This window comes from Engystomops pustulosus, chromosome 7 (assembly GCF_040894005.1).
Source record: "Engystomops pustulosus chromosome 7, aEngPut4.maternal, whole genome shotgun sequence".
NCBI classification, from domain to species: domain Eukaryota; kingdom Metazoa; phylum Chordata; class Amphibia; order Anura; family Leptodactylidae; genus Engystomops; species Engystomops pustulosus.
Genome location: NC_092417.1, coordinates 115,024,176 through 115,168,354, shown reverse-complemented (window position 1 = coordinate 115,168,354; position 144,179 = coordinate 115,024,176). Strand labels below are relative to the sequence as shown.

Below are 144,179 nucleotides of genomic sequence, written 5' to 3'. Positions count from 1 at the left end.
TGCACTGCTCTGGAAGTGTGCACCAACTTGCCCCTTTAGGTGCACATTTTTTCTGTCTTGTCAGACACAGTACAGCCGCGACACAAAACTGGTGCAGACACTTTATTAATACATTTACAAGCAGTTTGCACTTTCTTTTCAGTGCAAAGTCAGACAGAAAACTGGTGTAAACACTAAATGTGGGTAATTACATGCTGGAAATTCTGCTTGGCTATCTTTATCTCTATATCATGACACAGAAGGATAACCGTTTGAAATAGAAGGAAACAAGATGTTCTGTAACAGATTCTAAAGATGTTCCACCATTTAGAAAAACTAGCATGGTAATAGCAGATCCACATCTTAAAGGGATAGCAGAAAATGGACCTCTTATTACTTTACAGTGCAATAGAGTGGATAAGGATCATATAGTATGGAGTTTACATCCTCTTAGTGACAAAAACTGGTTAGATTAAGCATTAGACATACAGTAAGACAAATAATGCCTTGTACATCTAGTTACCTCGTGGTCTTTTGCCCATGCAAAAGATTTTATATTGGCAAGAAGCTGTGCATTATGTTTGTCCGCTATCAAGAGCAAAGAAATTCTATATAAAATGGCAGCAACTATGTTAGGAGTATGCACAAGGGTGATCACAATGTTCTTACCTTCACAGGCTTAGAACTAGTTTCTGTACCTCTGAATGGCTGGGACAGACACAAGAGAATATTAAGAAGATAAGTTTGGTGGATAATCAAGACGGAGGCTCTGGGTCCATTAGGACATAATTAGAATGACAGGGTCCCTTGTTTGTCTTCCATCTTCCCTTCTCTGTCATGATTTTAATGTTATAGATCTTCTTCTGTTTGTTAGGTTCTTTGCACCCTCATTTAAATCGCAGGTCTGCTCCCTCTCTCCTGTTTGTGTTGTTTTAAAAAGATGGAATTAAGGAAATTTTTAACGATTGTTGAGCGCAAACTATTTCTTTTTTCTGCAATTTTAAAACACACAGTAATGTCACGGTAAATGGATAATACACACAGTGAGGTCACTGTATAGGGATAATACTCTCAGTAATGTCACGGTAAATGGATAATACACACAGTGAGGTCACTGTATAGGGATAATACTCTCAGTAATGTCACGGTAAATGGATAATACACACAGTGAGGTCACTGTATAGGGATAATACTCTCAGTGATGTCACTGTAAATGGATAATACACACAGTGAGGTCACTGTATAGGGATAATACTCTCAGTGATGTCACTGTAAATGGATAATACACACAGTGAGGTCAGAATATATGAGTAAAAGACACAGTGACATCATAGTATGGAAATAATACATACATTGGTGTTACAGTACCAACAACACAGGCGCCATGCCCCTGTACTCATGTAGCTACGCCCCTTCACAACATGGATGTGCGCTTTCAATGGTTGGTTGCAAGACTAGGAGCTAGTATATTAAAGAGAATATATGACTCCTTGTAATCTTTGGGACTCAGCAGTCCTATGCTAGAAGCTTTCATCACATGGAAAAGCCTGAAGCATGGAATAAGTAGTAGAAACTAGCAGTAAAACAGTTAAATTAAGTAAATATTAGCGCTAAGTGTTGAGCTTCCCTGCTGTGAAGAAAGAGAGAAGAAGGTGGGAGAGAGGGTTGCAAAGTAGTGTATGACACAGCTTAAAGTACAGAGACACACAGAGAAAGTTCTGCAGAACCACTGACTTGGATGGAGGGACTGATAGGGAACAAGGGAGCCCTCGTACCTCACTATTCTATGCAGAAGACTTCTGCAAAGAACTCCATTGAACTGAACAAACTCAGCTCCCTTACTACATACACACATAGGTGGAGATTTATCACTGCTTCTACTCCAGTTTCATACCCTGTGTCTGCATTCTTTTGAAAAACCAGAGAACTTTCAATTTGCGGGAAAAAAATATCAGAATTACACAGAGGCGGCTTGTAGTTTAGTGAGGTGTACTGTTTTGACAGTGGTCCACATTTATCAAAAGAGGGAAAACTGCACTATGTGCAGATTCATGAATTGTGGCACAAGTTCTTTAGAAATTTGGTGCTCCCTGCACTGTTCTGACAGAGTGCCACAACTTTTTTTTGGTGTACTTTTAAAATAGAGTGTGCAACACAATTCTGTCTGACATTGCATGATAAATGTGGCGCACGGTCAGACTGTGCATCGGAACACCCCTTTCAGTGCAGACTCTTGTGTCGTGTTGGGTATCGTCCAGTCGCACAAATGTGTCGTGAACACTTTTTAGCAAATGTTAATAGAGAATTTAGCTTAACCGCTATTATTTTCATCTGTATTATGCATTCAACATTGGTGTACATGTCTATGGCTATTTAGAGAAGTGTATCATAATAATTAAAAATGGAAATTATTACCAAAAATTTGTTATAATTTAAATTAGTTTTTAATTTGCTTAATTTTCTATTAAAGCTTTTTCTTAGTTTTCATTTATTACTTACATAGTTAATATGGTTGAATAAAGACAATGTCCAAAGTTCAACCAAGAGAGGGAAGGAATTAGATGAGGAAGGGATGTAAGGGAAACAATTCTATATTATAACATAACCATCAATGTTATTTTGATGTAAAAAGGTGTCTAGGCTAGAGATGAGTGAGCACTAAAATGCTCGGGTACTCGTTATTCGAGACGAACTTTTCCCGATGCTCGAGTGCTCGTCTCGAATAACGAGCCCCATTGAAGTCAATGGGAGACTCGAGCATTTTTCAAGGGGACCAAGGCTCTGCACAGGGAAGCTTGGCCAAACACCTGGGAACCTCAGAAAAGGATGGAAACACCACGGAAATGGACAGGAAACAGCAGGGGCAGCATGCATGGATGCCTCTGAGGCTGCTTAATCACACCATTATGCCAAAACTATGGGCAACAGCATGGCCATGACAGAGTGACAGAATGAAGCTAGATAGCATCTAAAACATCCAATAATTGACCCTGACACTATAGGGGACGGCATGCAGAGGCAGCGGCAGCAGCGGCAGGCTAGAGAGTGGCATGGCGACATACTCTAAATGGACTCAGGCTTCAAACCAATGGGTGGCAGAGAGGAACCAAAGGAGGTGAGCAAGAAGCGCTCAAATAATATCGGTACATGATAAAAGTTTGCCAGTATATTTTGTGGATTACACAGCAGGGTGGCGACAAAGTTAACATGGAAGCCATGAAAACAACCCAAAATTCTGCCTGACACAGCTCGTTTGATAAGGGGACCATGTATGGAGGCAGTGAACTAGTAGTAGATTAAAGGTGCTGCAGTTAAAACTATGTTAGTTGGATCTTGGCATGGAGCTGGCGCTCCGCTGCCAGGCAAGCTTTCGCCAATCCAAGCCCCTGTCTCTAGGCTACTCCCCAAACAGCACTTCTAAGAACCTTTTTTATAAGATCAAGTGTAGTAGCGTTCTTATAAGTTTGGGATATGGCGGGTGAGGGGAATGTAAACAGATGCGCAAGAAGCGCATGATGCGCATGGAGCTGGCGCTCCGCTGCCAGGTGAGCTTTCGCCAATCCAATCCCCTGTCTCTAGGCTACTCCCCAAACAGCACTTCTAAGAACCTTTTGTATAAGATCAAGTGTAGTAGCGTTCTTATAAGTTTAGGATATGGCGGGTGAGGGGAATGTAAACATATGCGCAAGAAGCGCTGAAATAATATCGGTAAATGATAAAAGTTTGCAAGTATATTTTGTGGATTACACAGCAGGGTGGCGACAAAGTTAACAAGTTTGATGTGGAATGCCCTGTAATAGCTCTTGGGCGGTGTGCCTTTTATCGCCTAGGCTCAGCAGTTTGAGCACCGCCTGCTGTCGCTTAGCGACGGCACTGCTGCTGTGCCTAGAGCTACCGACTGATGGCGCCATGGCCACGGATGGTAATTCGGAGGAGGTGGAGGAGGGGTGGGAGGAGGAGGAGGTATACTAGACCTTTGAGACCTGGACCGAGGTAGGCCCCGCAATTCTCTGCGTCGGCAGTATATGACCAGCCCCAGGGTCAGACTCGGTCCCAGCCTGCACCAAGTTAAGTGTAGTAGCGTTCTTATAAGTTTGGGATATGGCGGGTGAGGGGAATGTAAACAGATGCGCAAGAAGCGCATGATGCGCATGGAGCTGGCGCTCCGCTGCCAGGCGAGCTTTCGCCAATCCAAGCCCCTGTCTCTAGGCTACTCCCCAAACAGCACTTCTAAGAACCTTTTGTATAAGATCAAGTGTAGTAGCGTTCTTATAAGTTTAGGATATGGCGGGTGAGGGGAATGTAAACAGATGCGCAAGAAGCGCTGAAATAATATCGGTAAATGATAAAAGTTTGCCAGTATATTTTGTGGATAATACAGCAGGGTGGCGACAAAGTTAACAACTTTGATGTGGAATCCATGAAAACAACCCAAATTTCTGCCTGACACACCTCGTTTGATAAGGGGACGATGTATGGAGGCAGCTATATGGACGACTTTTGGAGGTAGCAATGGAGACAACGTGTGGAGGCTGCTATGGAGACAATTTAATTTGGATAGTGCCTGTATGTGGCAGTCCAAAAAAGTTTTCAAACCAGAGGAGCAGGTAGGTGGCCCTCCAGAAAAATGAAATAGATTGAGTGCCTGTATGTGGCAGTCCAAAAAAGTTTTCAAACCAGAGGAGCAGGTAGGTGGCCCTCCAGAAAAATGAAATAGATTGAGTGCCTGTATGTGGCAGTCCAAAAAACTTTTCAAACCAGAGGAGCAGGTAGGTGGCCCTCCAGTAAAATGGAATAGATTGAGTGCCTGTATGTGGCAGTCCAAAAAAGTTTTCAAACCAGAGGAGCGGGTAGGTGGCCCTCCAGAAAAATTGAATAGATTGAGTGCCTGTATGTGGCAGTCCAAAAAACTTTTCAAACCAGAGGAGCAGGTAGGTGGCCCTCCAGTAAAATGGAATAGATTGAGTGCCTGTATGTGGCAGTCCAAAAAAGTTTTCAAACCAGAGGAGCAGGTAGGTGGCCCTCCAGAAAAATTGAATAGATTGAGTGCCTGTATGTGGCACTCCCAAAAATTGTTTAAAACAGAGGACCGGGTAGGTGGCCCTCCAGAAAAATTGAATAGATTGAGTGCCTGTATGTGGCACTCCCAAAAATTGTTTAAAACAGAGGACCGGGTAGGTGGCCCTCCAGAAAAATTAAATGCATAAAGTACTATAGCTAGAGCCAGTGGGCCCTGTCAAAAAATAGCCAGTTTCCTCTGCTTTACTGTACAAAGAGGAGGAGAAGGAGGAAAATGAGGAGGAGGAGGAGTGGATAAATTATTCAGGTTGAGCTTCCTTCACCTGGTGGAGATTGGAAATTATGAGAAATCCAGGCTTTATTCATCTTAATAAGCGTCAGCCTGTCAGCGCTGTCAGTCGACAGGCGTGTACGCTTATTGGTGATGATGCCACCAGCTGCACTGAAAACCCGCTTGGACAAGACGCTAGCGGCAGGGCAGGCAAGAACCTCCAAGGCGTACAGCGCCAGTTCGTGCCACATGTCCAGCTTTGAAACCCAGTAGTTGTAGGGAGCTGTGTGATCATTTAGGACGATGGTATGGTCAGCTACGTACTCCCTCACCATCTTTCTGTAAAGATCAGCCCTACTCTGCCGAGACTGGGGACAGGTGACAGTGTCTTGCTGGGGTGACATAAAGCTGGCAAAAGCCTTGTAAAGCGTACCCTTGCCAGTGCTGGACAAGCTGCCTGCTCCCCTACTCTCCCTCGCTACTTGTCCCGCAGAACTACGCACTCTGCCGCTAGCGCTGTCAGAAGGGAAATACTGTTTCAGCTTGTGAACCAGGGCCTGCTGGTATTCATGCATTCTCACACTCCTTTCCTCTCCAGGGATGAGAGTGGAAAGATTTTGCTTGTACCGTGGGTCCAGGAGAGTGAACACCCAGTAATCGGTGCTGGAATAAATTCTTTGAACGCGAGGGTCACGGGATAGGCAGCCTAGCATGAAATCTGCCATATGCGCCAGAGCACCAACGCGTAAGAATTCACTCCCCTCACTGGCCTGACTGTCCATTTCCTCCTCCTCCAACTCCTCCAACTCCTCTTCTTCTGCCCATACACGCTGAACAGTGAAGGACTCAACAATGGTCCCTTCTTGTGTCTCGCCAACATTCTCCTCCTCTTCCTCCTCATCCTCCTCCACCTCCTCCGATATGCGCTGAGAAACAGACCTAAGGGTGCTTTGGCTATCAACAAGGGAATCTTCTTCCCCCGTCTCTTGTGACGAGCGCAAAGCTTCCGACTTCATGCTGATCAGAGAGTTTTTCAACAGGCCAAGCAGCGGGATGGTGAGGCTGATGATGGCGGCATCGCCACTGACCATCTGTGTTGACTCCTCAAAGTTACTCAGCACCTGACAGATATCAGACATCCACGTCCACTCCTCATTGTAGACTTGAGGAAGCTGACTGACCTGACTACCAGTTCTGGTGGAAGTTGACATCTGGCAGTCTACAATCGCTCGGCGCTGCTGGTAAACTCTGGATAACATGGTCAGTGTTGAATTCCACCTCGTGGGCACGTCGCACAACAGTCGGTGAGCGGGCAGTTGGAGGCGGCGCTGCGCTGCCCTGAGAGTGGCAGCATCTGTGCTGGACTTCCTGAAATGCGCACAGATGCGGCGCACCTTCGTGAGCAAATCAGACAGATTGGGGTATGTCTTGAGGAAACGCTGAACTATCAGATTTAACACATGGGCCAGGCATGGCACATGTGTCAGTCTGCCGAGTTGCAGAGCCGCCACCAGGTTACGGCCGTTGTCACACACAACCATGCCTGGCTTCAGGTTCAGCGGTGCCAGCCACAGATCAGTCTGCGCCGTGATGCCCTGTAATAGCTCTTGGGCGGTGTGCCTTTTATCGCCTAGGCTCAGCAGTTTGAGCACCGCCTGCTGTCGCTTAGCGACGGCACTGCTGCTGTGCCTAGAGCTACCGACTGATGGCGCCATGCCCACGGATGGTAATTCGGAGGAGGAGGAGGTGGAGGAGGGGTGGGAGGAGGAGGAGGCATAGTAGGCCTGAAACACCTGGACCGAGGTAGGCCCCGCAATCCTCGGCGTCGGCAGTATATGACCAGCCGCAGGGTCAGACTCGGTCCCAGCCTCCACCAAGTTAACCCAATGTGTTAACCCAATATATAGTGGCCCTGCCCGGCAGCACTCGTCCACGTGTCCGTGGTCAGGTGGACCTTGTCAGAAACGGCGTTGGTCAGGGCACGGATGATGTTGTCTGCTGGTGCAGGGCTGGGACGGCACATCGGGAAAAGTAGTGGCGGCTGGGGACCGAATACCGAGGGGCGGCCGCCGCCATGAGGTTGCGAAAGGCCTCGGTCTCTACTAGCCTATAGGGCAGCATCTCCAAGCTAAGCAATCTGGAGATGTGGACATTAAGGGCTTGGGCGTGCGGGTGGGTTGCACTATATTTGCGTTTCCGCTCCAGCGTCTGGGGTATGGAGAGCTGAACGCTGGTGGATGCTGTGGAGGATCGTGGAGGCGACAATTGGGTTTTTGTGGCAGGGTCCTGGGCAGGGGGCTGACTATCAGCTGACACAGGGGAAGGAGCAGTGGTGTGCACGGCCGGAGGTGAACGGGCTTGTTGCCACTGAGTGGGGTGTTTAGCATTCATATGCCTGCGCATACTGGTGGTAGTTAAGCTAGTAGTGGTGGAACCCCTGCTGATCCTGGTTTGGCAAATGTTGCACACCACAGTCCGTCGGTCATCCGGTGTTTCCTTAAAGAACCTCCAGACTTCTGAAAATCTAGCCCTCGCCGCAGGAGCCCTCGCCACGGGAGCTTCACTAGTTGACACATTTGGCGCTGATGCACCAGCTCTGGCCCTGCCTCTCCGTCTGGCCCCACCACTGCCTCTTCCAACCTGTTCTGGTAGAGGACTCTCCTCTGTCTCAGAAGCACTGTGTTCACCCGGCCTATCAACCCAGCTTGGGTCTGTCACCTCATCATCCTCCGATCCCTCAGTCTGCTCCCCCCTCGGACTTCCTGCCCTGACAACAACTTCCCCACTGTCTGACAACCGTGTCTCCTCATCGTCGGACACCTCTTTAGACACTTCTTCCACTACGTCAAGAAGGTCATCATCACCCACAGACTGCGACTGTTGGAAAACCTGGGCATCGGAAAATTGCTCAGCAGCAACCGGACAAGTGGTTTGTGACTGTGGGAAGGGTCCAGAAAACAGTTCCTCAGAGTATGCCGGATCAAATGCCAAATTTTCCTTGGAGGGGGCAGACTGGGGGGGAGGAGGCTGAGGTGCAGGAGCTGGAGGAGTGCCGATTTCGGTGACATGGGTGGACTGCGTGGAAGACTGACTGGTGGACAAATTGCTCGAAGCATTGTCGGCAATCCACGACATCACCTGTTCGCACTGTTCTGGCCTCAACAGTGCTCTACCACGAGTCCCAGTAACTTCAGACATGAACCTAGGGAGTGTAGCTCTGCGGCGTTCCCCTGCTCCCTCATCAGCAGGTGGTGTCTCACCCCGCCCAGGACCACGGCCTCTGACCTTTGCTGTAGTTGGACGCCCACGTCCCCGCCCTCGTCCTCTACCCCTAGCCCTCAGGTTAAACATTTTTAAAATGAGAGTTATAACTTTAATTTTTTTTTAACTTTTTTTTGTGTTTTTTTGTTTTTTTTTGTGTTTTTTAGTTTTTAAAACCAAACGATGCTATCCTATTGCTATGGCTATTTTCTAGCCAAGTATGAAAGCACACTACTATGCCAGATGAGATGACGCTGAGTTATTAAACAAAATAAACGTAAAATAAAAAAGGAAATGGCAGACTGTGCCTAATTGAAATCCAACCCCTAATAAATTTTCCCACTTCGGTCTTTGCAATGGATATGTGCGTCACTAAGCGCAAAACACAGCGGTCGCAAGTCTCACTACAAATTGCTCACAATTTGCTAGTAGATGCACTGCAGCAAGTACAGCCACCAGCAGATCAACCAGAAATCAAATATATATAACGCTACTGTAGGCGTAAGTAAGCCGTTTGGATTCTCCTATGGCTATTTTCTAGCCAAGTATGAAAGTACACTACTATGCAAGATGAGATGACACTGAGTTATTAAAAAAATAAACGTAAAATAAAAAAGGAAATGGCAGACTGTGCCTAATTGAAATCCAACCCCTAATAAATTTTCCCACTTCGGTCTTTGCAATGGATATGTGCGTCACTAAGCGCAAAACACAGCGGTCGCAAGTCTCACTACAAATTGCTCACAATTTGCTAGTAGATGCACTGCAGCAAGTACAGCCACCAGCAGATCAACCAGAAATCAAATATATATAACGCTACTGTAGGCGTAAGTAAGCCGTTTGGATTCTCCTATGGCTATTTTCTAGCCAAGTATGAAAGCACACTACTATGCCAGATGAGATGACGCTGAGTTATTAAACAAAATAAACGTAAAATAAAAAAGGAAATGGCAGACTGTGCCTAATTGAAATCCAACCCCTAATAAATTTTCCCACTTCGGTCTTTGCAATGGATATGTGCGTCACTAAGCGCAAAACACAGCGGTCGCAAGTCTCACTACAAATTGCTCACAATTTGCTAGTAGATGCACTGCAGCAAGTACAGCCACCAGCAGATCAACCAGAAATCAAATATATATAACGCTACTGTAGGCGTAAGTAAGCCGTTTGGATTCTCCTATGGCTATTTTCTAGCCAAGTATGAAAGCACACTACTATGCCAGATGAGATGACGCTGAGTTATTAAACAAAATAAACGTAAAATAAAAAAGGAAATGGCAGACTGTGCCTAATTGAAATCCAACCCCTAATAAATTTTCCCACTTCGGTCTTTGCAATGGATATGTGCGTCACTAAGCGCAAAACACAGCGGTCGCAAGTCTCACTACAAATTGCTCACAATTTGCTAGTAGATGCACTGCAGCAAGTACAGCCACCAGCAGATCAACCAGAAATCAAATATATATAACGCTACTGTAGGCGTAAGTAAGCCGTTTGGATTCTCCTATGGCTATTTTCTAGCCAAGTATGAAAGCACACTACTATGCAAGATGAGATGACACTGAGTTATTAAAAAAATAAACGTAAAATAAAAAAGGAAATGGCAGACTGTGCCTAATTGAAATCCAACCCCTAATAAATTTTCCCACTTCGGTCTTTGCAATGGATATGTGCGTCACTAAGCGCAAAACACAGCGGTCGCAAGTCTCACTACAAATTGCTCACAATTTGCTAGTAGATGCACTGCAGCAAGTACAGCCACCAGCAGATCAACCAGAAATCAAATATATATAACGCTACTGTAGGCGTAAGTAAGCCGTTTGGATTCTCCTATGGCTATTTTCTAGCCAAGTATGAAAGTACACTACTATGCAAGATGAGATGACACTGAGTTATTAAAAAAATAAACGTAAAATAAAAAGTAAATGGCAGACTGTGCCTAATTGAAATCAAACCCCTAATAAATTTTCCCACTTTGGTGTTTGAGGTGGATATGTGTGTCACTAAGAGCTAAACACAACGGTAGCAAGTCCCCCTGCAAATTCCTCACAATATGGTACTAGCTGCAAATAAAAAAAAAAAGTATAACGTTATTGTAGCCCTAAAAAGGGCTGTTGGGTTCTTGGAGAATCACTCCTGCCTAACAGTAAGCTAATAGAACACCCTAACGCTTTCCCTGACCAGCAGCAGCTCTCTCCCTAGCGGCATCCAGACACAGAATGAACCGAGCAGCGCGGGCAGCGGCTAGTCTATCCCAGGGTCACCTGATCTGGCCAGCCAACCACTGCTATCGACGTGTAAGGGTACCACGTCATGCTGGGTGGAGTGCAGAGTCTCCTGGCTTGTGATTGGCTCTGTTTCTGGCCGCCAAAAAGCAAAACGGCGGGAGCTGCCATTTTCTCGAGCGGGCGAAGTATTCGTCCGAGCAACGAGCAGTTTCGAGTACGCTAATGCTCGACCGAGCATCAAGCTCGGACGAGCATGTTCGCTCATCTCTAGTCTAGGCCCCTCTTGAAGCTCTCTGCTGTCCCTGCTGTGAACAGCACCAGAGATAGGCTATTACACAGATTTGCAATTTTGACAGAAGCCTTGTCTGTTCAAGTGAAAATACTTTAAAGGGATATTCCCACAAAGACAAGTTTCTTAAATGTACTCAGGATAACAAAATAACACATTCTCTAATTCACTGCATTTCACTAATACACTAATACAGCATTTCACAGATATAATTCCAACCTGTTTCTATCAGTCCTGGTTTACACAATTTGCCCCTAGACCCGACCCTGGATCTACTGAGTTTAGAGTTTGGAGGACATATTGTTCTCCTGTCTGATGTTGCACTGAGCTGCTCTCTGCCTCTAACCACCACCCTTGAATTCCAAGATGAACTCACACAGACACACAGAGATTTCCTGCCAGCAAACAACAGCAGCATTGTGAAAAGAGTAAAGCTACAAGCTATAGGCAGATAAGATCTTTATCCAAGGGAGGGGAGGGAGGCATATAGCAGAGCTGACAGTATGTAATGGCTGTGATAGTAGAGCTGAGAATGTCATTTGTAATATGCTTCTCATGGATCTCATCATCTCTCATCTCTGATCTGTCTCATCTCTCTTTCTATGTGTCAGATACAGATGAATGTTCAGAAGCTAAATAACAGTGTAAACAAACCTGTACCCTGATAATCTAACCACATTGTCCAACTGTTTTGTTGGAATTAAGAGACTCCTTCCATCATGAATCACTATGATGCTGGGACTCCTCTCCTTCCGGCCAGTGCACTTTCCAGGATTCATTCACTCAGCACCGTTATGTGTCTCTAGCCTTTATATTAGACAGCAAAAAAAAAATGATTGCAGGTTCTAATACTTCATTTGCATCCTAAGGTTAAAAAAAATCGTAAGGATGTTATCCGTCTGTTGTCCATGTGCTATGTGTATTTTTTTACAATTGTAAAATAAAGGGGAAGTATCCTTCTTTTTGGTGAATGCAATTAATGGACATTGTCCTGAATCGAGAGTGTAATTTCAGCTGCCCCTAGCTTGGGCACCAAAAATGAGTAGCTCCGTACCGGGGTTGACTTATATTATAGACATCTCTCTGAACAACTCTACCGCAACACCAGGGCTGATCCTAGCCTTTTTGATGCCTTGAAAATGCTGTCCCCTGCACCAGATGATGCTACCTTACACACTAGTAGTCAGTTAGTGACACAGACATTAGTGATATCTAGTACCTCACAGGTGATGATCTGCTCCATCAGGAAGAGAACTTCTTTACGATTACCCCCGGCCATGGTTTTTCTCTGCTGAATTCATAGTCAAACGCCTTCAGCTCAATGCAGCACAACTCCACACTGCACCCCTAAAAATACCACAGTCACTTACAGTATAATGGAGCATGTTCCTAATATATATTATCCTCACAACATGACTGAACACAGTATTGCCCACATAAAACATATATATAGTTACCCAAATACATTATAGTATACACAGCCTCCCCCTGTATACATAGCCCACTCTGTATACACATCTGCACTGTATACACCCCCCTTGTATACATAGCCCCCTATATACAGAGCCTCCCCTGTATACACAGCCCACCTTGTATACACAGCCTCCCCTATATACAAAGCCCCAATGGTATACACAGTCCCCCCTTTATATAAAGCCTCCCCTCTATACACAGCCTCCCCTATATACACAGCCATGACACCCAACAAATAATAATAAACCTTTGGGCTCCAGCCCAGCGCTCCCCCGCAGCTCCTCTCCCACCAGCAGCTGTGTCTCTTGTATAGTGCCACAGGTCGGCAGAGTGGTGTGCCTATCAATTACATTTACTTTATTGTGCCAATGTAATTGATTTTTTCGGGTTGTACAGTCCACCTGGTGGCGAAATGCCACCTATAAAAGGGTCCACAATCTGTCGCTTGAGGCGGGTACTTCACCCTGATGGTGGCATTGCACTGCTGGTTTGTTATGTTATATATGTGTTTTGGCTGTTATATAGCTGTTTGATTGTAGCTTTTGTGCATACGCTCTGTCTGGTTTTACTGTTATATATGCAATCTGCCTGGTGCTATCATTATGTATCCATTCTGCCTGGTTATATCTTTGTACATGCGCCCATCCTGGTGGTATTGGTATACATGCATTCTGGCAGTTTGTAACATTATACATACACTCTGACTGGTTGTACTATTAGATATGTATTTTGCCTACATGTACTGCAATTTGCCTGGTTGTATGCAGTCTTGTGGGTTGTACCTTTTTAAGTACACCATTCCTGGTAGCTGGACACTATATATGTGCCATGCACAAAAAGTAATAATAGTCTTTATTTATGTAGCGCCATCATGTTCCGTAGTGCTTTACAGATTTTGGGAAACATACAAATAAAATAAGATATGACAGAGTAACAACAGTCATGTAAAACAATAGGAGTGAGGGCCCTGCTCACAGGAGCTTACAGTCTATAAGGATGGGTGGGTGACACAAGAGGTATAAGAGCTTGTATATCACTCATGTGTACATTATGAAGCGGGTCAGCATAGGAAGCCCACCAGAACTTCATAATACAGCCCTCACCTGCTACAGAACATCACAACATCCATCACATTATCAATGCCTTGCTTACTTGCACATTAGGAGCACCTAAGTTAAAAGGACCGTCACAGTTTTCCACTTGATATGGCTCTACCTTCTGAGAATTGGGACCCAGCTACATCAGGCTGCTACATTAAGATTCTTTTCCAGGACCCCATTAATTTTCTAATCTGCTCCTGAAGTATGCTGAACATTTATAAAGTAATCACCACAATCACTGTGTCCATGGAGGTGGTTGTAAATGTAGTTTTTGTGCTTTTTTGTATACACTGTTATTCTAAAGTCACAATGACTGATACACGGTATAATCCATTACCATAGTCTGTACAGGGTAAATATGGAAGTATTGCTATATTGCAGTGTAGTGACAAGCAAGTCCCAGCTGTCCTCTGACACATCCTTCCCGGCCCTGACCTTCATTTCTCAGCTGATGTGAAAATAACTTCTCATTACTCACACATGGATAACAGATTCCTTACAGCTCCGAAAAATAAAATGGACCCCTGTTAAAGTATGGGTCTGCTGACCATAGGAAGATGTTACTTGTAGAGGGTGGAAGTCTCAGACGTGGTTAAACCCACAGCTGTTGGCACTGAGTGTTTGGACAAGGAAACACGGAAACTTGAAGTCAATAGGTGTCAGTCTGTGCAGGCTGCTCCTGTTCCTTGGGTGGGCCTTGGTGGCTACCGCTAACACGTTCCAGATGATGGTTAAGTACAGTGTTAAGCTAACAGGATATTATCACATGGTAATTTGGGCGAGAGGGACTCTTATTGGTATTTATGTACTGTCATCTCATTGCCCAAAACAGAAACCTTGTCATTGCATTTTTCCTCCACAAGCCAATAGTCTTTATTATGAACAACTCTGCAATCACCGTCTTTTCTGTATCTGTCCTTTCATCAAGGAGAGACCTGTAACCATCAGTCTCATGTCATCTGTATATTTTGCTCAGAAAAAAATAACCACAGTGCTCCTAAAGCTACATTTCCAGTCAATGCTTCATGGGAAGAAATGTATGAATATTGTTTGGGTTTTCCAGACCAACAAAACAGATTTAATAGACTTACCATGGGGACATGAACCCAAAGTTTTACTCACCATTCACTAATCTGGTGCCATTTAATTTAAGGAAGTTTTGACTATATAAAGCAGTATGACTATCAAAAATGCATTTATATTCCGGGATTGTAACTGCAGATTTAGTGTGAGAGGTCATCACTGAACACAGCCCCTCCTCTCAGTATCAGGCTTCTGGTTAGATATTACAGGAGAGGTGAGGGCTACAGGGAATGGGAGGTGAACGCGTGACTTTCTAGTTTGTAGACCTTTTTAGTTTCCATTACACCCTCCTTTGGAATTGTTCATACAGTCATGTCCATTTTGATTATTTTTTTTTAAATAAAACAACTGATTGTTTACAAAAATAAGGCTCAGTTCACACCACTTTTGATTGTGTTTGTTGCTAAATAGAGATGAGCGAACATGCTCGTCCGAGCTTGATGCTCGGTCGAGCATTAGGGTACTCGAAACTGCTCGTTGCTCGGACGAATACTTCGCCCGCTCGAGAAAATGGCAGCTCCCACCGTTTTGCTTTTTGGCGGCCAGAAACAGAGCCAATCACAAGCCAGGAGACTCTGCACTCCACCCAGCATGACGTGGTACCCTTACACGTCGATAGCAGTGGTTGGCTGGCCAGATCAGGTGACCCTGGGATAGACTAGCCGCTGCCCGCACTGCTCGGATCATTCTGTGTCTGGATGCCGCTAGGGAGAGAGCTGCTGCTGGTCAGGGAAAGCGTTAGGGTGTTCTATTAGCTTACTGTTAGGCAGGAGTGATTCTCAAAGAACCCAACAGCCCTTCTTAGGGCTACAATAACGTTCTACTTTTTTTATTTTAATTTGCATCTAGTACCATTTTGTGAGGAATTAGCAGGGGGACTTGCTACCGTTGTGTTTAGCTCTTAGTGGCACACATATCCATAGCAAAGACCGAAGTGGGAAAATTTAGTAGGGGTTGGATTTCAATTAGGCACTAACTCAGTGTCATCTCATCTGGCATATTAGTGTGCTTTGATACTTGGCTAGAAAATAGCCATAGGAGAATACAAACAGCTTACTTACGCCTACAGTAGCGTTCTATATATTTGATTTCTGGTTGATCTGCTGGTGGCTGTACTTTCTGCAGTGCATGTACTAGCCAATTCTGAGCAATTTGTAGTGAGACTTGCGACCGCTGTGTTCTGCGCTTAGTGACGCACATATCCATAGCAAAGACCGAAGTGGGAAAATTTAGTAGGGGTTGGATTTCAATTAGGCACTAACTCAGTGTCATCTCATCTGGCATAGTAGTGTGCTTTGATACTTGGCTAGAAAATAGCCATAGGAGAATACAAACAGCTTACTTACGCCTACAGTAGCGTTCTATATATTTGATTTCTGGTTGATCTGCTGGTGGCTGTACTTTCTGCAGTGCATGTACTAGCCAATTCTGAGCAATTTGTAGTGAGACTTGCGACCGCTGTGTTCTGCGCTTAGTGACGCACATATCCATAGCAAAGACCGAAGTGGGAAAATTTAGTAGGGGTTGGATTTCAATTAGGCACTAACTCAGTGTCATCTCATCTGGCATAGTAGTGTGCTTTGATACTTGGCTAGAAAATAGCCATAGGAGAATACAAACAGCTTACTTACGCCTACAGTAGCGTTCTATATATTTGATTTCTGGTTGATCTGCTGGTGGCTGTACTTTCTGCAGTGCATGTACTAGCCAATTCTGAGCAATTTGTAGTGAGACTTGCGACCGCTGTGTTCTGCGCTTAGTGACGCACATATCCATAGCAAAGACCGAAGTGGGAAAATTTAGTAGGGGTTGGATTTCAATTAGGCACTAACTCAGTGTCATCTCATCTGGCATAGTAGTGTGCTTTGATACTTGGCTAGAAAATAGCCATAGGAGAATACAAACAGCTTACTTACGCCTACAGTAGCGTTCTATATATTTGATTTCTGGTTGATCTGCTGGTGGCTGTACTTTCTGCAGTGCATGTACTAGCCAATTCTGAGCAATTTGTAGTGAGACTTGCGACCGCTGTGTTCTGCGCTTAGTGACGCACATATCCATAGCAAAGACCGAAGTGGGAAAATTTAGTAGGGGTTGGATTTCAATTAGGCACTAACTCAGTGTCATCTCATCTGGCATAGCAGTGTGCTTTGATACTTGGCTAGAAAATAGCCATAGGAGAATACAAACAGCTTACTTACGCCTACAGTAGCGTTCTATATATTTGATTTCTGGTTGATCTGCTGGTGGCTGTACTTTCTGCAGTGCATGTACTAGCCAATTCTGAGCAATTTGTAGTGAGACTTGCGACCGCTGTGTTCTGCGCTTAGTGACGCACATATCCATAGCAAAGACCGAAGTGGGAAAATTTAGTAGGGGTTGGATTTCAATTAGGCACTAACTCAGTGTCATCTCATCTGGCATAGTAGTGTGCTTTGATACTTGGCTAGAAAATAGCCATAGGAGAATACAAACAGCTTACTTACGCCTACAGTAGCGTTCTATATATTTGATTTCTGGTTGATCTGCTGGTGGCTGTACTTTCTGCAGTGCATGTACTAGCCAATTCTGAGCAATTTGTAGTGAGACTTGCGACCGCTGTGTTCTGCGCTTAGTGACGCACATATCCATAGCAAAGACCGAAGTGGGAAAATTTAGTAGGGGTTGGATTTCAATTAGGCACTAACTCAGTGTCATCTCATCTGGCATAGTAGTGTGCTTTGATACTTGGCTAGAAAATAGCCATAGGAGAATACAAACAGCTTACTTACGCCTACAGTAGCGTTCTATATATTTGATTTCTGGTTGATCTGCTGGTGGCTGTACTTTCTGCAGTGCATGTACTAGCCAATTCTGAGCAATTTGTAGTGAGACTTGCGACCGCTGTGTTCTGCGCTTAGTGACGCACATATCCATAGCAAAGACCGAAGTGGGAAAATTTAGTAGGGGTTGGATTTCAATTAGGCACTAACTCAGTGTCATCTCATCTGGCATAGTAGTGTGCTTTGATACTTGGCTAGAAAATAGCCATAGGAGAATACAAACAGCTTACTTACGCCTACAGTAGCGTTCTATATATTTGATTTCTGGTTGATCTGCTGGTGGCTGTACTTTCTGCAGTGCATGTACTAGCCAATTCTGAGCAATTTGTAGTGAGACTTGCGACCGCTGTGTTCTGCGCTTAGTGACGCACATATCCATAGCAAAGACCGAAGTGGGAAAATTTAGTAGGGGTTGGATTTCAATTAGGCACTAACTCAGTGTCATCTCATCTGGCATAGTAGTGTGCTTTGATACTTGGCTAGAAAATAGCCATAGGAGAATACAAACAGCTTACTTACGCCTACAGTAGCGTTCTATATATTTGATTTCTGGTTGATCTGCTGGTGGCTGTACTTTCTGCAGTGCATGTACTAGCCAATTCTGAGCAATTTGTAGTGAGACTTGCGACCGCTGTGTTCTGCGCTTAGTGACGCACATATCCATAGCAAAGACCGAAGTGGGAAAATTTAGTAGGGGTTGGATTTCAATTAGGCACTAACTCAGTGTCATCTCATCTGGCATAGTAGTGTGCTTTGATACTTGGCTAGAAAATAGCCATAGGAGAATACAAACAGCTTACTTACGCCTACAGTAGCGTTCTATATATTTGATTTCTGGTTGATCTGCTGGTGGCTGTACTTTCTGCAGTGCATGTACTAGCCAATTCTGAGCAATTTGTAGTGAGACTTGCGACCGCTGTGTTCTGCGCTTAGTGACGCACATATCCATAGCAAAGACCGAAGTGGGAAAATTTAGTAGGGGTTGGATTTCAATTAGGCACTAACTCAGTGTCATCTCATCTGGCATAGCAGTGTGCTTTGATACTTGGCTAGAAAATAGCCATAGGAGAATACAAACAGCTTACTTACGCCTACAGTAGCGTTCTATATATTTGATTTCTGGTTGATCTGCTGGTGGCTGTACTTTCTGCAGTGCATGTACTAGCCAATTCTGAGCAATTTGTAGTGAGACTTGCGACCGCTGTGTTCTGCGCTTAGTGACGCACATATCCATAGCAAAGACCGAAGTGGGAAAATTTAGTAGGGGTTGGATTTCAATTAGGCACTAACTCAGTGTCATCTCATCTGGCATAGTAGTGTGCTTTGATACTTGGCTAGAAAATAGCCATAGGAGAATACAAACAGCTTACTTACGCCTACAGTAGCGTTCTATATATTTGATTTCTGGTTGATCTGCTGGTGGCTGTACTTTCTGCAGTGCATGTACTAGCCAATTCTGAGCAATTTGTAGTGAGACTTGCGACCGCTGTGTTCTGCGCTTAGTGACGCACATATCCATAGCAAAGACCGAAGTGGGAAAATTTAGTAGGGGTTGGATTTCAATTAGGCACTAACTCAGTGTCATCTCATCTGGCATAGTAGTGTGCTTTGATACTTGGCTAGAAAATAGCCATAGGAGAATACAAACAGCTTACTTACGCCTACAGTAGCGTTCTATATATTTGATTTCTGGTTGATCTGCTGGTGGCTGTACTTTCTGCAGTGCATGTAGTAGCCAATTCTGAGCAATTTGTAGTGAGACTTGCGACCGCTGTGTTCTGCGCTTAGTGACGCACATATCCATAGCAAAGACCGAAGTGGGAAAATTTAGTAGGGGTTGGATTTCAATTAGGCACTAACTCAGTGTCATCTCATCTGGCATAGTAGTGTGCTTTGATACTTGGCTAGAAAATAGCCATAGGAGAATACAAACAGCTTACTTACGCCTACAGTAGCGTTCTATATATTTGATTTCTGGTTGATCTGCTGGTGGCTGTACTTTCTGCAGTGCATGTACTAGCCAATTCTGAGCAATTTGTAGTGAGACTTGCGACCGCTGTGTTCTGCGCTTAGTGACGCACATATCCATAGCAAAGACCGAAGTGGGAAAATTTAGTAGGGGTTGGATTTCAATTAGGCACTAACTCAGTGTCATCTCATCTGGCATAGTAGTGTGCTTTGATACTTGGCTAGAAAATAGCCATAGGAGAATACAAACAGCTTACTTACGCCTACAGTAGCGTTCTATATATTTGATTTCTGGTTGATCTGCTGGTGGCTGTACTTTCTGCAGTGCATGTACTAGCCAATTCTGAGCAATTTGTAGTGAGACTTGCGACCGCTGTGTTCTGCGCTTAGTGACGCACATATCCATAGCAAAGACCGAAGTGGGAAAATTTAGTAGGGGTTGGATTTCAATTAGGCACTAACTCAGTGTCATCTCATCTGGCATAGTAGTGTGCTTTGATACTTGGCTAGAAAATAGCCATAGGAGAATACAAACAGCTTACTTACGCCTACAGTAGCGTTCTATATATTTGATTTCTGGTTGATCTGCTGGTGGCTGTACTTTCTGCAGTGCATGTACTAGCCAATTCTGAGCAATTTGTAGTGAGACTTGCGACCGCTGTGTTCTGCGCTTAGTGACGCACATATCCATAGCAAAGACCGAAGTGGGAAAATTTAGTAGGGGTTGGATTTCAATTAGGCACTAACTCAGTGTCATCTCATCTGGCATAGCAGTGTGCTTTGATACTTGGCTAGAAAATAGCCATAGGAGAATACAAACAGCTTACTTACGCCTACAGTAGCGTTCTATATATTTGATTTCTGGTTGATCTGCTGGTGGCTGTACTTTCTGCAGTGCATGTACTAGCCAATTCTGAGCAATTTGTAGTGAGACTTGCGACCGCTGTGTTCTGCGCTTAGTGACGCACATATCCATAGCAAAGACCGAAGTGGGAAAATTTAGTAGGGGTTGGATTTCAATTAGGCACTAACTCAGTGTCATCTCATCTGGCATAGTAGTGTGCTTTGATACTTGGCTAGAAAATAGCCATAGGAGAATACAAACAGCTTACTTACGCCTACAGTAGCGTTCTATATATTTGATTTCTGGTTGATCTGCTGGTGGCTGTACTTTCTGCAGTGCATGTACTAGCCAATTCTGAGCAATTTGTAGTGAGACTTGCGACCGCTGTGTTCTGCGCTTAGTGACGCACATATCCATAGCAAAGACCGAAGTGGGAAAATTTAGTAGGGGTTGGATTTCAATTAGGCACTAACTCAGTGTCATCTCATCTGGCATAGTAGTGTGCTTTGATACTTGGCTAGAAAATAGCCATAGGAGAATACAAACAGCTTACTTACGCCTACAGTAGCGTTCTATATATTTGATTTCTGGTTGATCTGCTGGTGGCTGTACTTTCTGCAGTGCATGTACTAGCCAATTCTGAGCAATTTGTAGTGAGACTTGCGACCGCTGTGTTCTGCGCTTAGTGACGCACATATCCATAGCAAAGACCGAAGTGGGAAAATTTAGTAGGGGTTGGATTTCAATTAGGCACTAACTCAGTGTCATCTCATCTGGCATAGTAGTGTGCTTTGATACTTGGCTAGAAAATAGCCATAGGAGAATACAAACAGCTTACTTACGCCTACAGTAGCGTTCTATATATTTGATTTCTGGTTGATCTGCTGGTGGCTGTACTTTCTGCAGTGCATGTACTAGCCAATTCTGAGCAATTTGTAGTGAGACTTGCGACCGCTGTGTTCTGCGCTTAGGGACGCACATATCCATAGCAAAGACCGAAGTGGGAAAATTTAGTAGGGGTTGGATTTCAATTAGGCACTAACTCAGTGTCATCTCATCTGGCATAGTAGTGTGCTTTGATACTTGGCTAGAAAATAGCCATAGGAGAATACAAACAGCTTACTTACGCCTACAGTAGCGTTCTATATATTTGATTTCTGGTTGATCTGCTGGTGGCTGTACTTTCTGCAGTGCATGTACTAGCCAATTCTGAGCAATTTGTAGTGAGACTTGCGACCGCTGTGTTCTGCGCTTAGTGACGCACATATCCATAGCAAAGACCGAAGTGGGAAAATTTAGTAGGGGTTGGATTTCAATTAGGCACTAACTCAGTGTCATCTCATCTGGCATAGTAGTGTGCTTTGATACTTGGCTAGAAAATAGCCATAGGAGAATACAAACAGCTTACTTACGCCTACAGTAGCGTTCTATATATTTGATTTCTGGTTGATCTGCTGGTGGCTGTACTTTCTGCAGTGCATGTACTAGCCAATTCTGAGCAATTTGTAGTGAGACTTGCGACCGCTGTGTTCTGCGCTTAGTGACGCACATATCCATAGCAAAGACCGAAGTGGGAAAATTTAGTAGGGGTTGGATTTCAATTAGGCACTAACTCAGTGTCATCTCATCTGGCATAGTAGTGTGCTTTGATACTTGGCTAGAAAATAGCCATAGGAGAATACAAACAGCTTACTTACGCCTACAGTAGCGTTCTATATATTTGATTTCTGGTTGATCTGCTGGTGGCTGTACTTTCTGCAGTGCATGTAGTAGCCAATTCTGAGCAATTTGTAGTGAGACTTGCGACCGCTGTGTTCTGCGCTTAGTGACGCACATATCCATAGCAAAGACCGAAGTGGGAAAATTTAGTAGGGGTTGGATTTCAATTAGGCACTAACTCAGTGTCATCTCATCTGGCATAGTAGTGTGCTTTGATACTTGGCTAGAAAATAGCCATAGGAGAATACAAACAGCTTACTTACGCCTACAGTAGCGTTCTATATATTTGATTTCTGGTTGATCTGCTGGTGGCTGTACTTTCTGCAGTGCATGTACTAGCCAATTCTGAGCAATTTGTAGTGAGACTTGCGACCGCTGTGTTCTGCGCTTAGTGACGCACATATCCATAGCAAAGACCGAAGTGGGAAAATTTAGTAGGGGTTGGATTTCAATTAGGCACTAACTCAGTGTTATCTCATCTGGCATAGTAGTGTGCTTTGATACTTGGCTAGAAAATAGCCATAGGAGAATACAAACAGCTTACTTACGCCTACAGTAGCGTTCTATATATTTGATTTCTGGTTGATCTGCTGGTGGCTGTACTTTCTGCAGTGCATGTACTAGCCAATTCTGAGCAATTTGTAGTGAGACTTGCGACCGCTGTGTTCTGCGCTTAGTGACGCACATATCCATAGCAAAGACCGAAGTGGGAAAATTTAGTAGGGGTTGGATTTCAATTAGGCACTAACTCAGTGTCATCTCATCTGGCATAGTAGTGTGCTTTGATACTTGGCTAGAAAATAGCCATAGGAGAATACAAACAGCTTACTTACGCCTACAGTAGCGTTCTATATATTTGATTTCTGGTTGATCTGCTGGTGGCTGTACTTTCTGCAGTGCATGTACTAGCCAATTCTGAGCAATTTGTAGTGAGACTTGCGACCGCTGTGTTCTGCGCTTAGTGACGCACATATCCATAGCAAAGACCGAAGTGGGAAAATTTTGTAGGGGTTGGATTTCAATTAGGCACTAACTCAGTGTCATCTCATCTGGCATAGTAGTGTGCTTTGATACTTGGCTAGAAAATAGCCATAGCAATAGGATAGCATTGTTTGGTTTTAAAAACTCAAAAAAAAACAAAAAACACAAAAAAAAAACAAAAAACACAAAAAAAAACAAAAAAAAGTTAAAAAAAAAATAAAGTTATAACTCTCATTTTAAAAATGTTTAACCCGAGGGCTAGGGGTAGAGGACGAGGGCGGGGACGTGGGCGTCCAACTACTGCAGGGGTCAGAGGCCGTGGTCCTGGGCGGGGTGAGACACCACCTGCTGATGAGGGAGCAGGGGAACGCCGCAGAGCTACACTCCCTAGGTTCATGTCTGAAGTTACTGGGACTCGTGGTAGAGGACTGTTGAGGCCAGAACAGTGCGAACAGGTGATGTCGTGGATTGCTGACAATGCTTCGAGCAATTTGTCCACCACCAGTCAGTCTTCCACGCAGTCCACCCATGTCACCGAAATCGCCACTCCTCCAGCTCCTGCACCTCAGCCTCCTCCCCCCCAGTCTGCCCCCTCCCAGGAAAATTTGGCATTTGAACCGGCATACTCTGAGGAACTGTTTTCTGGACCCTTCCCACAGTCACAAACCACTTGTCCGGTTGCTGCTGAGCAATTTTCCGATGCCCAGGTTTTCCACCAGTCACAGTCTGTGGGTGATGATGACCTTCTTGACGTAGTGGAAGTGTGTAAAGAGGTGTCCGACGATGAGGAGACACGGTTGTCAGACAGTGGGGAAGTTGTTGTCAGGGCAGGAAGTCCGAGGGGGGAGCAGACTGAGGGATCGGAGGATGATGAGGTGACAGACCCAAGCTGGGTTGAGAGGCCGGGTGAACACAGTGCTTCTGAGACGGAGGAGAGTCCTCGACCAGAACAGGTTGGAAGAGGCAGTGGTGGGGCCAGACGGAGAGGCAGGGCCAGAGCTGGTGCATCAGCGCCAAATGTGTCAACTAGTGAAGCTCCCGTGGCGAGGGCTCTTGCGGCGAGGGCTAGATCTTCAGAAGTCTGGAGGTTCTTTAAGGAAACACCGGATGACCGACGGACTGTGGTGTGCAACATTTGCCAAACCAGGCTCAGCAGGGGTTCCACCACTACTAGCTTAACTACCACCAGTATGCGCAGGCATATGAATGCTAAACACCCCACTCAGTGGCAACAAGCCCGTTCACCTCCGGCCGTGCACACCACTGCTCCTTCCCCTGTGTCAGCTGATAGTCAGCCCCCTGCCCAGGACCCTGCCACAAAAACCCCATCGTCGCCTCCACGATCCTCCACAGCATCCACCTGTGTTCAGCTCTCCATACCCCAGACGCTGGAGCGGAAACGCAAATATAGTGCAACCCACCCGCACGCCCAAGCCCTTAATGTGCACATCTCCAGACTGCTTAGCCTGGAGATGCTGCCCTATAGGCTAGTAGAGACCGAGGCCTTTCGCAACCTCATGGCGGCGGCCGCCCCTCGGTATTCGGTCCCCAGCCGCCACTACTTTTCCCGATGTGCCGTCCCAGCCCTGCACCAGCACGTGTCAGACAACATCATCCGTGCCCTGACCAACGCCGTTTCTGACAAGGTCCACCTGACCACGGACACGTAGACGAGTGCTGCCGGGCAGGGCCACTATATATCGCTGACGGCACATTGGGTTAACTTGGTGGAGGCTGGGACCGAGTCTGACCCTGGGGCTGCTCATATACTGCCGACGCCGAGGATTGCGGGGCCTACCTCGGTCCAGGTGTTTCAGGCCTACTATGCCTCCTCCTCCTCCCACCCCTCCTCCACCTCCTCCTCCGAACTACCATCCGTGGGCACGGCGCCATCAGTCGGTAGCTCTAGGCACAGCAGCAGTGCCGTCGCTAAGCGACAGCAGGCGGTGCTCAAACTGCTGAGCCTAGGCGACAAAAGGCACACCGCCCAAGAGCTATTACAGGGCATCACGGCGCAGACTGATCTGTGGCTGGCACCGCTGAACCTCAAGCCGGGAATGGTTGTGTGTGACAACGGCCGTAACCTGGTGGCGGCTCTGCAACTCGGCAGACTGACACATGTGCCATGCCTGGCCCATGTGTTAAATCTGATAGTTCAGCGTTTCCTCAAGACATACCCCAATCTGTCTGATTTGCTCACGAAGGTGCGCCGCATCTGTGCGCATTTCAGGAAGTCCAGCCCAGATGCTGCCACTCTCAGGGCAGCGCAGCGCCGCCTCCAACTGCCCGCTCACCGACTGTTGTGCGACGTGCCCACGAGGTGGAATTCAACACTGACCATGTTATCCAGAGTTTACCAGCAGCGCAGAGCGATTGTAGACTGCCAGATGTCAACTTCCACCAGAACTGGTAGTCAGGTCAGTCAGCTTCCTCAAGTCTACAATGAGGAGTGGACGTGGATGTCTGATATCTGTCAGGTGCTGAGTAACTTTGAGGAGTCAACACAGATGGTCAGTGGCGATGCCGCCATCATCAGCCTCACCATCCCGCTGCTTGGCCTGTTGAAAAACTCTCTGGTCAGCATGAAGTCGGAAGCTTTGCGCTCGTCACAAGAGACAGGGGAAGAATATTCCCTTGTTGATAGCCAAAGCACCCTCAGGTCTGTTTCTCAGCGCATATCGGAGGAGGTGGAGGTGGAGGAGGATGAGGAGGAAGAGGAGGAGATTGTTGGCGAGACACAAGAGGGGACCATTGTTGAGTCCTTCACTGTTCAGCGTGTATGGGCAGAAGAAGAGGAGTTGGAGGAGTTGGAGGAGGAGGAAATGGACAGTCAGGCCAGTGAGGGGAGTGAATTCTTACGCGTTGGTACTCTGGCGCATATGGCAGATTTCATGCTAGGCTGCCTATCCCGTGACCCTCGCGTTCAAAGAATTTATTCCAGCACCGATTACTGGGTGTTCACTCTCCTGGACCCACGGTACAAGCAAAATCTTTCCACTCTCATCCCTGCAGAGGAAAGGAGTGTGAGAATGCATGAATACCAGCAGGCCCTGGTGCACAAGCTGAAACAGTATTTCCCTTCTGACAGCGCTAGCGGCAGAGTGCGTAGTTCTGCGGGACAAGTAGCGAGGGAGAGTAGGCGAGCAGGCAGCTTGTCCAGCACTGGCAAGGGTACGCTTTACAAGGCTTTTGCCAGCTTTATGTCACCCCAGCAAGACACTGTCACCTGTCCCCAGTCTCGGCAGAGTAGGGCTGATCTTTACAGAAAGATGGTGAGGGAGTACGTAGCTGACCATACCATCGTACTAAATGATCACACAGCTCCCTACAACTACTGGGTTTCAAAGCTGGACATGTGGCACGAACTGGCGCTGTACGCCTTGGAGGTTCTTGCCTGCCCTGCCGCTAGCGTCTTGTCCGAGCGGGTTTTCAGTGCAGCTGGTGGCATCATCACCGATAAGCGTACACGCCTGTCGACTGACAGCGCTGACAGGCTGACGCTTATTAAAATGAATAAAGGCTGGATTTCTCAGAATTTCCAATCTCCACCAGGTGAAGGAAGCTCAACCTGAATAATTGATCCACTCCTCCTCCTCCTCATTTTCCTCCTTCTCCTCCTCTTTGTACAGTAAAGCAGAGGAAAATGGCTATTTTTTGACAGGGCCCACTGGCTCTTGCTATAGTACTTCATGCATTTAATTTTTCTGGAGGGCCACCTACCCGGTCCTCTGTTTGAAACAATTTTTGTGAGTGCCACATACAGGCACTCAATCTATTCCATTTTTCTGGAGGGCCACCTACCCGGTCCTCTGTTTTAAAAAATTTTTGGGACTGCCACATACAGGCACTCAATCTATTCCATTTTACTGCAGGGCCACCTACCTGCTCCTCTGGTTTGAAACATTTTTGGGACTGCCACATACAGGCACTCAATCTATTCCATTTTACTGGAGGGCCACCTACCTGCTCCTCTGGTTTGAAAAATGTTTGGGACTGCCACATACAGGCACTATCCAAATTAAATTGTCTCCATAGCAGCCTCCACACGTTGTCTCCATTGCTACCTCCAAAAGTCGTCCATATAGCTGCCTCCATACATCGTCCCTTTATCAAACGAGGTGTGTCAGGCAGAAATTTGGGTTGTTTTCATGGATTCCACATCAAAGTTGTTAACTTTGTCGCCACCCTGCTGTGTTATCCACAAAATATACTGGCAAACTTTTACCATTTAGGGATATTATTTCAGCGCTTCTTGCGCATCTGTTTACATTCCCCTCACCCGGCATATCCTAAACTTATAAGAACGCTACTACACTTGATCTTATACAAAAGGTTCTTAGAAGTGCTGTTTGGGGAGTAGCCTAGAGACAGGGGCATGGATTGGCGAAAGCTCGCCTGGCAGCGGAGCGCCAGCTCCATGCGCATCATGCGCTTCTTGCGCATCTGTTTACATTCCCCTCACCCGCCATATCCCAAACTTATAAGAACGCTACTACACTTAACTTGGTGCAGGCTGGGACCGAGTCTGACCCTGGGGCTGGTCATATACTGGCGACGCAGAGAATTGCGGGGCCTACCTCGGTCCAGGTCTCAAAGGCCTACTATACCTCCTCCCACCCCTCCTCCACCTCCTCCTCCTCCGAATTACCATCCGTGGGCATGGCGCCATCAGTCGGTAGCTCTAGGCACAGCAGCAGTGCCGTCGCTAAGCGACAGCAGGCGGTGCTGAAACTGCTGAGCCTAGGCGATAAAAGGCACACCGCCCAAGAGCTATTACAGGGCATTCCACATCAAAGTTGTTAACTTTGTCGCCACCCTGCTGTGTAATCCACAAAATATACTTGCAAACTTTTACCATTTAGGGATATTATTTCAGCGCTTCTTGCGCATCTGTTTACATTCCCCTCACCCGCCATATCCTAAACTTATAAGAACGCTACTATACTTGATCTTATACAAAAGGTTCTTAGAAGTGCTGTTTGGGGAGTAGCCTAGAGACAGGGGCTTGGATTGGCGAAAGCTCGCCTGGCTGCAGAGCGCCAGCTCCATCCCAAGATCCAACTAACATAGTTGCAGCACCTTTAATCTACTACTAGTTCACTGCCTCCATAATAATAATAATAATAATCTTTATTTATATAGCGTCATCATATTCTGTAGCGCTTTACAAATCATAGGAAACAAATACAAATGTAATGTAACAGAGCACAACATTTGTATGGAACAACAGGAGTGAGGTCCCTGCTCGCCAGAGCTTACGGTTTATGAAGATGATGGGGTAACACGAGGTAAAAGAATATTTAATGGTCAAGCCATTCTTCTTAGGAAATAGAAAAAAATATAATAAATGGAATTGCTGTCGCTTGAACCACTCAGCCGTCATCTTATATACCAGGTCCAGGGTGAATGGGACTGCAGAGAAGTCTGGTGCCTGTTGGTTGCTGGATAACAGATGGGAGGACGACACAGGACGGGTTAGTAGAAGAGTTAAAACTTCATGCAGTTAATGAGGGTTATAGGCTTGCCTAAAGAAATGGGTTTTAAGAGCACGTTTGAAACTTTGGAGGTTAGGTATTAGTCTGATAGTCCGGGGCAGAGCATTCCATAGAATTGGTGCAGCTCTAGAGAAGTCTTGGAGACGCGAGTGGGAGGTCCGCACTAGGGTAGAGGTTAATCTAAGATCACTGGCGGATCTAAGAGCACGGGTTGGGCGATAGACTGAGATAAGAGAGGAGAGGTAGGGGGGTGCAGCATTATACAGAGCTTTATGGATGAGGGTTATTATTATTTTAAACTGTATTCGAAAGGAGACTGGCAGCCAGTGCAGCGACTGGCATGAACTGTAAGCATACATGGTCCCCTTATCAAACGAGCTGTGTCAGGCAGAATTTTGGGTTGTTTTCATGGCTTCCATGTTAACTTTGTCGCCACCCTGCTGTGTAATCCACAAAATATACTGGCAAACTTTTATCATGTACCGATATTATTTGAGCGCTTCTTGCTTACCTCCTTTGGTTCCTCTCTGACACCCATTGGTTTGAAGCCTGAGTCCAATTAGGGTATGTCGCCATGCCACTCTCTAGCCTGCTGCCGCTGCCTCTGCATGCCGTCCCCTATAGTGTCAGGGTCAATTATTGGATGTTTTAGATGCTATCTAGCTTCATTCTGTCACTCTGTCATGGCCATGCTGTTGCCCATAATTTTGGCATAATGGTGCGATTAAGCAGCCTCAGAGGCATCCATGCATGCTGCCCCTGCTGTTTCCTGTCCATTTCCGTGGTGTTTCCATCCTTTTCTGAGGTTCCCAGGTGTTTGGCCAAGCTTCCCTGTGCAGAGCCTTGGTCCCCTTGAAAAATGCTCGAGTCTCCCATTGACTTCAATGGGGTTCGTTATTCGAGACGAGCACTCGAGCATCGGGAAAAGTTCGTCTCGAATAACGAGTACCCGAGCATTTTAGTGTTCGCTCATCTCTATTGCTAAATTCATTTATTTTGCAGCAGTATTTTTGTAAGATGTGTAGTAGTAGTGAAACTTGATTGCATACAATTTAATGGGAATGGATGTTAAAAAGAAGATCTTCCCTGTACTATCAGCTTTGGGTGTCTTATTTTATTCCACAATAAAAGAAATAGTAACAGACACCACGAGCGGAGCTGTGAACTAAGCTTTAGATGGCAGAACTGTTGGTTCCCCGGCCTCATCTGAGAAAAAAGAGAACAGACTGCACATAAATGTCATCAGTTTGTTTTGCGGATCCATTGTCCACAAGTATACAAAAAAGTTAAAATTTATGCTCGAAAGGTGGTTTAAACAGATCCGACCTCCTATCAAATAAGAGGTCGGATCCTCATATCTCATGCGCTGCAGTCGACGTTATTCATAAGGTGGCCGGCCGACAATTCCTCAGCACGCCCCTTGTCAGCGGGGACCTATAGGAAAAGCTGGCAGCATCACATATATTGCGTAATCGCTGCCGGTTCTCCTCTTATTCACATGGCCGGCCGCTCTGTACTGACAGCGGCTGCGGCCTCGCCGGGCTTATTAACAGTGCTGGTCGAATGTTATATACATATGCCCGGTTAATAAGCCCGGCGCAGCCGCTGTCAGTTCTGTCTGTATTACTTTCTAGTATAATAATAAAAATCTTTATTTATAAAGCGCCATGAAATTCCTTAGCGCTTTACAAATCATAGGGGACATATACAAATATAATATTACATTACACAGAGCAAACAATCATATGGAACAATAGGAGTGAGGGCCCTGCTCACAAGAGTTTACAGACTGTGGCACAAGAGCTAAAAAGCTTGTATAATGGTAAAAAAATTCTTTATAAGGGAACAATATAAAATAATTTAATAAATAAAAATTCTGCTGCTTGAACCGGCCATCAGCCGCCATCTTATTTACAGGGTCCTAGGTGAAAGAGAATGCAGAGAAGCCTGGAGCTTTGTATATATCTGCTGTTTGCCAGATAACAGACGGGAGGAGGACATAGGATGGAGTAGTAAAGGGAGAGCTGACGTTTCATGCAGTTAGCAAGTGTGATAGACTTGCCTAAAGAGATGGGTTTTAAGAGCACGTTTGAAGCTTTGGAGGGTGGATATTAGTCTGAGAGTCCGGGAAATTGGAGCAACTCGGGAGAAGTCCTGGAGACGTGCATGAGAGGTTCGAATTAAGGTAGAGATTAATCCAATGTCACTGGCAGATCGAAGAGCACGGGAAGGACGATAGACTGAGATGAGAGAAGAGAGGTAGGGAGGTGCAGCATTATGCAGAGCTTTGTGGATTAGGGTTATTATTTTAAAGTGAATACGGAAAGAGACAGGCAGCCAGTATAATGATTGGCACAAACTGGAGGCATCCGTGTAGTGTTTGGTGTGAAAGACGAGCCTGGCTGCTTCATTAAGAATAGATTGTAGAGGAGCGAGTTTAGTGAGTGGAAGACCCATTAGTAGCGAGTTACAGTAGTCTAGTCAAGAGTGAATAAGCGCAACAATTAGCATTTTAGAAGTTTATAACTTCAGACTTGTTATAGTGAAAAAGAAAGCGTTGCTGCTATGGAAAGTTATTCACTAAGAGACACGCATTCAGTTTCTTTGTCTTCAATAAACCCTCCATTGCTGAATCCAGTCCTGCTTGTGTCTACCTTGGTGCCAGCCATTACATCACATACAATTACAGTACACTATTATATAAATATACTGCATAGTAAATCTACACTGTATGGAAATATGATACTGCAAGCAGTGCACACAGCGACATATCTAGTGTTCTATAAGAGAGAGCTACACTCACGTGATCACATGGAATCATCATTTTACAGCATTTAACATCTGTCCAATCAAGATAAATGCCAAGCAGATGTTAACCAGCACTGGCAGTATGTTTAGTTAATACATGTTACAATTTGTGGATAGTTATATCTAAATTGGCCTAAATGGCCATCAAAGACACCGCACATATGGACACATTAAGGCATAACTCCCAACAAACTTTGAGAAGGTACCTCTAGTTGAATTGATGCATGGTATCACTTATCGTTAAATGAAACTCTGTCTCTCCTTCTTTTGCCTTACAAGCATATTATTTTTCAACAGACATAAGAAGGATGTGCAGCTCGGGAGTTCAGAATAGAGACTGAATATCAGAATGTCTGTACTTACTATACATTAAAGACAGAGTTATAGAAATAGGGGTTGCAAAATTACAATTGTGAGCCTGTGCTCTATTCATGTCTGTTAGTAAAGTTAATATAGAAACCAGAAAACTTAAACTACATGAGCCCAGTTCATCACATACATACTTATCCACCATGCTCACCGGTCTGCACCGCTATATTGGCTTCTGACATTTTTCTATACTGTATATGATAACAGTCAGGACCCAGTGCGGTAATGCTCAGAGCTTAAGAGGACCCAATCCTGGGTATATATAGTCTTGGGGGATCTGAATTTATAAAAAAAAGTATGTTATTCCACCTCTTCCAACTGATAAAAGTATCCACTCTAACCCCTTAAAGAGGTTGTCTGGCTATTAGAAATAAATCAAATGAAGGGCTGGGGAGGGATTTTTAAAAAAAAATAAAATTGTACTTACCGCCTCCATCGAACCGTGCCGTTCACAGGGGCACTGCAGCTCCACTCCAACAACTTCCGGGCGCCTGCTGAGGCCACCCGTCTCCTGTCCCAGTGCCTATTAAGGATGTATAAAGAGTGCTCATGGGCTGAACCCTCTTTATACATGGTAGGTGTCATCTGCATTATGGAGCCAATGCTCGCAGCTCACTTTGATTGGGATTGTAGTTCCCGGTGACGTCATCAAGGAGTAAGGATCTGTTCCAATTGCAGTCTGGAGTCTCTATAAAACTACATGAACTGTCATTTGGATGTGTGATGCTGTCACTAGGAAGTACAATCTGAAAATTACAAAAAACAAGCCCTCCTCCATTTCTGTAAACAGAAGTAAAAAAGTTAGGGATTTTGAAAGATGGGGAGTGAAAAAATGGAACTGCAAAAGTGTGTACCATTTCTGATCCATTACTGGATCCATGGACATTTTTATATATTCTGCTGAGGAATTTGAGACATTCATTCTATGAACTCCTAATTCTTAAGGATCTTAATTTATGTTAGATTTTAAATTAATTTTGGTGTCCTGAGATGAGTTGCTTTTTAAAACATTGGGGGAGATTTATCAGAAGTGTCTGAGAGCAGAAATGTTCTAGTTGCCCAGAGCTCACCTTTAATTTAACAGCTGTGGGAAAGTGAAAGCTGAGCTCTTATTGGTTGCTGTGGGCAGCTAGAACAGTTCTGCTCTTTTGATAAATCTCCCCGATTGTGTATAATATAGTCCAAGTCTCTTCCATGTTTCAGCTTTAAACCTTTTTTATGGGGAAGTCACTCCAAACAGGTTGCAGGAAATTCTCATAATGGATGAAGACATATGCAAACTAACCAGTCGCTTAGCATTTTTTTCCCCTTTTATCTCCAAAGTCAGGCCAACTCTATCTGTTTCTACAAAATAGAGTGATCATTTATTGTTGCACCCACACAAAGTAAAAGAAGAAAAGGACTTTCATAAAAATTTCTCAACACAAACCTCTGCCCAACCTTGGAGTTCGTCTTCCATCAGTTTCTTCCAGACTAGGCCTGTCTAGTCTGCATGGGTCTACAAACTACGCTGATAAGAATTTCCTGAAACCTGTTGGGAGAAACTTCTCTTTTGTGTCAGAATCATTTACATAAAAGAGCTTTACAATCTAAAAAAAGAGAAGAACTTTGGACTACTGTATACACAATTGCTGAAGATTCCAACAACTGGACTGGTTGGTATGTAACAATTTCTCTCTGTGAAGAGAATAGTGCTCTTAACACTATTTATGGTATAATTTTTCTGGTGTTTAAATAAAGTTCCTGTGCTGTACTGAGACCTTAATTTATTTTGGCATTTATATTAGGGGCTAATAAAATTTTGGGACCTGGATCCATTTGGGGTTCTAAAATGGATTATGATTTCTTTTTGCAATCAGATATTTTCAGCAAGAAAAATGATGCCAGAATTTTGCTTTGTCTTCTGATTTAGGCTGTTTTTATGAATGTTTTTGAATGTACGCTCATTTCTTTATTAAACCCCCACCCCACATACACACACTCAAATGCTCTTTGTGTTTAGATGTTAAATGGTTACAAAAAGAAGGGGGTCTTTAAAGGGATTTAGAAATATCTACAATAGCTTCAAAGGAGATGTTGATGACACAATGATCTTCAGGTCTATGGACGTGGGTCGTTGAGAACCAAGAGCTTTGTCTGTGGGAAGTCACTTCACAAAAAAGAAAGTGACAGAATACTTGGGAACCTTTATGACATTACCCCACAAGAACGGACAGCAGCTATTGTGGATTAATGAAAGCCACACGTTTTGGTAAGTCACTTTGAAACACTCATCATCCATTTGAAGGATGATTGTTCCATCTTTACATCATGTTTGAATGATCAATAGCTGTCTTTAGAAGGTGACCTGTTTTGTGTATGCGGCCTACATTTTTGTAAAGTTGTGTAATTTTAGACATATTAAATAAAGCTACTTTTTTACATGATTTGTGCTCTATTTTGATAACTCAAAATAGAGCACAGATAACCATAAATGTGGTTATCCTACAACAAAAAAAATACATTTAAATTAACTTTAGAAATCTTCTAGATAGATGTATTTCTAAAAATCTATACTTTCTTCTGGACCTACCCTGTCTCTGGTTGTCACTGAAGAGCTGTACCTACCTAGCAAGGTTGTCACAGATGAGCTTCACCTACTCATCATGGTTGCAACTGATGGGATGAACCTACCCAGCCTTGTAGTCACAGATGAGCTGTGGCTGTAGAGTGAGTTTGTCCTTTTCAGACTGCTATAACTTTGAATCTCTGACAAATTACATCCTTTGAAATGATGACAAAACATAACTAGGTGGACATACAACTGCTTTGTACAAGTGATGAATGGGTCCATTCTCTATATTACACTAGATTTGGCCTTTTCAGATATTGAGACATCTGCTTGCCCATTGCTTGTGTATCATAAGTGAAATATACAAAATTATAAGATATGCAACAACTTTATCAGAATCAGAACAGTGGTTGAGGTTTGAATGGGCCTAGGAACCATTTTATTTCTTTACATTGCTAGCTTTTCTTTTCTTCAATGGCTTTTACCACTTTAGTTACTGGTGTACCCTAATTTTCCATATTAGTGGGCATTTCTTTTTTATCCTTGTCAACTTGTTGTGAGGCCTGGGACAGAGTCCACAATTTATAGTACTAAAAGCTGAAAGTGCTGAAAGTATTGTAATGCTGGAGGCTTAGGTTAAGCACAATTCCAGTTATAAGTTATAACCAATATGCACACTGGCCATTCTTTGTTCATTAAAAAAAATGTTTCTCCCATTTACTTGAAATTGGTATATAGTACTATACACTCACAGGCAGATTTGTCGGCTGGACATCCATGATGCGAATCTCCCGTTCCACCACATCCCAAAGATGCTCTATTGGATTGAGATCTGGTGACTGTGGAGGCCATTTGAGTACAGTGAACTCATTGTCATGTTCAAGAAACCAGTCTGAGATGATTCCAGCTTTATGACATGGCGCATTATCCTGCTGAAAGTAGCCATCAGATGTTGGGTATATTGTGGTCATAAAGGGATGGACATGGTCAGCAACAATACTCAGGTAGGCTGTGGTGTTGCAACGATGCTCAATTGGTACCAAGGGGCCCAAAGAGTGCCAAGAAAATAATCCCCACACCATGACACCACCACCACCAGCCTGAACCGTTGATACAAGGCAGGATGGATCCATGCTTTCATGTTGTTGACGCCAAATTCTGACCCTACCATCTGAATGTCGCAGCAGAAATCGAGACTCATCAGACCAGGCAACGTTTTTCCAATCTTTACTGTCCAATTTCGATGAGCTTGTGCAAATTGTAGCCTCAGTTTCCTGTTCTTAGCTGAAAGGAGTGGCACCCGGTGTGGTCTTCTGCTGCTGTAGCCCATCTGCCTCAAAGTTCGACGTACTGTGTGTTCAGAGATGCTCTTCTGCCTACCTTGGTTGTAACGGGTGGCGATTTGAGTCACTGTTACCTTTCTATCAGCTCGAACCAGTCTGCTCATTCTCCTCTGACCTCTGGCATCAACAAGGCATTTCCGCCCACAGAACTGCCGCTCACTGGATGTTTTTTCTTTTTCGGACCATTGTCTGTAAACCCTAGAGATGGTTGTGTGTGAAAATCCCAGTAGATCAGTTTCTGAAATACTCAGACCAGCCCTTCTGGCACCAACAACCATGCCACGTTCAAAGGCACTCAAATCACCTTTCTTCCCCATACTGATGCTCGGTTTGAACTGCAGGAGATTGTCTGGACCATGTCTACATGCCTAAATGCACTGAGTTGCCGCCATGTGATTGGCTGATTAGAAATGAAGTGTTAACGAGCAGTTGGACAGGTGTACCTAATAAAGTGGCCGGTGAGTGTATATATATATGTACATATATATTTTCTTTAAGCTTAGCATTAGTGTTAAGATTAACCCTAATGAAACATTTGTAGAAAATGTATGAAAAAAATAAAATATAAAATATGTTTTAGAGGACTCCATTGTGTTATACCAATTTTCAGTACTATTGGATTAACATTGGCTAGTCCAAAGCAAATCAGGAAAAATTTAGATTTGATGCGGTGCCAGAGAAGACGGCAGATTCGTAGCAAATCTATGAATTGAAAAATATATTTATAATAGTTCTGAATCAAATTAAGATGCCTGGGAGCCACCAGTAAAATCCATCCTTGGGGCTCACTACAGTATAGCTACACACAAATATTACCAGACCATTCACAAATTCCAATTTTTTTCAGTAGTAACCTCCTGTTACATGTCTCAGACTCTTGTTGTCAGTAACCAGCTAAGCGTTGCAGACATACATGCCCATACAGCAGTAGGCCTCTGGAAGCTGCAGGATCCTGCAAGCCTCAGTGGGGTCCGTCACCCTGACCAAGAAGGTGGGACATGGGAAATAGTAATATACACTGGAGATCAGATTTCAATTTCCTAAATAAACAAATGAGTAAATAGCAGTGCTTTAAGCCTATTTCATAAATTGTATATACAGGCGGTCCTCTACTTAAGAACACCCAACTTACATATGACTCCTAGTTACAAACGGACCTCTGGATATTGGTAATTTATTGTACTTTAGTCTCAGGCTAAAATGATCAGCTATAACAGTTATCAAAGGTGTCTACAATTATTTTTAATCCTGGTTCTTATGACAATTTAACATTTTTTAAATCCAATTGTCACAGATACCAAAAGCATTCTGGCTGGGGTTACAATTATAAAGTATTCAGTTCCGACTTACATACAAATTCAATTTAAGAACAAACCTACAGAACCTATCTTGTACATAACCCGGGGACTGCCTGTATTCTAAAGCACTGAATAAAAATGAACACTTTAAGATATTTGCAAATTATTGGTGTTAATATGGCACTTGGTGCTACCGTATATACTCGTGTATAAGCCGAGTTTTTCAGCACAAAAAATGTGCTGAAAAACCTCACCTCGGCTTATACACGAGTCAATTAAAAAAATTAATACTCATCCTCCGGTGCCCGGATCCACCGGCGGCGGCTCCCGATACCCGGCAGCGTCTCCCAAAGTTCAGGACATTAAATAAATAAACGTAGTTCTCACCTTCCGGCGATACTCACCCCTGGTCCTCGGCGCCGGCTTCTGATCCTCGGCGGTGGCTCTCGATCCCCGGTGGCGGCTGTCTTCTTTCTTTATTTGCTGGCAGAGTCGCGTCCATGCGATCTCCCCGCTGGTGCTCACTATGATGCGGTTGTGTGAAGTCATCAGCGGCGACACCGCCGCATCATAGTGAGCGCCAGCGGGGAGATCGCATGGACGGCAAAAGAAGAAAGAAGGCAGAAGCCGCTGCCGGGGATCGAGAATTAAGTTTATTTTTTTTTAATGTGCTCAACATACAGGGGGGCAGGCTGCCTGTATACATGAGGGGGCTGGCTGTATACATTAGGGGGCAGGCTGGTTGTATACCACTTGGGGCTGGCTCTATACTACACCCTCGGCTTATACTCGAGTCAATAGGTTTTCCCAGTTTTTGGTGGTAAAATCAGGGGTCTCGGCTTATACTCGGGTCGGCTTATACTTGAGTATATAAGGTAATTTCCTGAATTATCTGACAAACCTATTTAACTGGCAGCCATAGCAAGAGAAGTTGGTCATTCCAAGTCTGTGATTTCTAGAATATTGCAATATTGCAAGATCACAAACTCATTCAAATCCCACAAGAACGTTGGTCTCTCTCATAAGAAAAATGCAAGACAGAACAGGATAATGTGGATGATCTCCATGGGTAATGGTTTCAACACTGCAGCTGTAATTGTTCTCCAGTTCAGCATAAAGTATCTGTCTTAGCTTTTGGACTCAAAGCCCATTCTGCAGTGATTAATCCTCTCAATCGAAAGGCTACACTTACCTTTGCTGACTAGCATGTGTGTGGACAGAGGGAAAAGTGGTTAAAATACTAAAACCATATTTTTTTTCAGTCAGTTAAAGGAAATCTACCATCAACCATGATAATAAGGGACACTTACTCATAGATCCTCAGTTATTGTGGTAATCTATTTACACTGTTTGTTATCCATGGCCTAAATCAACTTTGAACATTATTCTAATGAGCCAGAAGTGCTAAGGGGGGCATTACCAGGGCTTTTACATTTACATACTTTTACATTGTGCAGGAGCACTTCCGCCCATCCGACTGTGTACTGCTGGCGTGATATTACAGCAGGCAGGGGTGGGGGGGGAGTGCTGAGTTGTGCTCGGAGGAGGATAAGTGTAACAACCTGGGGCTAATGCCCCCATAGCACTTTTGGCTCGTTAACATAATTTTCAAAGTTTATTTTAGAAGGAAGGAGGGCATGGATAACAAATATTCTGTAAATAGATTACCAGAATAACTGAGGATCTATGGCTAAGTGTCCCGGATTATCATGCTTAAAAGTTGATTTTAGAAGGAAGGAGCCAAATTTAAGAAGATCACAGTGACAGGGCATGGACCTATGAGTATGTCTGCTTTATAATGCTTGATTTTAATGCTAGATTTACTTTAATTATAAATTCGACAAATGAAACAAGAAATACAATATTTACCAGGTATCAATGGCTCTGAAAAAATAATGTATTCCATAAAAACGGTCCATTTCCTTTATTGCCTCTCCCTAATAAAAAACTTGAAATCCACAAAGTGTAAACATTTCTTCCTCTAATATTCAGGGTTCAGTCCTTGCTGTGAATAAAGTATGCATGGTATGAGTGTATTGACATTTCCATATGTACACAGCCGGAAACTCGACCCAGTGTTTCCAATTACCAGCTATGGCACCAGGATAAACCTGTTTTTTAAAAAATGGGTCATCTTGTTTTCCATGGAGATCATGCATCTGTTCTGATCAGTTCTTGGGAGGAAATCATTTGTGAGATCAGCTGTTCAGAAGGAACAATAGATATTCTGTAATAACAATTATCTCTATCATTATCTATAACACGTATTAATGAGTTGTCAGTGCCAGTGAGGGATACGCTATGTTTTGATTTGTAAAGCAATGATTATATAGGTGATAATATCTCTGTCTGTGCCCTACATTCTCCTGCTAAAAATACAGCGCATGGTGTTTGCATGCAGCTAATGGTCCTCTCTGCTCCCGCGCACCTTGATGATATTTGCTGCTTATCTGCCGTTTTGCATAACTCGCTCAGACAGCAACCCACTTCCACAAGGGCTGATTGACACATTTTAGCACCAAGAGGATTTTCAATACTAAACTGGGCCAGTTTATTTTTAAGTCTGTCAGTTAACCTCTTATTTGTCATAGAGAATTCATCACCGGATATATTAGTCAGTGCGGACAGTTCTATATGAGATAAGAATAAGTATGAAATAATTGAAATGCCAAAATCTAACATTCCTCTGTATGACTGTATAAAGTAATAGAAACAAGAATTTTTTCCCGCTGGAGTATGATTACACTCATTGTACCTGCTCCACAACTGAAAAATAGGTCCTATTCTATATGTGATAGCTATCTGATATTGATAAACTATCCATAAGTAAGTCGTTAATGTAATTTCAGTGTCTGTCTGACATCAGCTCTGTTCTCTATTTATTGGCTGGCCAAGGTAATTGCAGCTCAGCTCAGGTGAGCTGCAGTGACACAGTTTGGTCAGTAGCTGATACATGAGGGCAAAATATCTATCCTACCGACAAGTAGGAAAAACATAGCTGCCAGTTTCCTGTGCCGCCGTCTGTAGGAGTCATGCCCCTTTATAGAGACATGGCCCTACCACTCCAACAGCTTCCGGTGTCATCTATCTCCAGTCTAGATGCAGTTCTCAAAGTACACTTTATCCAGTTGGATCCTTACCTAAACATTGATATAAAGCTAGTGGATCCTATTAGTAGCAAATAGTAATGGTTGTCACAAACTGGAGAAAGTGGAATTGTCTGGAATCCAATGTATAGGGTTACATATGTGTAATGGGGGCCACTGGGTGTTTTTCATGAATTGCTCTTCTGAGTCCTTTATTTCTGAGTCCAGGCTTATTTACTAAGGGATTGCGCTGGAGATTGTGTTGCACGCGATTGGATTGTGTAGAAATTGCGCCGGCTTTCACACGACACAAATAAGGGAGGCGGGCCGTGGCATGATCCGGCGGATTCGGACAAAACGCTGGATTTAACATTCAAATTTGTGTCGTAAGCCAAGCACCTATATGCACCGCAAACAAGAAGGTGAATTCCGGTGGACCTGAGCAGGGAGCGACACATGCAGGATATCGGGCACAGGATCTACGTGGATCGTGGCACAGTGCATCATCATCGGGGATCGCGACTCGGACAGGTAAGTAAATGTGCCCCTTTGTTTTATTTTTTGGTTTCAACAAAACTTTATTGATCAGGAAGCATAAAGATGCCTTACAATAGAATAGGCAAAACAAATGCCCCTCGCAGGTGGAAGTATAACAAAGTCTCATTAGATACATAGCCAGCTACTGTATCAATTGAGCAATAAAGTGTAAGGGTGGGGAAGGGACACACCAGATATGGGCTATGTTGCTCAGGGCACTACAGCCCCAGAAATAAGTGTTGGGCAAGTGATAGTGAAACCTGTTGGCTACCTTTAGCTAGGGTTGTACAGCAGTGTCTCCATCTTGACAAAGAGAACTGGCATCCCAGGTGACTTGACGCCCGAGGGAGGAGCATTAAAGATATAAGAATATAAGAGGGAGATTCTCCCTCTACCAAACGGATCATTTATACAAATATTTTCGAAAAGCTGTACAGGAGTCCAAGGATGTACCTCGAGGTATAGAATGTACAAAATGTGATAATTTACTTCAAAGGGAGGGACCTTATATTTTGCACTAATTTCATTTCTAGGTAGAAATTTGCCCCCAGACATCAGGTGCTGCAACATGCACAATGCTTTTTGCTGCCCACCATCTGAAATTCCCTTGATATAGTCTCGGAGGAAAGGCAGGATTTTGGAATAAGAGTAACAATAAGGAAAGATTGGATTGAAGTTTATGTTGGAATCTAAAATAGGGCCCAGTTAAAAAAAAAATTAAAAGGGTCAGAATGTTGGTGCAGAGGGCGGCAATGTGCCTGTCATCCAAAACAGGCTTGGTAAAGGTACCAGTTGGAGTAATTGGGATTCCAGTGCAATCCATCTGGGTGTGTTTTGGAATGTGGCTATAGGGGCAGATAGGGTTATTTGTGCTGCTTTGTAATAAAGGGCAAAGTTGGGCAGGGTCAGGCCTCCCAAGTGCTTTTGTTTAAACATAGTGGAGAGTGTAATGCGTGGGTGTTTATTATTCCATACAAATTTAGATACAAGGGAGTGTATAAGTTTGAATGTTCTTGTGGGTACTGGAATGGGCACGGATCAAAAGAGATATAAAAACCTTGGTTAGGTCACCATTTTAATGGTGTGGATATGGCCCAGCCGGTAGAGGGTAGGTTTAGACCCGTTATTTATATTGGTTTGGAATTGCTGTAGTAGCAGGGAGTAGTTCTAGCGGAATAGCGCAGATCTATGAGTCATGAGTCGTATTCCCAAATATGTGATATAGTGTGCCTGTAGTTTAAAGCCAAAAGAGTCTACCAGGGCTTCCTGTGTCCTAGGTGGGATATGTAGACAGAGGGCTTCTGACTTATCCAACAACTTTAAAGTTGTTTAGGAGATGCAATAGGTTTGGTAGGGATGTGTGAGGACTAGTGATTGACAGAAGCAGGTCATCTGTGAAAGGCTAACTTTATAAGTGTTGCTGGTATTTTTTAACCCCAAAGCCACTTTCTTGACACAGCCCATTTTTTCAAATCTGACATGTGTCATTATAAGAGGTTATAACTTTGAAACACTTTAAAGGAAACCTACCACTTTCCAACACTGCTTCTAAGCAGCAAATACCGTTTACCAGCTCAGGGTGAACTGGTGCCTGAGCATATCTTCGTTATGTTCATAAACCGATGTAAAGAGTTTAAACACCTCAGTAATCTTTATATACAAAGCAGCTTCGGTGAACGGTGGTACGCGCTCGGCGTACCATGCGCGCAACCGTGTGTGCACCTGAATAGGAAGTGGTCTCGCACATGGTGCGCCGAGCGCGTACCACCATGCGCCAAAGCTGCTTTGTATATAAAGATTAATGAAGTGTTTAAACGCTTTACAATGGTTTAAGAACATAACGAAGATATGCTCCGGCACCAGTTCACCCTGAGCTGGTACACGGTATTTGCTGCTTAGAAGCACTGTTGGAATGTGGTAGGTTTCTTTAACATATCCAGGTGATTTTGAGTGTCTTATGACACTTTGTACTTCATGTTAGTTGAAACATTTTGGTGATATATTTTGCATTTATTTATGAAAATAAATTTGAGAAAATTCTTGAATGTATGGAGGAAAAGAAAATCATCAATTCTGGTTGCATATTGTTTGCATCCTTCTTTAGGCCATTCACCATACTATGAAAAAATTATGTTATCTTTATTCTAAGGATCACTACAATTACAATGATACCTCATTTATGTGGTTTTTTTACTGAATTTTACTGAAGAAAACCTAAATGGAGAAAACTTCATTTGTTTTCGTATCACCATCTTTTCGGACATATAACTTTAGTATTTTTCATTTGACAGAGCAGATTTATGGCTTATTTTTTATGTGTTGAGTTGTTCTTTTCAGTGGTACAGTTTGGGCACACATAACCTTTTTTAAATCTTTTTTTGGAACATTTTAGAAAAAAAAAATTCAAATTAATTGTTCAGATGCGGCGATACCAAATATGTGTTGTTTTTTTTGTGATTCTATGGATATTGTACTTTATGTATGTGTATAGGGGATATTGGTGTTTAGAGGACTATTATTTGTTTAATTTTTATTTTAAAAATTTTATTAATTGTTTTAAACTTTTTTTCCTTACCGGTTGGCTTGAAAAAGCAATCTTCTGATCGCTTAGTCAAGCTCTTTTTCATTTAACAGGGCGATCATAATGGTATAAATCAACAAAGACCTGGATGTTAAGGGGTTAAGCTGGTTATTTATCCTCATAAACACTCGATATTGTAATATATCTTTCCTCTTATTTTGGTTTCTTCTATGTAAACACTTAGGCATGCTGTAGAGATAAGTATGTGAACCTGCGTTGCCTGAGCTGTCAGCATCCTGTTCCATCGCACTGTTTGTATTGAGATGAACTGACCAACTGCAAGACAAAAATAATTAGCATTGAGTATGTATAGTATGGCGGGATAGCATTACATTTCCACGCTCCTGATTTGTTTGGCACATTCCAGACCTTGTTAAACCTCCTGTAACCTTTTACTTGGTGTTGATAAAACCTCCATTTACACTTGTTTCCAGCGTGCTGGCTGCATATTTCCCTTCACACCCCGGCTGTAAATTAATTAGCTCACATGATAATTGTGTTAATGTTTAAAGAGCAGAGACTGGAATCACAAATATTGATTTAAATATAGCACAGAGATCCTTAAGAACACTTAATCACTCCATTAAATATGCATCTGCTACAGAAACACATCTGAATTATGGAATAGTTAGCACGCTGTCACGTTTCTTATGAGATCATTTTTGTTTAAGGTGGAAGAGATTTGAGAGAAATTCCCTCTAAAGTCTGAGAGAGTAACAAGTCCAGTTATTTTATACATCTATGTAATCAGATTTTCATACTTTGGTCCATTAGTTATGGACAAGTGGTAAAAGCTGCACTGTCTATTGTCTTACTGATGTCCTTATTTTAGGTAGGTCCTTAGATTACGTGCAGGGGCTTAACTAGGAGAGACAGAGCCCCATAGCAGGCATTGAATGGGGCCCCCTTTCCACTTAAAAAACATATATATTTGTAATACTCACACATGCAAGTTACACACATTTATACACATATGTGCACACAAACAGTGTCATATACAAACAGTTTCATATACAAATGTACAGCATATATACACACATACAGCATAACACAGTATATATAAAAACCATATACTGTATACAAATACAGCATATATACATCACAGATACAATATATATATATATATATATATATATATATATATATATATATATATATTATTTATAATTTAGCTGTACAATGTGCATCAGACTATATAGTGTATATAGTGGTGCACGTCCTCCACTCTTTAGTGTGTCTGGTTGGATGACTGGGCCCCCTAACACTGTGGGCCCCATAGCAGTAGTATAGTTACGTCCTTGATCACATGACTGGCACTCATAGAGCATCTTCAGTATAGATATAGAATCGGTCCTTCTATCTAATCAATTCTCATAAACATGCATAGAGAGACTGACATCCCATCCATACATATTTTATAATTTGGAGAGCCATAGTAGGGGTAGTTGACATTTCAAGGCTTATATTCTAACACCTTTGGTAATAAAACTAACATACAGCTTATCCAAAAGTAATAGAACAAACATAGTAATTGTTTTCAAATTGCTCTCTTGACCTGTCTGATTTGGTTAACACTTGCTGTTCCCATAAAATGTAAGTCTTAGTACTGTTCCTCTATTATACCACCTTTTTCTAAGCTTATAGTTCCGTAGTAGATAGTAGGTTTAAAAAAGAAATCACCGTCCTACAGTGGTGATTACCGCTTTGTGTTACCATTTGGGAGCACTCAAAGTGGTAACACAAAGCGGTAATCACCACTGTAGGTGGTATAGGATACACTCTGTGGTAATGGTACCTTGTCATTTTGTTCCCTTATTAACTCATGTTTAGACACCCAACATATTATACAATCCTCATAACTCCCTAGTTCAGCACAAGTCAGTTGATACCTAGGAGTCTCTTTTCTCTAGAAAATCCATGCAATGTGAGGATAGCACCTTCAGACTGGAGCCCATAGCGCCAGCATTGTGCCACCATACTGCCTGACTGATACTTAATTACTCCTTACAATCAATAGTCTTTATAAGAACAAGTTGTTTACATGAGGTGATCTTCTAATCTAGGTATTTGTCTCCCTATTGATTGTGAAATTCCACTCTGGAGTGCTCTTAAAGCAAGTGATGTCATGGAAGAATGACAGGTTATGTTAATTGACTTTCCGCTGAGGGACTAATGAGAAACATATACACGGGTAGCTCTTCACTGCAGTCAGTCAAGGAGGTCCAACATGGCAAGGGGACGTGAAAAGCCTCAATACATAATATAGATCCTATGTCAATTCTTTCTGTAAGAGTTAATAATGGGAAGGCCAGTGACCACCAATCTTAATTATTCATTTTCAGGATTGGCCTTCTTTTGCGTGATGCCATATGTATACTATACTTATGATATTTGATGCCATTGCCATTGCAGTGATGGCAATGGCCTTTTGGAAACAGAGTGCCAGCTGCAATCAAAACCCACTTATATGTCTCAACGTGCCAACATGACAATTTAAGCAGTAACTTATTGATCCCTGCTGTATCAGAGGTTTTAATCGCATTGGTGTCCTGAGTTCACCAATACAATAGAAAGATGATGAAGAGATATGGATTGTAGGGTACCCAGAGCAGGAGCTCCAATGACAATCCATCTCTATCCACACCTTCTTGCTCCTCCTGTAGTCCTGGCAGCCAAGGATGTTGCTTTAAAATAGCGCTTAGCATGCCACGTCCTGGGCTGTCTTGGACTGCAGGAAGAAGCTTTGAGTCCTTTCTGGCAAACTCTGCATTGGGGTGAAAGCCTGGGTGCCCATAAAAAGGGCTCCGAGTGCTTCCTCTGGCACCTGTGCCATAGGTTCGCCACCACTGACCAAACATTCACCTTATGGTATACACCAGAGAATCCCCTATATAACCATGATACTCAGTGCTGTCAAACCATCAACTGCAAAAAAATACTATGCAATATTGTGGCTACATAAAGGCCAAATAAATATCACCAAATGATACCAATACACAGTGACTAAGAAATCCATACATTAAGTGACATAACAGTGTTTTAGTATGTCTATAGTACGACTGGAGACCATTGGAAGCTTTCAATGCCAGACCATCTATGGTGATGCTTTAGTAGACAACCAAAGTCCCCTTGTCGATCATACCATTAGTATATGCCTTTTGGGTGACCCTGTTTTCTTAGGAAATTCATAAAAATTTACAATTAAGATAGATAGATATGTTTCCTATGCATACGCTGATCCCTCCAGGCCTGGAGATTTCTATACTAATACCACTGATGTTCCCCTCAATCAGTCTTTGGAGCAGAGGACTTTGGCCAGCAATAGCACTTCCAGGATTGGGACAGCCCTTTGGGTCTTTGCCACATCATTTGAATTCCAGAATAAAGTTGATTTGCACCGATAGTTGTCTTAAAAACAGATATTTTGCCAGCCTATTTGAAGATACTGTTATTTATTAGTAGCTTATAATAATAATGTATCATAGACATTGTTCACAATCCTAACATAGCTGTCATCATTAGAAACAAAAGCTTATAGAACAAGTTTGACATGTTGAACATACTAGTGACTATCATCTCCATGGTACATGTATCATTAACCATTTATAGAAGGGTTTTACAGGAAATTCCTTACAGATCATGGTTTATAGATCATTTGAATATTACTGTATGATCGCCTAAATTTAAAGATTCTTCAGCTGGATATGGCTCTGTAAAATCCCTCAGGTTCCCATTACTCATTGTAGCCTGTAGAGAGACTCATATCCTCCCTCAACCGCATAACATAACGCCACCTTGTAGTTTTATCCCTGTTAGACCTGCGTAGAGCAGCAGATGTATGGCGTCAACTCAAAATGCCAAGGCCACCTAAAGTAGTGTGGAGCTTCACATGTGGCGGTCATGCTGCTGCCTAGGGATGGGGATATATGGTTAAATATACATGAAGTTCATGTATTCATATGCACATATAGATCAGCACTATAAATATACATGATGAATTCTACTAACAACTATGAATGTAATGCATGTAACTGTGTCTCTTCATTTGTCATCAGTTTCAGTCATAGATATCTTGGCATTCGATGTAGGTTCCCAGGGTAAATGCAAAGCAAACACCTTCCTTAATTTCAGCTGTTTTGGTATATAGCAGTAGTGCACATCACCTTAACCCTTCCTGTTCTGTAAAACAATGAGGAGATTTAACAAAATATCAGTGAATAGACCAGAGCAGAGTACGGCTCCACAGTATTATTCTGCGAAAGGTAATTCATGCCGGATGATGTATCTAGAACTTTAGAACTGTGGAGTAGTACTTTAGATCAGCTATTAGCTGGTCTAGTTAAGGAATTTTGGGGAGCTCTTGTTAGGATAAGTCTAATTTTCCTGAGGCTATGGCCCTTCTCATACAAGTTGGAAAACTATCTAGGAATACAGCTCCTTCTGCACCAAGTCAGGGAATCGTGAAGTGTGCTGTGTACCGTTTTACTCCTACAATCTTAGTATCTGACCGTCATGGATAATAAAAGGTTGATCTATTTTGTGGCCTAACCTTTTTGGTCCTGAGATAAGGCCTACTAGGGCATGCTGTTACCGCTGCTTGTGCAATTTTTTTGGGCAGGCTATAATGTACTGGATTAGTCTATGTTCACACTACCATTTAAACCTCTTTTGTTTTCCCTCATTAAAAAAGTGAAGAAGTGAGGTTTAACATATCAATTAAAAATCCCATTGACATCAGTGTAAAAGGTATGTAATCCGTTATGGTCAGTTAGACAGCAATCTTCGTTATGCACCTGTGGGCTTTTTTTTCAGAAAAAAACAATGATACGTTAAAGGGGTATTCCGGGAACGTCTGACACAAAAACCCATGATGATATAACTAAATGAATATAACAATACTCAATGTCATTAGTCACAAAACGGAGCTTAAATAGTTTGATTTTATGACTTACAAAGTTTATGGCCTCTCTAAAGTAGGTGGAGTTATCATTAAGATGGCCACCACTGGAAACTTCAAGTCCCAAGATCCTTTAGTTCTCAGTAACTCCTTCTACCTCTTATGATCTGCTCCCGGTGATGATATAACAGACTTTCTTGCTCTGTTACCATATTAATGATGTGTAACTGCCATCACCACAACACTGGCCATACTGGATGCACTGCAACCAACCGACTACAGCCTAACGTAGTGGTGATCACATGACCCTGCCCAGGGAGGTACAGGACATGTGATGTGGACATGTGACCAGCAATCAAAAAGCCAGAAAAAGCAGTGTGTCACTGACATAATGGGTTCAGAAAAACATAACAAATTTTATTTGTATCAAACACTGAACACAAACACATATCTAAAATCAATTAAAATTGTACCGAAGTACATACAATTATCTACCATGTTGTGCACTGTAGTTGGTGCAGAAACAAGACACCTCCTGAATGGGCAAAATATACCCAAGCCACCCCTAAGTATTGAAAAAACAGGTATAAAGTGCAAATGCATATATCAAGCTGCCATAAAGGTAAATGCGAGGTAAATGGATGCCTACAATGCAATCATAGTATACATTCAATACAGGTAATGGAGGCAAACCCTAGTGCAAAATACAGATAACCTGGCAATAAACCAGTAAAATAGCAGCATACAAACGGGGTGGTAAAGTGGTCAGGAGGTGGAGGGCTCCCCACGCGTTACGTCTCCAACTGGAGACTTCCTCAGGGGTAAAAGAGGAAGTCTCCAGTTGGAGACGTAACGCATGGGGAGCCCTCCACCTCCTGACCACTTTACCACCCCGTTTGTATGCTGCTATTTTACTGGTTTATTGCCAGGTTATCTGTATTTTGCACTAGGGTTTGCCTCCATTACCTGTATTGAATGTATACTATGATTGCATTGTAGGCATCCATTTACCTCGCATTTACCTTTATGGCAGCTTGATATATGCATTTGCACTTTATACCTGTTTTTTCAATACTTAGGGGTGGCTTGGGTATATTTTGCCCATTCAGGAGGTGTCTTGTTTCTGCACCAACTACAGTGCACAACATGGTAGATAATTGTATGTACTTCGGTACAATTTTAATTGATTTTAGATATGTGTTTGTGTTCAGTGTTTGATACAAATAAAATTTGTTATGTTTTTCTGAACCCATTATGTCAGTGACACACTGCTTTTTCTGGCTTTTTGATTACTTGTTTTGAGTGTGTCGACCATTACTTTTACTTGGCGTTACACTTTGCTGTGCAAGGTTCATTTTTCTTTGATTGGACATGTGACCAGCAGCCATCTTCTGTCCTGCAACGGACCGCACGGAGGAAATTAACGGACTGATTAAAGGGCCAGTAGCATTTTAATTCTTCATTACAGTCTATGTCACCAGCATTTTCTGCTAAGGGGAGCAAAATTTTAAATAACAACTAATTACATATTAGCTTATATTTTGAGTGCCCATTTGTATATGAATTATGCTGATTCCTGGAATACCCCTTTAAACCTTAGTTCTTTACTTTTTCTTAATGCAGGTAAAGCTCAAAGGTTTGAACCGGTAGTGTGAACTGAGACTTACATGGGTTTTCCATAGCATAAGAGAGTTGCCGAAAACACACACTGTTCCCTCATTTTGCATCTCCATCTACACTCCCATAAACAAGCAGATTTCTCCTTCCTTCTCTGTAATTGTTTTGTACTTGCATTCGTTCTAGTCTTTATGTATGTGAACCCCTTATGGAATGTACGTCATTGGGGCATTAATGGTGCTCTATGCATAATAATAATAACTTTCATTCTTTTAATTCTAAAAGTCCCTCACAAAACAGACCTCACTCAGAAATGTCCAAAAAAAAAGTTTTAGTTTTAACACTACTGTCATAATTTCCGTTTATTTAACGCTGTTACAAAAAAAATAACAGATGGTAAATAAACTGTAATACAACTGAACATAACGGAGGACAGTGTCCTGTACAGTACCAGACACTTACTGTCACTTTCAAGACATCGATCTATTGCTTCTATATATGTATATCTATCTATCTATCTATCTATCTATCTATCTATCTATCTATCTATCTATCCATCTATTCATCCCTCAAATCTATCTATCTATCTATCTATCCCTCATAGATGTCATCTATAGATGTATTATTTTTACCTACCTATCAAGCTTGCTTTTCTATCTATCTCTGATCTACCTATTGATCTCTGATTTCTTTCTGCCTATCTTTCTCTCTATACCTCACAATTATCTATAATCTATCCATCATCTATTTCTAGATTTTAGATGACTTAATGTCATCCGTTATGGTCAGTTAGGCATCATCCACTAGGAACGAGGATTTTTTTAATGGAAAAAAATTACTTCAGGCTCCGTCATTTTTTCCGTCCAAAAAACGGGAAAAAAATGATGACAAGATGACATTAACAGATGACAACAGATGACATTAAAAATTGCATTGACTTCAATGGGATTTATAACGCATCCGTTCAATTTCAGTTTCTTACCTTTTTGAGCGGAAGCTAGAAACAGAAATCTGAACGGTAGTGTGAACATAGTTCAAGGCAAAACAAAAAAAAAAACACTACATCCTGAAGGCCAAAACCTACAACTTTCTAAAGGGGTTTAAGCTCCAACAGATCTACTGCACATAACATACTGCTCCATAATTCATGTATCTGCCCATTTGGACTAAGAACCTATGTGCCGCTTACCCGAAAATATACCAACTGCAGCCACAACTAATTTTCATGTTAATTTCTAAATATATCACAAGAACTAAAATACATCTTGTCGCTTCTATATGTATGAAATACAATTTCAAAGATTTAAACAACTTTTTCATATAAATGTGTAAAGAAATGATCTGTTTTACTTGTGAATACAAAATGCATTTTAAATTTTAAATGTTAAAAATGCTTGCATGTCCTTTATATTATTAAGGATAATAAAATGCATCTAAAACTGCTAATAATTTATCACTTTGGTAAGATTTTATTAAAATAGCCAAAAAATGGACCTTTTGCATGGCGGAGCCCTTATTTTTTGTCACATGTTGAAAAAAGTAAGTTTATTATAAAAACACACATATACACATCACATACACTCATATACACTCACACTCACCCACTTGTGCATACAGTAAGTATATAAAAACTCAATCTAAAGTACACACAGTGAAAGATACAAAAGAGTGAAAACTCAGTTTTCTTTAAATTTGAACAAATTAAAAAATATTATTTTGAAAACAATAACATTCCACATAGAAACTAGAATCCAGTTTCAGAGTAAGTAAATATTCATTGCTGTATTCCGGAATATTTTTCACACATTTTATTATGGTTCTTTCCGTACCACATGCTTGAATTTTGACAAGCTTCCTAATACATGCAAAAGGTATCTGTAAAGTATTATGCAGAAGGAATTTTTATCATGTGATCATACACTTAAGTGCATTTCCCCTTTCCTGCATTGGGATTTTTAATATGTGTATACGAGTTATATATATATATATATATATATATATATATATATATATATATATATGATTAGGTATATTACATAAGGGCACATGACTGGTGGACACCTATTTGTTGCAGTCTTCCTGTACTTCAGCATTATTATATCCTTGTCACATATCATTGTTATATGCTTTAGAAAGAGCAATACTTGTATATTTATTTACACCAGAGGCTTCTCAATAAATTCTGCACAGACATAATAAATTGTAATGCACATGATAGCAGTGTATAGAAGCATGGATAATAACCTGGCTCCTCACACTACAAGATATTCAGTGTCCTTAAGTAAATCCTGATGTGTACTTATATATACATTTGTATGTGCATATATATATATATATATATATATATATATATATATATATATATATATGAATCCGCTTATAGATATACTTAACATTTGTTCTGTAAATCTAAGCACACATATATCTATGTACCTCGTCTATCCATCATTGATCTATTCTATAAATACTTCTATTACTTGTCTAAATATCTATGTAGATATATAAGAAATTATACTATTTATGATACTACTTAAGATAAAGAAATAAATATAATCGGATAGATAGCCAAATAGATTGGTAGATACATAGATATGTCATATTTCCAGATTAGTGTGGAATATAAATGCTACCTCACAAGTTAATCACATTTCTAGTACATATTTTATTGTCATTCAGACAACACTCTCTGTTCTGCTTTAGATCTAGTTTTATTTCTTTTTAAAGTTCTGAAGTTCTACTTCCAGTAAGGCGCAGTAAGGGAGATTTGTTTGGCCCATAGAGGGCGCCATACACCCACATTTCATTGCTCGGCCCCATTATGTTATCAGTGGCATCTTGAACAAATCCTTTCACAGTAAAGACCTTCAAATAGCTCTTTGGTGAAAGAAAACACAATAACATAACATTTGCAATCAATTAGTGCAGTGGATGTGATGATGAGCTAAGTGTGAATGCATTGTGCTGCCATATAGCCCAACATACTGTACACACTCAGCATTACAGCCGTAACCGATCCGTAAGTTCCACTCCACAAATTCTTTAATGTTTATTTTTAAGACCCCAAGTATTTTGCAGCTGTTGTGCCCCCCGATCACGTGATCCCCCATCTGCCAAAATTAATCTCTAACCTCTATAATGAGCTCCCAAACTGTAATTAGAGAGCAAGAAATAATAATAAGAAATCCCAAAGTGATCGCAACGATTACAGACTCCATTAAATTCTTAACAGTTCATTTATTAACCAAAAATATATATTTTCTTGTACAATTTGGCTTTTAGGACATATGTACATTTTTACTCTATATACAAAGAAACCAAAAGAAATGAGTGACTCTTCATGATCACAGGACAAACCATACAAACTGAACTAACCTGCATGTGAGTATACAAATCTCTGCTCCATCTTATACACAGACATGCTTACAATATATATATATATATTACAGTCATTGCAACAGAAGTAGAAAAAAATAGATAATAACATTAAAAAAAGAATAATTAAAGGAAAGTGTTAGGAGGAGGATAATGCAGAGAGGATCATTGCAGCGTCCAGCTGGTTCTGGGACCTGAAGAGAAAATATTCATATATTAGACCTAAGAAGCTTAGAGAACTTTACATTTCCAAAAATACTAATCGCTAAATCTATGAGAATAATGTTCTGTACATATAAAATTCAGCATGTATCTTTTTATTTCCATTTGTTTAGATTTTTATACTTTTCAATATTTTTGTTTCTATTATTATGGGTTTTTTTATTACACTATTTTTGCTTTATTTTCAGGAAAATATAAATAGCATAATTTATATAACACGTATATAAATTAATTTCAGCCTTGACATACTTTTCCTGCATTGCTGGTTGGAGGAGCATTTTTCCTAATAATTTAGCATGGATGGAGCAGTATCTGCCAGGGCTAATAAGTATTCTGTGCAGCTCTCATATACAATTATGTGGTCATAATGACAGACATAAAATGAAATATAATTGTGAAGTAGTCAGTGATTCATAGGCTCATTAAGAGCAATAGTGGTTAACTCTAAATAAAGTATAGAGCATCGACTCTACAGAATACAATCTACTGTATATCCATGTTCTCAGATTTTCTTACCTTCTCTGAACCGGCTGAAATGCTGTACTTAGAATTTTTTTCTCTATATCCAACGTACTTGGTCTGTCTACAAACAAAATGAGATACAAATCTGTCAGTAAAATAATTTGACATTTATTTACCAATTTGTCGTTTTTTGAAAACTTATTTTGCATTGAACAGATATGAATAATAGATTTGCCCAAACTAAATTTGAAGAAATTGTGTAAAAGTAATCGGAAAGTTCCCAATAATTCTGTCCAACAAGCAAAAGAAGCAAACGAAACTTTATTAGTTATTATTTTGATTTTAATTTGTTATTGTGGTTGAGAATTCTACTAAAAATCCTCCAAAATATGTGGAATACTAAAGTGACGAGTGTAATGTCTGGCTGATAACAGAGAATTGTGAACGGAACTCGTAGCAGAAACTTTCCAGCGATCGCAATGCATGTCCCATCTTTGGGACTTTATTACAGTTTTTTTTATTATCGTCCTTTTAAATTTGGACCAAATCAGAGAATGTTGATGTCATAAAAATATCATAGTATCAGAATATACCATTGCTTCAAGCTCAGTACTCACAGCTCTTATATTATATGCCATTTATTTTCTACCGTCACAAAATGTAACTTCTTGTATTATGTCTCTGTGTGTGTATATATATATATATATATATATATATATATATATATATATACACACACAATGCATTTTATTATACTCGATGTACTCACACAGGCTTATTGTAGAGTGTGATGGATTTCTAGCATTTTGAATATTACTTCGTTGTATTATGTTATAGCGTAATGGAAGTGCATCTCTCTAGTGTGTAGAATAATACCATTAAATGGAAATATTCTTATAGATACATTATACATATATATATATATATATATATATATATATATATATATATATATATATATGGCATTTATAAATTCCACGTTATATAGATACAATACATGTGCTAGATTTCTAGCATGTTGAGTATTACTTAGTATTGTATTTGTATCCTCTCTAATCTGTAGAATAATACCATATTAATGTAACATATTGTAAATCTATGAAAGTGAATTGAAGATCTTTTAGGTAGTGCTGTACAGAGGTGCAGTATATGATTAATATCTAATCCTCAATGTAGCGATGTATAGATTGCAGTATTTGATGATTTGTGGAGTATATGGTGTGCAGTAAATAATGATTTGTTGATCCAATAGGTAGTGATGCAGTATATAGTTATTTGCTAATCCTATAGGTAGTGATGTGTATATGTACAGTGTTTGATAATTTTTTTATCTTACAGGTAGTGCATAGGTTTTCCAGATATATTGCATTATATTAGTCACCTGTTCCAGGCTGCTCTGCATGGTGCTGATCCCCGGCTGCTCTATGGAGACTGGTATTGCCAGTGTTGGCTGGTGCAGGGTGAGAGACACTCAGTCCTTGTAAGAAGTGAGCAGAGTTCAATAGAGATAACTGCTGGGCTGAAAATGTCCTCCCTGTCCAGCTCTGGAACCTGCTCCCAGGACAGGCCAGGAGTCTGTGTTGTGCTATCAGGGTCTGGGGGCTGCCAGTAGTCTGGGGGGACCTGCGGGGGTTGTCTGGAGCAGTAGCAGTTTCTGCCAGGGACCAGATCTTAGGTTTATGGGCGGCTGGCAGGTTGTTGTCCTGGGAAGGATTGGGGGAGATATTGTCCAGTTTGAGCTGTTCACATGTCGGCTGTAGGGACTTAGCCTCCTCAGGCAGCTCACATTTATCGTGTACCCTGCTGTCCCCCACCACAGACTTCAGAAACCTATCCTCCTCAGATGCATTCAGGTCCTCAAAACCATCCGAGCCCTCAGAGTCACTTCTAGGGTCGGTCTTAGAGTCTGAATGAAGGTCTGGGTCCTCCTGCTCATCCAGATCTTCCTTACTTTCAATGTCCTCAGTGTCAATGTTTTCCAGATCTATCTCTTCTTCATCCTCTCTCTTGTCCTCTTCATGATCACTTTCATAGGAGTTTCCCTCCTCGTCTGTCCTGCTCCTGGGAGCCCAGGTCATTTTGTTCTCCTTTTTAAGCCTCCTCCGGGCATTGGCAAACCAGGTGGACACTTGAGTGAGGGTCATCTTGGTGATGATCGCCAACATGATCTTCTCCCCCTTAGTGGGATAAGGATTCTTCCTGTGCTCATTGAGCCAGGCCTTCAGGGTACTGGTGCTCTCCCTTGTTGCATTTTTCGGCCTAGATGGATCTCCAAACTGATATTGTCCATATGGATAAAATGCTGGATGATGGTGGGAAAAGGCTGCGTGTTGTACACCTGGACTTTCCTTCATCTCGTACTGGGAGCCCTGCAAGAAGACCAAGTCCCATCAATAAGTGGCAGCAATCTGCAAAGCCTGCACCTGCCCTTCGATTACATTCTATTACAAAGCGTAACACTTCTAAACACTTCTTACAGTTACAGTTTATAAGTTCTTATGCATCTCCCCAATTTTATTTTCTAATTGTAAAAGTAAAAAAAAATATTTTAAAGGATCTATCCTTAACTTATAAACATTAGTAAATAGCATTTTTATGTGCAATATTAGTAAAAACAAGATTATCGCAGATAGTTAAAGTTCAGCGTCATAAAAACAATAACAATAGTATAAATCAATAGTATAATGTAATTAATTACATTAATGTAATAAACTTGTATTCGCTTGTACATCTATCTTTCTATCTATCTATCTATCTATCTATCTATCTATCTATCTATCTATCTACTACTAACTACTACTAACATACTAGTATAAAGTATTGAGCCTCCACACTTTGTCCCGTGTAACTTATTCTACTCACACTCCTCTATATCTCTGTCATCAGAATATTAGTTAGGACATTAAGCATGAAGGGGTTATGGTGTTAGGTATTTGAGGAGAAGGTAGGAAGAAGTTTGTGCCCTTACCAGTTGTGGGAAGATGGGCAGCTCCGTAGTGTAGGGCAGGAAGGCTCCATACGCCTGGGCGGCTGCTGCATAGGGAGCTGCATACATAGAGGAGAGCACATTGGAGAGGGTCCCAGCCGGGGAGAGGTCTGCTGCTCCGCTCCTGGAGCCCCCCACAGCCTGCCTGTCAGAGGGGTACAGGGGTCTGATGTACTGGTAGCCCAGCTGAGGGAAGGACATGGTGCAGCAGTCACAGCACAGGGGCCACTACTGGAGAATGTGCAGCCTCGTCCTGTACATGAATGTGAGCTGCTCCCGGGGCTGGCTGGTCCTCGCAGGGCTCCCGGTGCCTCTGTCCTCTCCCTCTGGTGCTATTGATCTGAGTGGACCCAGGTCAGCTCCTAACAGATTGCTTCAGATCATTGGCACTCACCCTCTGATTGACACTTCAAGTCCTGGCCCAGGCTCCTCCCAAGTCTTCTAGTCTAGCTCTGCTTTCTCTTTCATCCACCACCCCTTTCCTTCCCAAATCCAGCTTAACTCATGCACTGCCAGGGGACATAATAAAAAAAGAAACAAAACAAAAAAAAACCCTAAATGCTTGTGCTTGGATTCTGGCAATGGGTCCCTGGCAATACAAAGGTTAATACTGAGCTGATATCCTCTAAATTAGAATGGGAGGAAAATGTTCCATAGAGATAAAAGTCACGTATAATCACAGAGCAGTCAGTAAATACGAAATGATGATGATGATAATAATAATAATAATAATAATAATATACCATTACAATGTAAGCAGAGGGTATCTCTCTACTGTGCCCCAGGTATCATGGTGACCATTGCCCCTGTACCCTGCTGTGCCACAGGGCATTATTATTACTGTAAGAGTTAAATATCAGGGTGTATGCAAATGAGAGATCTGACTCTATGCAAATAGGGATTAGGGGTGACTCAGGGAAGAGATTGTGTTTCCTTGGGATTTTCTCTCACATCTCCTAAAAAGAAGCTGGCATTAGTGGAAGCTATCAGTGGGCAATATAGGGGGTTAATTTTCTCCTAATAAGGGACTTCAAAGCCTTGGAGGTCACAATTTTACATCAAAGAAGGGAAAAAAAGCAGCAAATTGAAATCTTAACAAAGGGAGGACAGGGCAGCCCTCTGGGCGGTGTGTACACTTGTAGTGGGGGCTCAGAGACAATGGCAGGCGCTGGGATTAAACCCATTAACACCTTTTTGTCTTGGTGTTAAACTGTAATTAGAAAATTTATGATCACTTTTCTTATTCTGAATAAGCTGCATGCAGGGTACCTGCTCCTGGCTGATCTGATGGACATGGGGGGCACTGATGCCAAGTTACAGCTCTGATAGTTGTGTATCCAATCCTCCCCAAATCTTTAGCCTCCCCTTCTCAATGAGGCTCCAGGTTACTAGATGAAGCTGCTGGTGGAGGGGGATATAGATCGACCTTCACTACGGCTTAGTCTCCAGATAATGTTTCATCTTGTAATAGATACAGATTATTATATGACAAGTTTCAGAATTAAAATTCCATGAATCAATATATGGAAATCTGGAAGAGACATCTCTAATCGTATTAAGGCGATGCTACTATTAATCCCTCTATGCTAATCTATCTCCTAATAACCGGGGATTTCTATATATTGCACTGATCATCTATGGGACGAGGAGGATTTAATTGTTTCATGGAAGGAGAGGCTCAGCTCCTGGTATTTCACTGATATTCTCATTCACAGATCGAGAACATCCTGGATAAGGGGCTTAATGGACATACAATGTCATTTATAGATCATTTGTGCAGATTCCCCTAGATGATAATTATTCCAGCCGGGTTATTACTATGTCTCACTACTGCTACAATATGACAGAACATTCCTCAATTCCTAAATTTTAAAATTGAATTATACACAAAAAGCCTTGTGTAACTATATATGTATATACTATTCTTTCTATCTATTTATCTATTTTTATGTGTGTACTGGGTCTACACACACAACTATATATATATTTCGATCTGCATTTCCCAATGAGTCTATAATAAATTAAATATTTGCATTTTAATATTATTACTATTTCATTTATATATTATCTACCTAGCTATGAATTCACTTTGTTATTACTTCTTTACAATAATTTATCATGAATAACTAGTAGTAATTGTAGTGAATTATATAGAATAACAATAATAATAATAATAAAGCTAATAATAATAATATAGTGCTACCTCTGAATGAATGTATATACATATATTCATCACGCTTCATTAATGTGTTTTACTATATATATATATATATATATATATATATATATATATATATATACCTATATATCTTATATATCTTTCATAAACCATATCAAGATGCTATTTTTGCTGAATGCATATATAGAAATGACATCTCACAGTGTGTGATATATTCCATTAAATGTATTAATATTGTAATATTATTATCTATATTTATTATTTCTTTTTCTTATTGTTCTTTCTTCTTGTCCCTGACAGTTCCTATATTTTATATAATCCTTGTGCTCTATATTTAGGAAGCACTGATCAGTGCAGGGGGACTATTCCTGTTGGATCTGATATCGTACACTTGGTGCAGTTTGTATGGAGGTTGTTGGGCTGCACCTCAATGAAGCTGTCTCACCCTGTACAGATGCGATGGGCCAGTCTGCAGTGAAGTTCATAAAGCCAAGGTGATGAGTGTATTATCTGGGCTTGCCGTCTACTGTCATGAAGATAGATTCTTAATGAACAAACACAATCAATGGAGACTCAGGCTGCACTGTGTGCACTACAAGGGGGCTGGGGGAGAGGATGCTGGATACAATGGGAAGGTGGAGGGACTCTGTATGCACAAGAGATCAACTTTTATTTCTGCTCAAATATTAGGAGGAAAGGGCATGATTGATGGTACAGGTGAGATGCCACCACCAGATGACAGCAGGGTGGAAATGAACAAGCCAGGGGCTACATAGGTAGAATAAAAGGGGAGTTGAACAAACCCCTTCCAAACATGGGGGAGGTGAGAAATATATGAGTAATTCTGGGTTCAGGTCACTACCAGAGTGAGTAATGGTTTATTAATGGGAAAAAAATGGACAGGAAATGCAAAAAGATCTGGAGGACCAAGGGAGAGACCTAGAAAATAGATGTCTCTAAGAAAGAGTAAAAGAAACATGCAGGGAGTATGTCTAAACTCCGATTCAAAGAGACCTCTAATGAAATAAACGTGTGCTGGGGTGTGTAGTGCAGAAATACAAGCCAGGACATAAGTTATAGCAAAGACTGGGGCAAAGGATTCCTGCACAATACTGAGAAACAAGATGAAATGTGCATATCTGAATGATGAAGAGAGATAGAGGTACCAGGTCATTTAACTATTCTTCTCTGCTGCAATTATTAATAATATTGCTGCTAGGAGCTCCATGAATATTCCAGCATCAGAACAGCCAGCTCACAGCAGCTGAAAGACTGGATTTACCTTCAGCTTTTAATATAAAAGCCCACAATAGCAAAGTATTTGACATGTAGACAGTAGTTACATTTTCTCTATATCTATTTATTTATCTATCTGCATACTTATCTATCTTTTGCATTTGGTCCCACATGTCTTTAGACTGTAAGCTCAATTGAGCAGTGCTTCTAAACTGTTTGATAGTAGTAAACTTGAAACTTTCAGTACCAGGAAATATGGTGATCTGATATATGCATAATGCCAGTATATATAGTGATCTATGTAATATGAAATAACTAATGCCAGGAAATAAAGTGATCTACATACTTTTATTTAAATAATGCCAGTGTATATAGTTATGTATATAGTAAGAAAGAAATAATTACCTGCCACTGTGTTTATATGGTTACATAGGTTATCTAGTGATTTTTGTAAAAAAGTAAATTCAGTACCAGAGTACATAACCATCTACGTAGTAACATAGAAGTAGTATCATGGAATATAGTGCTCTATATGGCTGGATAATTACATTCCTGGTGATCTATATAATAAGATAAATGTAGTGCATAGGAATATAATGATCTGAATAATAAGAGGCATGCAGAGCCAAGGAATAGTGTTATCTATATAATAAAATCAATATTGTGACAGGTAATATATTGATCTATATAATAAGAAACATATAATACCAGGCATTATAGTGATGTGTATAATACATAAACATATAATACCAGGGAATATAATGATCATTATAATAAGACAAAGACAATTAGGAAACATAGCTATCACAAGAAAAGAAAATAAGTGCAGTGCCAAGGTATATAGTGAACGTTTTAATAATATAATAAAAATACAATTATAAGCAATTCATTTTCATTTATCAAGAAAATATTATTATGTGTTCGCTATTGATTGTGAAAAAATGTCTTTTATTTTTTTATGGAATATTAATAATAAAACCTGATAGAATACAAAAAAATCAGCTAAATAAACCATAAATCTGAACTCTCATGTAATAAACAATTTTTGCTAACAATGCATCTACTATATTAATACATTCACCCTACATTTTACTTGCCAGTATACAATGAATAGCTTTGTGCATATATATTACTGGACGCATAGAAAAGTACGCTTGCTGCAGTCTGATACTGAAGAGAACAGAAGCCATTCCCATATGTGTCACAATGAAGGCACAATCCTGCATGCTTAATATTCAGCATTTCCTCTAGTGTTGTAAAATACACAAAAAATAACAGTGACTTTCTCTTATTAATCTATGGATTTTATGTCTACAGAACATTGTGTGCAAAAGATTATACATAGTTTAATAAACAAAATCCACCTACAGGCAACTTACAGCTTCCGCAAGAAAAAATAACCTGTCCGCACTGAATGTCCCTGGACCAGTCCATTCTTCGTTCATAGTGAAATGCGTGTTTACTAGATGAGCTCACAAGAAGTAAGTTTAGGACAAGCATGCAGGTACATCTACGTGTTTTGTTAGTGGTAGTAAAGAATGTGAGTTTTCTGCAGAAATCCATCTTGAAGGATCACAATGAGGCACGTTTGATGTATTGAAAGCCTTAATACAAGAAAGAACTATTTATTTTCACAATGTAAATAGAAAAGTTTTAGGCGGACAGGAAGTGTACAGTTGGCTCTTTGTTAGTGTGTACCCATATGTCCTATAAAAGAAAAGTCTACCTACAACCGCTGCATTGTTGCAAGTTATTTTATTAGCACAAAATATATTCACAATCAATGTACAATCCTTATATCCCTATATATCAATACACATATGTATATCCATGCACAGCATCTTGCCTACTTTTCTCCATCCGCCTGCTTCTGTGGAAGGCCATTACATGTCTCATGCAGATGGGCAGCCACCCAGAAATGTTCACAAATGAAATGCAATAATAAATTGTCTGCCCGTCACATATCATTTTCATTCCGGACAATGCAGAATAATGTAATATCCCACATGCTTAAGTAACACTGGATGTCAGGCGGAATAAGATATGAGAAACCTTTCTTAATTTCTTGTATGGGTAATAAAGGAAAATTCTGACATAAACTCCTGCTGCTGACAATTGAATGTAGAAAAAAAAAACTTCTAGAGTTTAGATTTGATGATTTATTTATATCCTTATGTCAATTACCTGAAATATTACTTGTCTTACAGAGCAGAACTGACCCACTTAATGATCTACGGCCTCCACATTTAGAAGTCATATTATAGTACATGTGAAGAGTGGACTTTTCATTACTTTATATCCCATTCCAGACAGGGATAAGGTGGACCAATGGGGTCCTATATTGAAGCCTGGATCACACATAGTAATAGGCCCCAAGGATCCAGCAGAAGACAACTTGGTCTTGTACCTCCTAAGGTGCCCATATACCCACCACATGCTTGGCTGAGAAAGAGGGTTAATCAAGCATTAACATGGCTGATCCTTCCTTTAACTAACATCATATCTCCAGATATGCTTGCATCTTCTATCTACACATGAGTTGGCTGGTCCTGCATGACATCAGTGTATAGGAAAGCCATTGTATCTTGTTGATATATCCTATACAGGCAGTCCCCAGGTTACATACAAGATAGGGTCTGTAGGTTTGTTCTTAAGTTGAATTTGTATGTAAATAGGAACTGTATATTTTATCATTGTAATCCCAGCCAGAACTCTTTTGGTCTCTCTGACAATTGGATTTTAAAAATGTTGGGTTGTCATAAGAATCAGAAATAACACTAAAGCTTCATTACAGACACATTTGATAACTGTTATAGGTGATCAATGAAGCCTGGGACTAAAGCACAATAAATTACCAATATCCAGAGGTCCGTTTGTAATTAGGGGTCATATGTAAGTCGAGTGTTCTTAAGTAGGGGACCGCCTGTATACAATTTTGAGAAAATTAATACATTCAAACAATAAAATAAAAGGTGGATATAAATGTCTTTTGGATAGCTGAAGGGTGGACTCAAGGTCCATTGCTTCCATTGTATTATGGTTTAGCTTGTAGCCTTACTATATACACCACATAAAATGTCAGATCTAGATCCAGTGGCCAAAGTTACTTAAACCCTGCATGTAAGATCCATTTTCTGATATCTTGTTTGTGTCCGTGCGTCTTTTTAGATGGATGTTGTAGGATAATTACACGACTTGTTTGAATCATTTCAGCAAGATGTATTCCCAGTATAGAGGCTCCTGCCAAGAATCATTATATATATGCAAATGTGCAGTGGAGGCCAGGATTTGGCTTCCAAAACTGGTTAGATATTTATGTTTTAGGTTAATGTGAGAGGAAATTAATGTACGATGCACATCACAAGTTGTGGATTCTATTTGACTTGTATGTCAGATAATGTCCAACATGTTTATTTTTTGCACATCCAGTCAAACCACAAAAGATCATATTCATGTTTATTGTACCATAAACAATAGGTACTTTAACCGGTTAAGGACCGGGCCCTTTCCTGTTTTTTCATGTCCATTTTTCACTCCCCACCTTCAAAAATCTATAACTTTTTTATTTTTACACGTAAAGAGCTGTGTGACGGCTTGTTTTCTGCGTAACAAATTGCACTTCATAATGATGGTATTAAATATTCCATGCCATGTACTCGGAAGCGGGAAAAAAATTCCAAATGCAATGAAAATGGTGAAAAAACGCATTTGCGCCATTTTCTTGTGGGCTTGGATATTACGTCTTTCACTGAGCGCCCCAAATGACATGTCTACTTTATTCTTTGGGTCGGTACGATTAAGGGGATACCAAATTTGTATAGGTTTTATAATGTTTTCATACATTTACAAAAATTAAAACCTCCTGTACAAAAATAATTTTTTTGATTTTGCCAACTTCTGGCGCTAATAACTTTTTTATACTTTGGTGTACGGAGCTGTGGGTGGGGTCATTTTTTGCGAAATTTGATAATATTTTCAATTATATCATTTTTAGGACTGTACGACCTTTTGATCACTTTTTATAGATTTTTTTAGATTTTTCAAAATGGCAAAAAAGTGCCATTTTCGACTTTGGGCGCTATTTTCCGTTATGGGGTTAAACGCATTGAAAAACCGTTATCATATTTTGATAGATCGGGCATTTTCGGACGCGTCGATACCTGATGTGTTTATGATTTTTACTGTTTATTTATATTTATGTCAGTTCTAGGGAAAGGGGGGTGATTTGAAATTTTAGGTTTTTTTATTATAATTTTTTTTTTTTTAAACTTTTTTTTATTTTTATTTATACTATTTTTCAGACTCCCTAGGGTACTTTAACCCTAGGTTGTCTGATCGATCCTATCATATACTGCCATACTACAGTATGGCAGTATATGGGGATTTTCTAACTCATTCATTACAATGTGCTATCAGCACATTGTAATGAAGGGGTTAAAACGAAAGACCCGAGGCTACCATGGAGACGGATCGCCGCCCCCCGATGACGTCACGGGGAGCGGCGATCCCAGGTAAGATGGCGGCGCCCATGCGCCGCTATCTGTTTGAGGCTGCCGGCAGCTTTGCCGGCAGCCTACGCTGTAAAAACACCCGCGATCGGTGCTAGCACCGATCGCGGATGTTACCGGTAAGCCTTTGCTGCAATATGCAGCAAAGACTTACCGGCTATGGAGAGGGCTCAGCCCGTGAGCCCTCTCCATGCAGCGCGACGCGACCGCCGCCGTGAATACACGGCGGGCGGTCGCGAACCGGTTAACAACCCTTAATGTGCCAGGGACAAGATCATAGTTTCACCCATCCAACTAATGCTTGACAAACTTTATTCCACCCCCTTAACAAATACCCATTGACGAGCACAGAGATAAACGAAAAAAATATTAAATTATAATAGTGGTCTAACCATTTTTCCCATACTGATTCCCCGTTCAAGCCCAATATATTTTTAATAAATCGCTTTTCTGGTCCCAAGAAACAGATGGAATGCTGTTTTCCCTCTTGTATTTAGTAGTTCTTCTGGCTAAAATGGAGTTTTAATTAAAATATGAAAGCTGCATTAGACCAGGAGGAACAGCTAAATTCTCTATTCCTATATTAGAATATTGTGTATCTTACCTGCCCCTCTTGTAATTAATTGTAATATTTTAGTCAAATATTGACACCAATGATAAATTCCCTTTTGGTCTCACACACAAGCACATCACTGTTGCACATACATACACACAGCCCTGCTATATCCACTCACTTAAACACATGCAACTCTGCTACAACTATCTATTCACTCACACTCAGCTATGATACATACATTCATCCACTCACACAGCTCTTTTACATCCATCCATCTATTGACTCACTCACTCACACAGCTCTATTACATCTCTCCATTCACACACATAGTTCTGCCATATTCCACCATACATACACATAGCTCTGCTTCATCCCTCCATTTAGACACAAAGCTCTGCTACATCCAGCCACTAACTCACACACAGCTCTGCTACATCCATCTATCCATTCACACACAACACTGCTGCTACATCCATCCACACGCAACAGGTCTGGCCCAAAAGGTAACATGAAAAGGTTCAAGTACCTTACTGTAATGAAGAATGTGTTCTTCATGTTTCTGACATCATTCTAAGGTCCTGGAATGAGCAGGGAGAGATCAGTGTACTGCCTCTGCTCTCTCATGGTTGGGTGAAATGCATTGTCATCTGATCTGTAAGACTGTGGTCAGGAGGGTCTGGCAGTGATGGATCCTCTTTACCTTGAAACTATTTGATATAGGTACATTTGTGAAAGACTTTTTCTTGCTACATTTTCAATTAAGATAGTCCCTATTCAAGTATCTTAAGATACTGCTTTATAGTGCAATTTAAAAGATGTATAAAACCCCTATAACTGTTGATCCCCTGGTGGGTTTAGGCACAATTAAATGTTCTGTCTGGCCCTCAGAACCATACCCTTCAGTTAGTCCAAGGAACTTTAGATACATAGGGGGACATTTATTGGGGCTTCTACGCCAGTCTTCTGGCCCTTTAAACCAGGTCCACATGAATGGGGGGGGGGGGGGGGGTGCACACTTACTGAAGCCAGCAAACTTTCACAACTCAAAGTTTTACCCAATGTGTTTTACAAAGTAAGGCTACATTCACACGGCCACATGGGGGGCGTATATATGGCTGATGTACTGTATATAGGGTGTGTATATGTTCCCCGTAGACGGCAATGGATGCACGGCGGCGTACGTGATACTGTACTGTACTGTTCCGTAGCCGGGAGAAAGATAGGACATGTCCTATCTCTCCCTGTAATACGGCACTGTGCACCATATATTGCTATAGAGAGGGATGGGACGATCAGCGCTACAGTACAGCAGGCACATCGTTGTGTGAATGTAACCTAATGCTCTCTCTAGGCACAAATTATCAGAATAAATTACATTGGGTACGGTTCAATTTAATCCATACCTACGTCTTATCTACTTATTCTCTACATGTGTCATTTACAAACTGCTATCTACTATTCCAAGTACTAGCGAGGAGCAGAAACGGTCTAACTTTTTAAGATGCAATAGATTAAAGGAACTGTATGTACTGTAATGCTTAAAACCAGTATCATAGTTTATACGGTTGAAAACCAGTAAGTGAATTATATTATTTTCTTCTCTTCTGTTATTATGTATCTACCTGGATCTTACTCTGTAGAATGTTCTTGAGATGTTCCTTGCTCATCTGACAATCCTTTGTAATTTCCTTCTAACATAAATTACCTGCAGATAGTGGATGTGTCCTGAGAGAAATCCCTTAATGTAGAAGATGGGAGGAAAGATAACACAGATGGAAGGTGTGGGCAAATTCATCAATAGCAAGTAACAATTAGCCCCTGGAGACACTTTGGAGGGTAAGTACAGCAAGTTATTGACTAGCAGTTTACTACATTAGTGGACAATTAGAACCTACCACAGGGAAATCTGTAAACTGTTAGGGATGTAGAGAAGAGTAACTTAAATTGTTCTCTCAGTCCAAATCTATTACTTTTGTAGACCAGTCTCTTTTCTCTTTGTCAAATAGATACATTTATCCCACAAAACAACAGTAAGAGACTATAGCTACAACAATTCATTCTAAAATGTATAATTCTTCATTGTGACCTTTTACTAGGAAATTTTGCTAGACTGGACCGTTGTATAATATAATTCTGCAGATACATAGCTTTAAAAAAGAACAATAGGGGAGATTTATTAATCTGTCCACGACAGAATTCTGTAGTAGTTTGCACTAAAAAAATTACATTTATAAAGGGTTTTAGACAGGTTTCTGGCTCTCCTTGGACTACCTTTACAAAAGGGGCTTGGCCTAAGAAAAGGGGGCATGGCTGCATGGCAAAAAGTTCAGTGCGCCAGAAATACTCCTGACCCAGCAGAATTGCGTCCTAACTTTCTAGCGTAAAGTAAGCCAACTAATAAATATGTGGAGTACGACTAGACTGTCTTATACTACACAGATTTATAATCCAGCATTAGACACTTTGGTGCAGAATAAGCCTGTCTAGTCTATCTCTGCACTCTATCTCTGTCTAACCTTACAACACTTTTTATGAATCTGCCCCAATGTCTGTACAGTACAACCTTTTCATTAACTTGATATGATTATTATTATATGAGTAATTTGTTACTAGATAAACATCAAGCTAGAGTTCTGTCAAGTCTGACTCTAAAGCAGGGCATTTTCTAGGTACTTTTTCTGTACAGGGAAAATCTCAAAAAATACCCCCGAGGTAATTAAAACATATACAATGTGCCCCAATTTTAGCATTAACAGCCCCACACAAATTAAAAATATTAAAGATATGCATTTATGGATGGATTATAGTGTATGCAACACTAAGTTGGCTTAGACACAGCTGCTCCTGAATTAATTCTAATATATATATAGTGTCCACCCTTTAATTAAAATTAAATTAAAATTCCATTGTAACTTTGTAATTCAGTGCACTGAATGGGGGTAGTGTTCCTCAGTGGATGGGGGTAGTGTTCCTCAGTGGATGAGGGTAGTGTTCCTCAGTGGATGGGGGTAGTGTTCCTTGCTGTATGGGGGTAGTGTTCCTCAGTGGATGGGGGTAGTGTTCCTCAGTGGATGGGGTAGTGTTCTTCAGTGGATGGGGGTAGTGTTCCTCACTGGATGGGGGTAGTGTTCCTCACTGGATGGGGGTAGTGTTCCTCACTGGATGGGGGAAGTGTTCCTCACTTTGTGATATAATTAGTGATGTTGGACTTTCATGTAGCAGTATTATATGTCCCTTATAGAGGGGGATTGTCGGTAATTATAGGCTCAATAGCCGGGTTGGCAATCTGCAATGATAGCATAGACAAGGTCCCACGTTCCTAAAGATGATAGCACCGTTAATTTTTGTAACTGTATGAAAACATTATAAAACCTATACAAATTTGGTATCCCCATAATCATACTGACCCAAAGAGTAAAGTAGACATGTCATTTGGGGTGCACAGTGAAAGCCGTAAAATCCAAGCCCACAAGAAAAATTTGCAAATGCGTTTTACACCATTTTCACTGCATTTGAAATTTTTTTTCCCACTTCCCAGTACACGGCATGGAAGAATAAATACCATCACTACGAAGTGCAATTTGTTACGCAGAAAACAAGCCATCACACAGCTCTTTAAGTGTAAAAATAAAAAAGTTATAGATTTTTGAAAGTGGGGAGTGAAAAATGGAAATGAAAAAAAAAGGGCCAGATCGTTAAGGGTTAAAAAAAGAAAAATGAATCATATTTCACCATATTCTAACTCATGCAACTCTTGGATGATTATGTTTATTTAATTCTATTTTCATTCTAGGGAAATTTTATGTATTAATGAATTTTTGTACTGTATTTATTTTTTAGGAACCCCAAGGTGTTTTAATCATTCTGCAGGGTCTAATACAAATCATTAGATGACAGCCATGGGAGCCTCTGAGAGGCTCTCATCTGTCATAGAAGCAGATCGCCGCTTCAGGGGGGGGGGCAATAGAAACCAAGATAGCATCATTTAGGTGTTAGCACAGGATGTCAGCGGTATAATACGGTAGTCCCCTGCTATATATAGAGGAGGCTGGACGCTGCTATTACAGCACTCGTCATTCATATCTGGGTATTTTTATGAGGAATATCTTCTGTTGAAATTTCTTACAGTAATTAATATGTTTGCTTACTAGAGTCTAGAAATTTAGAAATTGTACAAGACGTCTTCTCATTGATAATTAACCTCAGCATAGGAAAGCCAAAACACCACCAATTGAGCAAATGTGTGAGTATTGTGGCTTGGTATAACCTTTATGGAGTTCTATGGAGCTGAAGTAGGTCTCCCACAACAATCTTTGAGGCCTACTGTATCTGCAGTTATTTTAGATCCAATCCCCTTCCATTTTGAAGCCACAGGGATATCTTGTGTTGTTCCATATACTCTGCTGTGTACACAAGGTCTGCCCCTGAGGATCTTACTGTCTAAAAAAGATACATCTAATGTGATCTTCATTCACTAACCAATTGTTTCTGAGATTTATAACTTGATACTGTATACTTTCGTATATAACCTTATACTTCACCTCCAACTGTTAAATAAACAGCAGCTGTGAAATCCTGTGTATACAATGATTTACCTGTCTAAACTTAATAGTAGCCTACAAACAGAAAACCTATGAGGCCATATGTCATTTCACACACCAGCTCAGTCATTTTAACTGTTCAGTGATTTTGGTGGTAGTGACTAAAGAATTAGGAAGTCCCATTGTTTATGGTCACACTTTAGATCCCACTTTTACACTTGGGCAATAGAAAGCGGTAGATAAGTTTATTTACTTTACAGACTGGTACATAGGAGCACATCATTAAGCCGTCACTTACTGACGCCTAATTACTTTGAAGTCTATTTCCTGCACAGTTATTGGTAACTTATTGATTAGGAATTGTGTATTGGGAAAATTTTGTTTCCCACAGAACCAAAGTTATGACAAAAGGTCATAAGTCCTTAACAAACGCTCAATATACAAAGTATATGTGTATCGAGCAAACAGCAAACAAACTTTATTGGTGTTACTAAGTGATCAAAGGCTTGTAGATCTAACCTATTCCCAAAGCTGCAGAAGTACATTGTCACACATGGAACCAATCTCTAGGATCAAAATCTGGTAAATGCAATAGGGTTTACAACTAGAGATGAGCGAACACTAAAATGCTCGGGTACTCGTTATTCGAGACGAACTTTTCCCGATGCTCGAGTGCTCGTCTCGAATAACGAACCCCATTGAAGTCAATGGGAGACTCGAGCATTTTTCAAGGGGACCAAGGCTCTGCACAGGGAAGCTTGGCCAAACACCTGGGAACCTCAGAAAAGGATGGAAACACCATGGAAATGGACAGGAAACAGCAGGGGCAGCATGCATGGATGCCTCTGAGGCTGCATAATCGCAACATTATGCCAAAATTATGGGCAACAGCATGGCCATGACAGAGTGACAGAATGAAGCTAGATAGCATCTAAAACATCCAATAATTGACCCTGACACTATAGGGGACGGCATGCAGAGGCAGCGGCAGCAGGCTAGAGAGTGTCATGGCGACATACCCTAAATGGACTCAGGCTTCAAACCAATGGGTGGCAGAGAGGAACCAAAGGAGGTGAGCAAGAAGCGCTCAAATAATATCGGTACATGATAAAAGTTTGCCAGTATATTTTGTGGATTACACAGCAGGGTGGCGACAAAGTTAACATGGAAGCCATGAAAACAACCCAAAATTCTGCCTGACACAGCTCGTTTGATAAGGGGACCATGTATGGAGGCAGTGAACTAGTAGTAGATTAAAGGTGCTGCAGTTAAAACTATGTTAGTTGGATCTTGGCATGGAGCTGGCGCTCCGCTGCCAGGCGAGCTTTCGCCAATCCAAGCCCCTGTCTATAGGCTACTCCCCAAACAGCACTTCTAAGAACCTTTTGTATAAGATCAAGTGTAGTAGCGTTCTTATAAGTTTAGGATATGGCGGGTGAGGGGAATGTAAACAGCTGCGCAAGAAGCGCTGAAATAATATCGGTAAATGATAAAAGTTTGCCAGTATTTTTTGTGGATTACACAGCAGGGTGGCGACAAAGTTAACAAGTTTGTTGTGGAAGCCATGAAAACAACCCAAAATTCTGCCTGACACAGCTCGTTTGATAAGGGGACCATGTATGCTTACAGTTCATGCCAGTCGCTGCACTGGCTGCCAGTCTCCTTTCGAATACAGTTTAAAATAATAATAACCCTCATCCATAAAGCTCTGTATAATGCTGCACCCCCCTACCTCTCCTCTCTTATCTCAGTCTATCGCCCAACCCGTGCTCTTAGATCCGCCAGTGATCTTAGATTAACCTCTACCCTAGTGCGGACCTCCCACTCGCGTCTCCAAGACTTCTCTAGAGCTGCACCAATTCTATGGAATGCTCTGCCCCGGACTATCAGACTAATACCTAACCTCCAAAGTTTCAAACGTGGTCTTAAAACCCATTTCTTTAGGCAAGCCTATAACACTCATTAACTGCATGAAGTTTTAACTCTTCTACTAACCCGTCCTGTGTCGTCCTCCCATCTGTTATCCAGCAACCAACAGGCACCAGACTTCTCTGCAGTCCCATTCACCCTGGACCTGGTATATAAGATGACGGCTGAGTGGTTCAAGCGACAGCAATTCCATTTATTATATTTTGTTCTATTCCCTAAGAAGAATGGCTTGACCATTAAATATTCTTTTACCTCGTGTTACCCCATCATCTTCATAAACTGTAAGCTCTGGCGAGCAGGGACCTCACTCCTGTTGTTCCATACAAATGTTGTGCTCTGTTACATTACATTTGTATTTGTTTCCTATGATTTGTAAATCGCTACAGAATATGATGACGCTATATAAATAAAGATTATTATTATTATTATTATGGAGGCAGTGAACTAGTAGTAGATTAAAGGTGCTGCAGTTAAAACTATGTTAGTTGGATCTTGGGATGGAGCTGGCGCTCTGCAGCCAGGCGAGCTTTCGCCAATCCAAGCCCCTGTCTCTAGGCTACTCCCCAAACAGCACTTCTAAGAACCTTTTGTATAAGATCAAGTGTAGTAGCGTTCTTATAAGTTTGGGATATGGCGGGTGAGGGGAATGTAAACAACTGCGCAAGAAGCGCTGAAAGAATATCGGTTAATCATAAAAGTTTGCCAGTATATTTTGTGGATAACACAGCAGGGTGGCGACAAAGTTAACAACTTTGATGTGGAATCCATGAAAACAACCCAAATTTCTGCCTGACACACCTCGTTTGATAAGGGGAGGATGTATGGAGGCAGCTATATGGACGACTTTTGGAGGTAGCAATGGAGACAACGTGTGGAGGCTGCTATGGAGACAATTTAATTTGGATAGTGCCTGTATGTGGCAGTCCCAAAAAGTTTTCAAACCAGAGGAGCAGGTAGGTGTCCCTCCAGAAAAATGGAATAGATTGAGTGCATGTATGTGGCAGTCCCAAAAAGTTTTCAAACCAGAGGAGCAGGTAGGTGGCCCTCCAGAAAAATGGAATAGATTGAGTGCCTGTATGTGGCAGTCCCAAAAAGTTTTCAAACCAGAGGAGCAGGTAGGTGTCCCTCCAGAAAAATGGAATAGATTGAGTGCCTGTATGTGGCAGTCCCAAAAATGTTTCAAACCAGAGGAGCAGGTAGGTGGCCCTCCAGTAAAATGGAATAGATTGAGTGCCTGTATGTGGCAGTCCCAAAAAGTTTTCAAACCAGAGGAGCAGGTAGGTGTCCCTCCAGAAAAATGGAATAGATTGAGTGCCTGTATGTGGCAGTCCCAAAAATGTTTCAAACCAGAGGAGCAGGTAGGTGGCCCTCCAGTAAAATGGAATAGATTGAGTGCCTGTATGTGGCAGTCCCAAAAATTTTTTAAAACAGAGGACCGGGTAGGTGGCCCTCCAGAAAAATGGAATAGATTGAGTGCCTGTATGTGGCACTCACAAAAATTGTTTCAAACAGAGGACCGGGTAGGTGGCCCTCCAGAAAAATTAAATGCATAAAGTACTATAGCAAGAGCCAGTGGGCCCTGTCAAAAAATAGCCAGTTTCCTCTGCTTTACTGTACAAAGAGGAGGAGAAGGAGGAAAATGAGGAGGAGGAGGAGTGGATCAATTATTCAGGTTGAGCTTCCTTCACCTGGTGGAGATTGGAAATTCTGAGAAATCCAGCCTTTATTCATTTTAATAAGCGTCAGCCTGTCAGCGCTGTCAGTCGACAGGCGTGTACGCTTATCTGTGATGATGCCACCAGCTGCACTGAAAACCCGCTCGGACAAGACGCTAGCGGCAGGGCAGGCAAGAACCTCCAAGGCGTACAGCGCCAGTTCGTGCCACATGTCCAGCTTTGAAACCCAGTAGTTGTAGGGAGCTGTGTGATCATTTAGGACGATGGTATGGTCAGCTACGTACTCCCTCACCATCTTTCTGTAAAGATCAGCCCTACTCTGCCGAGACTGGGGACAGGTGACAGTGTCTTGCTGGGGTGACATAAAGCTGGCAAAAGCCTTGTAAAGCGTACCCTTGCCAGTGCTGGACAAGCTGCCTGCTCGCCTACTCTCCCTCGCTACTTGTTCCGCAGAAATACGCACTCTGCCGCTAGCGCTGTCAGAAGGGAAATACTGTTTCAGCTTGTGCACCAGGGCCTGCTGGTATTCATGCATTCTCACTTTCCTTTCCTCTGCAGGGATGAGAGTGGAAAGATTTTGCTTGTACCGTGGGTCCAGGAGAGTGAACACCCAGTAATCGGTGCTGGAATAAATTCTTTGAACGCGAGGGTCACGGGATAGGCAGCCTAGCATGAAATCTGCCATATGCGCCAGAGTACCAACGCGTAAGAATTCACTCCCCTCACTGGCCTGACTGTCCATTTCCTCCTCCTCCAACTCCTCCAACTCCTCTTCTTCTGCCCATACACGCTGAACAGTGAAGGACTCAACAATGGTCCCCTCTTGTGTCTCGCCAACATTCTCCTCCTCTTCCTCCTCATCCTCATCCTCCTCCACCTCCACCTCCTCCGATATGCGCTGAGAAACAGACCTGAGGGTGCTTTGGCTATCAACAAGGGAATCTTCTTCCCCCGTCTCTTGTGACGAGCGCAAAGCTTCCGACTTCATGCTGATCAGAGAGTTTTTCAACAGGCCAAGCAGCGGGATGGTGAGGCTGATGATGGCGGCATCGCCACTGACCATCTGTGTTGACTCCTCAAAGTTACTCAGCACCTGACAGATATCAGACATCCACGTCCACTCCTCATTGTAGACTTGAGGAAGCTGACTGACCTGACTACCACTTCTGGTGAAAGTTGACATCTGGCAGTCTACAATCGCTCTGCGCTGCTGGTAAACTCTGGATAACATGGTCAGTGTTGAATTCCACCTCGTGGGCACGTCGCACAACAGTCGGTGAGCGGGCAGTTGGAGGCGGCGCTGCGCTGCCCTGAGAGTGGCAGCATCTGTGCTGGACTTCCTGAAATGCGCACAGATGCGGCGCACCTTCGTGAGCAAATCTGACAGATTGGGGTATGTCTTGAGGAAACGCTGAACTATCAGATTTAACACATGGGCCAGGCATGGCACATGTGTCAGTCTGCCGAGTTGCAGAGCCGCCACCAGGTTATGGCCGTTGTCACACACAACCATGCCTGGCTTCAGGTTCAGCGGTGCCAGCCACAGATCAGTCTGCGCCGTGATGCCCTGTAATAGCTCTTGGGCGGTGTGCCTTTTGTCGCCTAGGCTCAGCAGTTTGAGCACCGCCTGCTGTTGCTTAGCGATGGCACTGCTGCTGTGCCTAGAGCCACCGACTGATGGCGCCGTGCCCACGGATGGTAGTTCGGAGGAGGAGGTGGAGGAGGGGTGGGAGGAGGAGGAGGCATAGTATGCCTGAAACACCTGGACCGAGGTAGGCCCCGCAATCCTCGGCGTCGGCAGTATATGAGCAGCCCCAGGGTCAGACTCGGTCCCAGCCTCCACCAAGTTAACCCAATGTGCCGTCAGCGATATATAGTGGCCCTGCCCGGCAGCACTCGTCCACGTGTCCGTGGTCAGGTGGACCTTGTCAGAAACGGCGTTGGTCAGGGCACGGGTGATGTTGTCTGACACATGCTGGTGCAGGGCTGGGACGGCACATCGGGAAAAGTAGTGGCGGCTGGGGACCGAATACCGAGGGGCGGCCGCCGCCATGAGGTTGCGAAAGGCCTCGGTCTCTACTAGCCTATAGGGCAGCATCTCCAGGCTAAGCAATCTGGAGATGTGCACATTAAGGGCTTGGGCGTGCGGGTGGGTTGCACTATATTTGCGTTTCCGCTCCAGCGTCTGGGGTATGGAGAGCTGAACGCTGGTGGATGCTGTGGAGGATCGTGGAGGCGACGATGGGGTTTTTGTGGCAGGGTCCTGGGCAGGGGGCTGACTATCAGCTGACACAGGGGAAGGAGCAGTGGTGTGCACGCCCGGAGGTGAACGGGCTTGTTGCCACTGAGTGGGGTGTTTAGCATTCATATGCCTGCGCATACTGGTGGTAGTTAAGCTAGTAGTGGTGGAACCCCTGCTGAGCCTGGTTTGGCAAATGTTGCACACCACAGTCCGTCGGTCATCCGGTGTTTCCTTAAAGAACCTCCAGACTTCTGAAGATCTAGCCCTCGCCGCAAGAGCCCTCACCACGGGAGCTTCACTAGTTGACACATTTGGCGCTGATGCACCAGCTCTGGCCCTGCCTCTCCGTCTGGCCCCACCACTGCCTCTTCCAACCTGTTCTGGTCGAGGACTCTCCTCCGTCTCAGAAGCACTGTGTTCACCCGGCCTCTCAACCCAGCTTGGGTCTGTCACCTCATCATCCTCCGATCCCTCAGTCTGCTCCCCCCTCGGACTTCCTGCCCTGACAACAACTTCCCCACTGTCTGACAACCGTGTCTCCTCATCGTCGTACACCTCTTTACACACTTCCACTACGTCAAGAAGGTCATCATCACCCACAGACTGTGACTGGTGGAAAACCTGGGCATCGGAAAATTGCTCAGCAGCAACCGGACAAGTGGTTTGTGACTGTGGGAAGGGTCCAGAAAACAGTTCCTCAGAGTATGCCGGTTCAAATGCCAAATTTTCCTGGGAGGGGGCAGACTGGGGGGGAGGAGGCTGAGGTGCAGGAGCTGGAGGAGTGGCGATTTCGGTGCCATGGGTGGACTGCGTGGAAGACTGACTGGTGGACAAATTGCTCGAAGCATTGTCAGCAATCCACGACATCACCTGTTCGCACTGTTCTGGCCTCAACAGTGCTCTACCACGAGTCCCAGTAACATCAGACACTCCGTAGCTCTGCGGCGTTCCCCTGCTCCCTCATAAGCAGGTGGTGTCTCACCCCGGCCAGGACCACGGCCTCTGACCCCTGCAGTAGTTGGACGCCCACGTCCCCGCCCTCGTCCTCTACCCCTAGCCCTCGGGTTAAACATTTTTAAAATGAGAGTTATAGCTTTAATTTTTTTTAACTTTTTTTTGTTTTTTTTTTTTTTTTTTTGTGTTTTTGAGTTTTTAAAACCAAACAATGCTATCCTATTGCTATGGCTATTTTCTAGCCAAGTATGAAAGCACACTACTATGCCAGATGAGATGACACTGAGTTATTAAACAAAATAAACGTAAAATAAAAAAGGACAAATGGCAGACTGTGCCTAATTGAAATCCAACCCCTAATAAATTTTCCCACTTCGGTCTTTGCAATGGATATGTGCGTCACTAAGCGCAAAACACAGCGGTCGCAAGTCTCACTACAAATTGCTCACAATTGGCTAGTAGATGCACTGCAGCAAGTACAGCCACCAGCAGATCAACCAGAAATCAAATATATAACGCTACTGTAGGCGTAAGCCGTTTGGATTCTCCTTTGGCTATTTTCTAGCCAAGTATGAAAGCACACTACTATGCCAGATGAGATGACGCTGAGTTATTAAACAAAATAAACGTAAAATAAAAAAGGACAAATGGCAGACTGTGCCTAATTGAAATCCAACCCCTACTAAATTTTCCCACTTCGGTCTTTGCAATGGATATGTGCGTCACTAAGCGCAAAACACAGCGGTCGCAAGTCTCACTACAAATTGCTCACAATTGGCTAGTAGATGCACTGCAGCAAGTACAGCCACCAGCAGATCAACCAGAAATCAAATATATAACGCTACTGTAGGCGTAAGCCGTTTGGATTCTCCTTTGGCTATTTTCTAGCCAAGTATGAAAGCACACTACTATGCCAGATGAGATGACGCTGAGTTATTAAACAAAATAAACGTAAAATAAAAAAGGACAAATGGCAGACTGTGCCTAATTGAAATCCAACCCCTACTAAATTTTCCCACTTCGGTCTTTGCAATGGATATGTGCGTCACTAAGCGCAAAACACAGCGGTCGCAAGTCTCACTACAAATTGCTCACAATTGGCTAGTAGATGCACTGCAGCAAGTACAGCCACCAGCAGATCAACCAGAAATCAAATATATAACGCTACTGTAGGCGTAAGCCGTTTGGATTCTCCTTTGGCTATTTTCTAGCCAAGTATGAAAGCACACTACTATGCCAGATGAGATGACGCTGAGTTATTAAACAAAATAAACGTAAAATAAAAAAGGACAAATGGCAGACTGTGCCTAATTGAAATCCAACCCCTACTAAATTTTCCCACTTCGGTCTTTGCAATGGATATGTGCGTCACTAAGCGCAAAACACAGCGGTCGCAAGTCTCACTACAAATTGCTCACAATTGGCTAGTAGATGCACTGCAGCAAGTACAGCCACCAGCAGATCAACCAGAAATCAAATATATAACGCTACTGTAGGCGTAAGCCGTTTGGATTCTCCTATGGCTATTTTCTAGCCAAGTATGAAAGCACACTACTATGCCAGATGAGATGACGCTGAGTTATTAAACAAAATAAACGTAAAATAAAAAAGGACAAATGGCAGACTGTGCCTAATTGAAATCCAACCCCTACTAAATTTTCCCACTTCGGTCTTTGCAATGGATATGTGCGTCACTAAGCGCAAAACACAGCGGTCGCAAGTCTCACTACAAATTGCTCACAATTGGCTAGTAGATGCACTGCAGCAAGTACAGCCACCAGCAGATCAACCAGAAATCAAATATATAACGCTACTGTAGGCGTAAGCCGTTTGGATTCTCCTATGGCTATTTTCTAGCCAAGTATGAAAGCACACTACTATGCCAGATGAGATGACACTGAGTTATTAAACAAAATAAACGTAAAATAAAAAAGGAAAAATGGCAGACTGTGCCTAATTGAAATCCAACCCCTACTAAATTTTCCCACTTTGGTGTTTGAGGTGGATATGTGTGCCACTAAGAGCTAAACACAACGGTAGCAAGTCCCCCTGCTAATTCCTCACAAAATGGTACTAGATGCAAATAAAAAAAAAAAAAGTAGAACGTTATTGTAGCCCTAAGAAGGGCTGTTCTTGGAGAATCACTCCTGCCTAACAGTAAGCTAATAGAACACCCTAACGCTTTCCCTGACCAGCAGCAGCTCTCTCCCTAGCGGCATCCAGACACAGAATGATCCGAGCAGCGCGGGCAGCGGCTAGTCTATCCCAGGGTCACCTGATCTGGCCAGCCAACCACTGCTATCGACGTGTAAGGGTACCACGTCATGCTGGGTGGAGTGCAGAGTCTCCTGGCTTGTGATTGGCTCTGTTTCTGGCCGCCAAAAAGCAAAACGGCGGGAGCTGCCATTTTCTCGAGCGGGCGAAGTATTCGTCCGAGCAACGAGCAGTTTCGAGTACGCTAATGCTCGAACGAGCATCAAGCTCGGACGAGCATGTTCGCTCATCTCTATTTACAACATATAGTGCCATTATTTAACCTTTCAAGTGCCAGCTCTGATCATACAGTCTTATGTATACTTATTATTGATATTTCCATTACAGCTATCCTGTTGTAATAAAAAGGGAAAAGCAGAACAGAGAAAATGCATCTGCTTTTTGTGCCTTTTTTTCCCTTTTTCCTCGTTTTTAACTTAAACGTTTTAGTGCTGGTACTATAAATCTAATGACCCTAGGTGAGAAAAAAAACTCTTTTATTATTTCCATTTGTGTATGGCTGTATGAGGGAACAGATGTGATGATTTAGGGGAGTGAATGTATGTTACTATAAACACTTTCCATTCAGCGCTTTATGTAAAGACGTATATTCTACTGTGCAAATCATAAGAGTGTGTGTATTGGTCGGTTCTGTATTGCAATTCCATCTGAATACTTTAAACTCAAGTATCATGAATTAAAAGGAAAAGTCAGCCTACAATAGACATCTCGACTAATGCAAAGATGTTTCAAGGATAAGTGAGGATAAGAGTTAGTTTTTTTCCCACAAAAATCTGTCTATAGGTTCAGAGTTCAACTGTATCATCCCCATGAACTGCATTACTAGACTCAGTCTGCGAAAAATGGTCGGACTTTTTCTGTTATAAAAACAACTGAAATTGTAAAAAAATCAATAAACAAATTACAGTTCTATGTATATGTACAAAAAATGTGTATTTTTAGTATATATACAAGATAAAAGTAGATTTGCTGACATGACAAAGAAACCAAGAAGTTTAAAATGTGTTGCACATACTGTAAAGTTTTCCTTCTATGGGATATTATCTGTTTAATAAGGCCCTCTGTATAGATTTAGATGGAGAAAATAAAATGCTGGATTTTCTATAAAGCATGCTGGCTCTTTTTCCCTTTTTCTATGGTATTACCCAAAGGATCAGACATTTTTTTTTGGAATCCAAGCAAACCAATAGGAATTCATAAGAAAAAGTACACATTTTACACAAAAAAACTAAAACTAGGGATACATGGAATGACTGTGTAGTGGAATGTCTATCACACACACCTACCTTTTCATTTAAAATACATCAATCTGCATTCAAATATGCACAATAATTTATGATGTAACTCTGATGTCATAATGATTTTTACCAAATTGCCAAAATTGATTTACCCTTTAAAGACAAACAGAATGATGCCCATATTGTGTTCCTCAACTTTTTCTTTCCAGAGTAATGGTATTGTCTGTTCTGCCTGCCAAAAATCTTCCAGAGCAACAGTGCAGTGGATGAAGTTTAATCTCTTCCTGTATCTGCCCTGGAGCTAAGTCAAATTTAGTCTGCCCACAGTTTCTCTGATACCTTGTATGCTCTTATTTAGTTAGCAGTAAAACCAGTTAGATTCCTACAAGTAAATCCACTAAACACTGCAGATTGTGCACATCCGGTATCTATATAATGACTAGCCTGGCAGCTTTCATCACAAGGAGGAGAATGTAATGAGTAGTAGAAATCAGCAGTGAAACACTTACATGAAGTTTATAGTGTATGTGCTGTGTGAGGATAACAGCTTCTCGGCTATGTAGAAAGTGTCCAGCGAGCAGAAAGTGGGGGAGGAGGCTGCAGACAAGTATATGAGCTTAATTTGTCAGAGAAAGTTCTGCAGATACTGGCAAGGAGGGACTGGGATGGGATGAATGGACTGGAACTGGTATGATTGGGAATAAGGGAGACATTTTACCTTACTATTCAATGTAGTAAACGTCTGCATGCACAGAGCAGCAGCAGCAGACACTCAAAGAGTAAAAGAGTTCCTCCAGCTCACCTAGATCTGTGGTAACTTTATCCGCTTGCACAGATCCACCCCGCTGCAGGGCAATGAAGTCCACGACAAGGAAGAAAAATTCCGGATCCAGCTATTTGCAGAATAAGACCGCCTTTATTGTTTTCTTAAGGCATTCATCAGGTAAAATACAGGTGGCATGGTAAAATCATCATCAACGCGTTTCTAGCACAGACAAGTGCTCTTAATCATGACTCAGCAGACACTCAACACAGAGTGTGACAGAGAGCACTGTCACATGACCTCCCGCACCTCTTTCCAAGAAAACAACCCCTCCCGCTCTATGAGACCATTCTGTAAACAAGTGTACAGGCTCATAAGGGGAGCATAGAATCTGCTGGACATAGGCGATCAAGATAATAGGCAGGGGGGCGTGGTCTGGACCCTGGACAGGATGGCCGCACATTAACAGAGCTCCGCAGCCCCGGTGCCTAATTCCGCTATAAGGAGGGGAACTATCCTGGCCCCAAAAGCAAAAAAGACCCCCAGAAGGGGAACGAAGCCCTCGAGATCCCGAGACGCTGGTCGGACAGGCGAAACGCCGCTCACCCGCTTCTTCCTCCGATCCGCGGGCCCACGTGCAGCCGGGAGGCCTGACGACCTAAAAGGTGACTCACCGCAGCTTCCTGAGACGTCCGCTATGGCCCCCACACCAGCATCGGGGAGACGGGGATCCGCGGCGACTACCGCGGCGCCGCCTTTACATGCGGGCTGCAAAGATTCGGCCGGCCCGTCACAGGCCGCGCCAAGCCGCCATCTTAGCCCCCAGCCTAAAGGGCAGCGTGGCTCCCCTGTAGCGCAGCAGCGCCAAAACACAGCGGCGCAGCAGCGCCAAACCACAGCGGCGCAGCAGCGCCAAACCACAGCGGCGCAGCAGCGCCAAACAACAGCGGCGCAGCAGAGCCAAAATACAGCGGCGCAGCAGCGCCACAATAAAGTGGCCCCACTACAGGACACTGACCAGGGAGCCTCACAGCACAATACCGGAGAGGTGAAGCCCTCCCAGTCAAATACTGCCACCGCACCTCAGATACAACCCCAGGAGAATGAACCGGGCCCTGGCCAGGATGATAATGGAGGATATGGGGGACACCCTAGGGATCCCCTCAACGGACATTGCCAAGAGAGTTCATCCCGGGTACCCCGTATGTCCCCAGGTCAGGAGAGCAAGAAGAGGAGCTGGGTGCTACCCCCATCCTCACCCGATATGCAGCTCCTTCCCCAGAGTGGGAGTCATCGCTGGAGCCATATAGTATGGACATTAGGACAGACAAGAGGCCATCAGCTCCGGAACCGTACTGGCATGCTCATCTCCAGAATTTGCCGACTAAAGAGGACTTTAAATCGCTGATCGCTGAAGTTAAAGAAGCGTTCAAGTCTGAAATTTCAGAGGTACGACGCGATATTCAGTGTATGACGCAGAAAATTGATGAGCTGGAAACTGCGCAGGCAGACTCAAGGCGTCAGATCACACATACGCAACATACTTTGCACTCCCAATCTGTTACACTACAAGATATGGCCAGACACCTGGAAGATCTCGATAACAGAGGAAGACGTAATAATATTAGGGTGAGGGGTCTACCGGAGGTGGAGGGCAAGGAGGATGTTCGCGCCACACTACAAGCACTTTTTTCAGCGCTATTAGGAGAGCCGGAGATACAGGTGAAGCTTGACAGAGCTCATAGAGCCTTGAGGCCTAAAACACTGGGAGGAAACCCACGGGATGTCATCTGTTGTGTGAACGACTTTGAATTAAAGGAACGCATCATGTTTGCCGCGAGGAAAAATAAGAACTTCAACTTCAAGGGAGATGTCATACAGCTTTACCAGGATCTCTCTGGAATCACCCTTCAGAAGAGGCGGATCCTGCGACCATTGCTGGATATCCTGCATGAGAATGGCATCTCTTACCGCTGGAACTTTCCTTTTGCCCTATCGGCCACCAAAGATGGAATTACGGCCACGCTTACTGTGATTGAGGAGCTTCAGGAATTCTGCGACATTTGGAACATTCCGATTCCACGACTGGACGATTGGGGGGCTCTCCCCCACCAGCTACGCCAACAGCAGTTTAAGAGCCAGCCGCAACACAAGAGACGAAGACCACGAACCAGAGCTCCATCCCAGGACTCTTATGATTAGAGGAGAGCACCTGCTGGGCATATATCCTTTACAGTTTAATGGGGGTCCTATGCTTGCTTATGTTTGCTTATGTTCGGGATACTCTTTCCCTCCTTAACGTCTTTTAGATAGTAATTTGCATAAAGGCATCGGGGTTATTTCCCGGATTCTCTAGATAGTTAGTGATATACCAAAGTATTCAAGTTAATATAGTACTGTACTTGCAGGAAAAATTTCTTTCTCTCCTTTCCAGGGTTACAATACCACGTTTTCCCCACTAGGTGGGTCTTTACTGGATCCTGCTTCCTTATTCCAGATTGGGATTTATATAGGAGGTGGTGAATCCAGACCAGCCGACTATACTCCCCTACTTCAGGGGCAGCTCGGCTGAGTAGGCCTGCACCAGGATCAGGAGATTTCTCCTCTCCCTGGTTATAGACTCGGGAATTTATTCTTGTTTTCTTGTTATTTTCTTACTTGGGTTTTTTATTCGTTTTCATTGTCTGTCTTGTAGTGTGCAAGTTTTGTCCTTCCCCTTTGTCATATTCCTTACCCTTTATTCCTAGTGTTTCTGACGTCTTGGGTGTGCGCACACCAGCACCCCTCCCCACTCACATACTGAAGCTTGATTGTAGAAGCTACATATAGCCCCTCTCATCCCCTCCCTCCCTGGGTCCAGGCGCATACCACGCAGGAGCGCACAGCGGGTCTGGCACAGGGGTATCCGCTAATCAGCTAACCATGGTCCGGTTCCTGACGCTTAATGTAAAAGGGCTCAACTCAGCTCGTAAGCGAAGACTCACGCTTAATGAGCTGAAGAGAAGTAGAGCAGATGTGGTGTTTCTACAGGAGACGCATTATGATGCGACAGGGAATTTTAACTTTGCTAAGCATCTTTACCCGGTCTCTTATACGGCGTCCACTGAGAACAAAAAAGCGGGAGTGGCGATTCTGTTCTCAACTTCGTGCCCCATAGTGCCTGAGACGGTGACTGCGGATCCCATGGGCCGCTTTATCATCATTCAGGGTAAATTGTTTGGCTCGCCCATACTTTTATGCAACATATATGCTCCCAATACATCCCAGGTCCGCTTCATTACTAAAGTCCTGAATAAGTTAGCTAAACTTCCACCAGCACCCCTACTGGTAGGAGGGGACTTTAATGTCATTTTTTCAGAAAATATGGACCGCCTGGCAATTGATCCCAACCCCACCACTAGATCGCAAAACACCATCTCAGCCGCATTCCGTAGAGTCATTAGGAGGTTTGCCCTGTATGACTTGTGGAGAGTGGGCAACCCGGGTGACCGCTCATTTACCTTTTACTCCGCCCCGCACGGCACCCATACCCGTATAGATTATTGGTTTGGAGATATACAATTCTTGCGAATGATGCACACTGCAGAGGTGGGGGACATATCGTGGTCAGATCATGCGCCAGTCCTCCTGCAGCTTAGAGAGGGCCTCACTACAACGAGGGTATGTCATTGGCGCCTGAACGAATCCCTCCTTAAAAAGCCCCTGATCAAGGAAGAGTTAAATGGGGCGTTGCGGGAGTATTTTCAGTTTAACGAGGATTCAATTCCCTCCATTCCTGTGATGTGGGAAGCTCATAAAGCGGTCTTCCGAGGCCATTGCATTGAACAGGGAACCAGATTGAAAAGGAATAGGGTCCATCTGGAGAAAGAGCTAAGGAAAGAAATTGATAAGCAGGAGGCAGCTTTGTTAGCCAAACCAACCAGGAGAAGACTCCAACAGCTAATTGAGGTCAGGGAACAGTTGCGAGAGGTTCAGACCCAGGAAGTAGAGAAACTGCTGGTGTTTACTAAGCAACGGTACTATGAACAAGCAAATAAACACCACTCACTCCTGGCGAAGCAACTGAGGGAGAGGAGGGATCACCAAACTCCCCATATTATACGCGACTCTGGGGGCAACTTCTTGCATGACCCGAGGGCGATTGCCTCTCGTTTTCAAGATTTTTACGCCAAATTGTACTCTTTACCAAACACCCTGCCCTTGGATGAGGACCTTAGAAAAACGTTGCTAGTAGATTTCTTGAACTCTTGCTCCCTCCCGGGCCTCCCCTTGGAGGCTATTGAGACACTTAGCTCAGAATTAACATCGGAGGAGATAGAGGAAGTGATCAAAGGAATGCCCAACGGGAAATCCCCGGGTCCGGATGGGCTCACATATCTCTATTATCAGACCTTCTCCCCTGTGTTGTTGCCGCATATGACAAAAGTGTTTAATGCGTTCTTACAAGGTGAGCCTATGCCTACAACGTTTACTCATTCCTACATCACCCTTATCCCTAAGCCCGGGAAAGATGCAACTGACTGTGCTAATTATAGGCCAATTGCACTTCTGAACGCTGATTTAAAAATATTCACAAAATTGCTGGCCAATCGCCTGATCCAGTGGATCCCCCAGGTAATTCATAAAGATCAAGTGGGCTTTGTGCCAGGGCGTCAGGGTGGCGACAACACGAGGAGAACAATTGATCTTATTGATGTAGTCAACAAACAAAACGACCAGGCCCTGATCCTCAGTTTAGACGCAGAAAAGGCGTTCGATCGCCTCAGCTGGCCCTTCATGTTTCAAGTGCTAGAACACATTGGAATAAGGGGTCCCTTTCTCCAGGCTTTGAGGGGGTTGTATTCAAATCCTACAGCTGAAATTAAGCTTCCACATGCATCCTCCCCACCTCTGCAGATAAGGAATGGTACACGTCAGGGTTGCCCACTTTCTCCTCTCCTGTTCATACTCTGCATTGAACCCTTGGCCTCCATCATCCGACAAGACCCTAATGTTCATGGTATTATGGTCAGAGATAGGGAATTCAAATTGTCTCTATTTGCGGACGACATCCTGCTCACTTTAACTCAACCTGTAATCTCTCTGCCCAACCTACAAGCACGGTTACAGCAGTACGGTCGTCTATCTGGTTATAAAGTGAATACCTCAAAGACAGAGGCCTTACCCCTTAATCTTACCCAACCATTGGTTGATCAATTGAAGGCGACGTTCCGATATAATTGGAAAACTGATGCTATTAAATACCTGGGGATACTCCTGACCCCCTCGTACAACACACTCTATGGGCAGAACTTCCCTGATAGCTTCCGAGAAATAAGGACTCTGCTGGATAACTGGAATAGTCTCCCTCTTTCTCTTTTCGGCAGGATAGCAGCGGTCAAAATGACTATCTTGCCCAAGCTGCTTTATCTTTTTGAAACCCTGCCGGTGCCGGTTCCGTTGGGTGCTCTGAGGTCCCTGCAAGCATCAATTTTACATTTTATCTGGGCCAAAAAGAGGCACAGAGTCTCCAAGTCTGTTCTAATTTCTCACAAATCCAAGGGTGGACTATCGGTGCCGGATATTACCAGATACTACTGGGCAACACATTTGCGACGAATCCCAGCGTGGTCTACCTTGCTGGCATTCTCCAAATGGATGGAGATTGAGAAACTATGGTTGGCTCCTTTCCACCCCAACTCTTACCTCTGGCCTGAGGAGGCGCCTACATTGCCTGACCCCCAATTGGGTCCCATCTCATTCACGATTAAATTGTGGAGGGCCTGTGTGACCAGGTTTCCGCTGGTATCCCAATGCTCTCCTATGCAATCTTTCTTACACACCCCTCTTATGCAACAGGCTGGAGTTGGGCAGGAAATTAAACCATGGCATGAGAAGGGATTGTTTAGATTCGCAGACATAGTAGACTACCGAGATAGGAAGATTTTGCCGTTCCCTGCCTTGCAAGATAAATTCCATCTCCCACATACAGCCAACTTCCACTATATTCGTATTAGGCACTTCCTGCAGTCCCTAAGCAATACTGAGATGGTTTCGGTGCCCACCGCGTTTGAGCACATCTGCAAAACCGCTACCCACACCTCTGGTCTTATATCAGATATCTATATGATACTATTACACCCAAGATCAGATGACCCTATAGCACATCCATACATGGCCAAATGGGAAAGCATAGTGGGGGGTCCAATATCACAAGACACGTGGCAGATGATCTGGAATAGAGCAGCTAAAACCTCTTTATGTGCTACACATAAGGAGAATCAGTACAAGCTGATGTTGCAGTGGTACCATACCCCATCCTTATTACACAGATTATTTCCAGACACGCCAGACACCTGCTGGCGATGTGGCTCGCCCGGGGGAACTCTTCAGCACATCTTCTGGACGTGCCCATTGGTGCAGCCTTTCTGGCAGGAGGTAAAGTCTCTCCTCCGAGAGGTTGTAGCGGTGGACATTCCACTCTCCCCATTGTATTACTTGCTAAACGTCTCTCCTCAGCCCATGGCCAAGACGGCCACAAAATTGAGCTTGCACGTACTCACAGCTGCAAGATGCCTGATAGCGCAATTTTGGAAAAGGCAGGCCCCCCCCTCCCGAATGGACCTACTCGCTAGGGTAAGGGAGACTCGCAGTATGGAACACTTGACCGCCTCCTTGAACAATCGTATCCCATTATTCGACAAAACCTGGGAACGTTGGGATCGCTACTGGATAGAAGAGCGGGCAGGAGGAGGAGAGTGAGGTGGTCACCCCTATCGTTTCTACCCGAGTGTTAATTGTTGTCATGGTGAGTTCGTCTGAATGTCTTCTGTTGGTTTCCCCCCCCCCTCCCCAACCCTTCTAGACCAACTGAGCATGAAGTTCAAGCGTTCCTTGATATTTGGTTTACTATCAGGAAAACAGTGCACTGTTAAACTTTGTACCCCAGTATGTAAATGGGAAATTTGAGCTGTCAATATCTTTGGGGACAACACTTGTTTTCTCGTTTGTACTATTATTGGAAAATCTCAATGTGAAATACGTGCAAATTATTTGTTATATTGTTTTGAAAATGATAATAAAAATACAATTATAAAAAAAAAAAAAAAAAAAAGATAATAGGCAAAGTTGTTCTACATCCCAGTAGCTATTGATTTGTGGAAAAAAATATTGGATCTGCGCTTTAAATACTGTGGTTTTAAAATATGCAGCATAAGTCATTTTGTACTGCAGGTTTTAGTAGAACTGCATCTTCAAAAAAAGGTAGTAAAAATGATGAGTTTCATCTTGCGACAAAGAAAATAAAATAAAAACTATTCAAACACCAAAATTAACAACAACAAAACCCCCAAATATAGTCAGTGCCAGTGCCTTACAAATAACTTTACATGGTACTGGAAGATTAACAACCCCGGATGGAATGAAGTTGGAGTACATTCCGAGATCCAGGAATGTATGTTTGGAATATCATAATGCTACATGTTATTTATATAAAATAACTACTATATCCACCCTTCTGTTCCTAATTGAACTAGAATTTGGACCCAGTTATATAGTTTATTTTTATAGATTTCTGAGGTCAGTAAACTGATATCCTTAATGTTGACATCTTGAGTCAGTTCAGGCTGTAGCTATAATGATTTTTCCTTAACAGGCAGTATGTAAATATACAGACCCATTTCTAGAGCTTTAGAAATCAATATGTTTATAATTGCAAGTGATTTCTGACTATTAAGAGCTCATTGCATTATCAGCCTAATGACTCTAGCTACATAGACAGAAATGTTTATGCTTCTGTGCAAATTGAATCATTACAAGGGTTTCTACCTCTAGTTCAAAGGTGTTTGCCGGGATTTGAGAAATAATTCAGTATGTTTTACCATAACAAAGCCCTTATTGTCCATAGGCAACTAATGCTGGTTTGGCATCTAAACACAATTTATTTATTCAATTCTTGGGCAACATTTTTAATGAGTCCAAAATTCCTACTATACCAATAATAGTGTTATTAATAGGAGCCGAAACATACTGTTGCCACAAACTGAAATCATATTTTTATGGATCTGTAAGGCTGCATTCACACGAACGTATGCCCGCCATGATGAGGGTGACCCCTCCCCTCTCCATAGCGATGCATGGCACATGGCGCCGTAACACGGGGTAAGATAGGACATGTCTTGTCTTTTCCCTGTGTACGGAGCGGTACGGTCCACCCATTGCCAGCCTATAGGGGACGTATATACGGCTGCAAGCTTGCGCCCGTATATACGTCCCCCAACAGACATGTGAATGCAGCCTAAATCTAACGCACCACTGGAACCACCGATTTCTTCAGCCTTTCTTGTGATGTGTCATATTTAGTTTCTACTTGTGATTTAGGGGATTCAGGCCTACCCCTGGTATGGATGTAGGCTGAAATGCATATCCATAAAACCAAAATTTTCTATGCATTGTATATTATTGACAATTTTTTTTCAAGAAAGTTTTTATTGCCATAAAAAGTTGTAAAATGATGGTAAAAGTGTAGTGGTTTTATTTAAGTAAAAAAATTCTACTCTTTTCTAAAAATACCATCTTGTAGGTCTCCTCTGCACAAAGCAAGCCATGCTTTTATTATTATGGTCCCTGATGTTATAGTCTTGAAAAAACGCAATTAAAATTATGGTAAGTAATTAAGTTCTTTGAGGGGACATGAACAGAGCCCCTTAAGGCACTGGCTATGGGGCATTATCAGTATCCCCCCGCGCTGCACTTCAGATCTGCCCGTTGCTCCATCCTGATTGCGATCAGCTCCTGCATTGACAAAGTCGACTCGCCCAGCACTGTTTCTTCTTGTGTGGATAGGTAAAACTGCTAAGTCTGGGTGGGAATAACAAAGGCATGGCTGGCTCTACAAGACAGTAATTTTAGTTTGGTGGGCTAATTTAAGGAAGTATAACAATGGTTTATAGCTGTATTTACCCTCAGTGTCGCTGAGTTGCTCCCAGCAGGGTGAATACAGTTAGCTGGTTTACGTAAAAATCAACCTATATTTTATTTAAATGAAGCTCAAGTGCTACAGTGGGCACAACAAGAAACCCACAACCCCCAAAGCATTTGTGACCCACCACCCTTCTCCCTCTGTACTCTCCCCCTACCTCTGTCTGACATAATCTTGCGGCAGATAAGGCATACTTTGTGCTGTCAAGAGATTGGGGAGGTGGAGCGCTGTGGAAAAAAGGAGGTGGGTCACAAGTGCTTTAGGGGGTGTAAATAGCTACAGAGTCCTGAGGGCTGGCAAACATTGATATACATCTCAGTGCAGTTATGTCATACATGTATTACTATTACATTTCACACAATGATGAAACACATGGGTGATGTAACTAGCACATAGGCATTGATTTTAGGTTGAATACACTTTAGGATGTGAATGAGTAACTTCGGACATTGCTATAACTATTTTACACGGAAATGGTCCAAGTGGTACAAGATGAACATTGATTCAGCATTTTGCTTGATCAATAATGAAATAAGTAACTGCAGGCCCAAATTAAAATGCAAGCCTGCTTCATTGAGCTAAGACCAAGCCAAATGAAAAGGAAAATTCACTAGGAATTTATTTAGTCTGATTGCAACCATTGCATTGTGGTATCACGACACTGGTTGTGACACCTGAGATATTACTCAGCATTTCTATTTTATTGTCAATGATACCAGATATTGCCTAGCACTAAAGGATTATCTGCTGATAATAATGGCTATAAAAATATATGGAAAACATACACACCCCATATATTCAGTGGGAAATATAAGGTACCATTGGTGTCTAGTGAAAGATCTGACACTCCAGTACTGTAATTGTTTTTTCTGTTTCAGTAACACTGAACATAATGATGACTAAAACAATTCACTACTGACCCCTCCCCTCTCCATAGCGATCTATGGCGCACGGCCCATAAGGCGGGGAAAAATATGGCTCTGTGCGACCTTTTATGGTCTATAGGAAACGTATGAACAACCACAAGCTGTACATATGTCCCTCTACGGTCCCCCTATGGTTCAGGACCTGAATTTGGGATGAGCCCCGTGAAAGTCAATGGGGAACGGTATTTTAGCATGACTGTAAAATGGGGTTTGTAAGGGCTAGAGAGAATAATGGTGGGAATAACATGGCAGTTGCCCTGCCCACAATGAAATAGGGAATGTACTTAAAATAAAAACAAAAAATAAAAATAAAGAGAAAATAAGATCAATAATTAAAAAGATGTCACAGCGATTAAAGGCACTCTAGGTGTTCAGACATAATTATTCTCTCTGCGGTAAAACAAGCAATGGGAAAAACAAAAACCATCTCTTTCACTGCGGTTAAAAGCATTCTGGGACTTCACGCCAAGTTATTTACATAGAGGATTTAAGTAGAAAAAAACCAGATACCCTTCCTCTCACTACATTCTTGTAATGCGGATTGTAAAAATTTCATGTTACGGGATTAACATTATTCAGGACCAGATTGTGTGCGATGGGCCTATCTGCTGCTGCAACTGGTTATAGTGGTGGTGGCTTCACATCCTCCTTTTGTGAAGAAACATCTGGCCTTGTGACTTGGGAGAGGGTGGTACAGGCTGGGCCAAATGAAGCAGCAAAGCGAGCCATAGGCGTTTTCAGGCTTGTTTGGTGTCTCAGCCACTACAGCTCATGTTATCTCTGCAGGTGCCTGGTCACACTCGAGGGGCTCAGAGAGAACCTGTCCAGTGATATCCACCCACAAACCACACCGAGTACCTTTTTAGATGTCTTTGTACATGTTCCACTGATGCCCCTATTCATAGGATTAGAGGCAACATCTAAAAAAGACTTTTATTGATGTCCTCTGTTCCAGTCATGAAGCCGGGGAGCTCAAGTATACAGTCAAGCTATCATGCCTCCTCACTAACACTGACCCTGCTTCTAAGGGAGGGTTGAGGAGCAAAGCTAATTTCTCTTTATATGGCCTGCATCTCTGTCAGCCCACATCTTCTGGAGGGAGTGGTCAATGATGTATCAGAACTGAGTCACACAACTGCTATCTGTCTCTCTCAATGTGCCAGCAAAGTATTGTGTAGCATTTTCTACCCAAGATGAGTAATGCAGAGTTTAGCAGCTCCCCTCCCTTACCATTATTAGGTAATGCAGAGTACATACCCCCCCTGCCCATATCAATTAGAATTCAGCAACCTCTCCTTCCCCCTTAGCAAGTGATACAGATTTCAGGAACCTCCCTGTCCTCGGAAGCAGTACTCTCCTCTCTGGGATCCTTCCAGTGAAGGACACACGTGCTGTGGTACATGCCACCATTGTCATAAAGAGTGTGCAGGCAGAGCGCATTGAAATGTCTCTGCCTGTGCTGCTCTCATAAATAATTGTGAATCTTGAATCTGAAAGACACACATTGAATTGATTCTTTTTCCCTCCCCATAGATGGCCCCCTCCAGCTCCATTAGGCCCCTGAGTCTTTATTCTATAATGACCAACCAACTTTCTCTTATAAAAGCTAAATAGAGGGGGTTCATTTATGTTAAAAATTGTATTTTTTCTCTTATATTTGCAACTTTTTTTTGGCGCATTTGCATATTTTTGGCAAAATTGGGGACTTTTTCACTCACCTACCAAAGTTCACATCACCAGTGTCTTTCCATTTTGTGCCAGATTGTAACAGATCTTGAGAATCCAGATATATATATGAATATATGGAAAGTTGCAATTTTGGCGCAAACGACTTGAAAAGTTGCAATTATGGTGCAAATTAATTCCAGCCCCAAGCAGGCATATCCAAAAATTTAGGGGTTGTAGGAGAATTTGTGAATTTTGTGCAACCTTATTCATAATAAAGTTGCAAAAAGCCATTGATTCAGCTGCTTGATTTATCACCCTCTAAGATAAATCAAACAAGTCCTGACATATCCTGACAAAACAGTGACAGGGGCAAATGTGCAGACTAAACATAAATTACCCCAAAAGGCTTCTTTTTTGTATATTGTGTTGAATTTGCAATAGCACCATTTTAGGGGACACTTTTATTAACCACTTTTTCAGGATAACAAAATATGTGTCAGATACTAGTAGAATATTCAGTGCATTCAGTGTCAATAAAAGTGTAGATAAATCCTGTACCCTGATAATCTAAGCACATTGTCAGCACACAGCATCTCATAGCATAGAGGGATCATGAAATGCCTGCTTAGAAAGTCTCAGTCCACACTCTGGAATTTTACACTGACCATCACTGAGATATAGGAGCTCAAACAGCAATAAAACTCAGTAAAATTGTAAAGTAAGGGGTTAAAAATTATCTTTATTGTGTAAACATCACCCGCCCCAAGCGCTACAGTAAGAGTAGTGGCAATTCCCGACTCTGCTCAAGGAATTGTGTTTAAATCAAGTCAATATAAATCTAGCCATTGATGGAAATACATATCTACATAACAACTGCAGACACAAAAAGAGAGGAGTGAGCTTATTGGACCGCTCAGTGTGACTCTACTGGGAAGCCTCCTTGTGTCTGGAAGTTGTGCTGGCCAAAATTTGTCACAGGGTCACAATCTGAACCTATGGTAATCAGATCCCAGAACCAATAAAATAAATGATAATAACTAAGTCATGGTTGAGCAAATTCTCCAAGTTCAGTATCATAAAAAGAAATTGTTAAATGTGCCCTAAAAATTGTATTGTTAAGTTTTTAGGGAAAAATATTTCAAGAAAATTAAAGAGATTACATTCATTTATCAATTAAAAAAAAATAAATTCACTTCTGTTATAGCCACTGCCAGAGGCAAAATACTGCAATGTGGCAGTATGGTATTTGAATAATAAAATAAAATAAATAAATAAATAACAAAAGTTAAAATAAAAGCCCTAAAAGTGAACTGAAAAAAATAACTGAAATAAAAATAATTAAATAAAATAAGCATAAACATGTCAGATATCTCTGCATCCTAAAATGCCCAGTCTATCAAACTAGAAAATGATTATCCCATTCTTTAAAGCCTGTAACTGAAAATAAAATCTGAATTGTCACTGTTTTGCAATTTTGCCACAAATAAAAAGGTTGTAAGGTCTCCACGTTTTGGAAAAGTATGATTTTAGAAAATGATGATACAGCGTAAACTTATTGTTATCTAAAGATTAAAGGTATTACCCTATTTTTCGCACTATAAGGTACACTTTTCAGCAGGAAAAAGTCTTTATAAAGTGCATGCATTTTATAGTCTGAAGTCAGGAGAATCCAGCCCTGCCAGACCCTCTAGACTGCTGTCCTGGAGAATGGATGAAGTGCTGACAAAGCGCTTCACACAATCTCTAAGAGAACCTCTGCACTTTTCTTCCCTCACCCTGCAGTATTACCTGTAGCATGAGTGATACAGGAAGCATGTTTCTGATCCAGTGCTTCTTGCTTCACTGTAAGGTCCATAAACCCTTTCATTTTTTTGGTAATAGGTCATGGTGGAGCCAGAAATTTTCTACATACCGCTATTGGGACTGAGTATGTAGAAGTGTGGTGTATGTGAGTGAATTGATGTAGGAATTCTGTGTGTGTGGGAATGGATGTAACAGAACCAAGTAAGTGAGGGCATGTAGCAAGCACTGTGTATGCAAGTGAATACATTTATCAGAACTGTGTGTGAGTGAGTGGATGTAGTAGAGTTATGTATATGTGAGTGAACGGATGTAGCAGGGAATTTTGGGGGGAATTGGTGTCAAATATATTTTTCCCCTTTTTTTGTTGACCAATTCGGGGGTGGGTTTTAAAGTAAGTACCTTACTTTAAAACCCACCCCCGAATTGGGGGTAAGTCTGGTAAAAAAGTCTGGTAAAGTCTGGTAAAAAAAGTCTGGTAAAAAAAGTCTGGTAAAAAAAATACCAAAAACAACATCATTTTGGTATCTCCCTGATTGTACTGGCCCAAAAAATAAAGAGAATGTGTAATTTGGACCGCACATTTAAACCTGTAACTATAAATCCTGTAAGAAATGGCAAATTTTAACTCCCTAGTGATGTTTACACAATAAACATAATTTTGACCCCCTTACTTCACAATTTTACTCAGTTTTACTGCTGTTTTAGCTCCTGTCACACAGGGATGGTCAGCTTAAAATTCCAGATTTTGGTCGGGGACCAGGACCCCCTCTCCTATAGGGCCCCCCTGCATGTGTACTTTTGCGGGCAGAAGCTGTTGTCAGGGTTTGGGGTCAGTGGACCCCCTGGACCACAGCGGGAGATGGTACTAGCCGACACCTGGGATCGGAGCCTAAGTGGCACCTGTTTTTCACCAGAGCCTGCCGCAAAGTGGGATGGTCTTGCTGTGGTAGGGTCGTTCCACAGGTGTGACTAGCCTGCGGTGGCAGCAGGGGTATAAGTACAGGCTCCGGTCAGGAACAGGAACACAGTCAGGGCAGGCGGCAGAGATGCAGAGGTCAGGTCTGAAGTCCCAACAGAGCAGGGAACAGGAACAATGTAGGAAACACACAGCAAGGAATGCAGGGAAGCTTTCTCAATGGCAATGAGCGCAAAGATCTGGCAGGGAAACCTGGAAGTGCCATCGGCAATAAGCGGTGCGCTGGCACATTAAATCTTCAAGTGCGGGCGTGCCCCAGAGAGCGGGGACACGCGCATGGCCTAGCCAGGAGAAGAACAGGATAGCGGAGAGGTAAGAGCGGGCTGTGGACCAGGGCAGCGCTGCCACGGAGAAGGGCATGGGTGTGCCTGCTATCCGTTATGTGGTTCGCGGGGCACCCGTGACAGCTGTAGTGCTCCATTAATACCCCTTGGTTGAATTCCCAGGTATGTCCTATCTATATATCATTTATCTGTCTTGTTATCTATCTCCTATAATTTGTTTATTTATTATTTATATATAACCATTTTTCCATCTATCTTTTTGTCTATCTATTTTTCTATCTATATATCTTCTATTATATCTTCTATCTTCCATTATAGCTATCCCCTATCTAGCTATCTATCCATCTATCTATCAATCAATCTTCTATCTCTTATATCGATCTATCTATTATAAATATAAAATAGATTATATTATAGATAATCTATATATAATCTACTTTATATTTCTGCATCTATAAATCTATATCATCTTTCATATTTATCTTCTATCATCAATTCACCTATCATTCAGTCCCATATTACAGATTGCTTTATCATACTACTGTTTGTAAACTAAAGGGGTCTCTTAAAGAATGTGACTGTTCCTAAAATACTGTATATACTCAACTATAAGCCGACCCGAGTATAAGCCGAGGCCTCTAATTTTACCACCAAAAACTGTGAGAACCTATTGAGTATAAGCCGAGAGTGGGAAATGCATTGGTCACAGCCTCCCATTATATAGCCAGCCCCTGTAGTAAATAGCCTGCCAGCCCCCTGTAGTATATAGCCTACCAGCCACCTGTAGTATATAGCCAGCCCCTGTAGTATATAGCCTGCCAGTCAGTGTAGTATATAGCCTGCCAGCCCCTGTAGTATATAGCCAGCTAGCCCTCAGTAGTATATAGCCACCCAGCCCCCAGTACTATGTAGCCAACCAGCCCCCTTAAGTATACAGCCAGCCCCCAGTACTATATAGCCTGCCAGCCCCCTTAAGTACACAACCATCCAGCCCCCTTAAGTATACAGCCAGCTAGCCAGCCCCCTTTACTTTACAGCCAGCCCCAGTACTATATAGCCAACCAACCCCCTTAAGTATACAGCCAGCCAGCCCCCAGTACTATATAGCCTGCCAGCCCCCTTAAGTATACAACCATTCAGCCCCCTTAAGTATACAGCCAGCCCCCTTAAGTATACAGCCAGCTAACCAGCCCCATTTACTCTATAGCCAGCCAGCCCCCAGTAGTATACAGCCAACCCCCTTTACTTTACAGCCAGCCCGCATAAAAAAATCAACTTACATACTCACCTTCCGGCATGTCTGTTGCTCGTCGCGGGTCCTCTTCTGTCTACTTTCCGCTGTAAGAGCCAGCAGATATCCGTCCATGCGATCTGCCGGCCAGTGCATACTATGACGTCAGCAGCGGCCGCATCATAGTATGTGCTGGCCAGCAGATCGCATGGCCGCGTATCTGGGATGCCCGCGACGAGCACTGAGGACGCCGGAAGGTGAGCATGTAAGTTTATTTTTTTAATTGACTCGTGTATAAGCCAAGGTGAAATTTTTCAGCATATTTTTTGTAAAGTCGGCTTACACATAAGTATGCACGGTAGTTTTATTTTTAGGCTCTACTTTTAGTCTTATGATCCCTGTGTGCTGACAATCTAGTTACATTATCAGGGTCTAGGTTGATCTACACTTTCATTTAGGTTCTGAACATTCACTAATATCTGACAGATAGAAAAAGAGAGATCAGAGAGATCAGAGATGAGAGATGATGAGATCCATGAGCTGGGTATAACACAAAATGACACTCTCCAACACTGCTAACTCAGCAATATCGCACACACAGTCAGCTCTGCTGTGCCTTCTTCCCATGATATAAAGACCTTTTCTTCCCTGTAGGTTTTAGATTTACTCTGCACATGCTGCTGTGCGCCAGGAGGTATGAGAGTCTGTGTTTGTGGTCTTGGAAAGCCGAGACACTACAATTTGAGACAAGAGAAGATTTTCATGTGAAGAATTTGTCCTGCCGACCCGAAGTCATAAAATTTATGGTCAAATGGTCGAGGAGCAACCAAAATTGTATACACCAGGACTGATAGAGACAGGTTGGAATTGTATCTGTGAAATGCTGTATCTTTGTTGATAACAGTAAATTGGGAATACCCCTTTAAGGAACACAGCTCTTTTTTGTTATTGCGTTTCCATATTTCACCCACCACTTTTGAAAAACCAAAGCTTTTTTTATTTTTATGTGGTCTGAAGTGTAGGAGGACTTGTGACAAAAAAATGACAGATTTGGGCATTTGTGCACTATTTTTGTTATTGGGTTTACCGCCAGGAATCAAATGTTTTATATTTTGATGGATCAGTCATTTTGGGTCATGACAATCCTTGGTAGAATATACTTTATTCATCTTTAACCTTTTACAATTATAAAACATGTAAACATTCAGACATACATAGTATACCACCATCAAAATACTTTGACATCATAATACGCATCTATTTTTTTCCCTTTTCTCACTCTGACACCAACCCAATAGAAGGAATGCACCACAAAAGAAAAAAGCAATCTGTTGACCATATTCAGAAACCATTAGATACTACCCTAGCCCAATCGCTTTTCACTACATGAGTGTCATAACCGTATTAACCACTTGCTCAAAAACAGATCTTCCTGACCGTGAAGTCTATACCATATCCTCTCCATCCAAAACACCTAATTTACACTTCTCTTCCAAGTAACCATCGTTGGACAGGCCTCTGAAATCCAGAGATTTAATATACTTTATCTTGCGCAAAGCAATAATAGTGAAATCATCCTCTTCTCTTCCTTATCCACCTTAAGTGTCATAGATACTTGATAAATTCCTCTTTTTCCTCATTACCATACACTTTCCTGTTTGGTGTTCCCCAATGTGTGCATTACTTGTCTAAATATCAACCGCAACTTTATATATAACAAAAATATCTTCATCACTAATATCAAATCCAGGATTTGAAAGAGCTGGCTTTTATCAATCCAACCTTTATAACTCTGAATTCTTCATAGCTCCTATAAATAGGAGTGAATTCAAACCAATCCCTAAACCCTATTATATACATTACCTTACCCAAACAGTGAATTGATGTTTCTATCACTTAAATGTTTTTTTTGGGGGGTGGGGATGACTTGTCTCCACAAACTCCCCAAAAATCCAATTTATTTTCTTGATACTTACTTGAGGAAGCAATTAGTTATTACTTTTGGAGTTTTCTTCAAAATAGCCTCCCTCTGAGTTGCTAGAACATCTCCAGTCCAATACAGTGCCTTCAGCAAGAAAACCATTTTAATAAGCTAAATATGGTAGTTGGGGTTTAGACCATTTAGAGACAATGAACCCCCATTTCTCCACTACTTCTATGCAGCAATATGGCTAGATAACATAGACCAAGCAGCTGGGAAAGTAAAATGGAAATGGAAACTTCCCTGGATCTATCTCTGTCACTCTCACATTCACACCCATGATAAATGTCTCTGTATATTCTTTTATAATATTAGACAAGGGTTTGTAGGTTGGTCTAAATACTATGTGCTGAGATCATTAAGATCAGCCAACATTGAGATTTCCATAGCTTATATTTCCATTCTCCCTCCTTAGCTATTTTTTAGGAGAAGGCAATGAGGATTCATAGCTCTGCGATATCAAACAGGGGAGTACGTAGCAGGAATAATAGAGTTGTATCTGACACTGAGGAATGACCTATGGCTAAATACATATCCTTCAGCAGTTTAACAGACATGGGATGGAAAGCGCTCAGGCATCATCACACATCATCAGCATTAATATGCCTCTGAAAAATGAGGCTATCTTCATATTAAAAAATCAATCACATGAGCTATTGTGAGTAATGCTTTGTAGCACGGTACAGCACACAGAGAGGATTTCTGCAGAGCATAGCAGGCTTCTAGGCCCCATAATGCTCTCCTTTGGCCTAGTGTATCAGTATTGTCCAATGGCTCATCTCATATCTTAGCCATTATTACTGGAACCATGACATTGATTGCCAATCTGCATGTTCCTCATCCTGCTCACAACCTTTACCTCAGGACAGCAGATGTGGGGTCTTCTCCAGAACATTTATGGCAGAATCCTATGAGCGATATAAGAGGAACAAGAATAACATTGTCAGATAAAACACCCCAAACTCCGCCCCCTTCCGCGCCCACAGTCAGTGACAAGATGGTCTGAGCCGAGCTCCACACACGTGTATATGGATACACACATATAAACACACACATATATATATATATATATATGTATATATGTATATAAATATAGGCATATGCATGCGTGTATATTTATATACATACATTTATACATGTATATAGATATATGTGTGTGTGTTTATATGTGTGTATCTATATACATGTGTGTGTATATGTGTGTATGTATGTATATATTGGTGCCACTAAAGCAGATTTTGGGCATGAAATGTGTATTTTGCCTAAGGCTGTGTTCACACATTGCATTGTTTTACGTTAACGCATGCATTTTTTCACAACAGTTTAGGAGAGGAGATTTTCCTAACTACATTGTTGTCAACATTGTGTTTACATGTGCTAACCTACACATGTGTTAATGGAAAGTTAATGAATGGGCTTTGTTAACGTCAACACATGCGTTATTTTCATGTTAACACATGTGTTTTGTAAATGCAATGTTGACAACAATGTAAATAGGCAAACTTGTCTTCTCAGCTGTTGTGATGCACTTGAAAATGCATGTGTTAACACAAGATGAGGGCGCTTTCACACAATGCGTTGCGTCACGTTTTTTAATGTGTTTTTGATGCATTCCAAAAGCTTCAGCCTTAATCACATACTTAGGTTACATTGCGTTTTTAGTATTGTTGGAGAAAGAAATGTCATAAATCTTTATGTAGTTTACCTAGACATATATACCGGACTGCAGAAATTGTATTTACGTGTATAGGATGCAGATTTTACACATATTCACATAGATCTTATTGAAAAATGCTGTGTTTTTTAAATCCATCATGTGAACGTATTTTTCAATAGACTGTGGGACAAATTTATCAGAAGTAGTGCAAACTATGCTATGTGCAGTTTGCCTGGGGAGTGTGCAGAGTGCACCAAATTCATCAAAAGTGGCGCATGGTCACATTAATCTGGCACACCTGCAGTGCTTGGGAAGTTGGCACTGACTTTTTTGGTGTGCCTTTAACAATGAGCTGGCGACACATTGCTGTTGAGTCGCTGTATTCAATCTGGTACACAGTCTGAATCGGCACTGGAACGACCCCTTTAGTAGTGGCATTTTGTGGTGTGTCGGCTATAGTGCAGCCACCACACAAAACTGGCGCAGGCATTTTATAAATACACGCGCAAGCAGATTGCACGTTCTTTTCAGAGCAAAGTCAGACAGAAAACTGACGCAAACAATTTATTAAATGTGCATCTGCAAATCTATGTACATAAACTGAGATACTCAGCAGCACTGATGGTTGCTGTAGGATTTCCTAAACATCTAAAGAAAGTAATTATCATGCTAAATACTATCTTCATTTGCATAAAAATCGTGAAGTTGCTCTGTTGGAAAGGGGATGTGGCTTAGGATGATTCTTTTGTACAACTAATATTGTGTAAAAGTAGTATGGAAATTTAGCCAACTACTAAGTAGTGTAAAGTTTAATAGTGTAAAGTTAGTCAAAACTGGACAACCTGAACCATATAAGTCTGGAAAACATTTAAACCATTCCTTTATAAATTAGGGCGATTCACGACACTAAATGTGTATGCATACCACCATATGTATTTACTTTGTCCTTTGAAAAGGGGTTTTGACTTATCGCATAGGGGCTGATGTACCCTGTACAAGTGAGCCAAGATAAGTGTATAAGGGATGATTTGGGACATCTTCAAACTGTCTAATGCAATTTAACCCATTCTTGAAGTGTGCCGTAATAGTACAGCGCGTGTCGGGTGCGGCTGGCTGAGTCCTCTCCATAGCCGGTAAGTCTTTGCTGCATATTGCTGCAAAGACTTAAGCCCCTTCTACACTGGCGTTTTTCACGCGCGAGTTCTGCGCGTGCATTTGACGCGCAGAACTCGCATTGCACTCTGTCACATTGTATTCAATGGGTCTTTCTCCATTAGCGTTGTTTTTAACGCGCGTGCTTGCGTTCGTTTACACGCGCGTCAAAATCGCAGCATGCTCTATTTTTGCGGGTCACGCGCGTTTTTCACGCCCCATTCAAGTCTATGGAGATGCATCAAGAACGCATTGCACTCGCAATCATTGCAAGTGCAATGCGAGTGCAATGCGTTTTAAACGTAAGGGTTGCTAGGTGACCAGAATAACATTATTTCCCCTGCTCGCGATCGAGCATTTAATTAAAAAAACACAATGAAGAACAGTGAAGAATAGAATAAAAACATTGAACACAGTGAACACAGTGACCACAGGATCATTTAAGATAAAAACACAGTGCAGAACACAGTGCAGAATAGATTACAGATGTTCGGCACATCTGCTTACTTGTCGGGAGATGCGCACGGAACAGTGCGCCCAAAATAGCATGTGAAGAACAATATATATGTGTGAAGAACACATTGCAGATGTATTTAAACATCTGCAATGTGTTCTTCACACACATATATATTGTTCTTCACATGCTATTTTGTTCGCGCCGTTCCGCGCGTATCTCCCGACAAGTAAGCAGATGTGCCGAACATCTGTAATCTATTCTGCACTGTGTTCTGCACTGTGTTTTTCTCATAAATGATCCTGTGTTCACTGTGTTCACTGTGTACAATGATTTTATTCTATTCTTCACTGTTCTTCACATCTGCTAAATTGTCGGGAGATAATATACGCGCGGAACAGTGAAGAATAGATCGCAGATGTTTGCAATTTATCAGAAGACATTATTTTTCAATTAAATAACACATTTTAATCCCAAACCATGGTCCCTTTGAAAAATGCTCGAGTCCCCCATTGAATCGCGCGTGAAAAATGCGCCGAAAACGCGAAAAAACGCTAACAACACGCGCGTGAAAAACGCAAAAACGCTAATTACTCCAAGTAAAAATGGAACAAAAATGCAGCCAAAAACGTCAGTTTTTCACGCATTGCACCCTGACGTGAAACGCAACGCTAGTGTGGAAGAGGCCTTACCGGTAACACTCGAGATTGGTGCTAGCAGTTATCTCGTTGCTAGCTAGTTATCCTGACGATCGTGACGTTATCGGGGAGCTGCGATCGGTCACCATGACAGTCTTCCGTTTTAACCCATTGTCTCGTTTTAACCCAATCATTGCAATGTGTGATTTGCACATTTTAATGAATGAGGAGGAAAATCCCCATATACTGCCATACTGTAGTATGACAGTATATGATAGGATCGATCAGACAACCTAGGGTTAAAGTACCCTAGGGGGTCTGAAAAACAGGGAAAGTGAAAATAAAAAAAAAGTTAAAATTATAATTAATAAACCAAAAAATTTAAATCACCCCCCTTTCCCTAGAACTGATATAAATAAACAGTAAAAATCATAAACACATAAGGTATCGCTACGTCCGAAAATGGCCGATCTATCATAATATAGTAACGTTTTTTCACTGTGTTTAACCCAGTAATGGAAAACAGTGCCCAAATTCGAATGTTCCCACCTACAGCTCCGTACACCGAAGTAAAAAACGTTATTAGCGCCAGAAGATGGCAAAATAAAAAAAATGTTTTTGTACAGGAGGTGTTAATTTTTGGAAATGTATGAAAACATTATAAAACAAATTTGGTATCCCCGTGATCGTACCAGCCCAAAGAATAAAGTAGACATGTCATTTGGGGCGAACAGTGAAAGCCGTAAAATCCAAGCCCACAAGAAAACGGAGCGAATGCATTTGGAGCGAACTGCATTTGGAATCTTTTTCCTGCTTTCCAGTACACGGCAAGGAAAATTAAATACCATCACTATGAAGTGCAATTTGTTACACAGAAAACAAGTCATCACAGAGCTCTTTACATGTAAAAATAAGAAAACTTTATATATTTTTGAAGGTGGGGAGGGGGGGGGGTGAAAAATGGAAATGAAAAAACAAAAAAGGGCCAGGTCGTTAAGGGGTTAAGCTAGTTACATGCTCTTATTGGTAAGTTATCATTTATCTTATTACCTCTTCTCTGAGCTCTTTTTTTGTGCCTTTCGTGAGTCCATTTTTTGCGCCTTTTTAGGCGCAAATTTTAAAAAAGGTGCAATCATACCACTGCTTGTCCTAAGCCTGGTTTGGACTGGCATGTTATTGTGAAATGTCAAATAAGATCAATTTTAAATAAGATGCAAACATCTGGAAGCAGGAGAAATACAAATACAAAATCGGCGCAAACCAGGCTTACTACTCCATGGCAAACTGCTGGAAAAAGGCACAAAAAATTGCACAAATACCCTAATGTGCTCACAAAGTCAGTAAAATACAACCAAAAAAGGCGAATGAGACTATGATAAATGACACACATTGGGGCAAATTTACTTACCCGGCCCATTTGCGATCCAGCGGCGCGTTCTCTGCTCTGGATTCGAGTCCGGCCGGGATTTAAGAAGGTAGTTCCTCCGCCGTCCACCAGGTGGAATGCCCCACCTTGGACCAGGTGAAGGTAAGCGCTCCCCAAGCGACACTTTTTCGGTTTTTAAATGCGGCGGTTTTTCCGAATACGTCGGGTTTTCGTTCGGCCACGCCCCCCGATTTCCGTCGCGCGCATGCCGGCGCCGATGCGCCACAATCCGATCCCGTGCGCCACAATGCCGGGGCAATTCAGGTACAATCAGCGCAAATCGGAAATATTCGGGTAACACGTTGGGAAAACGCGAATCGGGTCCTTAGTAAATGACCCCCATTATGTTTAAGGGCCTTTTCACATTGGCGTTGGTGTTCAGCTTCAGTTGTGCATCTGTTCCGTTTTGTCACCATAGTGTCTCCTTTTTTTATTCCGTTTTGTCTCACTGATGCATCTGTTTTGTCTCTGTGTCCACAAAAAAAAAAGGTTGAAAGTTTATCATTGCTTTGAAAACATTTCACCTGATTTTTCAACCTCATCAGTGAAAAAAAACCTGTTGTTGCATCTGTTTTTTTTACGGATCCATAGACTTCTATTGCTTTCCATGATCTGCATTAGTGAAAATAAATATGTTTCATAATTTTTTCTATGGGTAACGGATCAGTGGAAATACAATGTGAAAAGCCAATGTGAAAACACCCATAGAAATCAATGGCTATGCGAGGCATCCGTCGAATTCACTGAACCACTGACGTGAAAAACAACAATGTGAAAGAGCCCTAGCCATGGAAAAAAATGAAACTCTCTCAAAATGTATGCATGCATTTAATAGATGACTTCATTGTTTTGCAATCTGTAAGAATATATATTTCTTTTAGGAACAAAGTGGTGAAATCTGACATTCTAATTCTGTCATTGTAATCTTCATTGCTTCTATACTGTGCCAATCATAATAGAAGACTGAGATCACATTGAATTATTGCTATACAGGAAATAAATAATGATGAGAGCTATTAGCTGGGGTGGACCCCCGGAATCATTAGCCATACCCACTCTGCACTTTCTGTCTCACTAAGTGATTAATGGCCAGAGAGAGAATAAAGCATGCATTAAGGAGATGAAGGCATATTTCAACTGCAAAAAAAAAGAATTGCTCTTCATTTTATTGAAGCAAATTATTAGTATTATTAACAATATAACACTCTTCTCCCTGGTCTAATTACAACATTATATTTATCACTACAAACCAAATTAAAGTAGATTATTAATATTTAACTGTAATTATTATAAATGGTATTATTCATTCTGGGTTTAATAGGGTGACATAATGTGTGTGTGCATTGCTAACAGCCTCCCCGCTACAGGAGGTCTACCATTAATCGCATGCCTGTCTACTTTGGGAAGGGTTAATTCTTGCCAGTGTGCCACGCCAAGCTGAAGGAGAAATAGGCAGAGAACCTTCTAACGTAAAATCGATAGAAATTGTTCCCCCTTGTCAGCCATAAGGAGCTGAATAGATTTTGTGTAAGATGGAATAATTTACTAAAAACATCTCTTAACGTCAGGGCTGCCTTTCTCCGGGCTGTGAAATGAGTCATCGGCACAGTGGATTATTTAAAGCACCGTACGTGTCTATAACCATGTATATATACACATTATTATATATTGAAAAACTGTCTGCTTCACTCCCCAGCCTCTTATAATCCACAGAGAAAGGACGCACTGGGGTTCCCTTGTGGAAATTTAGCAAAGAAAAATCAGTAATGCTCTTAGAATCAAACAATAAATCCTCAACTTATTTGCCGGCACATTTAATTAAATATTTTGAAAAGAAAACCCCAGGTGATTGATTTGCCTACTGTATTGATCCGATATTGATTCCTGCTAACCCAGCTGTGGGATGTGTTAAACAGCAGCAGTGCTCCCGGATGATTGCCGCTGAGTTATGTCTCAAAATACTTGCCTTGCAAATAAAAAAAAATGGCGTTTACATATAGCGGCTGGGAAAATATTACTATTGCCAGACCTAGCCGTGGCAGTAAAGTTAATGATACTTTTATGTGTGCGTTTTCGTTCACAATATAAATCAACATGAGTTTAGTTAGAATTTTCATTATAACTTTGTGTATTGAACCTTTGCAGGCTTAGTGAGCGGTCAAAATCTTCCATTATGATCTGCTCCTGTGACTGTCTCATACAATGTTTTCTTATGCACATCTTATGCTATCAAATGTTACTTTATAGCAATGCACATAGGTATGTATTATTGTGAAGTTTGGGGGAAATCTTGTCTAATAAGGCAAAAAAGCATAAATCAGCTGATAACTTCCTTTACTTACTAGGCTCTTTTCCTCCTCCAACTTCTTTTAAACTGACACTGCAGTATTAGTGTAAATCTACCAACAAAATCAAGCATGATAGTCCTGGGACACTTACTCATCCATCCAGGCCCTGAGGCTGTTGTAATCTTCTTATATTTGTTATGCATGGTCTCCTTCCTTGGGGGTGCTATCAGAGTCACCTCATGCTGTAGCTTCACAGACTGTTACACTGTGCAGGAGTACATCTCCCCTCCCCCTGCTCCCTTGGCATTTCCTTCCCCAATCTACCTGCTGTAATCTCACATAGTGGGAGTTGGGAATTGCTACTGCAAAGTGTAACACCTAGAGCAGTGGTGGCGAACCTATGGCACGGGTGCCAGAGGTGGCACTCAGAGCCCTCTCTTTGGGCACCCAGGCCATGGCCCAGCACAAAGGTCAACATTCAGGACTCAAGACCTGAATCAAGGAGGTGTGGACAGAGCTTGATTATCATTGTAGCCTCTTCTTGGGACCCATGATTCATCCTATTAAGAGGACTTTAGAGGAAAACTACAATAACAAATCAAATTTCTCCTTTTTTCTCTTGTATTGGTGTAATCAGGTCGCCAATACGTTTGAAACCTGTGTATATCTTTAAATTGGCATTTGGCACTTTGTGAAAATATCTGGCTTTTGCTTGTAGATTTGGCACTCCATGCCTAAAAGGTTCGCCATCACTGACCTAGAGCATGGAGGGGTTCTGGTATCATCCCCAGAAGCCCTTCAGGTTGATTAGAACAATTTTAAAAGTTATTTTTAGAATGAAGGAGGCCATGGATAACAACTGTAAGAAGATTACCACGGTCACAGTGCCTGGGTCTATGAGTAACTGTACCTGGTTTATCATGCTTGATAAATTTTAAATCTTTCTCTACTACACCTACAGCCGCAAAGCAATCATGTTACCTAGTCTATTGAAAGGGAATGAGTGGGTAGCTGAGTGATATTGAAGAGATAAAGGTACAGAAAAAGGCAGAGACTACTGCAAATAAATATTTAGGGAGAGATTTATCAGAAGTGTCTGAGAGCAAAGCTGTTCTAGTTGCTTATGGCAACCAATCAGAGCTCGGCTTTCATTTTCCCACAGCCGTTTATAAAATGAAAGCTGAACCCTGATTGGAACCCTTTGGAAACAATTATACCTCAGACACTTCTGACAAATCTCCCCCTAAGTTTCCACCTCACCCCAAGTGCTTTATTCATGGTAATAAATGTTAGTACATTTCTATAGTGTTTTTTGTGTTGGTTGTCCCCTCTTTCTGTGTGCAGTGTATGGGAGATATCATAGCAGCCATGTGGCAACTGATAATTAGGGACAAAGCTTACAGAGGGACAAACTGCTATGAAAATACAAAATATACCACCTATAATGGTCAGAGATAATGTTATTCCTCATGTACTAACTATGCTTATTATCCATAGGAATCCACATAAAAATCACATTATGGCTCTCCTGGACGAGAGGAGGTTCTGTGAATAAAGTCACATTATTGGAACAGGAATGTGTGAGATGAAAGCCACCTATACTGACAAGTATATTAAGACAATAAGGAAACAACAACCATAAGGCAAAAGGTTGCAATAAGTCTATAAAATAATGATTTCTAACATCCCATGCCTTTCAATAATAGAACTTTCTAGAAGATTTCTGTAATTTTCTGTAGCATTTGACAGTTCTAACAGCATTTCAAAGCTACGATTGTCTAACATTATTTCAGTGTGAACTTGGGCATCATACACATTGTGAACACCTTTTACCCCTCCAGCTCTGTTCCCAACCGTAAAAGCGATGGAGATTGGTTTTATACAATGCGCTCCATTTATGACATGATAATAAACCAGCATTGTGTTGATACACAGCCACCTCTGTCTGTTTTGTATGAAGTCGCCAAACAGGAAATTTAAACTGTTCCATAAAAGATTGAGTAATGTTTTCAAAACGCGTATAGCAATTTGTTTAACCTACATACTACAATGCACAATGTGCATTCATCAAGCCAGCAGCGAGCTGCTTTGTTTATTAGTATATATTGTTTTATTTCTACGCTATCAATGCAGCATAAATCAAATAAGCGATTAGCTCCTTTGTGTATTATTTTCAAGGTTAACCCCTTGGCGGCTGCAGGTCCCAGAAACGCGTGACGCCGCAGAAGCAATGCACTTGTCTCTCTAGCAGCGATAGCTTTAGAAGACCAGTCAGTAATGGGTTTTGCCATGGCCCTCTCTCTTCTATTTACAGAATAAAAGCCACGGTAAACTCAGTGGCTTCAGGGATTCAGATTCCTATCAAGGTTTTATCAATCCTATTTTAGTGCAGCATTGATCCTTACTGAGAATCTAATCTAAACTATGAAGCCCAAATAACAACTTCATTACCTGCGCAGTTCTGATTGGAGATTCCTAATGCCAAGATTAGTGGCAGTCAGCCTAACCTGCCAACATTGATTTGCTCTGTGAAATCACTTGTTAAAAAAAGACGAAGAAAAATCATGTTTGCTTGGTAATTGAACAATTTTGTTTTTTTTTTTCTCACTTTTTTTCTTCTCTCCTTCCCATCAAACCACTGATTAAATGTCTGCATCACAGGAAAGAAAAAAAAATCTTCTTTTTTTACCCCTTTTTACCTCTATTTATTTTTTTTCAAATGTTTTGTAAAAATCAATGCCTGCCTTCCATTTCAGCCCAGAACGCAGTCGCTTGCAGGCAAGGAATGATGGTTTCACAGCTAGTTAGCTGTAAGTAAAAGATACATTGAGCCTATCCTGCAAGAATAGACAGCTCATTTATATAGTTTTTCAGTACAGATTACCCAGGTTAAATAAATGAAACAGACTCTTATGCTCAGCCATCACAAACAGGCAGAGAAATGGATGAACCCATTTTGCTTAATGCATACATGAATGTTACACCAGTTCCCCCCATGGTAAGGTGAGAGGTTAATGAAATGCTCATTTCACTGAGCCATATTGTTTTGTTTTCCTGCAAAGTTCTGATAAGTAGCTAACCAACCAAGCTTGTAATTACAATCTTACAGAAACCAGGCAGATCTGTATATAAATCTCACCATCCAATTACAAGATGTAATAATTTTGCACTCAAGCTGGTAATGAGGTCTAATACGCGAGCATTTGATAATCCCTACTGGATGCTGCCTTGATCAGATGTTGGCTTTGTAATTAGACTGGCAGAAAATCATTATTTCATGTTCAAATAGAAAATGAGGTTGGTGGGAAGTTAATTTCTCTACGCTCTGTGAAGCGTAGACAAGAATTTAATGATTTAATTACAATTGTAAGCTCTTTGCATGAGACTTAAATTGAGCTGAGATTTTTTTTCACACTGTGTCATGTTAGTAAGTGGCCGTATGAAAGCTTTTGACATTGCATTGTAATGACAGGGCTGCCCAGTGTTTGCATTTGATAAAAAACATAACCTGTCTTGTTGTGAATGGATAGAGGATTGCAGGTAGCGGGGACATGATGCTGACTGAGAGCTCTCTGTGCTGATCCTATAAAGAACTGAGCACTTGGACTCAATAGAAGAAACTTGTCATCTCCTCATATCTGATAATTGATTTCTTTTCTGCTTACTGATGTATAATTCATTTAAAGTAATATTCACTATTTATTTATTGTTGCCTATTATTTTGTTATTGTATCTCTTGATATTTAAACAATTGTTTGTATTTTTTTTATGGATATCTGAGATTTTCACCTATGTAGGACCAGAGCTTTAACAGAAATTCCCTGTGCCCCATTGCAACATATATACCGCAGGTCCTCACCCACTGCTAGCCATATTAGATTCTGGGGTCTTCTTATGATGCAGGGGACTTTGGGTGCACTTCCCATGGCATCAAGGATCAAATCTGTCTGTTACCCCTCACTCCTAGTGTTTGAACTGATGATTATTTTACTGCCACAAAAAATCTAATTTATTCTTGATTTGTAAAAATAAAGCAAATATGTTGAAGCAAAAAAAAAAAAAAGATTATTATTACCTACGCCCCTGCTCAAACTATGGCTTAATATATGACACTCTATTTCTTAACTTTGTAGTAGAACCTGATTATACAGTATACATTATTTTGTCTTATATAAAGTGGATCCCTTTGTTGTTATTTTGATCAATATAATAATTATTAATACATTACATCTCTAACATAGTCTGATAGATCACATGCAGATAATCTATGAATACATAGAAATTGAGCAAAATGGCCCATATCCAAGTAAAAGGGAAAAAACCATTGGTTCCTGTAGTAATGATTTCCCAAGAGTAGTAGAGTATCTATAGACAAGATAGAACAACGTCATATTTTGGATTCTCTTTTTGTCTTCATCATTATATGCTAATTTATATATTTAGGCCACAACAGAAAATAACAGATTTTTTCAGGTCAAAAAATCTTAATAGCATGTGATCATTATATTGTATAATGTAGACAGTATAGATAATATAGAGTATGGTACTACATCTAATTATTATCATCATAATACACAGTTATTAATATACTACTACCAATAGTAACATACTTGTGATCCTTGTTGTGTTGTCTTTATTGCTGTGCATTAAAATGCAACGTCCCTGGTTTTTCCTGGTAATGGAGCTACAGCAATTCCAAAGATGCTCAGAAAAGGTTGAAATTAAATGGGAGTTAATTGATTTGCTGAACTATGTTATGGAACTCATGTGTGGTGAATAAGAGTGCGGCTTTTTGTGGTGCCATGAATTACTCTGTATGATTGCGATTCATTTCGTTTCACCCTCTCTGACAGTATGATGCCTCTATAGTTAAGATGCACAAAATGTCACTCAACATAAGAGCCTTTTTTTCTGCTTTGCATTTTCTTTAGCCTAAAATGTGGCACGACTGCCCTCTTTATTATGCCATATATCTAAAAGATAAATATGTCTCATACTGGACACCAGAAGAGCGGTCTGTAAGCAGCGATTATCCAGCGTTTTATTCATGTATATTTAGGAGATGGTAATGAGAGGGTTTTGCATTGTTGCATGAAAATAGTCAATTCCCAGCAGTTTTGATAGAAATGGATAACTAAGTGTCCAGCGACAGCTGTGCTTAGAAATGATATTCCCACTTAGCATTGCATTCTGTCTCTCAATAACCAGCAATTTGATAAGGTGAACTTCTGCCACAGGATTTTACTCAGTGTTTTGTCAAATGGTATTTCCTTCTGACGTGTCTTTCTTCATAGTGAATGTCCATACGATGGATAATATTTTAATTAGGGCGTCATTGTCCCATCACTGCACCATAGATCATCTACCATGATGTATCTATTAAGACAATCCATGCTATTGATACTTCTTATTTAGATTTATTGGTTATTATTATATTGGGGTGAAGTCAATAAAATGAATTCATCATTATCAATAAATTTCTTGTAAATGGCTGGTTATCGTAAATAGCCCATATAAGCTATACAATTATATACATTCTTGACTTATGTGTCTTGAAAAACAATAAGATTTTTTGGTGCGTGATTTGTTCTCCTTTCAACCCCTGTAATTTTGTTATCAATCACTTTTCTAGATCTATTCCCCTATCTGTAGACTCATTTTCTGCCTGGCTCACTTACTTTCTAGCATCTGACCTTTTTAGCCTTGCCCTTGGAGGTTGTGACTTTCCTAAATTACACATTTACTGATCTATTGTTTATCTTCTTATATGTTACCTTTTGTTTAGTGCTTTTGTTAGACAACCTTTAGGATCTTATGTGAGTGGCTGCCCCTCCTCCTTTTCCTTCTGTCAAAAAATAAAACAGATGGGGAAGGCCACAAATACTCAAGGGCATGGGACAAAACCTACATCTTGCTTAAACTGGATGCCGACTTATACTTATTGGTTCTTCATGTGTACACCTATCTAGTAGTAGAATGATTACACTTTGTCTTAATCTCAATTATTCTTTGTTTTTAGAACAGTAATTTGTGAGATAGTTTTCCTATATGGGTAACATACACATTTAAATACATAATTTACTTATACACACCAGTTAAATTTCTTGGCATTCCAGCGACTCTTCCCCAATGATCTCTGCCTCTTTTGTTATGATGTCTTGTCCAGAATGTATGGTATTATGGTAGTTATATTGGTCACATGTGTAAGGAATTCACCCGGTTTAAAGGTATGGTAGGGAAGGATACATATATATAAAAATTTTGGTGTACAGTTAAAACAAAACTTAAACACATATATCAGACAAAGGGAAATCTTATTGGAGCAAGCTTCAACCTAAGATATCAGTATTGGAAGTCCCTAGACACCTTCAAAGGCTGCAACACTATAATTTTGACTAAATGTTTCCCTCTAACTCATAGGCACTACATAAGGTTCTTCCTCATCCCATATATGTGTTGGACAGTAATACATGGTAATACTTAGACTCAAACGTGCAAGGCCAGAATGTCATCACTGTGGTGGAGACAAGCAGTGGAGACGCAGGATTGGCAGCAATAGTGGATTTACTTGTTGAGTGTAAGTTATTATTATTTGTACTCGATCACCTCTCAAGATTTTGAGTATTTAAAAATCATGGAAATCCATTTTAAGGGATTGTTTAATATGGGAGTTTATTGAAGAGAAGTAATGCATTGAATAGTGCAGTTTGAGACCCTTCTTTCTGTATTATTTGTATAGTCACAGTACACTACAGGTGCAGCAAAATGAATTTAAGTCATCAATTGACACTGATTATTGCATTCTCCAGGAAGTGATGGAATGGGACCTCCCCAGTGACTGGGAAGTGATAGGTATGATGCCTATAGACTTACTGTATACTAATATTGTATGTTACTATTCTGTTTTTACTACATCCCTGGCAGTATGAGCTGTCCCTAACTCACCTGCTATAATGCCTATGATGATGATGTTGTGATGACTTTACTCTTTCTGTCCCAGTCTATACAGAAAAGCTGTCAGGTGCTACAAGCCAGTGTGAAAGCTGGATTATTATACGTGTGCTTATATATATAGTTTCTGGTGAACTACTTTCATTAGCTACTTGCCCCTCACTACAACTGAGTAGTGACTGCTTCTTGCCCATTATAGAAAGTGTAAACGGTGTGATTGGAGTAACTAAGCCATATTCAGCATCATGTTTTACCGAAGATCTCAGGAGCATTTTTTCAACAATATAATATATATGCTACAATTGGAATATGTATGCTACATTTACATAGCTTTTATAAATGCTTACATGCATGCATTATAAGAAACTCCATATATATGAAATTGGCCCTAAAAGCCCTTCTTTCCAACTTCACCCACGGATCCTTTGTAGTGGTGATGTTGTGGATGGAAGAATAAGATGGAAGTAGTGCCATAACATTAAGTAATACTCTTAAAGAAATAAGACCTCTTGGCCCTAGAATTGGACCGTTAGTCATAAAACACTCAGACCAATGTGTAATAATAAGACTTTTATAAAATAATAAATAACTGAGAATATGTAAAACAAAATCTGTAATTGTTAGTTGTTACAGCAGCAGACCCCCACAACAGCCTGAGGTATTTGTTAGCAAGCATTTAAGGTAATTTATTAGCTTTTTCCCAGACTTGTAGAACCATTTTGGCTCCACTCCTGACATTCAGACGGCCCAAATGTGTATTTTCTAGGTTAAGTTTAAAAGCTTCTATTAATAAGACGATTGGTGCAGCTTTCTCAGTGCTATTTTACAGACTCAGTAAATGGTGTCATATTCCAGACCATACTGATATTAAATGCTGTGACCAGCAAAGTTCCTGTGTTTCTCTCCTACCTCTGGATCTATTGGATATATTCACCAGCATGGCATAGGCATCTGTGATAATTTACCTCTCAATATGGGCATTTATGATGCTTTATTTGCCGGTTTTCTGGCATACAAGGCATAAAAAAGTCAGAATTCTGGCTCACATCTTATTACTGATACATTCAATGAGACAAGCTTTTAAAAGCCCATACATTCATTCCACACAGATACTAGGGCACCATTTCACCATCAGCATAACTGCATCCAGTCACTTTATAAATGTGAGGTTTTAGTCAATATTTTAGGCAATATAAGCTGGCCTGCAACCCATGTCAAGGGTTCTCCTTTATGTGTAAGTCTCTACAATAATCTCAAAAACTTACTGAATGCAAAATCCATCTTCATAAGCACACACATGTTGTTTAAGAGGGACAACCCACTGGACTCCTAAGCACAGGTTGGTCAAGAATATAAATGTATAGATGACAAGTTACAATGAATCTATTCCCACCATAACTATATGTCAATTGGATCAATTTCTATTGCTTTATAACTAGGGTTGCCAACTTTTTTAACTTAAACATAGCAGAATTAATAAGGGGAAGTCTAAAAGTACAATTACAATCCAGTTCAATAGAATACCAACAAATTGAACTTTATGTAATATTAAACCTTTTCTTTCGTTTATATTTTATCCTTTTTCCCACAAGCTTATAACTAAGTTGTGATTGATGTTGCATTCCTGTATGTATTTGTGTTTGTAAAATAAAGAAAAAAAATGAAGAAAATTAGACAGGTTTGCTTTAAACCAGGGGTTATCAACCTGTGGATCGTGACCCCTTTGGGGGGTCGGACAACTCTTTAATGGAGTTGCCCGAGACCACCAGAAATATACAGGGCTAGATTATAGTGTGGGCTTCTGGGGCAAGTTTTCCGGGCCCCCATCACTCATTACAGGGGCCTCCACCAGTAAATAATGATACTGCTCATGGCATCCATTGGCTGATAGCAGCAGCAAGCGCAGACTGAGACTGGAGAACTATCTGTGCCACACATGCGTCTTCAGGATGCAGAAGAAGAATCCTTTACCTTTTGGCATACAGCACGTTTAAGCTGTAGAGCTGCGCTGCATGCACAGACTGGTTAGAATCTCCCTTTCCTATTCCTAACACTGGTTGGCTAAGATGGCTGCAGCTAAGCCCCAGCCAATCAGTATAAGGTGTGTTTGAAGAAGCATCGCTTCCTGTACAGGTTTGAGCCCATTAAAAAAGCACTGTACTGCCAACCTACCTCCTGACACTCTGAAGGGTCTTCATTAACCCTCCACTGCTCTGAAAGTGTGCACTATATTTTTGGGGCAGCAGAATTGTGGTGCAGACACAATTGTGATGCACAGAGGCGGATTAAGTGTTCCATGGGCCCTGGGCTGTTCACACAACTAGGGCCCCCACAGCATCCAAACCAACATGTGCTCGGATGCTAGCACTTAAGTGCTACTCTGTATCCTTGTACTATTCATAAAAGTAATTTAATGATGAACTTCAAACATGCTCTTATAATCCATCTATTTAGGAAAGCCAATCACATTCACTAACTGCATGAAACCATCCACCCCGAATACCGGACCAGATCTCCCAGACAGTGTAGGATATGTGGACTGCTGCCCCTAGCTGTTACAGACTACAACAGTAGCAGCCATAGCTGCTGCTATGGGGTCCACAGTCTCAGGGGGCCCCGGCATCTGACCTGAAGGATGTACACAATTATATACATGTTATGTTGCACATTGGAGAAGGAATCTCTCATCTCTTTTTCCTGCCATGTACATCTTCCATGTGGTCAGCAGCGACTGGGACAGATCTGTTTAGGTGTATATATGTATCTATCAGTGCTTAAAAGTTGTGTGCATAAATGTATAAATATGTGTTATAGTTTATAAATGTGTGAGTATACAAATATATATATTTTCTGAGTGGGTAGAGGGGCCCCATCCAGAAGTCTGCTATGCGGCCCTGCCTCTCCTAGTTACACCCTTGATGGAGACGCATATCCCAGGTAGGTGCACTAGTAATTGTTTGTTCTCATCAACTGAACAGAGAAAATGTATTTATTTTTTCCTTGTAGAAATATATATATATATATATATATATATATATATATTTATTTTATTTTTACAAAAACAGGAGATATCACCAGTAATAATTTCTCTTGATCAATGCATGTCACTTGCATGAGCTGAAGCCATGTAAACAGGAATATTCCAATATTGTTCTTATTAATTCCATCATATCCACTCATTTTATTTTATTTCTTGTGGTTTATGAAACAAATCAATACTTAGTGAGGAAAACATGACATTTAGATGTGCCACCGAGAGCAAACTAATAAGACATGTGTTATTTACCAGCTCCTCACTAAAAGTCTACTCTGGCTTTGATAGTACACTTGCCATGCATACACAGCACTCACTTCAATGCGGGAAGGGTTAACTTTTGCCGAGGTTTCTGCTTGTACATAGCCCACATTATGCTGCTGTGTGTATGTTGTCAGTTAGCCCACTGACAAGCTAAATTAGTAGAATAAACACAACAAGCCTGAATGTTAGCCAGTTGCATGCAAATCTGTCAATTTCTTGGATTCTGTCTTTTTACAAAATGTATGGTTTATTTATGACTTGTTGAGAGGAATTCTGAGTATTTCACTACGGTGCACACTAGGCATCTGGTCTTTAATCTGCTCATGATATGCGCCATGATTATATGTCAATGCAAGATCACATGTAAGATTTCTACTAACCAGGAAATAGCAGACAGGACTGTTAATATATGATACTTACAATGGAACATGGGCTCCATATGGGCTTCTTGATTTCAGATGTGAAGTAGCTATAGAAATGCCATTTTTACACCTAATAGTGGCAAAAATATTTACTGTAAAATTTCTTAAATTCTTCACCATTTTCATGTGTATGTTTACTGTCAGTGGATGTATGTTATAGCAATATATCAACTTGTTGTAAGTTCTGGAATCTGGAACCTAACACATGATTTACTACACCCCTAGAATAGATCCGTCATTATAAGTACAGATCCACTGACTGGAGATCTGCAACAAATATGTCCCGCACATAGGCATCAACCATATTCATGGGATCAGTGGTACATTCTTCCTCCTCCTGTTCTATGTTAGTATTGGCAGTCTCTCTATAAATTCCAGGAATAGGCAGCACTCCAAAATTGGGTGAAAGAATCAGGGTGTCTTTATTCCATGACAAAGCACCTTTTTCAAGCATGCTTCAAAAATGTGCTGTGTAACCAAAACTTTGCTACATGGAATAAAGAAAACCTGATTTTTTTTCACCCAATTTTGGAGTGCTGCCTATTCCTGGAATTATCTACTGAGGTCCTCTGGCCAGGGGACGTATGTTCTATCACCCACGTGTATGCAATGTTGCTCTGAACCTTTTCCTTTACTAAGTATAAAGCGTTATTAGTTACCTAGATGAGGAGGGCAGCACTGAACTTAAAAAATTCACAAAATTTCATTGCTGACAATTTTTGAAAATTGAGCAATGTTAGAAGGGAGAGGGGCCTATCCACCAGAAGTACTATAATTGATGTAAATGTATTTATAATATATTATTTATGAAATTGGCATACTGTAGAGCTTTTCTATGTCTGCCCCTAGATTCCATAAAAGCTTAGTTCTAGAAGATCATGTAAACCATGAGGACACAGACCACCAATGTTCCCACCAAAGTGGTAAGTCATAATGGGGGATATTTCTTATGGGGTTTCTACCTCTTTTGTGGTGCCTGTCCCTGTTCTCCTTCCCGACCCATTTATTAGTGGTCGGCATTAGAAAAAATGTGATTTTCAACCTCCTCAGACTCTTTAAAGGGGTGTGGCTTTCATAGTGTGGAATTAATACAATAACACAGTGATACAATTAATATGAGTCTTTTTCATCTTTTGGCACTTCAAAGTGGTGGAGAATAGTTCAAAAGAAAATTGGTGTAGCAAAATATAAGCCTTACACTCTGTCACACCTCTCGCCCTGTGGAAGTTTTCTGATAATCCAATGGACACAGTTGGCTCTGTCTTCAGGGCATTATTACAGCTGCACACATTGGTAGCTCTCGGGACAGAAAATGGTCCTATGTACCTCATTACCAACAGATCGTAGGAAACCAAAGTGGCGGAGGAAACAACACTTTGTATCAATGTCCCCCATTGTGTTTATATTATTTATTATGATAGTATAATAATAGTATTTTTTGGTCATGAAAGTGCCTGAAACCTGTGTAAAACCTTAAGCTAAATTTATGTAAGCTAAATTCCTAATAGTTGTCCTAAACTGGACAAATGCTGCAGCATATAACAAATTGATATACGGTGATGCTTTGCAGATCATTTTCTTCTTAATGAGCAAGTTATAGTCAGTATAAACAATAAAATATTTTTATTTTTCCTCTATTACCAAACATTAATGATCCATTTTTTTCTGGCATTTTACTTTTGCACACTTCCAGTTGTCGGAGCTTGTTGGAAGTTGCAGTTTTGTAACAGCTGGAGGGCCAGTGGTTATACACAGAGCAGGTATCTAGAGCAGGTATCTGAAGAGGTCTTTTGTTTGTTAATTTCCTGGCAGTTATTATAATGCATATGGCCAACTTTAGCACAATGAAATGGACAATAATGCCAGAATATGACTGAGCCAATGTTAAAAAATGGAAAAGAACACAACACATTTTCAAAACCAATTGAGAAAATGATAATCTTACTCTGAAATGATTTTCCATAATTGTTTGTGAAGAGCACCACCTGTGGCACGGCTCTTTATCAGGTGGGAGGCTTGTCTTCATGCATGTGTGCTTGGAACAATTATTCATTTGTTTTGTACTTTACATTTTCCAATCAAGCAGTTGGATACATCTATTATGTAGGTTATATAAATTGATATACAGTCCTACAGAAAGATGAGAACAGAATCATACATGGCCTGGAACCAGTTCATGAAACTGAAATTATGCAGTCATGTATTTCATTTTATAGGTTGTAGTCTATGTCAGTTTGATATAACTGATGATGTAATGCTAGTTATCACAGGTGCTCCTGCGACCCATGCTTACTCACCTGTCCACACTCCATCGACGGCTCCAGTGGTCCGGTGCGTCCCTGCTCCCTAGTGCATGCATGTGCTGGCTGTGTGAATGCTTTGTGAATACCAGGAGCCAGTTAGGCCCCTTCCACACTTGCGTTGCAGATCACGTCAGAGTCCGATCAGGGTTTGGTCAGTGAAAAACTGACATTTTTCATCAGAGTTCAATCAGTTTGTTCAGTGTCTCAGTTTTTCACACGCGTTTTCACACATGTGAAAAGGACTCAGGACTTTTCCGCTTTTCCATGGCAATTGATGCGTGAAAAACGCATTGCATCTTCATAGACTTGTATGGTGCATTTTTCATGCCGTGACCTGCAAAAGTAGAGCATGCTGAGATTTAAATGCGCCTTTAAAAAAAAACGTGCGTGTGAAAAAAAATGCAAGTCTGAAAAAGCCTGTTGATTAAAATGAGTCAGAAGCATGTGCAGAACAAGCAAGTGAAAAACACAAGTGTGAAAGGGGCCTTAGACTCCACTCCCATGCGTCAGCTTACTTCATCGCTCATGGTGGTTCAGTGGGTCCACTACCTCCCATCCTGTCTGATCCTGACACTAGTATTTACTGGATTGTATTTTTTTAATACTGACTTTTAATTAGTGCAGCCACTATCCTCTTGTCCATTTTGCACTTCATACAAGTATGGAATGTCTTTGGTTAACTTGAAGAACCTTTCTCAAAATCAAAAGTTTATTTGTCCAGAAGATATATGATAAATGTTGACTTGGTGGGGGTCCAATGTGTGCAGTTTGAATGGAAAGATCTTGACTTGCTCAATGCTATAAGACAGATGTCAAATGCTCAAGCAGCCAACAGCATTTTCTCCATCCACTGAAATACACCAGTGTTGTATCCAACATGCTTGATTAATATTTCCCTTTTTTATCTGCCATCAGGAAACAGTCGACAGGGCTGCCAAATATTATCCAATGTTAAGGTCCACATAAGTAATGCAGGCTTGAAATCTGCTTGACCACTACTAGGGAACTCTGTGATTGCCCCTAATGTACATACGTTGTGTTGGGATGTGCACTCACTTGAATGGCAGTGGACTGCTATATCTGAAGCAGCCTTCAGACAAGAGTTGTGCTGTTTTGAGAATGCTCAGTCATTCTTAGGGCTCTTTTTCATTGGCATTGGTGCTCAGCTTCAGTTGGTCAAACACTGCATTTTGTCTCTGTTGTGTATCCATTTTTCTTCCGTTTTTTCTCCATGATGCATTAGTTTTGTCTCCGTGTCAGCAAAAAAGTGAAGATTTAACAATGCTTTGAAAACATCACACCCGGTTTTTGAGCCTCATTAGTGAAAAAACACCTGATGATTCATCTGTTTTTTTTGCGGACCCATAGACTTGTTTTGCCTTCCATGGTCTGCATTAGTGAAAAAATAGGAAATGTTTCATATTTTTTTCCATGGACAACGGATCAGTGAAAATACAAGCCAGCGTAAAAACACCCATAGAAAAACAATGCCAATATAAAAGAGCCCTTACTAATTCTTAACCTCCCTTTAAGACATTAGATTTTTAGCTAAAACTAAAAATGATGGGGCATACATGAAATATTTGTCCCTCCATAAACAATTTACAAACCCCACCATGAAAAGTCAAATCATTCTTCTGTGTACTGTTTATGGCTAATGGAATTGACTTTAGACCAGAGTGGTTGAAAAACAATTATTAATGATATGGAGAAGAGGTAGAAAAAAGGATGTTGAAGATAATTAATGATGATGGATGACGATGGCACAGTGACAGCAGAAATGAATTCACTGTCCCTGACCTCGAGTGTGCCACTCATCAGACAGATTCATGCAAAACTATTTTGAACCATGCTAGAAAGAATATCATTATTTCCCCTGGCTGTAGAATACATGTGACTTGGACAAATATAATTTGAAAAGATTGAAGATTTTGCTGCATTATGATTTTATGAGCTTCAGATGGGTTGTGATGGGTTGACATGAACATTGTATATGTAAATTTGATGTGTCAGTTGAAAAACTGTAATTTTGCATTAATAAATAAACCACCTTCAATTATACCCATATGATTCCTAATACCTATACAGTGTAAGTGCACAGTGTATGGGAAATATCTTTAAAATCAGCCCACTATGTGTGGTATTCATTTATACATGACTCTTGAGGTCAGAGACATCCTACGCTGGTTTCATGGGGCCCTCGTGAGAGGTGAACATGCATTTTTTCCTATTAGACAAAATATGTCCCCTGTCAGATTTTTATAAATCTCAGAAAACTGGGCGGGACACACAAGAAGTAATTGCTGAGTCATGTCCAACACTGATGTATCAACACTGGCACCAGTCTTGATGATTGGCAAAGCCAGCCCACGAAATGCAGAAATACTAAGAGTTCTGACCTCTTGGTAAGTCTGGTTTCAAACTTGCACAATGGAGTCGAAATCTATGCCAGTCCCAGGCTGATGTACAACCTGAGTTTTCTTTCCCTAACCTGGCCGCCTTGTTCTTTGTACTGTGACTATTGATGCTATGCAAATTTAAAACCTGCAGTACAAAATACTTTTTTATGCAACATATTTATGGACTTGGTAACTATAAATCATTATAGGTCATTACAGATCCCTCCAATCTTACACAGATGAGAAAAGTCATCCAAACTCCTTGATTTTATTAGAATCAGTTGACTTTTTTGTGTGTATGGGGTTCTCATGACAGTTAATCATGGGACAGAAAGACTGGCAATGGTGTTTGGTTGGCTCCACCTCTATTGTTTCTCTCAATTACCACTATGTTCTCAGGGGAGATTTATTAAAAATGTTCCAGTTGCTTATGGCAACCAACCAGAGCTCAGATTTAATTTTATAAACAGCTGTGGGGAAATGAAAGCTGAGCTGTTGTCATGTGCAACTAGAAAATTTCTGCTCTCAGACACTTCAATAAATCTGCTATATGATTATAACTAAGTAATATGTATATATTACATATATAGTCTTCATATGCCCCATATGTGTACAAAGGGGCATATTTATGGAGGTTGGAAATGCTAGACTAGGACCTGGTTTCTTCGCGGGCCCAAAAATCCTTCTTCTAAATCATGCAACCCTGTTATTATACATGAAACATGATAGACAAGAGAGCCTGTCACACAAACATGTACACATCTACACCACACTTGGACATCTAACAGCTTCTGAATGTCGCCATCATGATGCCAAATCTGCATTGGGTCTTGGATGACAAACAACTTAACGCTGTCCTTCCTCCTAGAGCAAAGCCATCTCGCTGTGGTATATTATGCATCTTTGATATAACTGTAATTCCCACTTCAAGCACTCATCTACATGCCACCTTATCTGTACAGTGTGAATTATCTATTTAGAATGTGTAGCGCCCGCACTTACAAACATATAAGTTTCAGCGAATATTTCCATAGAAAGTGAGCAGGATAGAGTGGTTTAATCTGCAGCAGGCGCCTATCCCCCTCTTGTCTGGGCATCAGTAATATCCCTACGCAAATATCTCATCTCACTGGTCAGAGCCTCTTTAAAACTCCCATAAATGCTTATAATTACAGCATTAAACTCCAGTTTATTATTTTTTACAGGTGCAGGTGTACAGCTGATAGCAAACCGTGCTGCATTTACATACAAATTGAAGATTTTTTTCTCTCTCCTCCCTTAACTAATCAGCCAAGTAAAAGGAATGAAGCCTTAGAGCTCGATCAGGTCCTTAAATACATCTGGTGACATTTTTACCATGCATTAGCATGATAGGGCAAGCAGAAATATAATGTAGCAATGATTGCTTTTCCATTGAAAGCACAAACTGTTTCATTTTTCCTGTCATCTCAAATAAGTGTTAAAGAGGGATTCGAGGCTATTGTGTGTGTTCCTTATGCCAGAAACTTACAAACATTGATGGGCGCATTAAATACCCATTAGTGTCTCCGCTGAAATCATGGCCACATATCTGCTCCTCAGAATGTATTCTTTGATTTAAAGTGAAATTGGCCTATGTTCCGCTTCCCATCCCTACCTTTTAAAGCAACAGCCCCAATTACCTAGGGTGTAAATTAATTTCTCGTTTTCGGATTGCATTTGCCTGTAATTCTTCATGCAGCTCACACGCTTCATCACAGGACTTTAAGCTATCGCTACAACAACATTTTTGCATTCAAACTATATACCAGAGAAAGACTATAAAATACATGAAAACAAATGAGATTGTAGTTTTTTTTGCAATATTTATTGGGACTATAATGTATATACCTTTCTATTACATCCATTCTAGTCTGCACATTAATCACATAGTCACTATTGTTTTAATGCTTTAAGTTCACACATGTGACGTGGAGCTGGTAATAGGCTACAAACAAACCCTGTGCAGCCTGTGCCATCTTTCTCCGAGTCTTGTAAGAATGTATCAGGTGAAAAAGTACGGAATGTAGCATCTGACTACAAAGGGCTTGTTTGTTGTCTGTTACCATGGAGACAGTGGTCCCTATAGCAGCTGAAGGAACAAAACAATAGGATATTTTAGATATATTGGGGACAATGTTTGGAAAGTTGTATCTGGCTTTTAAACTACTTACCAATACACATGACCCACAAAATAGAGTTCTCTCAGTAATTTTAGAAAAGTAGGGCAATGTTCTCTGTATAATAAAGTGTTTCTACATGCAAATTATATTAATAGTTTTGCAGTGTTGAGTTGCAATAACGTACATTTCTCAATAATATTAAAGCTAAGAGATATATGCAATAATTCAGATATTTGTATAATAATAGTAACCTTTCATTTTTAATATGATATGAAAAGTTTGGAGCATGTATCACATAAGAGCATAAACATTTTCTTAAGGTGATTCTACAAGCATTGGCAGAAACACAGTGCCTTATAGTGCCATAACCTGAAACCAATGGGCCCCAGTGCTAAGTCTGTGCCAGATCCCAGACTGCAATCTATGGTTTATAGTACTAGTCTTTTCATATGAGAAAGTGACACCTCATGGGCTCCCTAAGCCTTTTGGGCCCGGTTATGACAGCGCTCTCTACAACCCCTCAAGTTATACCCCTGTATGTATAGATACCTTAACTATAAAATGCTAATAATCCACCATTCAGAGGCAGCTGTATTCTGAACTACCAAGCAATGCAGAGATTAGGAGGTTGATTTTGTGGAAGATGTGTGTAACTAAAAATGATATAGACAGTTACTCTGGATTTTTATTTTCCTCCCCAGTTCCTATTCCTCTCAATTCATTATCTTTTCATATCTGTGGCTACAACTCATCGGCAATAGCTGCTCCTTCATAAATCTGTCTCCTTCAGGCTGCTTCTCCCATTAAAATATAGATCCCATGGGCTTACAAAATGTCTTACTGGTGCATCTTTAACTCAACATTTATGATCTGTTATCGGTGGCCATGATTTTAACAACAGACCTTTTCTATCATATCAAATGAAATGGGTAAACCTCTATTTAAGTGCAATAGATGAGCGCATTACACTGATTTTATAGTTTATAGGCTGTCATAGGGATGTAGTTATCCCACTCTTGTCGATACTATACATGATCTGAGATAGAATTAGTACATCCTCTGTGTCAAGGAAATTCACACCGATAAAAATATAATTATTTTTAAACTGAAAAACAAATATTATGCCCATTTGGTTATCACAAATTAAGTGGAATGATAATCTTAGATGGAATAAAAGAAGCATAGATACATTTATTTTAAAAACTTCAGCATAAAGCAAGTTAAGAAGGTATAAAATACTGGGGCAGCAAAGTGATATGATATAAAGTGAACCCCCAGGACTGCAGGAACTGGCCTAAAATTGAGGACAGCCCTAAAGATCAAGAACAGGAGCAATGCAAATAAAGGGGTGTTCCCATTTAGGCAACTACTTTAAATGTACTTAATCTGCCACATATAAAAATTTCATCTTATTTCTTTAATTGGATTTTATAAAAATGCTAACATTATGTTATAATTAAATATTATAATTATCTATTTCCCATAAATATTGCACTATTCAGCGTTTATTTCAACAGGACTTCTGTTGGACATGCACTAACTCACAGTTCATACCCAAAAACATTTTGGTCATTGATGCAACCTCTCCAGCAGTGGTTGTATCCAAGGACAACAATCTTGTTTCTAAGAGACAATATGGATACATTCATTGGATATTATCTTCAATCAGATGCATTTTTTATAACATCTAATTGAAGAAATGTATTTATATGACATGAAATAAATTACGTGTGAATGCCCAGATGGGAATACCCCTTTAATTAACATTGCAGAGAAAACTAGTGGGTGGATGGATGGTAGATGATAATTCTTCTAAAATTATAGTACATCAAAAGCTAAGTTAAACCACAAGCGCTTGTTTGAAGATGGAAGTGTGGAGCATAACATCTACCACTGTTGAATGGGGTAAATGTATATTGTGTAAATCTTTATGTAAATCAAGCTCAAGTGCCGCTCTGGTCTCCAGGGCACTGGCTCTTACAATGTGAAGCACTTCTAATCCACCTTCCTGCACCATCTGCACTCTCCCTCCACCTGAAAATTGCAGCAACACATATGTGTGTGCTCTGTGCCGCAACACGATTTCAGCAGACAGGGAAAGGGGGGAGAGTGGAGAGGGAGGGAGATGGGGAAGAAGAGGTCCAGGGGAGGGGCTCTGGTGATGCACTTGCGCATGATTTACATAAAGATTAAAGGAAATTTTAACCAGTGGTCCTAATAAACTTATAGCTGTTTTAACCCCTTTGTGAGCTACCCATCAGGGAGAAATTAAATACAGCTATAAACCAGTCATAGATTTCATAGTATCATAGTTTATACGGTTGAAAAAAGACACTTGTCCATCAAGTTCAACCAAGGAAGGGAAGGGATTGCATGAGGAAGGGATTTAGAGGAAACAATTCTATATAACATAACCATCAATGTTATTTAGGTGTAAAAAGGCATCTAGACCCTTCTTGAAGCTCTCTGCTGTCCCTGCTGTGACCAGCGCCTGAGGCAGGCTATTCCACAGATTGACAGTTCTCATAGTAAAAAGCCTTGTCGCCTCTGGTGATTAAACCTTGATTTCTCCAAATTGTCTTTTGATTTGATTTAATCTGAAACAACTTACCACCATATTTTTTGTATGGACCATTCATATATTTATATAAATGAATCATATCCCCTCGTAGTTGTCTTTTTTCCAGACTAAATAAATCTAGTTGTTTTAATCTTTCCTCATAACTAAGACCCTCCATACCCCTTATCATTTTTGTGGCTCTACGTTGAACCCTTTCCTGCTCCAGGGCATCCTTTTTATGGACTGGTGCCCAGAACTGGACAGCATATTCCAGGTGAGGCCAAACCAATGCCTTGTACAGTGGTATTACATCCCTATCCCGAGAGACCACAACACTTTTGATACATGGCAAGATCCTACTGGCTTTAGAGGCAAATTTCCTTTAAGTCAGTATTCTCGTCCACTTCGCCTGGCAAATGAAACAAAGAAAACAATAAGTGATGTTTGAAGTTTCAACTGTACTACTGGTCTAGGACATTTTATTTGAAACGACAGCAAGTGAATGGCATCCCTAATATATAAAAAAATTATCATGAGTAAAGGGGTTTCCAGCCTGAAGAAATTATTAACTATCTACTGAATAGGGAATTGATAGTAAATTTGTAGGGTTCAGCAGCTGGAACTCCCACCAGTAATCAGAATGGAGGACCCTAACGCTGTGATCATCATTGGCTCTGAACTGAGCAGTCAGTTCTGTGGGAAGGGCAGGTTGGCTGAATAAACTGGCGCTATAAATGTAAATAAAACACTGCTCACTCAAGATATTCCATTCCAAGAAATAAAATGTACAAATTGTTTTGGTTACCTAAGCGGGAGATAAGAGGGTGTTGATTACTTCTGAGTAATGTAGTGGTTTTGTAAATGTTGTTGTTACTTGGTGGCAGAACAAGAGATTGTAATGCCTGTAAACTGATGTCTATCAATTTGAAGTCATTTCATCCCTGTGAAAAGGGTGGAGTGATGTTAAACTCGAATTTCTACTTTGTCTTGTACAGCTCATATGACAAAAAGATTTTGATCACATACTTGTTTTCTTGTCAGATCTTTCTTTATATGAGACTTTTATGAGTTGTAAACTGTATTGACTACAAAGTTGTTTGGCATCCAACTGATATTATGGAAGCTTGTAGAAAAATGTATTTATGTTGGAGATGCGGGCTGTTTTCTTGGATCTTTATTCAACAGATATTACCAGAGACAAAACTAGGTTTTCCTTTAACCATGACGAAGTATTTTATTACTCTAGGCTTGGTGGACCTCCACTTTGCCTGGAAAACAGCTATCCTATAAACCACTCCAAGTAGGCACATGGATTTTTAACAACCAGCCTTGTGGTCCTAGATTGGTTAGGGTTAAGTATCACAGTAGATAAGGTTGAATAAGAAGGCAGGTCTTTTAAATAAAGACCTATAAAGCTATAGGGATGGGTTGATCAGGGTCTACATATTCTCAGTGTATGTTCTTGTATTAAAGGAAGTAACATAACTCTACCATAAGTATATCATTTATAGGGGTTTGGGACAGGTTCATTCCAGGACAGATACCAAGGCCATGAGAAAATGTATATGAGCTGTATAAAATGATACATACTTTACTTTTAACCACTGCATGCTATTGGAAATGAATAATGAATAAAAAGTTAATGGTAGTGAACATTAATAACACTAAGCATTGTGATAGCAAAGGAATCTCTGTCCATGTACCATGTAAGAGAATATGGACATATTGAGATATGTTAATGGGACTTATTTTTTCTTGCTGCTTTTGATTAGTTTTTGGCATTGGAATTAGGGGTTATACTTAATTTCTGTTGTTATCAGTGAGAATTTGCACTGTATAGGTCATATGTGTTGAATTTTCAAAAGTTCAATTTGAAATCAAGAGAAAAATAAAAAATGTCTTCAGAAAATGGATTGGGTCGGTGGGGGTTGTGTTAAACACATGTTGGCATGTTGAATGTTGTCTCATCGCCTCAACTAATCAGATCAAGTATCATGGGGTTTCTATTAAAAATGCAAACTTTTAAGAGAATATTGATCTTTACATCTTTGTGCTACAGATGTTTCATGAACTCACAATTTACTGTATTAGCATATTTTCTCTTTTGATCAAAGAAATGTTTTCCATATTTTACCTTTCATGCACTCATTGTTTTCATCCGTTATTTCCATTCTCATGTTCACTTTCCACCTTATAGTTCTCCTCATTATATCTACACATCTGTACACAAAGTTAATTATGCTCTAAAAACCTGATTTTTGAGGTCCAGCACCACTGCCCCCAGTGGGAAGGGAGTGGGTAAGATTAAGCAAATCATGGGGAAGATTTCATCAGCCACTAAGTGTGCCAGCTTATGACGAAATCCTGAAACCCATCTGAATTGGAGGTTCAACCAACTCTTGGGAAGTCTCATGAGTGAAATCACCAGCTCTAGGGCAGGGGGGTGGATAATTAGTAGCTAAAAGAGCACCGGGTTGTGTGTGTGACATACACAGGAGCGCCAATCACTCATTTTTAAAATATTTTAAATATTTTAAAACTCAATTTTTCTATGGAATAAAGCCATAGCAGCACTATTCAAGATAGGTCCTGGAGTCTGGCACAACAGTTCCACAAGTAGGTGTATTTGGTTGAAATCTTGTCTACCCCAGTTTTAGATTTCTTTTAAATCTTCCACTAGAACTAAAATAAAAATAAATAATCCAATAGAAAACCATAAACATGTTAGGTATCAGCGCATCCCAAATTAAAATATAAAAATGCTTATTCCGGGCAATGAACCCTGTAATGGAAAAAAAACGCCCAAATGTCTCATTTGACACTCTTTTGCCATTTTCCAAAAATTGCAAAAAATGGTGGTAATGAAAACTTCATCACTTCCCGCAAAAAAATTACCTCTCAGTTGTCCATTAACATAAAGTATGAAAAAGATATTAGCATCAGTGCATGGGGAAACAAAGAAATCTAAATTTGGTAGCCCTGTAGTTTCCTGACCCAGGGAATAATGTACAGGTCCCATTTGGAGCACACAATGAAAGCTGTAAAAACAGAACCCACAAGAAACTGTAGCAAATGTTTTTTTTTTGTCTATTTGGAATGATTTCCACACTTCCCAGTAAACTACTTGGAATATTAAATGCCACCAAAGTAAAATTTGTTACTCTGAAAATAATCCCTCATAATGCTCAGTACACAGAAAAATAAAAATATTACATATTTTTAAAAAATGGGAAGAAAATATGTAAATGCCTAAATGAAAAGGGATGTGGCATTAATGGGTTATAGGAATCTCTTTGGAGCTATGGGGACCTTTAAGCTCCAGCGATCAAAGGGGATGTGCACGCTCTGAGTAATGTCATAGGCCTGCGCCACGCAAGGGTATGCTGTGGGTAAGTACGAATGTACAGAGATGTAAGAGCAGGATAACAATGTTATTGTAGAAGGACAGTAATGGTATAAGGAAATAAATAACATTAATGGGAATGGGGAAAGCGAACAGAACTAAATACTAAGTAGAACAGTAGAAAGGAATAATGGGTGGATATACAGGCGGTCCCCGGGTTACATACAAGATAGGGTCTGTAGGTTTGTTCTTAAGTTGAATTTGTATGTAAGTCGGAAATGAATATTTTATCATTGTAATCCCAGCCAGAACTTTTTTGGTCTCTGTGACAATTGGATTTTAAAAATGTTGGGTTGTCATAAGAATCAATATTAACACTAAAGCTTCATTACAGACACCTTTGATAACTGTTAAAGCTGTTTATTGTAGCCTGGGACTAAAGTACAATAAATTACCAATATCCAGTGGTCCGTTTGTAACTATGGGTCGTATGTAAGTCGAGTGTTCTTAAGTAGGGGACCGCCTGTACCAGGACTAGATAAGATCATAGTAGAAAGCAGATCACAAAAAGACAAAACAGTGTGTAAAAAGGTAATAATAAAACAATAAGCAAAAGATGGAAGTAAAGGAAAAGAGAGAAGATACATCAGCAATATGGGAGTAGTTGGGGTGTCAAGTCAATGTCAGTGTATCAGAAAGAGAAAAAACTATTTTTAAATAAAGTTTTGAAGTTATCTCTGGTCAATTCGTAAGGTATGAGTATACGGGACCTTCGAATCAATTAGGCTTCTCAAAGTTTCAATTGTTTTATTCTGTCACCTCCACATCTAAGTGGTGGCATTCGCTCCAAAACCTGAAATTTAAATTGTGAAAAACATGTTTCGCTTGTTTTAAATGGATTGGTAGTTCCAACAATAGCCGTTTGCACCTGATGTGGGACTTGTGCTTTGGTTTTGTGTATGCTGAGGGATTACACCAACATATATACAGAACTTCAGGGCACTTAATACTAATAGTAGTATGTAGGAACCCTGGATACTCATGGTCACACCATATAGTGGATGGTACATTTTGAACTCTTTTTGTACTTAACTATTATATGCCATGTTGGTACTACCAGAGATTCCATACCCCATAAGTAGCTTCTAAACTTTATTCTACAGCACCTTACCCCGATCTAAGCCAACACTTATACTTCAAGGGGGAAAGACACCTCAATGTCCAACCCACAACACACAAAAGGATCAAGGCATTTACTTTGGCATATAAGGCGTCACAAAGCCTATTACAAATTATATTGCAGGTAGTATGTCCCCCAACATAGATAGACTGTGTTGGAAAGAGTGTGGACAAATGAAAGGCCTTCCACCTTTCCAAAAAAAGCAGTTAACCTCAACTATGAATATTAATACACATTCTCCCAATCATACCTTAAGGCCAACAAAATGTTAGAAGCCAAGAAAGGATGGACAACCTCTGGTTGATACACGTATCACATTTTTTGGAAACACACATTGACATTCTTAATGCAACCACTGGACATTTATAATATCGTAGAAATTTTAGATTTCTTTCAGCTGCCGATATCTGTCCTTAAATTCTGTTTTGAGAGTACGACGTTATCTTACCAGACCTTTACTTTAGTTGGGAAAAATTGAAACAGAAAAGTGACAATGTATTCCTAAATTCTGACACTAAATTGTTTACAAAGTAATCAACTAGCATTGGGCAGTGTGAGAAATATGGTGCTTAAATAATCTAGCATTGAAGAGATCTAGCACTGGAGATGATAAACAGAAACTTTTAATGAAAGGAAATAGAAAAAAAAATAATTATTTGCCCTGTAGATCCTTCTGAAGAATGTAAGCTGGCTTGGACTAGTCCGCAGTTGCATCCATGGGTGAGCCTTTGGGATTGGTGCGACCCAAACCCCTACATGAGTGGCATACTAACTGTACTTCAATCAAATATTCAGCATACAACATTTGAACCAGAGGTGAGATATAGCTGATGGGTCTCATCAACCAATCTTCCTCACAGATCTCCACCTTCTCAGTCACACTGTGGGGCCCCAATCTTGTAGCATATAGTCCTGTCTCACAGAGTAAGAGGGCCAGTCATATGGGTCCTGAAAGGACCCTGAAGAACATAACAGTTAGGAAGCAAGCTACTACTGAAAGTCTTTTTGATGCGTTTGTTTAAAGGGAACCTGTCACCAGGAGACCCATTTTTAGCACTCCCCCAGTCCCCACAGAGCATAGTACATACACTGCCAAAGTGTTTTTGTGTAAAAAATTGGTTTTACAGAAAAAAAGATATGTTATATTGTACCTTTCATTAGCATCTGCTGTGTGACTAGGCAGTTGCCCAATAGGAGAGGCTGGAAAGGAGCAGTCCCCACCCCATCCTTGGGAAACCTGTGACCTTTTCAAATATATGAATAACTCCCCACACCCGGGATTGGCTGTAGAGGAGCAGGGGGCATCGCTAAGCCAAGTGATGGGTGTTTTCATATATTTGAAAAGTACAACCGAAATGTTGGATATAGTAAAAAAATTAAGTCAAATGGATGCCAGACAGATAATTTTATTAGATACACAAATACACGGCAACAAAAGAGTAGCAATAAAAGTATAAAAACAGAGAGTGCCAAAATACATGTATGATCAAAAAGCCAATAAGAGGAATAAGATACAGTATATAGGAAAAAGTACCACTTAGAGCCATATATATAAGTTCCAACAATTAAGGGAACACATAATACCTCATATGGAGTAAGCACTAAAGTATAAATACCTATACCAGTTGGGCAGGCACACGCTGTACACTCCGACACGTGTTTCGCAAGTAGCTTTATCAAGGGGACTCCCCTTGATAAAGCTACTTGCGAAACACGTGTTGGGGTGTACAGCGTGTGCCTGCCCAACTGGTATAGGTATTTATACTTTAGTGCTTACTCCATATGAGGTATTATGTGTTCCCTTAATTGTTGGAACTTATATATATGGCTCTAAGTGGTACTTTTTCCTATATACTGTATCTTATTCCTCTTATTGGCTTTTTGATCATACATGTATTTTGGCACTCTCTGTTTTTATACTTTTATTGCTACTCTTTTGTTGCCGTGTATTTGTGTATCTAATAAAATTATCTGTCTGGCATCCATTTGACTTAATTTTTTTACTATATCCAACATTTCGGTTGTATTATGTAAAATAGCAGGGGTGATATGTGACAGTGATCTCACGCCCACACCCCTTGCTTTACCATTTTTCTGGTCTTTGATATATTTGAAAAGGTCACATGGAGAAGCTGTTTCCCGAGGGTGGGGAGAACTGCTCCTTTCCAGCCCCTCCCATTGGCAACTGCCTAGTCACACAGCAGATGCTAAATGAAAGGTACAATATAACATATCTTTTTTTCTGTAAAACCAATTTTAATACAAAAACACTTTGGCAGCGTATGTACTATGCTCTGTGGGGACTGGGGGAATGCTAAAAATGGGTCTCCTGGTGACAGGTTCCCTTTAAGTAATTTACAAAGGGGTTTCAGATAATATTTGCTTGCAGCTGTGCCGTGGACCCTAAGAGCTACTGGCCCCTGTGCGTCCTATTCCAACATTTATTGGAAGTCTTTAGTATGCATGAAACAACCATCACAGGTTGTAATGTAACAATGGACTGAAGAAGAACGTATGTCCTTACAGCCTCCCTGTTTTATAATAGGGTTGCTTGATGTCATAAAGGGATTAATTATTGTAATAGATAGAACATCTCTTCTTCACATATTCTGTAGGTGTTGTATTTGATTCTATCTAAACTGCATTCATTATGTGGAGGAATTACAACATCATCATTTTCCCACAAATGACAACATCATTATTGAAGATAATATTTACCATACAAATTGTTTGCATAATTCATGTTGTCATTGGTGGAAACAGTGAAATCCATTATAATAATCAGTACTAATTGAATAGTCTTTTGTAATTATCCTGCTGTACTGATTATAGTGTTAGAGAGAAAAACATTGCTCAGTAATGATCTAGAATTTGACTTACACAGACACACCCTCGAAGGTGACCTCATTGTGTAGCTCGATAGCATTCTTAAAACTTCAGTAATGTCGTTTGGAATGAGGCCAAGTCTTTGAGGTTTGCCTTCTTCAACAAATAGTTTTCAAGAAATAAGGTTTACTGAGATTTTATGTCTTCCCTTTGTCTTTTTACTAGTTCCACCAATTATGAGGATGTCTGTAATTTGTGTAAAAAAAACAGACCAACATTGTGTATAGCATATATACCCACATTTATCAAAAGTAGTGCAAACTGCACTAGGTGTGACAGATTCATGAAAAGTGGTGCATGGTCTCCATGAATCTTGCATACACTGCACTGCTCTGACAGTGTGCACTAATTTTTTTTGGTGCACCTTTACCTTAGAGCATGCTACACACTGCATGCTAAAATGCGCTGTGAATAAGGACGCCACGACCGCAGCCACCGTCGGTTCGGTGCGACAGGCGCTGTATATAAGGACGCCGTGGCCGCACCCGCTGTCAGTGCGGCACATCCGCATCACGGAGTGCCGGCGGCGATTTTGCAATATATTGGATGCTATCGGCTTCTCCTACAGGTGCCTACTGACAGGGGCGTGGTGGGGGAGTGTCGGCCGGCCCCCTTATGAATAAAGCTGACTTCATGGGCAGAGGATACGAGGACAACCAACTTTTCCAACATAAATTAAAAAACATTGGCAGATATAGAAAGGGGCTGGGGAGAGGATTATGGGGGACATATTTGGTGGGGGTCTTTTTGGGGGTGACAGGTCCTCTTTAAGCTTTCCTACATTAATATATGTATTTTATTCACACCAGAACTAATTATGTAGTTCATTAATTCTTTGAAGGGGTTTTTTAGGCTAAGGCCTTTCATGCTTTATCAACAAGAACTAAAAGGGGATCTTCCAGCTAACCCTTTAAGTAAAAACCTGTAAAAACTTGGCTAACAATCAATCCCTGCATGCACACAAACCCACAACCAAGACTGAATGCAGGAAAAAGGGCAATAGGGAGGACAGGAGTAGTGGGTAACAACCAGAGCCGGTCCAAAAAACACTCACTAGAAAATAAACACAGACAAAGGGGAACAGACAGGAAAGTGGTGATCGAATACAAGAGAAAAGACAAACTTCACAGAATGTCTTACCACAGTTAAAGAAACAAGCTATTAAGTAAGTGTAGATATTCCTAAAGAACAGAGCCAGGGATATGCTGCAGATAACATAATACCTAGCAAATACTGAATGACAAAACCAGCCTTAAGTGGAGCCCAACTACTCCTGATAGGATAACTCAAATTAACCCAGCTGAGACCTAAAAAAACACCAGCAGGTAATGGAGAAACACCAGTAACAAAAAGACAGGTATAAAACAATCAGGCTACAATTAGTAAGACCAAAGAACAACGGTTCAAATCCTGACATGCAGCTTCTAAGTTTTCCCAACATACATTGCCTGGCTTTTTTGGATCTTTTATTTTATTAAAAAAAAAAATAAATATATATGCATGCCAATGAGGTTCTTGGTTCTCTTGAAATGGTCCATGTTAGCTATGTTATTACTATTGAAGATGTCAATCACTGTGGAAAGGGTGGTGCTATCTATTCATAAGGCCTCCTAGAAAGTAGGAAACTGGATGATCATAGGCACATTCCTGCCCCGTTGCACTGAGAAGTGAATCTGCTTGAATATAAAAAAAATCTCTTAAAGACATATAACTGGGAAAAAAAATTTTTTAAAGGGCTACACAATTTTTGCGGTAGTTTGGGATCTGGTAGGTCACCTAAAACAGTTTCCTCTATTCACATCTAAAGGACTAAGTATAAGACATTGGGGACACAATACTCACACGAGTTTGCCACCCCCATACTGGCTGTTTGACAAGGATCCCTTAGATAAATTAGTAAAAGCCTTTAAATTGAACATAAGTGGATCATCCTAAGAATTACATTGCTTATTCTGTAGACTGCAGTGGAAATGTATTGTGGTTCCTGTCAAAATTTCGAAGTCCCCTGGCTGCCATAGTAAAGGAAGAACTCCCAGATGAGCTGTTCCGTCTTCGATAAAGTACCGTGCTGCTTTTTTATATGTCAAACATGCATCCTTAAAGAGTCACATTAGACCCAAGACAATCTGATGTCAAGAAGGTCTTAAAGTAGTACTCTAACACATTCTTAGTTTCATCCCAGCTCAGTTACATTGATAATTTATGATCATGTGGTGTCATTCTCAGCTTACCCACCAGTCCGCTTGCTCCTTATTTTAGACATATGTCGGTTTTGTGTGGCTGACTTCTGTAAATTGAAAGGTTGCATCTCTATCTATCAAATAACTTTTGACAGCTTCTAGACATCTCCTTGCCCACATGCTCAGCCCTCTCTTTTGCTTTTATGTATGGAGTGTTGCTGTACATATGGTAAAGGTGTGCTCTACTATGCGAAGATTGGTCATGTCACTCCTAAATATCACCATTCTCCTCCTGTGTTTAAATTTCTGGCCCAGCCTTGGTGTAGACCAGGGGTTCCCAAACTACGGCACTATACAGTGACATGCAAGAGCTTCCTGTTCGGACGGAGGCCCCTGCCTGACAAGCACTGGATGCGTCAGGGGCCGGATAAAAAAGGTCCGTGGGCTGCAAGAAAGAAGACGCGGGAGCCACTGCCAGAAGTGGATATAGGATTTAAAAAAAAAAAAATGGTGGGGACAGCATAGGAAATAATTAAGAGCACCAGAAATAAGCCTGATGCACCTAATCGGACTCATCTGTAGTTAAATATAAGTGTTAATTTTTTATAGCAGCTAAGACCTGTAGTTGGTTTAGTGTCCCTAATTATCCCGACAGGCTCTCTTTAAGTCTCTTTAGGGTTTAATGAAGATTCTAAGGGGATATAATATTAATAGCATTAACATTATCACATTAACTGAAATGAGGAATGTGATTCCTTTTTCTCCTCCTGCCGTTCCACGGTCTCCATCCAAACAGTTATTGACACAAGCCAAGCAAAACACTCTTTACTCATGTTGTTTCTGCAGCTGCTAGCATTGTAGAAACATTATTACACTTGTCAGTAGTCAACAAAACCAGACAATGAATTGCTGCTTCTTATTGACGCATACAAATGATCATCATTATATGGTAACACTTCTGTAATAAGACACACCTCAAATATGTCAATCCCAGAAACCTCCTACTCACAGTACAAGCCGTCTAGTGCCCAGCGCTTCCCATACCTATGGCACAGAAGAGGTCCACCCGTTTAATTACCACTCGTTACAACATGTGCAACATCTGAAATGTAAGGACACATTCATGTTGTAACTTTTGTTTTGTGTAATAATGGGTGGAGCATCATTACCTTAAAGTGGAGTCTTACCTTAGCGAGCAATTTGTTCATCCTCCCTGTAATGTATCTGATATGAGTAAAGTCTCTTACTTACACTTGTACCCACACAATTCAGCTTTTAATTAGCTTTGTACATTGTACAGACATGCTGATTCCTTCAAACTGCCATATAATGTCATCATTAAATATAGTTCTTTATAATTAAGTCTTAGACTAAACTTTTCATGATATTCATGGCATAGGTAAATCTAGTTACATATATTTACTGGGGTTATGGTCGTGATAATGAAATGGCTGTATACAGTATATATTATTATTTAGAGCATTATTTAGTATTCACAGGAGACTGAAGCAAATTTAATGTGGCTTACCAACCTGATTCTGAGATAAACACCGACAAGCTGAACCTCCTGTTTCATCTATTATCTCCGTGATGCAAAAATAATACATATAGTATAGCTGTGTGCCAAATATATTACATCTATACACCACATTAATATATTAAAGCGTAGAAATACCACAGTCTTATCCTTCCCCCCTCATGTTTTAGCTTGTTGAAACATTGTTTAGTAGCATGAAACTAGTTGAGTTTTTTGGTACTTTGTACATGTTATTCCACTACTGTATACGCAGCCACTAGATTGGAATTACAGTTTGAGGTTGACTTTAATTAGACATTCGGTTTTGCTTTGATTTTGCTGGATTAATAATTCTTCTACATTTTAAATTTGGACCCTAGCATGTTGAAGTATCCTTTTTCTCTTCTGTTGTTCTGCTTTGGATGTTTCTTTAGACTTTTCAGACTCGCACAACCAAAACCAAGATCGCATGTTGAGAATGTTCTGTCCATCTTTAATGTGCGCCTGTCCACTTCAACCTTATATCTGTCTTGTGTTAGTTCACACCCTCCTTATCTACTGTGTGCCAGAACACTCCTTCTCTTCTCTTTATTGTGTTATTATATGGGAAATTATATAATATCCATTATAACATAACTTTCGTATCCCATAGCCCACGCAATAACTTTACTGCATGTTAAACTACTCTTTCCATTTTTTTCTGCATGACAGACCATTCCTTAAATATCTTTACTAGTATCTTACTTTTCCTTTCCTATCTCTACTGCAAAATAGATAACTCCATCTTTATTTCTACTATGTGCCAAAGGACTACTTCCCATTTTCACCATATGCCATCTACTCCTTCCTGTGTGTCAGACCACTATTTCTTATCTCTACTATGTCCCAGACCATTCATTCCCATCTTTACTGTACACCAGACCACTACTTCCCATCTTCCCTGTACAATACAACATTCCTTTCTATCTTCACCATGTAACTATCCATCTTCACCGTACAACAGACCATTCCTTCCCATCTTCACTGTACACCAGACCACTACTTCCCATCTTCACTGAGAACTACAACATTCCTTCCTATCTTCACCATGTACCTAGCCATATTCACCGTACAACAGACCATTCCTTCCCATCTTCACTGTACACAGACCACTACTTCCCATCTTCACTGTACAATACAACATTCCTTCTCATCTTCACTGTACACCACACCACTCCTTCTTCACTGTGCACCACACCACTCCTTCTCTTCTTCACGGTGCACCAGACCACTCCTTCCCATCATCACTGTATACCACACCACTCCTTATCATCTTCACTGCACACCACACCACTCCTTCCCATCTTCACTATACACCAGACCACTCCTTCCCATCTTCACTGTACACCACACCACTCCTTCTCATCTTCACTGTGCACCAGACCACTCCTTCCCATCTTCACTGTACACCAGACCACTCCTTCCCATCATCACTATACACCAGATCACTCCTTCCCATCATGACTATACACCAGACCACTCCTTCTCATCATGACTAAACACCAGACCACTCCTTCCCATCTTCACTGTATACCACACCACTCCTTCTCATCTCCACTGCACACCAAACCACTCCTTCTCATCTTCACTGTACACCAGACCACTCCTTCCCATCATCACTATACACCAGACCACTCCTTCCCATCTTCACTGTACACCACACCACTCCTTCTCATCTCCACTGTACACCAAACCACTCCTTCTCATCTTCACTGTACACCAGACCACTCCTTCCCATCTTCACTGTACACCACACCACTCCTTCTCATCTTCACTGTACACCACACCACTCCTTCTCATCTTCACTGTACACCAGACCACTCCTTCCCATCATCACTATACACCAGACCACTCCTTCCCATCTTCGCTGTACACCACACCACTCCTTCTCATCTTCGCTCTACATCAGACCACTCCTTCCCATGATCACTATACACCAGACCACTCCTTCCCATCTTCACTGTGCAGCACACCACTCCTTCTCATCTTCACTGTACACCATACCACTCCTTCTTATCTTCACTGTACACCAGACTACTCCTTCCCATCATCCCTATACACCAGACCACTCCTTCCCATCTTCACCGTTCATCAGACCACTCCTTCCCATCTTCACTGTGCAACACACCACTCCTTCTCATCTTCACTGTACACCATACCACTCCTTCTTATCTTCACTGTACACCAGACTACTCCTTCCCATCATCCCTATACACCAGACCACTCCTTCCCATCTTCACCATTCACCAGACCACTCCTTCCCATCTTCACCGTTCACCAGACCACTCCTTCCCATCTTCACTGTGCAACACACCACTCCTTCTCATCTTCACTGTACACCACACCACTCCTTCTCATCTTCACTGTGCACCAGACTACTCCTTCCCATCATCCCTATACACCAGACCACTCCTTCCCATCTTCAACATTCACCAGACCACTCCTTCCCATCTTCACCGTTCACCAGACCACTCCTTCCCATCTTCACCGTTCACCAGACCACTCCTTCTAATCATCACCGTTCACCAGACCACTCCTTCCCATCTTTACCGTTCACCAGACCACTCCTTCCCATCTTCACTGTCATCAGGCCACTCCTTCCTTGTAACTACCCTTTCTTCCTTATCTCTACAACGTCATTGCTGCATCAAACAATGTAGCTAGAAAGCTGTGACACTGGAGCTGTTGAAGAATGAACCAGAACTTTGGTGTTTAACAAAGATTTTATTTGAAGACAAACCCATGAAAGCATATTCTAGTTACATGCCATAACATTACAAGATAAGAATTTCCTTTTAGTAACCACTCTTTGGAGAAAATACTATCTAATAAGTTTTGCATATATCAGCTACAAAAAGTAACAATTACTAAAAGAAATCTTAACCTTCTTTCAGCAGGAAACTTAAGGAAATATTTTTTATCCAGCAATATTCTCTTTCACTTAAGACCAGCTCTTTTCCCTGCACTGTAAAGAGTAAACTGCTGACAAGTTTTAGCATCTGCTCGGATTACCCGGCTGAAGAACTATTGTGACTTTCACCTTTCTCAAATCCATCTATAATCTCATAATAACCATATCATCTTCAGTCAGTACTTCAACTTGGCTCTCCAGGAATTTGCCATTGGCTTTGCAGTACCTTTCCTCTTTCTCAAGTATACACACATGTAATGTCTTGTTCAGATGAGAAAGTGACCAGAATCATTTAATAATTGATATTGTACATCCCCTGGTAATGTATGTATTTGTCATCTCCTGTGGAATGTACTTTCTGTGTTCTATAAGGGCACTCTAGGACAGAACTGTTCCATCCGAGCCTGTATGTGCATGTCAGACCTGCTCCGAGGATCCCTGGAGTCTTATCTTTGTTGAAGCCAACTTTTCCCTTCCCTGCATGTAAAATGCCTTGTTTCTTCAACTCATTTCTCATCCACATTAAACAGCAAAATAATGAACATTTTACATGAAAAAGTTGATTTCATACTTACTTTAAAACGACCCATTAGCTTTCTTAATGTGTCTTTGGTGATATAATAATAAATATGAATATAATATAAATATGAATTCAATAATTTATTAAATGTGATATTATAATTTCCTTTACAGTTCTGGAATCTTTGCATAGCAGTGTTGCTCTGATATTTCTACGGGAGGTAGGTGTGGGAGGTTACCTTATTCTTGTAAGCAGGATGTCTGAGCATTGATGATCCATTGAGTGAGCCTCCATAACAGCTATTCCTGCTCATGTCCTATGCATAGCTAAAATTAAGTGATAGTCAAGGAAACAGTTATTTTGATAATCACAGCTTTTATGTTGCATTAAAAATGTGTGATCATTAGCACCTCATCTCCCTGTGTAAACTTATGACATTTGTCAGTGAATTATTGATATTATTGATGTATTGGAACATTATACAATTATTCAATATATTTTCTGTATCCATTCCCTGCTGTTTTCTAGATCTCTGCTTGTTGTCATTCAACAGGATGCTTTATTGTTTTGACAAAACCAGTACATGTTAGCATGACAGAGGGGTCCTCTTAAATGCTGAAAGTAGCCAAGCTCTGGCTGTAAACTGGACGTGCAGTGCTATGTATCTATTTATTTTTATCCGGCAGCACTTGAAAAGATGCTTGAGCTTCACGGGGAGTAGACATTCCAGAAATAGAAGACTCTTGTCTTTGTATGGAAGTAAAGAGGTCCTGGAAATGGGGTGACCCTTCAATACTGGTATTTGGCTTAGACAGTTTGTTTCATTATAAATCAAACCTGTCCTTCATAGCTAGAGGAGGAGCCGGTATCCCAGTTCTACTTCCTCCCAATATTATAGTCAATCAGTGTTATAATGAGTAGTACAGGTTGGTTTCACCTAATAATAGTAGTAATAAATTAAGAGCTGTCCAGTATAACCTATACACCCCTCCTTGTAGTGTACGCCCAGACATTTATAGTGCACACTATGCTCTTCTATAAAGTAGAACTTCAGGTTTGGCCTTGTACTTTGGCCTGCATTTATACATACATTATACTGCATTCTTACAGACATTCTTACATATGTACATATCACTGTGTGCCATTATATGATGCTTGCTGATTCATTTGGGAGTTAATTTCAGGTAAGTATCAGAGTTAGAGATATAAGATGAACTATATTGTCAGGAATTTTTTTATTTGTTGCAATAGTATTTGTTGCATCAATGCATTTTGCAACAAATATTGTATACTGAAAAGCAGCGTCTTTCAGTGGATTTTATTGTTTTCATTAGCCATTGAGTCATTTCCTTTATCCTGGACCTGTGGAGTAGCCATTGTGGTAATTTGCCTGATAAAAGTAAACAAAAACATGCCCTGATATGCCCTGTTTTCTGTAATGTCACAAGATGTACACTTAGTGGATTTGCCACTTGTTGAGTCTGCTGCTACCATGACAGGGTCTTATATTATTATTGTATTCTGCTCTGAAAAGAGGATTAGTTCTTATTTTCAGGCACACTATTTTTTTCAATGAATAAAAAAAATATACATTTATTCATGAAAAAAAATATCAACATTTGTAAAAATATAATCATGTCATCATCTTCTGGAGCTCTATCATAACTATTCATTGTGGATTTCTTGAGAGTTCATTGCCATTAGAATCATTGGCACTCATTTCTCACTGATAGTAATGGCACTTTCCTTACATGAGCTCTCATCCATGTAGCTACTTCTAGTCATTGCATCTGTCAGCTCCTTTTTCCATGCAGCTCCCTCCATCTCCTTCTCCACACTTCCTTCAGCTGAGGATGGAACAGTTCAAAAAGATATAACTTCTGTACCGTGGCACCTTGAATCACAGTTTCTAAAGACTAGAGTCCCCCATTTAATAACACCAGGAGTGTGTTTTTGTGTGTGTAACAGACATAGAAATATCCACAGAAAAAAGTTACAGTTGGGGGTGGGAGATAAATATGAAAATCGTATCCTGCCTGCGAAATTCAAAATATTTAAAATTACACCATAACTGTGTGCCACTGTTCAGAAGGTTTAGCCATTGTAACTAGGGTTAATAATAATAATATTAATAATAATCTTTATTTATATAGCGCCATCAAATTCCGTAGCGCTTTACAAATCATAGGGGACATATACAAGTATATTACATTACAAAGAACAAACAGTCATATGGAACAATAGGAGTGAGGGCCCTGCTCACAAGAGCTTACAGACTATGAGGATGAGGGGGGACACAAGAGGTTGTATAATGGTCCAGCCATTCTTTATAAGGGAACAATATAAAATAATTTAATAAATAATTTACTAAACAACGATGTTGCTGCTTGAATCAGCCATCAGCCGCCATCTTATTTACAGGGTCCTAGGTGAAAAAGACTGCAGAGAAGCCTGGAGCTTGGTATATATCAGCTGTTTGCCATATAACAGATGGAAGATAGGACATAGGATGGATTAGTAAAGGGAGAGTTGACATTTCATGCAGTTAGCAAGTGTGATAGGCTTGCCTAAAGAGATGGGTTTTAAGAGCACGTTTGAAGCTTTGGAGGGTGGGTATTAGTCTCAGAGTCTGGGGAAGGGCATTCCAGAGAATTGGTGCAACTCGGGAGAAGTCCTGGATACGTGCATGGGAGGTTCGAATTAAGGTAGAGATTAATCTAATGTCACTGGCAGATCGAAGAGCACGGGAAGGGCGATAGACTGAGATGAGAGAAGAGAGATAGGGAGGTGCAGCATTATTCAGAACTTTGTGGATGAGGGTTATTATTTTAAAGTGAATACGGAAGGAGACAGGTAGCCAGTGCAGTGATTGGCACAAACTGGAGGCATCCTTGTAGCGTTTGGCCTGAAAGACGAGCCTGGCTGCTGCATTAAGAATAGATTGAAGAGGAGAGAGTTTAGAGAGTGGAAGACCGATTAGTAGGGAGTTACAGTAGTCTAGTCGAGAGTGAATAAGTGCAACAATTAGCATTTTAGAAGTTTCAAATGTCAGAAACGGCCGGATTCTGGAGATGTTTCTGAGATGCATACGGCAAGAGCGAGCAAGAGATTGAATATATAGTAAAAAGGAGAGGTCAGAGTCCAGCACAACCCCAAGACAGCGGGCCTGCTGCCTCGGTGCTATAGTGATCCCACAGACCGAGATGGAGAGGTCAGGGTTGGTTTGGTTAGTAGATGGTGGAAAGACAAGAAGTTCAGTCTTAGAAAGATTACGTTTCAAGAAGAGAGAGGACATGATGTTAGAGACAGCAGAGAGACAATCACTAGTGT

At 41.1% G+C, this 144,179-nt stretch overlaps 1 protein-coding gene and 1 long non-coding RNA gene across 2 annotated transcripts; one reads left to right on the top strand and one right to left on the bottom strand.

Moving 5' to 3' along the window:
* Positions 1-52,833: 52,833 nt before the first annotated feature.
* On the bottom strand, positions 52,834-57,055 carry IRX3 (iroquois homeobox 3). Its single transcript, XM_072117655.1, has 4 exons — positions 56,644-57,055; positions 55,057-56,044; positions 53,730-53,796; positions 52,834-53,185 (listed from the first exon to the last, which is right to left on the bottom strand). The coding sequence occupies exons 1-4, from the start codon at positions 56,860-56,862 to the stop codon at positions 53,131-53,133; spliced, it is 1,329 nt and encodes a 442-aa protein (XP_071973756.1). The 5' UTR covers positions 56,863-57,055; the 3' UTR covers positions 52,834-53,130.
* Positions 57,056-59,157: 2,102 nt separating this feature from the next.
* Positions 59,158-108,110, top strand: LOC140068942 (uncharacterized). Its single transcript, XR_011848643.1, has 4 exons — positions 59,158-59,334; positions 61,447-61,557; positions 66,852-66,976; positions 107,698-108,110. It is a non-coding gene; the product is annotated as an uncharacterized lncRNA (long non-coding RNA).
* The last annotated feature ends 36,069 nt before the right edge of the window (positions 108,111-144,179 follow it).

Bases quoted from the DNA above. Each gene is read 5' to 3' on its own strand.
- IRX3 (XM_072117655.1), bottom strand. From the start codon at position 56,862: ATGTCCTTCCCTCAGCTGGGCTACCAGTACATCAGACCCCTGTACCCC. The intron at 56,045-56,643 runs GTAAGGGCACAA...GTCTTCTTGCAG, and splicing joins TGCCCATCTTCCCACAACTG to GGCTCCCAGTACGAGATGAA. The intron at 53,797-55,056 runs GTGACTAATATA...TTTTGTTTGTAG, and splicing joins TGCAGAGCAGCCTGGAACAG to ACAGACCAAGTACGTTGGAT.